The sequence below is a fragment of the Hyperolius riggenbachi genome, chromosome 10, assembly GCF_040937935.1.
Source record: "Hyperolius riggenbachi isolate aHypRig1 chromosome 10, aHypRig1.pri, whole genome shotgun sequence".
Lineage (NCBI taxonomy): Eukaryota > Metazoa > Chordata > Amphibia > Anura > Hyperoliidae > Hyperolius > Hyperolius riggenbachi.
The window spans coordinates 3,811,574-3,950,915 of NC_090655.1; the positions used below are offsets into that span (position 1 = coordinate 3,811,574).

Here is a 139,342-nt window from a genome sequence, read left to right on the forward strand (position 1 = left end):
GGAATTCAGTGAATTCTGATGCCAAAATTCTCAGAGTTATTTGAGGTTTCGTTCATGCAATATGTGAGCTTTTTTTTCCAAATATAGTAAAAAACATGCTCAACATTCGACACAAAACCCACAAGTGAATTTGTAATCTTCTGTGAACATATTTTTTTTTTAATTTATTTATAGCAAATTATAAAAAAATATCACAAAATTCAGAATTTGTTTGGAAATCTATTGCAAAATTTTGGAATTTTTGTTGGCTTCGGTATTCACCAATTCCAACTAGCCCTTATTGCAATCTGGTGAAGTAATAGTACAGAAAGCCAGCCCTGCAGATGGTGGTGTAGGTTTATCCATAGCTCAGTAAGAAGACAAAGCTTCAGGGCCACCAGGACCCCTTAATCAAGGCACTGGTAGAACGGAGAACATGGCTTCTTACAGAGCTATTGATTAACCTGCATTGCCATGTGCATCTGGAGTGCTGGATTTTTTGTCTAATCCTACTCTGCACTCACCCGATTCCTAACAGGGGTAAGTGTGCTGCAAATTAGTAAGCACTGCCTACCTGGTGATGTCATGTGTAGATCCCACCCCTGCTGTGCCTCTCCTCTGTCAGATGTGCAGAGCAGGGTGGGGAGGAGGCGGGGAGAAGTAATAGTACAGAAAGCCAGCCCTGCAGATGGTGATGTAGGTTTATCCATAGCTCAGTAAGAAGACAAAGCTTCAGGGCCACCAGGACCCCTTAATCAAGGCACTGGTAGAATGGAGAACATGGCTTCTTACAGAGCTATTGATTAACCTACATTGCCAAGTGCATCTGGAGTGCTGGATTTTTTGTCTAATCCTACTCTGCACTCACCCGATTCCTAACAGAGGTAAGTGTGCTGCAAATTAGTAAGCACTGCCTACCTGGTGATGTCATGTGTAGATCCCACCCCTGCGGTGCCTCTCCTCTGTCAGATGTGCAGAGCAGGGCTGGGAGGAGGCGGGGAGAAGTTTTTGACCAAGACACGGGCATGACAAGATGACCCCTTGCAAAAATTCCATGGGGCCGCCTAACCCAACTATAAACCCATCCCCACATTTCTAAGCACAAAACATCCGAACACTCCCTATTCTCCTCCCTATCCCCCACCCCACCCCCAAACACACACATGGCCAGTCACACATTTCTATAACACCTCTAATCCCCTCCCTTCCTGGTTGACAGAGTAGGCACAGGTAGCCCTGCAATATTTACCTGCTCCAGTGCTGTGCTGTGTCTCCTCTTTCTCCCGGCACACGCTCTATGGTGCATACCTGGCTCCTAATCACGTGACTTGCATTGGGAGCCGGAGGATGGTAGCATAGAGAGTGTGGCTGATGTGTGGGAGAGGAGACCTGGTGCTACTTTGCATTATGGGAAGGAGGAGGAGTGCTCTCATAGGGCCCATGCCCCCTCCCCACAGTCATGTGGGCTATTGTTACACCAGTGGCCAGAACAGGCTAGCTACAGCGGGATGCAAAAGTTTGGGCAACCTTATTATCACGATTTTCCTGTATAAATCGTTGGTTGTTACGATAAAAAATGTCAGTTAAATATATCATATAGGAGACACACACAGTGATATTGAGAAGTGAAATGAAGTTTATTGGATTTACAGAAAGTGTGCAATAATTGGGTAAATAAAATTAGGCAGGTGCTCTAACTTTGGGCATTGTTGTCATTTTATTGCTTCTAAAACCTTTAGAACTAATTATTGGGACTCAAATTGGCTTGGTAAGCTCAGTGACCCCTGACCTACATACACAGGGGAATACAATTATGAGAAAGATAATTTAAGGGGGTCAGTTGTAAGTTTCCCTTCTCTTTTAATTTTCTCTGAGGATTAGCAACATGGGGGTCTCAAAACAACTCTCTGATGACCTGAAGACAAAGATTGTTCACCATCATGGTTTAGGGGAAGGATACAGAAAGCTGTCTCAGAGATTTCAGATGTCTGTTTCCACAGTTAGGAACATATTGAGGAAATGGGAGACCACAGGCTCAGTTCAAGTTAAGGCTCGAAGTGGCTGACCAAGAAAAATCTTGCACCAAAGACCTACAAAATCATCTTGCTGCAGATGGAGTCAGTGTGTATCATTCAACCATTCGGCACACTTTACACAAGGAGATGCTGTATGCGAGAGTGATGCAGAGGAAGTCTTTTCTCCGCCCACAGAACAAACAGAGCTGCTTGAGGTATGCTAGAGCACATTTGGACAAGCCAGCTTAATTTTGACATAAGGTGCTGTGGACTGATGAAATTAAAATTGAGTTATTTGGGTATAACAAGGGGCGTTATGAATGGAGGAAAAATGTAGCATTCCAATAAAAACACCTGCTACCTACAGTAAAATATGGTGCTGGCTCCATCATGCTGTGGGGCTGTGTGGCCAGTGCAGGGACTGTGAATCTTGTCAATAGGGATGCTCAAATCCGAATCCGGGAGAAACCCGGATAGTTGCTATATGGATATCTCCCAGTAAACCTGTGCGGGGTGGGCGGGGGTCAATCTTACCTGTCTGACGTCTTCTTTGGTCCGTCCCTGGCACCTCCCACAATGCATTCCACGCGGCGGTCACGTGACTACAAACACTTCCTCCTTCCGGGTTGAAGGAGGAAGTGTTTGTAGTCAGATGATGCACGTGGACCGCATCGTGGGAGGCGCCAGGGACGGACGAAGAAGACGTCAGACAGAAAAGATTGACCGCCCACCTCGCACAGGTTTCCTGGGAGATATCCGGATAGCAACTATCCGGGTTTCTACCGGATTCGGATTTGAGCATCCCTACTTGTCAAAGTTGAGGGACGCATGGATTCCAATCTGTATAAGCAGATTCTGGAGACCAATGTCCAGGAAGCAGTGACAAAGCTGAAGCTGCGCTGGGGCTGGATCTTTCAACAAGAGAACGACCCTAAACACTGCTCAAAATCCACTAAGGCATTCATGCAGAGGAACAAGTACAACGTTCTGGAATGGCCATCTCAGGCCCCAGACCTGAATATAATTGTAAATCTGTGGTGTGAGTGTCCATGCTCGGAAGCCATCAAACCTGAATGAGCTAGATATGTTTTGTAAAGAGGAATGGTCCAAAATACCTTCAACCAGAATCCAGACCCTCATTGGAACCTACATTAAGCAATTAGAGGCTGTAATGTCTGCAAAAGGAGAATCTACTAAATATTGATTTCATTTTTTTTTTGTGGTGCCTAAATTTATGCACCTGCCTATTTTTATTTAAACCATTATTGCACACTTTCTGTAACTCCAATAAACTTCATTTCACTTCTCAAATATCACTGTGTGTGTCTCCTATAAGATATATTTAACTGACATTTTTTATGGTAACAACCAACGATTTATACAGGAAAATCATGACGATTAACAAGGTTGCCCAAACTTTCGCATTCCTTCTTTATGTCTCACCTCGGCTCCCTTGTGTTGCTCTGCATGGGAGGGAGGACACAATACTGGCGCTGGGGGGAGGCGGGTGTCCCTTCATGACCTCCTGTATGAGGGAAAGATTGATATCCGCCTGAAGTATTACTACACATATACGCCAGCTCTTGAACCTCTTCTGATGTAATTCCCAGGTAATGACATTCTGTGGATCTCACCTTCCAGCAGACGTATTCCACCTTCAAATCTCAGAAATAGAGAGGATATAATTCTACTTTAAACTATTTTTCCGCCAGACACAGTTGCAGTTCTTGTGAAGGGCTTTTGTGTTCTCACAACACGTCTCTTCTAAGAAGCGTGGCATTTTACATCCCGTATTTTCACACTGTAATTTTTTGTGATGTTTTTAAGCCTCCTTGAACTCCTCTTGAAATTCATGAGTGCGATTTAACCTTTCTGAAGTTCGGAATAATTTCACCTGGAGCTGGGAACAGTTAATCTCCATATGAGGATGGGGGAATTATGTATTTCGCAGCGAAGACACACAATCCCAGTCTCTGGGGACATCGGATGAACTCTACACCCTTTTCCCTTCTATCTCTTGGTTTCTTGAAGTTCCCCTTAGGGAACATTGTGTGATTTTTCAAGGGCCATTTCCCCTTCCTTATAGAATCTTTTTCTCCCCTCAGATTTGTGGTCTTGAGGGATTTTTTGTTTGTTCTGGAAATAACGTCAATTTCTATATTGTAGGAAACTCTTCTCCCCAGAACGGATCAGGAAAATGAGTCCTACTAATGAGTATGTTAGTGATTAGAACTGGTGGCTCAGTAATGTGATTTTGACAAGGTGATGATGATAATAGTTATTATTTTAACATACAGTAAATTGCAGAACTATACATCCTATAAGGGGTGTATATTACATGTCTGAGATAGTCTCATGATGCATGACATTGCAGGTAACACTCCACCCTGTCCAGAAGAGTCTTCAGGTGGAAGCTACGTGATGTACTTTATGTTCGGTAGATGTGATTGCCAGAAAATATTGTTTCTGCTAAAAAATTTATTGTATTGTGAGAACCAGGTGTCCACTGACCTCTACAGCCGCCTCTTCAGCAATCCACCATAGTACTACTTGGTCAACCATAATTGCAGTTCCCACTGTGAGCTACTGTAGGGTTGTCAGCAGCCTGTTGATCTCGGTACCAGTGGTCGGTGTCGGCACTCCTAGGACATGGAGTCTTAAGTGACCAATGGTCTTCACCAGAGCACTCTGAGAAGATATGATGGGCTTTCAGCCCTAGCAGGTGATGGGCTACTTTGCTACATAATGGCCACCAGGTCACGACCTCAGGGACCACACCTCCGATGGCGGGAAGAACAGGAGGGAAAATCCCACAGTGGGGAGGAGAGACAGGAAGAGGAAATGAAATGTCGAACTGGAAGGTAGGGTCAGGAGACAGGACTGGCAGAACAGGACAGGGATGATTGAGTCAGAATGACTAATGGGATGGAATTGAAATGGCTAGGCCGGACAGACTGATACTGACAAGACATGAAGGACATTAATGAGATACTTAGATTGACAGGACTGGACAGGCTGAGACTGGTGGGACTGGATGTTTGAGACTGACAGACCTGATTGAGACTTGTGCCTAACTACATGCCACGGCTGCCCAGATGAAACAGCACTAAACGCTGTTTGGTCAAGGTTTAAATAACCCTAACCTTTACGCCAGTGCTGAAAACATCACGCCCCCACCCAAAGGAGAGCAGGAGGTGGGTAGGAAGTGTCCATGCCACCCTGGCCAGCCTCCTGGAGCGGTGTTGGTAGATGCTGAACATGAGGAAGAGCCCCTCCTGCTGGACTCTGGGACAAGTGAGTGTGACAGAGATACCTTCTACTCACCCCTCCCCTCTACATAGAACACAATGGGCTGCTCAGAAAAGGGCAGAATACCTCATTTGTGTACTGATCAGAGATTCACACAAAGTGATTATATGAAGGCCATTTTGATTGACATCCATACCAGGCCTACAAGCAGTGAGGTGATAGAACAGGGAAGAGTTACAAGTGAGGAAACCACTAGAGGAGGACCAGAGATGGCGAGCAGGGGATGTCATTTTGTATGAGGTCAGCAATGTTGATGGGATGAGTTGCTACGTGATCCTGGCTCCTCCTTGGCAACAGATGATGATATGATGGAGAGGAGGCGGAGCTGCAGGCCAGCTCCAACCACTTCAACAACCACTCATGACGCATCCCTCTAACTTCATTACACACCAGCGCAGGAAGGGGTTGTCAGCAGCCATAATTCTGCTCTATCCCAACCCAGAGGAGATGGTGAGCAACATGGGAGGTGCAAACGGGGTGTGGCCAACAAAACGGCAAAATCGGTTAACCCCTTCCAGACTCGTATGCAAATGATGATGATGATGTTATCCATTCAGTCATATCCGACTCTTGGAGATTCTAAGGGTTAGCTCTCTCCATGGTGTCCGATCTTGTACCATTTCTGCCAGTTGCCTTAAGCTCAATCCTGTCTCAGCTTTTATGGTGTCAAGCCAACGCATTCTCTGGTGGCCTTGTCACCTTTTGCCACTGATCAGTCCTAGCATTAGGTCTTTCTCTAAGGAATTTGATTGCATCACGTGGCCGAAATATGCGAGTCTGAGTCTGGTGATCTTGCCTTTCAGTGACATGTTTGGTCTTATACGTTCCAATACTTCTTTGTTCGTCATCCTTGCTGTCCATGGAATGCAAAGCAACCGTCGCCAGCACCACAACTCGAAGGAGTCGATTTTTCTTCTATCTGATTTTCTTAGAGTCCAACTTTTTCAGCCATAAATGTTATGGGGTAAACTATGGCATGAACCAGTCTACATTGGGTTGTAATGGTAATGTCTGGTTTTCCATACTTGGTTCATGCTTACTATTGCGTTCCTGCCAAAGGTTATCCAACGGTTTATTTCATGACTACAATCTCCATTTCGATTGATCAGATAGCCGAGGAAGATGAATTCCTGCACATACTCAATCTTTTCATTGTCAACTGCTATCTTGATATTGCCGTTATCTACTGTTGTCATGATCTTGGTCTTTTTGATATTCAGGAGGCCGAACTTTGCACTTTCATCTTTGATTGGATTAATCAGATGCTGCAGGCCATCCGCCGTTTCTGAGAGAAGTGTTGTGTCATCAGCATACTGAAGGTTACTGATGTTCCGTCCACCGATTTTCACGCCAATTTCAGTTTACTCAACGTTCAATTTTCTCATGATTACACAGATTGAACAGGAAGCGGAATAGGATACAACCTTGCCTCACACCTCAAACCAATTTTTAACCAATATAGTGATCTTATCGGCTTAACCAGATGAGTTGGCACGCCCAGTCCGCCTATGGCTTTCCACAGCTTATCATGTTCAACATAATGAAAGGCGTTTTTATAGTCTATAAAGCACATGTAGACATTCTTCTGATATTTGTGGGATTTCTCAAAGATCCATCGTATGCAAATGCTTTCATGCAAATCAATCATCCAGGAACCAATGCTTTCCCCATCCTGTGGAACTCTTTCCCCCTACTGCCCATCAGGCTTGCCCCCTCCTTCATAAGCCCTCAATACTCACCTCTTCAAGAATGCCTACCCCACCTCGCCAATGCCCTAGCACTCTCTGCTGAGAACCCCTCAATTCAGCCCCCCTCTCCCTCTGATCGTGTCGCCACCCCCTCTCTCTAGATTGTAAGTGTTATGATGCAGCAACTGTTGACCGCCCCACTGCGATATGGACCACCCAAGCACAGGGTCTAAGTGACCACGGGTCTTCAACCACACCCTCTTGAGGGGAGTGCAGGAACTTCGCTGCCTAGTGCCCACCAGGTTGCGCTTAAGGTAATCCCACAGTGGATTGGAGAACAGGGGACGCTGCTTAGCGGAGTAGGTTGTAAGATGTAGTCCAGTAACAGACCAAAGGTCAAGACAGGCGGTAATCAGCGGAGGTCAGGGTCACAAGCAAAAGGTCTGGGCAGGCGGAGATCAGAGTATAATCGAGGTCACAAGCTGAGGTCAGAGCAGGCGGAGATCAAAGGATAATCGAGGTCACAAGCCGGGGCCACAACAGGAGTCAACAGGATAATACGCCAGGAACACTAGCACAATCGCCAAACTATCAGAACGAACAGCACTGCAGTTGAGGGCAGTGCTGTTTATATACTGTGGCAAATTGGACTTGGCGCCGGAATTAACGCCTGCGCATGTGCAGAGCGTAACTCCCTATGCGCACAACAGTTTGCGCATGCAACATTTGACGCGGGTGCGCGCACAGCGTAACGCCATACGCCGTAAGGATCCAGAATCACCCATAAAGCTCAGCGCTCCCGCGTAAGGACACGTACACGGGAACGCCTGAGGAAACCACCGCGGTGAGTATAACCGTAAGACTTGCAGGGCCCTCTCTCCTTGTATATCCTATGAATTATTTCAGGTTCAAGCTGGAGCAGATTCTTCCCTTCAGCTTAACAAATGTGTAAATATTTTTTTTCCAAACGAGCAGCTGGATGGATGGAAGCTCCGACTCTCTGAATCGCCAGGTGCATCATTAGGAGGAAATTGATGGTGATATGTGCTAATAACAGCCTGTATTATCGGGTAATTGACCTGTTCTTGTAAGAAGGGCGATATAAGTGGCAGCTCCTTTCATCATCTTTTCTCTTAAATGGGGTCATAAAGGTACATTGGTTTGTTGACACGGGGGTCTGCTCTGATATCTGTAGGGGCATATCGTATGTCGCCGGACCATGTGCAGCCAGCAGGAGGGAACAGTGTAGTCAGAGCCGGGACAAGGTCCTCCAGCACCCAAGGCTGAGACACCAAAGTGCGCCCCTCCATCCCTCCCACCCCAGCCGTCACACACTGATTGCTAAGAGGTGCCCCAGGACCCCCAACACCTTAATCTCTAGTTATCTGGCTTGCAGTCACAGCCATGTAACCCCTTTTCTTATTTCTCTCTGCTTCATACACAATAGGGGAATGATACCTGAGTGAGTTGTGCACCCCCTCCTACACTGCGCCCTGAGGCTGGAGCCTCTCTGCCTGGCCCTGTACAGTATTATGGTGTGTGATGTTATTGGGAGGGAGGAGGGTGATGGGAATGATAGCTGAGAGTTGTGTGCCCCCTCCTACACTGCGCCCTGAGGCTGGAGCCTCTCTGCCTGGCCCTGTACAGTATTATGGTGTGTGATGTTATTGGGTGGAGGGTGAAGGGAGTGATAGCTGAGTGAGCTGCACCCCTCCTACACTGCGCCCTGAAGCTGGAGCCTCTCTGCCTGGCCCTGTACAGTATTATGGTGTGTGATGTTATTGGGAGGGAGGAGGGTGATGGGAGTGATAGCTCAGTGAGCTGTGCGCCCCTACTACACTGCGCCCTGAGGCTGGAGCCTCTCTGCCTGGCCCTGTACAATATTATGGTGTGCGATGTTATTGAGAGGGAGGGGGGTGATGGTAGTGATAGCTGAGCGAGTTGTGCGCCCCCTCCTGCGCTGTGCCCTGAGGCTGGAGCCTCTCTGCCTGGCCCTGTACAGTATTATGGTGTGTGATGTTATTGGGAGGGAGGGAGGAGGGTGATGGGAGTGATAGCTGAGTAAGTTGTGCACCCCCTTCTGCGCTGTGCCCTGAGGCTGGAGCCTCTCTCGCCTCTGCCTCGGCCCGGCTCTGAGTGTCTTGTTCTCTGTGGTACACTGGAGCCTGGGGCAGGTGCATTACCCCTAAATACAGCAGCCTCCTTAACCCTCTTGCTACAGTTGCCCTGTAGTAGAACACCACTCAAAGGATCCACGATGGTGCTCTGACATGACGGATCACTTAGGCAGATAATCGTTCATCGTCTGCAGTGTGTACAGATCTGCAAACAATTTTTAAATAATGCGTCTATGGCGCCTCTACCTGCATCCTGCATCATTTATCGATCCTTTTGGTTAATGATCTTTGGCGTTTCACCTCAAATCACTTAAGATCCTTTGGATTTGATGGTGGAATGACCATACATTGGTTGTTTCGCACGATTCCATCTTAAGGTGGCCACACACGATACAATAAAATGATGCGATCATAATTATCGAAATGCTGTAAAATCGGATCTCCCAAAAAAATCGAAACTTTTTTTTTCATTCGACTGAAAAATTCGATCGGATTTCCCGTTTTTTTTTTCAATTTTTATCGATCTGGAATGCTGGGAAATTTTCTTCAATTTTTCTAAAGATTGTATGGTGTGTGTTAGATTGTCAATTTATTAATATACACACCCCAGCAATTTTCTCTTAGTTTCCAATCATTTTTATCATAATTGGGGAAAAATGTTACATAGGTGTGTGGTACATTTAAAAAATCTGACCAAATATCACGCTAGTGCATGATGAGATAGCGTACAGGTAAAAATACAACAATGGAGCAAGCGTAGTCTAAATCAGGTCATGAACAGGTCAGAGATATCGAGGTACAGAGTAGCTAGGCTAAATCGTAGTCAATAATTGAGCAGAGTCATACACGTAAATCAGATGTCGTATTGCCAGGATCAGGCAGTAACAAAGTCAGGGACAGGCCGAGTCGGTAACGTAAATCAGATGGCAGCGGTACAGAAGGACTAGACAGGAGCGAGGTCAAGAGGCAAGCGAGAGGCCGGTACACCGATAACATACAATATGATGTAACAATAATATTACAAGAATATATACGAAAATAACAAAGACTGACTAACTGGAGTACATATATATTGTGCGTCTACACAATATATCAATGTAGCTCAAAGTAGCTAGCTAGACCTAGAACCAGCGAACTGATTAGTATCAAGGTCAGTGAGCACTGAATGCTCTGGCCTTAAATACAAAAGTACTCAAACAGTAGCCACTCCCATTCGGTGATGTCACTTAGTGACATCACCTGCGGTCATCCCTAACTCTCCTCCTGAGCCTATAAGGCTCACTCGAACTCGCGCTCGACCCAAAGGTTGCATCGCGCACACGCGAGTCAGAAGACACCGCTGGAAGGACGCCGGGGATGCCGCCAGAAGACTCCAGCGCAGAAGCCCGCCGCTCGCCCGGACCACGCCGGAGATGCCGCGGGACCTGCCGCTGGAAGGTAAGCTCATTACACCAATGTACCAATCAGTCAGAAAAATTTATTGCAATTCTTAAATTGAACAGATATTCAAAAAATTGTATGGTGTGTGGCTACCTTTACGGTGTGTACGCACCCTTACCTCCCAGATATTCCCGCTCTGTTGTGGGTCTCTGATGAATGAGAAATTAGCAAATTGCCATCAGCAGCTACTGAAATTAACATTTCATCATTAATTTCTGTAGTGACACCAGGTGACAGAAGATGACGGCACAGCTGCTATTTGCTGAGTCTTCTGCTGATGTTTTCTGTCATGTCTGGGAGTTTGGTGGAGGTTTCTGCTTGTGGCGTGATGAAGGGTGAATCTGAGTGTTGCCACATACACATTCTCAACAAGTCTTTTACTATAAACAACTTTACAAACAACTACGATTTAAAAAGTTGGAAAGAAATATACGTCTTGGCGTGCAAACAACTATTATACACACAGAACGACTTGACGGACAACTACAAATTTACATATTGTTACTCAACTGGTGAACGACTAATATGTTCTAGGTAGCAACGGAAGTCATTGAAAAGTCATAGCAGACTTCTGTACACATTGCCATGTTGGACACAACTTCGTTATTTGTCAAGTCAATCCAACAGTTGGATTGACTTGAACTGCGTCTAATCAGTTGTTTGAACAATAGCAAACTTTTTTTGGTTTGTTTTAACAACAAAAGTTGTTTGATAATTGTAAATTTAAAAGACTTTTTTGTTGTGTGTGTATGAGTCTTTAATATTATTATATTAGTGTGGGGAGTTCAGTTTGCGATGGTCTTGGGTTTCCTGTTTGATATTAGCACAGGTCTGTAAGGGCAGACACTTCCTGCAGGCTTACACACTGCTAATATAGGTGGTTTTCAGAGTTCACCAACTCCCTTAAGGCAGTAGAGAGATAAACACAGTTTTCTGTGGCCTAAAAGGCATTTATGAAGCTTCAGCAGAGTTGCTCATCTCAGCCACAAGAGATAAGGAATCTCATCTCAGGCACAGGAGATAAGGAATCTCATCACAGGCACAGGAGATAAGAAAAAAATTGTTTCGACAGGAGACAAAATGCTCAGAGGTGGATCAGGCAGTGACTCAGATAAGATGTGAAATTTGTACAGTAATTTGAGGATGACTTGCCAAACTACTGTGAAACCTATACAGCCCTTATCGAGTCTGGGGTTCTTTATTAAAGAGACACCGACCGAAGCGAAAAAAAAAATGATGATATTATGAATTGGTTGCGTAGTACGGATAATTACTAGAACATTATTAGCAATGAAAATATTCTCATATTTTTAGTTTCAGTTATATAGTTTGTTTTTTTTATAACATTGCATCATTCTATAATATTTGCAGTTTACTCACTACTCAGCATTCTAAATGATTTTACAGAGCAGCAGTGAACTTTTAAACCCCTTCTCTGCAGAGAAAAAGAAAATACCTTGACAGACACTTGAGATAACAAGCTTCAGAAGACAGAGCTCTCTGTGACTTTGAAAGTCATGGAGCTCAATGGTTTTTTTGCATAGATAACAACTGGAGTTTCTAAACTCTTCCTGTACTGGAAACAATAATAGACTTATGTCTCTGCTCCTAATGTTTTATTTCTTAGCTGTACTACACATACAAATCATTATATCATCATTTATTTTTTGCTTCAGTGTCATTTTAAGGGCTGGTTCACAATGGGGCTTCGGCAGCCCAAATCTCGCGATTTGCCGTGATTTTTGCTTGTGATTCCCATTCAATAGAACTAGAATCACAGAGCAATCTCCCCTGAAAGGCTGCATGCAGCACATTTGCGATTAATCAAAATGGCAACCGCTGCAGTGTGAATGTATCCATAGGGATGCATTGTAGCAGCGCTTCGCTGATCGCCGGCGCTGACGAATCGCCCCAGTGTGAACCAGCCCTAACTTTAAATTTTAACTGCAAACATCTAAAATACAAAGACCTTTTCTAGGTTTTTAGTTTTTGTGGAGGTGGGCGAGGGACCCCTGCTTCACCCCCTTCCAGTCAGAGTAGTACTGTATCTTACAGGGGTGCAGATATGTTATGTGCCATCGGAGCCTCCAGAGGTGAACATAAACTGATGTGATAAGCAACTGTGTCTATCCTCCTACTCTTAAAAAGGACTTACAATCAGATAATAAAAAACTGTGGAATTTTTTTTCTTTAAAGTTAAAAAAGTAGGTTATTGTATTGTCTCAACTAAATTATACAGTTTCAGTGTCCCAGAGCTAAATTCTATGAACTATTTACCTTTTTCTTCTATCCCCTGCACTCAGTAGGTCTCCTTTTCTAGGGAAGGGTTTATGGCTGTAATTCCTTATCAGTGAGAGTTATCCTATAGTCTGACTAGGTCCCGACTGGAGAGAAAATGTCATTAGTATATTTGAATGGTTAACTCTATCTTATGTGACCAACACTGCTGCTGTATCACTTTGTCCTCTCTGGAGGGTGGAGCTTTTCCTTCTGGGAGGAGCAGGGGAGTGGCCAAGCTGCCACGCCCCATTTCAGATGACCAGTGACCTGCTAATAATCCCAATTGTGTGATAGTAGCAAAAAAGACACACACAACTAGAATAATAAATAGTAAACATGACAACGGTCATATTCCTGTTTACTATTTACCTGCATTAGTGTTTTACTTCAGCTAACATCTGGAAATATGCCTGAAGAAGGGGACTAGATCTCAGAAAGCTTGCATCATTTAACTCTATCAGTTAGCCATTAAAGGGGAACCGAAGTAAGAGGTATACGGAGGCTGCCATATTTATTTCCTTTTAATCAATACCAGTTGCCTGGCAGCCCTGCTGGTCTATTTCTCTGCAGTAGTATCTGAATAACACCAGAAACAAGCATGCAGCTAGTCTTGTGAGATCTGACTTTAATGTCTGAAACACCTGATCTGCTGCATGCTTGTTCAGGGGCTATGGCTAATAGTATTAGAGGCAGAGGATCAGCAGGGCTGCCAGGCAACTGGTATTGCTTAAAAGGAAATAAACATGGCAGCCTCCATATACCTCTCTCTTCAGTTCCCCTTTAAAAAGGTATTACTTTTACAAAACTTTGTTTTTTTTTCTACCTACCCAATTGTGTGACAATTGTACACAGCCTAGAACCAGGCCAAACAATATCAGCTGGAATGGCATGTGACTGGTCTATTTCTAAGCTGCACAGATTTGCATACATTTTCCATGGTATTGGGAAAAATTAGCATCTCATTAATCATCTCTGCTCACTATCCCTTACCAATCCCGATACCAGAATGGATCCTCTGTGAGCTGCCACTCTACTCCCCTTCTATTGAGGTTAGTGGGAACTGTGGCATGGTCAGTGGTGGGGAGTAGTTCCTGGGGGCTGATAAAGGGAATTGAGGATTCATGTATTTAAAGGAGCATTATCGATTAACATGTTTTTTTCAATTGAGATAGAAAAAGGTTTGGGAAGTGCTGCTAAGTGTTGGTGTATACATTTGAATGCTCATCTCTTTGTTTACTGTTATCTAATTCCTTTCACACTTTTCTGACAGCAGAGTGAACTATGAGAGGAGGGGGGAATTCCCTCACACTTCGTCTGTTAACCCTGTGTGTGAGAGAAAGCTCTCACTGCCGGTCTCTGACTGAGCTGTCTGCAGAGAGCAGAGGAAATGGATCTTTTGTGCAACATAAACATTTTTTTAATTGTGTGCGTGAAACCTGACAGGCTTCTCATATAACAATATATTATATAATAAGAACAGTGTGATATTGAAGCAGACTGCAGAGAGTCATACATGCAAATGAGACATTCCAAACATAGCGAAAATCTACACACAATGAATTACAGCTTTTGCCTCTGATATTTAACATGAAAAGTAGGAACATGTTTACACAGCTACTTAGACATTATTTGCACACTGTCATTTTAGAACACTTGTTTTAATAGTGTGTTCCTTTAATACAGTAAAATCTCTTTACAGTAAACTCCAAGGAACAGGGCACAGTAGTTTACTATATCAGAAATGGCCATACTCGAGCACATAAAGTATACTATAGTACTGTTCAGTCAATAATTAGGAATATTTTTTTCATTTAAATGCTGCTTAAGCAAGCAAGCACAGGCAGGTCTAAGCTAGATCACAATGTACTCAATATGCAGGGATTTGCATGCAATAATCAGCTTGCACAGGAAGCATAGGTATATCACCAGTTAACGCAGGTACAGTGCTGATAGTGTGCTCCTCTGTCCACATGTCTGTGCAGCTTGGATGATGCTGTAGTGTTGCAGCCATGCACAAGCAAGTCACAGATGACCGGCAATTCCCTCAGTAATCAGGCTGCAGCTTATACAGGAAGCATAGGTATATCACCAGTTAACGCAGGTACAGTGCTGATAGTGTGCTCCTCTGTCCACATGTCTGTGCAGCTTGGATGATGCTGTAGTTTTGCAGCCATGCACCTGCAAGTCACAGATGACCGGCAATTCCCTCAGTAATCAGGCTGCAGCTTATACAGGAAGCATAGGTATATCACCAGTCAATGCAGGTACAGTGCTGATAGTGTGCTCCTCTGTCCACATGTCTGTGCAGCTTGGATGATGCTGTAGTGTTGCAGCCATGCACAAGCAAGTCACAGATGACCGGCAATTCCCTCAGTAATCAGGCTGCAGCTTATACAGGAAGCATAGGTATATCACCAGTCAATGCAGGTACAGTGCTGATAGTGTGCTCCTCTGTCCACATGTCTGTGCAGCTTGGATGATGCTGTAGTGTTGCAGCCATGCACAAGCAAGTCACAGATGACCGGCAATTCCCTCAGTAATCAGGCTGCAGCTTATACAGGAAGGATAGGTATATCACCAGTCAATGCAGGTACAGTGCTGATAGTGTGCTCCTCTGTCCACATGTCTGTGCAGCTTGGATGATGCTGTAGTGTTGCAGCCATGCACCAGCAAGTCACAGATGACCGGCAATTTCCTCAGTAATCAGGCTGCAGCTTATACAGGAAGCATAGGTATATCACCAGTCAATGCAGGTACAGTGCTGATAGTGTGCTCCTCTGTCCACATGTCTGTGCAGCTTGGATGATGCTGTAGTGTTGCAGCCATGCACAAGCAAGTCACAGATGACCGGCAATTCCCTCAGTAATCAGGCTGCAGCTTATACAGGAAGCATAGGTATATCACCAGTTAACGCAGGTACAGTGCTGATAGTGTGCTCCTCTGTCCACATGTCTGTGCAGCTTGGATGATGCTGTAGTGTTGCAGCCATGCACAAGCAAGTCACAGATGACAGACAATTCCCTCAGTAATCAGGCATCAGCTTACACAGGAAACAAAGGGTCTCACTAGTGGATGCAGCTTGCTTTCTTTAGCCCCTGCAGCGACTAGTGCTTTTGAGGTAATCCACACAGGCCCAGAGTAGTGTCTGACTGACATATGATGCATGTGCCAGCCAACGTTCCTATAGCCAGATACAGACTACTATAGGGGCCAAAAAACAGGATAACAATAACAAAAGTTCTATTATATCTGTGTTTACTATACCAGGTGTTACTCCTACATACATATAATGGTGTCTGCTCATTTACTTTGCTGTACCGGAAGTTCTGCTATATCTAAGTTTACTATAACAAGATTGTACTGTAGATTTTTAACAGTCCGAACTGAAATTGAATTGGCATTGTGTTATATGTCATGATTGGACCCCTATATCCTGTGTGTTGCTAGCCTCTATATGCATTTGTCACCTTGATTAGAATCTAGATTGTATTCATAGAAAGCTGGGATTCCACGCTACCAGCCGACTCTCGTCTATAGGTGTGTACACACCTTCAATGGATATTGCCCGTCGGGAATCAGGACCTGATACCCTTGTGCGACATCACTGTGTGTCAGCTGTGTGGCTATGCGGGTTGGGGGATGATGGAGGAACAACAAGCGGCACATATGTGATGTCATGTGGCGGCCAGGGGAGTGGTGCGAACAAGGAGATCAGTGGGGGATCGGCGTCGCTGGGGTTGAGTAGGTCCTTCAGGTGGGTTGCTCACTGGTTGGGGGTGTGACGCCAGCTGCCGTACACACGCCTGATTGTCACCTGAGGCAGGTAGCTGTGTAAACATTTTCCTACTTTTCATGTTAACCATTTATGCCGTGCTGACGTGAGCTTCACGTCCGCAGTGGCAGCTGCTAGAGCCGCAGGGACGCGCTAGTCACGTCCCTGCAGTTTGGGGGATTTGCAGGCGATTGTGCGGGCAAATGCCCACAATGGCGCTGTTACAGGCAGCAGGGGGAGATTGGCTACAGGGGACAGAAGCAGGGGCGTAACAATAGACCCTGCAAGGGATGCAGCTGCAGGTGGGCCCATAAATGCAGGGGGCCCCATGGAGGGAGAAGTTTCTTTCCCATGTCCTTAGAGACTGATAACTAAGGGCATGGAGAGAAAAAAAACTTTCTGTTCTCTGAAGAATTGATCTAATGACTACATCTGCTCAGCCACTGATAAGGAATCATACAAAGTTTGTAGACAAAGTTTTGTAGACAGTTCCTATTTAGTGTTCAGTAGGGTCAAAGGGGGCCCCATCCAAAGTTTCGCAGGGGGGTCCAGTGAGTTCTAGTTACGCCACTGGACAGAAGTCCCCTGTGCCAATCCGTACATTACCGCTGAGAATAAACACTGTTTTTGTTCAAAAACAGTGTTTATTCTTACATAGTTTGGTTGTAGAACAGAGGCGCCAGTAGGATAAAAATACATAAAATCCTTAAAAAATGCTTGGAGGAAGTGGTGGGCTTACCTCCCAAAAGCAAACAGGAAGTACTGTTTGTATAAATTAACAATTTATTTATACGGTACCCCAAACACAGTAATGCAACGCGTTTCGCAGGTCAAACCCGCTTCATCAGGCAACAAATTAGGGACCACAGTAGATCTGAATTGTCAGGAGTAGCGCCTCACACTGAGGCGCTACTCCTGACAATTCAGACTTACTGTGGTCCCTAATTTGTTGCCTGATGAAGCGGGTTTGACCTGCGAAACGCGTTGCATTACTGTGTTTGGGGTACCGTATAAATAAATTGTTAATTTATACAAACAGTACTTCCTGTTTGCTTTTGGGAGGTAAGCCCACCACTTCCTCCAAGCATTTTTTAAGGATTTTATGTATTTTTATCCTACTGGCGCCTCTGTTCTACAACCAAACACACTGTGTCCACTCCTGGTGGAAGGGAGTATCACCCGTTTTCCTACTACAGAGAGCGACTTCTTAGCCCTGAGTGAGGACAGGCATTATCTCCTCACCTGCCCTTTCAGTGGTTGCCTATGAGGTGACCCATGTTTGTGAGTATAATTCTCTCGCATTTTACCTTATCAGATCATCTTAACATACTGCACCATAGTGGGCTCTCGGTTTCTCTCTCTTATTCTTACATAGAGCCGCCATGCTATCTCCCGCCGTGATTTCCACCGGTTTCCGCCGCCCGATCATACTTGTACGCTACATAGAATTTTGCTCAGCGGGGACATCTTGTGGCCAAATAGTAAAATACACCTACTGACTTTAGGGGAAAAAATAATATCTGTCAAGAGGGCATATAATTATTAAATAATGAACTAAAAATTAGTGATTGATGTAAAACTGAAAAAATGAACCTTCATTTCCAAATAAAATATTGTCACCATACATTATACTAGGGATATCATTTTAACATTGCAATAACTGGGACAAAAGGCCAAATACAATGTGTGGATTTTAATTATGGTAGCATGAATTATTTTAAACCTATAATGGCTGAAAACTGAAAAATGATTTTTTCAATTTTTTTCTTATTATTCTCATTATAATGCATTTAGAATAAAATAATTCTTAGCATAATGTATTACCCAAAGAAAGCCTAATTTGTGGCAGAAAAAACAAGGTATAGATCATTTTGTTGTGATAAGTACTGATAAAGTTATTGGGAAATGAATGGGAGGAGCGCTGAAATGTGAAAATTCCTCACGTCCATAAGGTGAAAAATACCCGCGGGCTGAAATGGTTAAATATCAAAGGCAAAAGCTTTAATTCATTGTGTGTAGGATTAAGCTCTATTGGAACAAATCATTTGCAGAAGGGGTGTCTGCTTTAATGCACAACCAGAGATTTATTTATTTTTTTGCTTTCAGAGAAAAATACTCTGTAGTCTGAAAAAAAAAACAACAAGTATGAAAACCTGTAGTGTCACAGACAATTACAAATGTTTATAACAAGTTACATTTCCTCTGCTCTCTTCAGTCAGAGACACAGGCAGCTGGTGAGAGCTTTCTCTCACACACACACGGTTAACAGATGCACTGTGAGGGAATTCCCCCTCCCCTCATGGCTCACTCTGCCCTCAGATTAGAGCAGACTGCCATCAGTTTAGAGAGAAAGGAATTTGATACAGTAAACAAAAGAAATAAGCACTTCAGGAACTCTCTCAATCCCAGGTTAAAAAAAAAGAACACGTGACACTCAAGCTAAGCTAGAAATAAAAAAACACATATATAAGTAGATAAATACTAGTTCTACTTACATGTGCTTACACATTAGCTGCTCTGCCGAAACATCCAGTTGATGCAGCTGAGGGTTAAAATTGTGCTTGTAATTAGTCACAGATAAGGGGGAATTAGGCTAAACTATCTAAATACATACATTGTGAATTTCTTTTACGTGCAATGCTATGCAAGAGTTCAGGTCCACTTTAAATCTCGCCATGAGGGTTACTGAGTTACTTGGCTTGCTGGTACATGTTGTTCAGAGTATTTTAGATGTACATTTCCAGGAACATGTGTCGGTAGAAATGGACTGTTCACGTTATGAGTTCTGATTCGATTTTCTGGAACTCGCAATGAAATCCTTTATATTTGAATTCATATGATGCCTGAATGGCAGTGAAATATGTGCCGTGATCTCAGAGTGATTAGCCAGGAAGCAATGAATGCTGCAATAGCCGGCATCACAATCTCTAATTCCTTCCATTCGCTGAAGGCTGCTTCGCTTTTATCCCAGAGATAATGAAATGCTTAGGATGCTATTCAGCAGGAAACATCACTTTATTTCATTATGTTTCTGTGTGTCTATATGAGTCACACACACTCTACTTGTACAATATTTTGTACTGTTTCTGTATTTTGTACCAGCTCTGTAGTTTGTATACTGGTGTATTTCATTGTCTGTGTTATTTATTTGTACCCCAAATAACTATGTTTGTTTCTTACTTTGGACAGCGCCACAGAATATGTTGGTGTTTTATAAATCAATAATAACTTAACTGCGAACTAGTAGTGTATGGTATGCAACAAAAGGCATAGATGCAGCTCTAGCAGACCAGGTGACTTCTATAGGGCCCCACAACTCAGAGGGCCCCCCGGTGCCTAGGAACAAGGTTATTTATGCACAAAGGATTTGTTATTGGTTTAGAAGGTTGCAGCAGAGGGACTTGTGCTCGAGGTGTAGATTCTGAAGCCAGGGGCCAGCTATGTTTACTAGGGGTCCCATCCTTCATAGTTAAGCCTTGTAGACACACTAGATAGGCCCAAGTCTGCCGAGAGTCCAGCATGTGTACAGGGACCCTTAATTCCCCCCCCCCCTCCCCCGATGCGATGGTGAGCGATCTGATTGGTGGATGGTCTTGGCTGAGTGCAGGCCAATGGCATTATTCTTTTATTCATACCACCCACGCGATGCTGCTCTTCCCCCGCCATAGCCGCCCTGGCGTTATGATTATTTCCAGATTTAGGGTCTAAAAGCCATACAATTTTTTTCACACACTTTTAGACCCTAAAAGCAGGGGGGGGGGAACCTCAGGCTTGGGATTACCACTCTGCGCTGAGGATTTCTGTCCCGAGCCTGACTCGGGGTTACCACTAAGGAGGATAGCGGCAAAACACCTTGCTAGCTAAGAAGTCCCAATCCCTGTGGGCAATAGAAATCTTACATCTGTACGGACCCTTTGCCCCTGATCACAAAGCCATAAATGGGTGGTAAACTGGCCCGACAGCCTACTCCATGCTGGCAATGGGTAGACGAGTATCTCTGGTCCCAGAGCTAGGGCATTATCCCTTTCCTGTGGCCAACCTGAAGTCCAGTAGCCTGTTATCCTTAAAGTGCCCATACACATCAACTTTATTGGGAATATATTCCCAAAAATGGCAGATTAATCAATTTTTTGATTAAAAATAGATCAAAACTATTGTTCGGACAGGATGGAAAATATAGGTAGATTGGGCAGGGACAGTGGAAGATCAATGTGGTCAATTTTCAATAGATTGCAGCGTTCGATCAATCTTCAATAGATTCCCTGCTGGAATGTATTATATTGATGTGTGGTAGGAATCCATTTATTTTTCAAATTGAGATTCTTTCTGGAAAGACCTTTAGCAAAGAAGGGTTAGATGAAGGATTCCTAGCAGTTTCCAAGAGATCAGGTCCACTTTAAGTAGTGTAATCCTGCTAAGGACAGTAGGAAACCCTAGAGAAATGTACCCTGTATGTATTTAAAGAGTTTAGAATCTCTAATTCCTCCTCATTTGGTGTCTAATCACAAGTTGTAATTTGATCTCTCCCCTGGGTCACTGACTGCCCTGCAGAGATGGCAGATAAGCTAATTTGAAAGCTCAGAATGTTAACCCCTATGTCTGCTTCCACGAAAGTAGGTAGTAGAAACAGTGCAGATTTATTGCAGGAGCTGTATCAGCTGTAACAAACAATTGTTTTTCTTAAAAGGTTATTATGCTGTTGCTCAGGGGTGCCTTTCAGCCTAGGCAGTACAGGCCATTGCCTGGAGTGCCATTGGTCCTGGGGATGCCATGTTGCTGGATTAAGCCCCACCCCTGAACTAAGCCCTGTCCCCATGGGTGTTCTATGACTTGCTTTTGCTGCATTTGCTTAGCGTAAGTTGCAGGCAGCTGCCACTGTGTCCCTCTGTGCCTTGTGCATCCTTCTTTGCCCCTTAGTGCCTCCTGTCTCCTTGTGCCTCCTTTAGTCCTTTGTGCCATGTCTGACCCCGTTTGTCCTTCTGTCCCTTTGTGCCTCCTTCTGTCCCCTTGTGCTACCTCTGCCCCCCTGTTCCTTCTTCAGTCCCACTCTGCCTCCTTCCGTCCTCATGTGCCTCTTTCTGTCTCCCTTAGGGACTGAAGAGGCACATGAAGAAAGAATGAGGCACAAAGTCACACCTCGGTCCCCTGTGCCTCCTTCTGTGACTTCTTCTGTTTCCCTGTGGCTCTGTCTGTCCCCCTCTGCCTCCTGTCTCCCTGTGCTTCCTTACACCCCTCCTCTACCTTCTTCTGTCTCCCTTTTGTGCCTCCTTTTGCCCCCCTTTGTGCTTTTTTCTGTCCCCCATTGTGCCTCCTTCTGTCCTTTGTGACTTATTCTGACCCTCGTGCCTCATGAAAGTGGAGCCCTGCCTATGTGTATCTTCTGGTGAAACGCTGCCGCATTACGATTATTTTCTGGTAAAACGCTGCTGCATTACGATTATTTTCTAGTAAAAAGCTGCTGCATTACGATTTTTCTATTGAAACTCTGCCCTCATTAAGATTATTTTCTAGTGAAATGCTGCTACATTATGATTTATTTTCTAGTGAAACCTTGCCTCATGCTGCATTACAATTATTTTCTGGTGAAACACTGCCGGATTACAATTATTTTTTGGTGAAACATTGCCCCATTACAATTATTTTCTGGTAAAACGCTGCCGCATTACAATTATTTTCTGGTGAAACGCTGCCGCATTACAATTATTTTCTGGTGAAACGCTGCCGCATTACAATTATTTTCTGGTGAAACGCTGCCGCATTACAATTATTTTCTGGTGAAACGCTGCCGCATTACAATTATTTTCTGGTGAAACGCTGCCGCATTACAATTATTTTCTGGTGAAACGCTGCCGCATTACAATTATTTTCTGGTGAAACGCTGCCGCATTACAATTATTTTCTGGTGAAACGCTGCCGCATTACAATTATTTTCTGGTGAAACGCTGCCGCATTACAATTATTTTCTGGTGAAACATTGCCCCATTACAATTATTTTCTGGTGAAACATTGCCCCATTACAATTATTTTCTGGTAAACCATTGCCCCATTACAATTATTTTCTGGTGAAACATTGCCCCATTACAATTATTTTCTGGTGAAACATTGCCCCATTACAATTATTTTCTGGTGAAACATTGCCCCATTACAATTATTTTCTGGTGAAACATTGCCCCATTACAATTATTTTCTGGTGAAACATTGCCCCATTACAATTATTTTCTGGTGAAACACTGCCGCATTACGATTATTTTCTAGTGAAACGCTGCTGCATTGCGATTATTTTCCGGTGAAACTCTACTGCATTACAATTATTTTCTAGTGAAACGCTGCTGCATTACGATTATTTTCTGGTAAACCGCTGCTGCATTACGATGATTTTCTATAGAAACATTGCCCCATTACGATTATTTTCTGGTGAAACGCTGCCGCATTATGATAATTTTCTGGTAAACCGCTGCCGCATTACGATTATCTTCTAGTGAAACATTGCCCCATTACGATTATATTCTAGTGATATGCTGCTGCATTACGATTTATTTTTTAGTGAAACCTTGCCCCATGCTGCATTATGATTTTCTAGTGAAATGCTGCTGCATTACAATAATTTTCTGGTGAAACGCTGCCCCATTACAATTATTTTCTAGTGAAAAGCTGCAGCATTACGATTATTTTCTGGTGAAACATTGCCCCATTACAATTATTTTCTGGTAAAACAGTGCTGCATTACAAATATTTTCTGGTGAAACGCTGCCGCATTACGATTATTTTCTGGTGAAACGCTTCCGCATTACGATTATTTTCTGGGGAAACGCTGCCGCATTACGATTTTCTAGTGAAAAGCTGCTGCATTATGATTATTTTCTGGTGAAACAGTGCTGCATTACAATTATTTTCTGGTGAAACGCTGCTGCATTACGATTATTTTCTGGAGAAACGCTGCCGCATTACGATTTTCTAGTGAAAAGCTGCTGCATTATGATTATTTTCTGGTGAAACAGTGCTGCATTACAATTATTTTCTGGTGAAACGCTAACGCATTACGATTATTTTCTGGTGAAACGCTGCCGCATTACGATTATTTTCTAGTGAAAAGCTGCTGCATTATGATTATTTTCTGGTGAAACAGTGCTGCATTACAATTATTTTCAGGTGAAACGCTGCCGCATTACGATTATTTTCTGGTGAAACGCTGCCGCCGCATTACGATTATTTTCTGGTGAAAAGCTGCTGCATTATGATTATTTTCTGGTGAAACACAAAGCCATAAATGGGTGGTAAAGTGTCCCCACAGCCTACCCCAATGCTGGCAATGGGTAGACGAGTATCTCTGGTCCCAGAGCTAGGGCATTATTCCTTTCCTGTGGCCAACCTGAAGTCCAGTAGCCTGTTATCCTTAAAGTGCCCATACACATCAACTTTATTGGGAATATATTCCCAAAAAGGGCAGACTAATCAATTTTTGATTAAAAATAGATCAAAACTATTGTTCGGACAGGATGGAAAATATAGGTAGATTGGGCAGGGACAGTGGAAGATCAATGTGGTCAATTTTCAATAGATTCCAGCGTTCGATCAATCTTCAATAGATTCCCTGCTGGAATCTATTATATTGATGTGTGGTAGGAATCCATTTATTTTTCAAATTGATATTCTTTCTGGAAAGACCTTTAGCAAAGAAGGGTTAGATGAAGGATTCCTAGCAGTTTCCAAGAGATCAGGTCCACTTTAAGTAGTGTAATCCTGCTAAGGGCAGTAGGAAACCCTAGAGAAATGTACCCTGTATGTATTTAAAGAGTTTAGAATCTCTAATTCCTCCTCATCTTGTATCTAATCACAAGTTGTAATTTGATCTCTCCCCTGGGTCACTGACTTCCCTGCAGAGATGGCAGTTAAGCTAATTTGAAAGCTCAGAATGTTAACCCCTATGTCTGCTTCCACGAAAGTAGGAAGGAGAAACAGTGCAGATTTTTTGCAGGAGCTGTATCAGCTGTAACAAACAATTGTTTTTCTTAAAAGGTTATTATGCTGTTGCTCAGGGGTGCCTTTCAGCCTAGGCAGTACAGGCCATTGCCTGGAGTGCCATTGGTCCTGGGGATGCCATGTTGCTGGATTAAGCCCCACCCCTAAACTAAGCCCTGTCCCCATGGGTGTTCTATGACTTGCTTTTGCTGCATTTGCTTAGCGTAAGTTGCAGGCAGCTGCCACTGTGTCCCTCTGTGCCTTGTGCATCCTTCTTTGCCCCTTAGTGCCTCCTGTCTTCTTGTGCCTCCTTTAGTCCTTTGTGCCATGTCTGACCCAGTTTGTCCTTCTGTCCCTTTGTGCCTCCTTCTGTCCCCTTGTGCTACCTCTGCCCCCCTGTTTCTTCTTCAGTCCCACTCTGCCTCCTTCCGTCCTCATGTGCCTCTTTCTGTCTCCCTTAGGGACTGAAGAGGCACATGGAGAAAGAATGAGGCACAAAGTCACACCTCGGTCCCCTGTGCCTCCTTCTGTGACTTCTTCTGTTTCCCTGTGGCTCTGTCTGTCCCCCTCTGCCTCCTGTCTCCCTGTGCTTCCTTACACCCCTTCTCTACCTTCTTCTGTCTCCCTTTTGTGCCTCCTTTTGCCCCCCTTTGTGCTTTTTTCTGTCCCCCATTGTGCCTCCTTCTGTCCTTCTTTGTGACTTCTTCTGACCCTCGTGCCTCATGAAAGTGGAGCCCTGCCTATGTGTATCTTCTGGTGAAACACTGCCGCATTACGATTATTTTCTGGTGAAACGCTGCTGCATTACGATTATTTTCTAGTAAAAAGCTGCTGCATTACGATTTTTCTATTGAAACTCTTCCCCCATTAAGATTTTCTAGTGAAACGCTGCTACATTACGATTTATTTTCTAGTGAAACCTTGCCTCATGCTGCATTACAATTATTTTCTGGTGAAACACTGCCGGATTACAATTATTTTTTGGTGAAACATTGCCCCATTACAATTATTTTCTGGTGAAACATTGCCCCATTACAATTATTTTCTGGTGAAACATTGCCCCATTACAATTATTTTCTGGTGAAACATTGCCCCATTACAATTATTTTCAGGTGAAACATTGCCCCATTACAATTATTTTCTAGTGAAAAGCTGCAGCATTACGATTATTTTCTGGTGAAACATTGCCCCATTACGATTATTTTCTGGTGAAACGCTGCTGCATTACGATTATTTTCTGGTGAAACGCTGCCGCATTACAATTTTCTGGTAAACTGCTGCCGCATTACATTTATTTTCTAGTGAAACCTTGCCCCATGCTGCATTACGATTATTTTCTAGTGAAACCTTGCCCCATGCTGCATTACGATTATTTTCTAGTGAAATATTGCTGCATTACAATTTTCTGGTGAAACTCTGCCGCATTACGATTTTCTGGTGAAACATTGCCCCATTACAATTATTTTCTGGTAAACCGCTGCCGCATTACGATTATTTTCTGGTGAAACATTGCCACATTACGATTATTTTCTAGTGAAATGCTGCTGCATTACCAATTATTTTCTGGTGAAACATTGCCGTATTACAATTATTTTTAGGTGAAATGCTGCTGCATTACGATTATTTTCTAGTGAAACGCTGCTGCATTACGATTATTTTCTAGTGAAACGCTGCTGTATTAAGATTTTCTGGTGAAACGCTGCCGCATTACAATTTTCTGGTAAACTGCTGCCGCGTTACACATATTTTCTGGTGAAACATTGCCCCATTACGATTATTTTCTAGTGAAACGCTGCTGCATTGCGATTATTTTCTGGTGAAACGCTGCCGCATTACAATTTTCTGGTAAACTGCTGCCGCATTACATTTATTTTCTAGTGAAACCTTGCCCCATGCTGCATTACGATTATTTTCTAGTGAAACCTTGCCCCATGCTGCATTACGATTATTTTCTAGTGAAATATTGCTGCATTACAATTTTCTGGTGAAACTCTGCCGCATTACGATTTTCTGGTGAAACATTGCCCCATTACAATTATTTTCTGGTAAACCGCTGCCGCATTACGATTATTTTCTGGTGAAACATTGCCACATTACGATTATTTTCTAGTGAAATGCTGCTGCATTACCAATTATTTTCTGGTGAAACATTGCCCCATTACAATTATTTTTAGGTGAAATGCTGCTGCATTACGATTATTTTCTAGTGAAACGCTGCTGCATTACGATTATTTTCTAGTGAAACGCTGCTGTATTAAGATTTTCTGGTGAAACGCTGCCGCATTACAATTTTCTGGTAAACTGCTGCCGCGTTACACATATTTTCTGGTGAAACATTGCCCCATTACGATTATTTTCTAGTGAAACGCTGCTGCATTGCGATTATTTTCTGGTGAAACCCTACCACATTACAATTATTTTCTGGTGAAACACTGCCGCATTACGATTATTTTCTAGTGAAACGCTGCTGCATTGCGATTATTTTCCGGTGAAACTCTACTGCATTACAATTATTTTCTGGTAAACCACTGCTGCATTACGATGATTTTCTGTAGAAACATTGCCCCATTACGATTATTTTCTGGTGAAACGCTGCCGCATTATGATAATTTTCTGGTAAACCGCTGCCGCATTATGATTATCTTCTAGTGAAACATTGCCCCATTACGATTATATTCTAGTGATATGCTGCTGCATTAGGATTTATTTTCTAGTGAAACCTTGCCCCATGCTGCATTATGATTTTCTAGTGAAATGCTGCTGCATTACAATTATTTTCTAGTGAAAAGCTGCAGCATTACGATTATTTTCTGGTGAAACATTGCCCCATTACGATTATTTTCTGGTGAAACAGTGCTGCATTACAATTATTTTCTGGTGAAACGCTGCCGCATTACGATTATTTTCTGGTGAAACGCTGCCGCATTACGATTATTTTCTGGAGAAACGCTGCCGCATTACGATTATTTTCTAGTGAAAAGCTGCTGCATTATGATTATTTTCTGGTGAAACAGTGCTGCATTACAATTATTTTCAGGTGGAACGCTGCCGCATTACAATTATTTTCTGGTGAAACGCTGCCGCATTATGATTATTTTCTGGTGAAACGCTGCCCCATTACAATTATTTTCTAGTGAAAAGCTGCAGCATTACGATTATTTTCTGGTGAAACGCTGCTGCATTACGATTATTTTCTGGTGAAACGCTGCCGCATTACAATTTTCTGGTAAACTGCTGCCGCATTACAATTATTTTCTAGTGAAACCTTGCCCCATGCTGCATTACGATTATTTTTTAGTGAAATACTGCTGCATTACAATTTTCTGATGAAACTCTGCCGCATTACGATTTTCTGGTGAAACCTTGCCCCATTACAATTATTTTCTGGTAAAACGCTGCCGCATTAAGATTATTTTCTGGTGAAACATTGCCCCATTACGATTATTTTCTAGTGAAATGCTGCTGCATTACCAATTATTTTCTGGTGAAACATTGCCCCATTACAATTATTTGTAGGTGAAACGCTGCTGCATTACGATTATTTTCTAGTGAAACGCTGCTGTATTAAGATTTTCTGGTGAAACGCTGCCGCATTACAATTGTCGGGTAAACTGCTGCCGCATTACACATTTTCTGGTGAAACATTGCCCCATTACGATTATTTTCTAGTGAAACGCTGCTGCATTGCGATTATTTTCTGGTGAAACCCTACCGCATTACAATTATTTTCTGGTGAAACACTGCCGCATTACAATTATTTTCTAGTGAAACGCTGCTGCATTACGATTATTTTCTGGTAAACCGCTGCTGCATTACGATGATTTTCTATAGAAACATTGCCCCATTACGATTATTTTCTGGTGAAACGCTGCCGCATTATGATAATTTTCTGGTAAACCGCTGCCGCATTACGATTATCTTCTAGTGAAACATTGCCCCATTACGATTATATTCTAGTGATATGCTGCTGCATTACGATTTATTTTCTAGTGAAACCTTGCCCCATGCTGCATTATGATTTTCTAGTGAAACGCTGCTGCATTACGATTATTTTCTGGTAAACCGCTGCTGCATTACGATGATTTTCTAGTGAAAAGCTGCTGCATTATGATTATTTTCTGGTGAAACAGTGCTGCATTACAATTATTTTCTGGTGAAACGCTGCCGCATTACAATTATTTTCTGGTGAAACGCTGCCGCATTACGATTATTTTCTGGAGAAACGCTGCCGCATTACGATTATTTTCTGGTGAAACGCTGCCGCATTACGATTATTTTCTGGAGAAACGTTGCCGCATTACGATTTTCTAGTGAATAGCTGCTGCATTATGATTATTTTCTGGTGAAACGCTGCCGCATTACGATTTTCTAGTGAAAAGCTGCTGCATTATGATTATTTTCTGGTGAAACGCTGCCGCATTACGATTATTTTCTGTTGAAACGCTGCCGCATTACAATTATTTTCTGGTGAAACGCTGCCGCATTACGATTATTTTCTGGTGAAACGCTGCCGCATTACGATTATTTTCTGGTGAAACGCTGCCGCATTACGATTATTTTCTAGTGAAAAGATGCTGCATTACAATTATTTTCTGGTGAAACGCTGCCGCATTACGATTATTTTCTGGTGAAACAGTGCTGCATTACGATTATTTTCTGGTGAAACGCTGCCGCATTATGATTATTCTCATGGGGGGGAGTTCAGACAGGTTTTCACACCTAGAGTGACAAAATGGCTAAAGGTGCCCCTGCTGTTGCTTATCTTTTACAGCATAGAGGAAGTTCTGAGTTCAGGTCCACTTTAAACAGAAAATATTCACTTATTGGGATTTATTGCTGGCTCTAGATTTGAGACATAGATATGAAACGTCTGCCTCTGAAGCTGGCATTGCTAGCTGCAGTTACATCAGCTAGAAGATTGGGCGATCGTCAGGCTCTGTCAAGTCAAAGACTCTTTCATTTTGCATTTTGCTCTTTCCTGGCAAAATGGTTTTCAGGTTGGATCTGAACTATCTGGTAATGGATTTCCACAAGTCTCAAAATATCCTCCTTGCAACAACAAAAAGTACAGTTTTACAGTTTAGTTCTGCCAAGATAACTGAGCATTGCTCTTCTGACATCTAGAGAGTTCAGGAAAACAAGTCAGTAGTGCTTCAATGGGCAGGTGAATTTTAAACCATACAGCGACTATTTCTGGCCACAAAAGTGATGGAAACGTTGTTTCAAGGGGTCTAACCAGGGGTTGGGGGGGGGGGGGGGGGGGGGCATGGCGGAGAGGGATACATGGCAAAAGTCCTGGGGAAAATTACGTATTTGACGCAGAGCAGGGTTATAATCCCTAAAGGGCAGAAATCGCATTGCTAAATTGGAGGCATAAAGTGCTGCGTGTGTAGATATGTATCAGGTAATGTAAGTAGTGTACTGCTTCACACTGACAGACCAATCTCAGTGTTTAACGCACCGCTGCAAAGGGTTGTCATTAGTCCTCTCAGCGACAATGTTTGGGTAGTGATGGCCGTGCTCGTGTGCACGTTGGCAAGAGTGCAAGCCATGATGATGAAAATTGAAAAATGTTTTTTTTTAATTGAAAATATATTTTTAAAAATTCTACAATGATTTTTTTCCCCTGATATGTTACTTTGATAACTGGCTGTGACCTGTATGCAGTGTAAGTGTAACCCACACAGACAGATATCAATAACAGATACAGTAGCAAGCTAAGCACAGCTTATGATAGACAGTGTGCTGGCTTGCTTGCAATATAGAGTAGAACTACAAAGCCCAGCAACACACACACAAATATGAGCCCTCAAAAGGGCTTTTGATTTAGGGGGCTTTCAGCAATCAGCAATAAACAGAAGCGCCTAGCTAACTGTCCCTGTCTCTGCAGCAAGGTCTCACCCTTCCACTCACTACCGCAGCAGCACCAGACTGAGAACATGGCCAGCACTGCTGCGTTTTTATAAAGGAGGGTGGGGGTCCATGGGTAAGTGCAGCCTGATTGGCTGCCATGTGTCTGCTGACTGTGATGTAGGGGTCAAAGTTTAGCACAATGACAAGGTATAGGGTGGCGGATCGAACCGCCCTATCTGTTCGCTACCCGCTGCGCACTCGAACAGCTGATGTTCGCCAGTGAACCGTTCAGCCCCTCTCTTTTCCAGAGCACTCAGACTACCGGAAAACTTCAGAAGTCCCCAGCGGCGGGGGATCCAAATGGGGAAAGTTGCCGCTGCAACAAGGAAATCTGGAGAAGAGAAAGAAAGCTCCATAGGACCCAGATTCTTTCTTCTCCTGGAGAGTATCTGGCTGATTTATTTTTTTCTTTACAGTTTCCATTTACTTTAATATCTTGTCTCCTGAGTAATTACGGGATATTCTCACATATGAGAAATGCAAATGATACAGATGACATTAGAACCCGCTATTCAAAACGCTGAGTTTAATTAAAACACACTTTAATTAAAATCCTTCCAGTTGACATCTTTTGATATTCATGATGAAAATTTGAATAATAGAATAAATCTTTGAGCTGCGTCCGGTTATTGCTTCACTGGAAGGTAACAGAGGAATATTGGCGCTCGTCTCGCTGCTCTCCTGTACGGCCAATATCGAGTTATTTATACCTCAAGTCCTAATCAGTCCCTTTTCATCCCCGCTGTTTAATTCTACACTGTGGCAGCTTCTGTACCCGGCCGCTAACTACATCGTGCAACCTCTAAGTGATGGAGGTGGGCGGAGGAGACTGTCCTGACCCTGATTAACAAAATAACTGTCAAGACTCCATCAGTAGCGCCTGTGATGTGACATCGTACAGGAGAGCGTGTGCACCGTTCATCATGTACTGCCCAATTATTCAAGCCATTTATAAGAATTCCTTGAAAGGAACAGCAGTACTTTGGCTTGAATTAACATTATTTATTTGAACTTCTGAACTGCTAAGACTGCTTAAAAATTGAACTCCTGAGACGAATGACGTCTCCTGATACAAGTTCTGTGCTCAGCTAAGGTGAACGTGTGTTGGAGTTTAATTCAATTCTCTTGCCTTTCTATAAGTCATAAAATGATGTCTGTGGGAAGCCAGTCAAAGGAAGCGGTCACATCCGTGCAAAATCCACATGTCATATTCCGCTTTTCCAACTTTGCAATCTGTCCTATGTTATTTTTTTTTTCCCTGTGATTTTGCTTTTTTTTAGGATTCCAATTTGTCATGCATACAAATGAGTTAATTTACATCTAGCAAAGTTCAAAATCGCAAATGTTATTTTTCTCCTTTTCCGTTACAATACAGTCCATACACATATGCTTGCACCACCCCCGGTAACACACCGCACGTTATGCTGGCGAAATGCGTTGCACCGCAGCCATGACGGTGAGGAAGCACCATTGAAATATCATTTCATAGCGATATTGTCTGTCACCTCACATAGTGTGAAAGGAGCCTTAAAGGAATACTGTGGGGAGGGGGGGGGGGGGGGGGTTGGGGGAAAATGAGTTGAATTTACCTGGGTCCCCCAATGGTCCCCCGCAGACATCCTGTGCCCGCGCAGCCACTCACCGATGCTCCGGCCCCGCCTCTGGTTCACTTCTGGAAATTCAGACTTTAAAGTGTCCTGCGCAGGCCCAGTATGGTCCTGGTGACATCAGCGGGAGCGAGGACATGGCAACACAGGCGCAGTGGTTTTCAGACTTTAAAGTTTGAAATTCCAGAAGTGAACTGAAGGCGGGGCCGGAGCATCAGTGAGTGGCTGCACGGGCACAGGAGATCTGTGAGGGACCATTAGAAGCCCTGGGTAAGTTAACCTCCCTGGCGTTCTGATTTATTGCGGCGCACGGCCACGGGAGGGTTTTTTTTTTTAAGCTATTTTTTTTTAACATGTAGCTAGCCTAGCGCTAGCTACATGCTTCCCCCCCTCCCTTTGCTTTCCCACCCACCCCTCCGATCACCGCCGGTGCAAATACCCAACAGGAAATCCCGTTCTGAATGGGATTTCCTGTATGTGCTTCCCCCGTCGCCATGGCGACGATCGTGATGATGTCAACGACGTCGTGACGTCGGGGGAGTCCCGAACCACCCCATAGCGCAGCCTGGCGGTGATTGGCCAGGCTGCCCAAGGGGTCTGCGGGGGGGGGCCTCTTTTGCGGCAGATCGGTGGCGCCTGAGCAGTGCACTACGGCGTTACTGGACGAGCTGAGCCAAGACCCTTGCGCAGCCTGGCCAATCAGTGCCAGGCAGCGCTGAAGGTTGGTTCGGGACTCCGTATGACGTCATCACGATCGTCGTCATGGTGACAGGGGAAGCCCTCAAGGAAATCCCATTCAGAGCGGGATTTTCTTATGTGGGTGCGTGCCGGCGGCGATCGAGTTGTACAGGCGGACGCCGCAGGGAGAGGGTCATCATGTAGCTAGTGCTAACCTAGCTACGATTTAAAAAAATATATATTAAAAAAAAAACTGCTGCGCCGCCACCCTGGTGCAATAAATAGAACGCCAGGGTGGTTATTCTCTAGCTTAGACCATGCACCCACTAAATAACCTAATTGCGCACTGCCTGTACATATACTGTATACATCCCCACCTCTTGTTTCCACCCCATTCTTTTAGATTGTAAGCTCGCAAGAGCAGGGCTCTCATCCTTTTGTGTCATGGACTGTTATTAATTTAATTGCTTGCACACTGTTAAGCCCCATCTACACCATGGGAGATTGAAGCGATCCGGCGGCTCGATTAGCCGCCGGATCGCCTCTTCCGCGTGCCCGCCGCGTCCCCGCTCGCCGCGCCGCATTCGATTCCCCGCCGGCGCCGCTTATCTCCCGCACGATTCCCTGCCATTGTCCCCTCGCGGGGAGCGAGCAGGGAATCGGCGGTGCGAAGATCCGTCCTGTCGGATCTCATCAATCGAGCCGCATCAGCGGCTCGATTGATAAGGAGCATCGCGGCCGCATCTACGCGTGTAGATATCGGCTTTAGACATTTATACATTTTAGTCATCATGTTAAATCAAATTGTAATCAGCAGTGCTGTATTTTGTATCAGTGTTCATATTTGATGTATATCATTGTCTGTATCATTATGTATCCCTTGTTTGTTTTCTTACATTGTACAGCGCCACGGAATATGTTGGTGCTTTATAAATAAATAATAATAAATAATAATAAGGTGGCCACTAATGATCCAATCTTTTTCATCCAATTTTACCAAATCTATGTAGTAAAAAGGTAAATTGAGTGAATGGATAAAATAGGCAGTACCCTATATAATTCTGGGTACACACGGTACGATTTTCCGTGTAATTTTCAGACCCGATCATTTTTTTCCGCTAGTTTTTCTTATCTTTTTCCAATCACTTCAATGAGAAATCAGCACAGAAGCGATCGGGAGTAATATCGGACATGAGGGATTTTATCAATTGGATGCATCTATCGCACAGGAAAATCGTACCGTGTGTACCCAGCATTACGTATAAATAGAAAGATTGGATGAAAAAGATTGGATCATCAGTGGCCACCTTTACGGGACACTTAAGTCAAAAAAAAAAAAAATGAGTTTTACTCACCTGTGGCTTCCAATAGCCCCCTGCAGCTGTCCGGTGCCCTCGCCGTCTCCCTCCGATCCTCCTGGCCCCTCCGGCAGCCACTTCCTGTTTCGGTGACAGGAGCTGACAGGCTGGGGACGCGAGTGATTCTTCGCGTTCCCAGACACATTAGCACCCTCTATGCTGCTATATGGTATATGATATATGCTATAGCAGCATAGATGGCGCTATCGTGGCCAGGAACGCGAAGAATCCCTCGCGTCCCCAGCCTGTCAGCTCCTGTCACCGAAACAGGAAGTGGCTGCCGGCGGGGCCAGGAGGATCGAAGGGAGACGGCGAGGGCACCGAAAAGCTGCAGCGGGCTATTGGAAGCCCCAGGTGAGTAAAACTCTTTTTTTGTTTGACTTAAGTGTCCCTTTAAGAGATTCCTGATCAGAGAGAGATCTGGCATTTGGCTAAATGGGGTGGTCCTTGAATACTGTACAGCCTCCTTTACTTCCTGCATCTGGTCTCTGTATTGGACTTGCCACACGCAGCTCTTATCCAATCCTCTTAACGGCGGTTCTTCACAATAGGCGTCACAGCCGTAGCGGGTTTAGTGCCGCCCCCTTTCCAGGTCCACTGCTTTATAATATGTGCTGATATACAGTTATTATAGGCACAGGAAATACAGGAGTCAGTGTCTAAAGAACATAATTTATTTGAGCAAAACACGCCAAACACCTCAAGAACAGGAGAATTCAGCATCTCGGGCCTCACGCTCACATTTCTGTCCCTCTTCCCAGGTAAGGGCCCATTTCCACTATCGCAAATTCGCATGCAAATTCGCATAGCAATACAAGTGAATGGGACTGTTTCCACTTGTCAGGATTCCTTTGTGTTTTTCTGTACATAAAAAATTCGCATGGCAGAGCCATCAGAATTCGCATACCGCTATGCAAAACGCATACAATGTATTTAATAGGAAATCCGCATGAGGTTTGGGTATGCGAATTTTCATGCGAATTCGCATAGAAACAATGGAAAATCACACCGGCACTGCCATGGTTAAATTCGCATACATCATCATCCATGCGAATTCGCAGGAAAATTCGCATAGACCCGCATGCGAATTTTTACCGCGGCGATTCACACAACACAAGTGGAAATGCAGCCTAAAGCATAGGGGAAAAGAGTGAAAAACAGATTTCAGGTTCAAAAAGGAGGCGGATGGGAAAAGCCTCTGGAGGGCCCATAGAAGTATCTAACGGTTTCATTATTAAAGTCCCAGGTTTGTTTTAAAGATTAACTGAAGTGAGAGGGATATGAACACTGCCATATTTATTTCCTTTTAAACAATACCAGCTGTCCTGCTGACTCTCTGCCTCTAATACTTTTAGCCATAGCCCCTGAACAAGCATGCAGCAGATCAGGTGTTTCTGACATTATTGTCAGATCTGACAAGATTAACTGCATGCTTGTTTCTGGTGTGATTCTGACACTACTGCAGCCAAATAGATCAGCAGGACAGCCAGGCAACTGTAATTGCTTAACCTCCTGGGGGATACAATAATATTGCCAGGGGGCGGCGCAGCACATTTTTTTAAAATTATTTTTTTTTTTTTAATCATGTAGCTAGCCTAGCACTAGCTACATGATAGCCGCTGTGCAGCGGCATCCCCCCACCCCCTCCGATCGCCTCCGGCAATCGAAGCAAACAGGAAATCCCGTTCAGAACGGGAGTTCCTGTTTAGCTTCCCCCGTCGCCATGGCGACGATCGGGATGACGTCATCAACGTCGTGACGTCAGAGGGAGTCCTGATCCACCCCTCAGCGCTGCCTGACACTGATTGGCCAGGCTGCGCACGGGGTCTTGCGGGGGGGGGGGGGGGGAGCGGCGCGGCGGGTAGCGGCGAATCAGCGCGGAGCGGCGGCAATCGGTATATACACGCAGCTAGCAAAGTGCTAGCTGCGTGCAACAAAAAAAAATTATGCAAATCGGCCCACCAGGGCCTGAGAAATCCTCTGTGGCGGCTTACCCCGAGCTCAGCTCGGGATTATCCCCCAGAGGGTTAAAAGGAAAGAATGTCAGCCTCCATACACCTCATTTCAGTTGTGCTTTAAAGGATACCCAAAGTGACATGATGAGATAGACGTGTATCTACAGTGCCAAGCACACAAACAACTAGGCTGTGTTCCTTTTTTTCTTTCTCTGTCTGAAAGTGTTAAATATAAAGGTATGTAAGTGGCTGACTCAGTCCTGACTCAGACAGGAAGTGACTACAGTGTGGCCCTCACCGATAAGAAATTCTAACTATAAATCACTTTCCTGGCAGAAAATGGCTTCTGAGAGAAGGAAAGAGGTAAAAAGGGGGATTTCTTATCAGTGAGGGTCACACTGTAGTCACTTCCTGTCTGAGTCAGCCACTTACATACCTGATATTTAACTCTTTCAGGCAGAGAAAGAAAAAAGGAACACAGCATAGTTATTTCTGTGCTAGGTACTGTACATACACATGTCTATCTCATCATGTCACTTCAGGTATCCTTTAAGTAACTTTACACAAAAATATTTTTTTATTTGATAAAGTGGATAGAGTAGGAGCATCAGTCACACTTTTATTGTGCAATGTCCCGTTGGAGATTCCCTGAACGTCCTGCATTTATATAGGGCCGGTGGTGAGCAGAATAGCATGAATGAAAACACAGAAAGGCAAATAAACTGAAATAGCCCTATACACTTCTGTGTGTACTTATTGCAGAGGTCTTACCTCACTTCCTGCTCCTCGTGAGCCAATCCTAGGGACAGGAAGTGAGGGGAATACCTCCCCTGAGGAACCACAGACAGCAAATCAAACTTAACACTCTAAACAAAAACAAATGTATCTCTGGATGAATTGACTAATGATTCATTGCCCATGCCCAATGAGCCACCTGGGGTTAAGATCCATTGGCTGCATAGCATGGTTTGTCTAAACGACACAACTTATCCGGCGATGCATGTCACATGACCTGTACTCCAGCCAAAAATGTGTATCACATGACCTGTATTTCAGCTGGAGATGTGGGTCACATGACCTGTATTTTAGCTGGAGATGTGGGTCACATGACCTGTATTCTATCATGGAGATTTATGCTGGTTGTTGTATGACTCCAATACAGACTTCTTATGTAGACTCACACAAGTTCTGAAGGAGAAGAGGTTCCTGTTTTTTTGTAAATGCTGCTCGAGAGACTCCTCTGCATCACACAGAGTGCGGGGGGATGCCAGAAGATCAGCAGCAGAGGAAGTACAAGCAATAAACACCAGGGCTTTGTGCAATGCTGGCATGACGAGGGCCTCTGGTGATGGTATACGAGTCCGTCTGTCCTCTATAGCAGATCTCGGCAGGTAAAGTCTTTCTGGATCCGGGAGGGAACCCACACACAGTCCACTTCCTGGGAAAATAATCAGACTTTCGTGTCTTTCCTCTTCTTCCTGCCGCTCTGAGCGCCTCTCTGTGCCGCCTTCACCAAACCTTTAAACTGGCCCTGCATCTTCGCCTTTTTCCTGCACAGAAAAAACAGGCTGGTCATTAACAAAATACATACAATCACCCTCAGTGCCAATGTTTGCGGTTTAATTGATGCTCGATAACCTGTCACTAGCCGATCGAATTCTGAACACAGGAATTGATTACCTTGGTATATCAATTGACCTGTGTATGCCTGGCATTACCAAGCTTTAGATAACCTCACCTTCTGCATTATCCATTTGCCTACACAGAGGCCAGCATTGTCCTGCCCCAAATCCCCCCCCCCCCTTCTCTCCTTCCCCAAATCCCCCCATCTCTCCCCCCCCCCGCATCTCTCCTTCCCCCCTGCACTGCATCCCAGGGCTGTGGAGTTGGTACAAAAATCATCTGACTCAGTTTATGAATCCACCGACGACGACTCCAGGGACCCAAAATTGCTCCAACTCCATCTCTCCCCTCTGCCCCTTCCCCCACCATCACCATCACTGCATCTCTCCATCTCCCCCCTGCACTGTATCCACCCCCCTCCCATTCACTGCATCACTTCCCTCCCCTATTCAATACATTCCCCCCCCCCCGCCCCCTTCCTGCACTGCATCCCAGATAGATAAGCTAGTGGTGCCTGATAGTATAATTCTAGCTACATATGAGCTATGTGAGTTATGTAGTACATGAAAGAGATTCTGGTTTACGTCAACTGTTTGCCGATAGGGTGGCTCCATGAGATGCTAATAATTCTGAGTTTATGCTGTTTTTATGCAACCACTGCAATTTATTCAACAATTTCTAACTACCTACTGGACCAATTACTGCCCATCACGTTTCATCAGCCAGTAAAGAGGGGCGGAGCTGTGACTGACGCACGTTTCATCAGCCAGTATTGAGGGGCGGAGCCGTGAATGATGCACGTTTCATCAGGCAGCAATGAGGGGCGGAGCTGTGACTGATGCACGTTTCATCAGCTAGTGATGAGGGGCGGAGCTGTGACTGATGCACGTATCAGCCAGTATTGAGGGGCGGAGCCGTGAATGATGCACATTTCATCAGCCAGTAATGAGGGGCGGAGCTGTGACTGACGCAAAGGAATGTTACCTAGCTGTCCAGCCAATGAGTGCACAGAGCGGCTGCCGGACAATCAGCTCCCCTCTGACAAAATTACTGCCCGCCAGGTCTGCCAGTAATGAGGGGTGGAGCCATGACTGATGCACATTTCATCAGCCAGTAATGAGAGGCGGAGCGGTGACTGATGCATGTTTCAGCCAGTAATGAGGGGCGGAGCTGTGACTGACACGAAGGAATGTTACTCAGCTATCCAGTCCGGCCAATAAGAGCGCACAGAGTGGCTGCTAGACAATCGGATCCCTGCTGGAACAATTACTGTCCATCACGTTTCATCAGCCAGTAATGAGGGGCAGAGCCGTGAATGATGCACGTTTCATCAGCCAGTAATGAGGGGTCGGAGCCGTGACTGACGCATGTCTCAGCCAGCAATGAGAGGCGGAGCTGTGACTGATGCATATTACAGTCATTAATGAGGGGCGGAGCCGTGACTAATGAACGTTTCAGCAGTCAGTAATGAGGGGTGGAGCTGTGACTGATGCACGTTTCATCAGCCAGCAATGAGGGGCGGAGCCCTGACTAATGCACATTTCACCAGCCAGTAATGAGGGGTGGAGCTGTGACTGATGCACGTTTCATCAGCCAGTAATGAGGGGCGGAGCCATGACTAATGCACGTTTCACCAGCCAGTAATGAGGAGTCACCTGACACGTACCTGCGGTTCAGCTTCGCTTTGTTCAGCGGGATGTAGGCGTACGGATCATGTTTGTCCTTCTGCTTTAGATCACCTTTTCCTTTCTGGAAAGAGAAATTGCACATGAATCCAGAGAAATGAGCAGAATAATGTATTATACAGGAACAAGTATTATACAGGAACAAGAAGACCACACAAGGCTGAGTCTGACCTCTTATGCCTAGTAGTACACACCATGCAATTTCCTGTCAGATGGGTCAAATCGATAATTTCTGACAGGTCTGATTTGATTTCCGATCATTTTTCTCATATTTTCCCAACACTTCTATACACAATCAGAAATCAGATCAGTCCTGTCAAAAATTATCGTTTCGGCCCATCTGACAGGAAATTGGATGGTGTGTACCAGGAATTAGCCTTAAAAAGGAATGGAAGGGGAGAAACATATAAAGGCTGACATTTATTTTCTTTTAGACAACAGTTTGCCTGGATGTCATGCAGCTCCTCTGCCCCTGAACAAGCATGCCGCAGATCAGGTGCTCTGACTGACGTTTGACTGGATTAGCTGCATGCTTGTTTCACGTGAGTGATTCAGACACTACTGCAGCTAAATAGAGCAGCAGGGCTGCCAGGCAACTGGTATTGTTTAACAGGAAATAAATATGGCAGTCTCCATATGCCTCTCACCTCAGTATATTATGGGCTGAGAGTAAATTATATGTCTTATAAATACTGTATATAGTCCGATACTACAGGACAGCTTCACAGATCTTGTGGAGTCCAGGCCTGACCACCAGGGGGAGCTGCAATATATTATAGGCTGATAGTATATTACAGATACAGGGAGTGCAGAATTATTAGGCAAGTTGTATTTTTGAGGAATAATTTTATTTTTTAACAACAACCATGTTCTCAATGAACCCAAAAAAACTCATTAATATCAAAGCTGAATATTTTTGGAAGTAGTTTTTAGTTTGTTTTTAGTTTTAGCTATTTTAGGGGGATATCTGTGTGTGCAGGTGACTATTACTGTGCATAATTATTAGGCAACTTAACAAAAAACAAATATATACCCATTTCCATTATTTATTTTTACCAGTGAAACCAATATAACATCTCCACATTCACAAATATACATTTCTGACATTCAAAAACAAAACTAAAACAAATCAGTGACCAATATAGCCACCTTTCTTTGCAAGGACACTCAAAAGCCTGCCATCCATGGATTCTGTCAGTGTTTTGATCTTTTCACCATCAACATTGCGTGCAGCAGCAACCACAGCCTCCCAGACACTGTTCAGAGAGGTGTACTGTTTTCCCTCCTTGTAAATCTCCCATTTTATGATGGACCACAGGTTCTCAATGGGGTTCAGATCTGGTGAACAAGGAGGCCATGTCATTAGTTTTTCTTCTTTTATACCCCGTCTTGCCAGCCACGCTGTGGAGTACTTGGACGCGTGTGATGGAGCATTGTCCTGCATGAAAATCATGTTTTTCTTGAAGGATGCAGACTTCTTCCTGTACCACTGCTTGAAGAAGGTGTCTTCCAGAAACTGGCAGTAGGACTGGGAGTTGAGCTTGACTCCATCCTCAACCCGAAAAGGCCCCACAAGCTCATCTTTGATGATACCAGCCCAAACCAGTACTCCACCTCCACCTTGCTGGCGTCTGAGTCGGACTGGAGCTCTCTGCCCTTTACCAATCCAGCCACGGGCCCATCCATCTTGCCCATCAAGACTCACTCATTTCATCAGTCCATAGAATCTTAGAAAAATCAGTCTTAAGATATTTCTTGGCCCAGTCTTGACGTTTCAGCTTATGTGTCTTGTTCAGTGGTGATCGTCTTTCAGCCTATGTCTCTGAGTATTGCACACCTTGTGCTTTTGGCCACTCCAGTGATGTTGCAGCTCTGAAATATGGCCAAACTGTTGGCAAGTGGCATCTTGGCAGCTGCACGCTTGACTTTTCTCAGTTCATGGGCAGTTATTTTGCGCCTTGGTTTTTCCACACGCTTCTTGCGACCCTGTTGACTATTTTGAATGAAACGCTTGATTGTTCGATGATCACGCTTCAGAAGCTTTGCAATTTTAAGAGTGCTGCATCCCTCTGCAAGATATCTCACTATTTTTGACTTTTATGAGCCCGTCAAGTCCTTCTTTTGACCCATTTTGCCAAAGGAAAGGAAGTTGCCTAATAATTATGCACACCTGATATAGGGTGTTGGTGTCATTAGACCACACCCCTTCTCATTACAGTGATGCACATCACCTAATATGCTTAATTGGTAGTAGGCTTTCGAGCCTATACAGCTTGGAGTAAGACAACGTGCATAAAGAGGATGGTGTGGTCAAAATACTCATTTGCCTAATATTTCTGCACTCCCTGTATAGCCAGATACCACATGACACCCTCACAGGTCTTGTGGGGTCCAAGCCTGACCACCAGGGGGAGCTGCACTATATTATAGGCTGATAGTGTATTATAGATATATAGTCCGATACCACAGGACACCCTCACAGGTCTTGGGGAGTGCAGGCCTGGCCACCAGGGGGAGCTGCACTATATTAAAGGCTGATCATGTATTATAGATCTATAGTCAGATACCACAGCCTTCACAGGTCTTGTGGAATCCAGACCTGACCACCAGGGGGAGCTGCACTATATTATAGGCTGTATTATAGGCGGATAGTGTATTATATGTATTATAGATACAGTAGCAATGTATGTGAGCCCTTAGGAATTCTATGGATTTCTGCACAAATTAGTCATAAAATGTGATCTGATCTTCAGCTGGTCACAATAGCAGCATAGGGGGCGATATACAGGCTGGGGACGCGAAGAATCACTCGCGTTCCCATGCCTGTCGGCCGGTGACGGCCAAACCGGAAGTGTTCGCCGGCGGGTCCTGGAGCGTCAGAGCGGGGCTGCGAGGGCACCGATCGGCTGCTGGGGGCTGAGGGAAGCCCCAGGTGAGTAAATCTCAGTTTTTAAAGTTGACTTAAGTTTCCCTTTAAGCCTATCTGGACGAGTATTTTTGCCCAGATAGGTGCAGCGAAAGGCAAACTGGACAAGAATTCTTGTCCAGTTTGCAAACAGCAGTACCTGCGAGGTGCGCAGGCCGTGGGTTTTCCGTGTCGGCGATTGGGGAAGAGAAATAAAGCTTCTCTGAACCAATCGCAATGCCTGTGATGAAAAGACATGACCCCAATCTGAGGCCGTGTCCACTCATAAGAATGTAAGGTGTTTTTTTTTTTTAACTTCTTTAACGTTATAACACTGCCCTGTAAACCAAGGAGTGTTTATCGCCATCTAGTGGCGAAAAGTGAAATTACCCTGCACAGATTTTGTATTAAAAAAAGAAAGAACAGTAAATACCCACATGACATACATATTAAAAAAAGATAAGTCCCTAAGGCTGTTTTTTTTTTTTTTTTTTTTTTTATATTTTAAATTGTTTGCTTGGTAACTGGGGAGGGGGCTTTGGTAGTGATTTAATTATATTAATTTTAGTAGAGAAGGGCTTACAATTGATGGGACACGAACAAACAGAAAAAAATACACCTTTATTTCCAAATAATATATTGTCGCCACACATTGTACTAAATAAAGTAATTACTGAAAACAATTACTGCCCACAAAAACCTTAATTTGTGGTGAAAAAAAAAAGATATAGATCATTTATGTGTGATGAGTAGTGATAAAGTTATTGGCGAATGAATGGGAGGAGCGCTGACAGGGGAAAAGTGCTTCTGTCCTGAAGGTGAACACACTTGCAGGGCTGAAGTGGTTAAACTAATACCACACAATTAAATGTTTCCATGTTTTTATTGAACACACCATGGACACTTTTCACAGGTCTTGTGGAGTCCAGGCCTGACCACCAGGGGGAGCTGCGCTATATTATAGGCTGATAGTCTATATATTTATAATGCATATAATAGACTATCAGCCTATAATATAGCGCAGCTCCCTCTGGTGGTCAGGCCTGGACTCAACACCTGTGAATGTGTCCTGTGGTATCTGACTATATATTTATAATGCATATAATAGTCAGATACCACAAGACACATTCACAGGTGTTGTAGAGTCCAGGCCTGACCACCAGAGGGAGCTGCGCTATATTATAGGCTGATAGTGTATTATATGTATTATAGATATATAGTCAGATACCACAGGACAGCTTCACAGGTCTTGTGTAGTCCAGCCGTCACTGAGCCATACAAGCCGGAGGGGACCATGCAATGGCTGATCTACAGTGGTTTGCAAAAGTATTTGGCCCCCTTGAAGTTTTCCACATTTTGTCACATTACTGCCACAAACATGAATCAATTTTATTGGAATTCCACGTGAAAGATCAATACAAAGTGGTGTACACATGAGAAGTGGATCGAAAATCATACATGATGCCAAACATTTTTTACAAATCAATAACAGCAAAGTGGGGTGTGCGTAATTATTCAGCCCTCTGAGTCAATACTTTGTAGAACTACCTTTTGCTGCAATTACAGCTGCCAGTCTTTTAGGGTATGTCTCTACCAGCTTTGCACATCTAGAGACTGAAATCCTTGCCCATTCTTCTTTGCAAAACAGCTCCAGCTCAGTCAGATTAGATGGACAGCGTTTGTGAACAGCAGTTTTCAGATCTTGCCACAGATTCTTGATTGGATTTAGATCTGGACTTTGACTGGGCCATTCTAACACATGGATATGTTTTGTTTGAAACCATTCCATTGTTGCCCTGGCTTTATGTTTAGGGTCATTGTCCTGCTGGAAGGTGAACCTCCACCCCAGTCTCAAGTCTTTCGCAGTCTCCAAGAGGTTTTCTTACAAGTTTGTTTTTGGCTCCATCCATCTTCCCATCAACTCTGACCAGCTTCCCGGTCCCTGCTGAAGAGAAGCACCCCCAGAGCATGATGCTGCCACCACCATATTTGACAGTGGGGATGGTGTGTTCAGAGTGATGTGCAGTGTTAGTTTTCCGCCACACATAGCGTTTTGCATTTTGGCCAAAAAGTTCCATTTTGGTCTCATCTGACCAGAGCACCTTCTTCCACATGTTTGCTGTGTCCCCCACATGGCTTGTGGCAAACTGCAAACGGGACTTCTTATGCTTTCTGTTAACAATGCCTTTCTTCTTGCCACTCTTCCATAAAGGCCAACTTTGTACAGTGCATGACTAATAGTTGTCCTATGGACAGATTCCCCCACCTGAGCTGTAGATCTCTGCAGCTCGTCCAGAGTCACCATGGGCCTCTTGACTGCATTTCTGATCAGCGCTCTCCTTGTTCGGCCTGTGAGTTTAGATACACGGCCTTGTCTTGGTAGGTTTACAGTTGTGCCATACTCCTTCCATTTCTAAATGATCGCTTGAACAGTGCTACGTGGGATGTTCAAGGCTTTGGAAATCTTTTTGTAGCCTAAGCCGGCTTTAAATTTCTCAATAACTTGATCCCTGACCTGTCTTGTGTGTTCTTTGGACTTCATGGTGTTGTTGCTCCCAATATTCTCTTAGACAACCTCTGAGGCCCTCACAGAGCAGCTGTATTTGTACTGACATTAGATTACACACAGGTGCACTCTAATTAGTCATTAACACTCATCGGGCAATGTCTATAGGCAACTGACTGCATTCAGATCAAAGGGGGCCGCATAATTACGCACACACCACTTTGCAGTTATTTATTTGTAAAAAATGTTTGGAATGATGTATGATTTTCCTTCCACTTCTCACATGTACAACACTTTGTATTGGTCTTTCATGTGGAATTCCAATAAAATGTATTCATGTTTGTGGCAGTAATGTGACAAAATGTGGAAAACTTCAAGGGGGCCAAATACTTTTGCAACCCACTGTATGTCTGCTTCAGGAAAACCTCCGACTAAGTACCGGTAGTCATGGGCGTAGCAACCACACCTGCGACCCCCGCTATCACAGGGGGCCCAGAGGCTTTGGGGCCCCTCCTCCTCCCTCTATCCAGCCGCAAGCATTGCCAATTAGAAAAAAACCCTCCGTTTGCTCACAAAAACCGTGTGCAGGAGCTTCTAGAGGCTGCTTCACAGCAGAACACTCTCTGCTGCCATTCGCTGGTTCCCGATCATGTGACCCGCATGGAGTTCAGGGACCATGGAGGCCCCATGTAATCATTTTTGCAGGGGAGCTCTAGCTACACCCCTGCCGGTAGTTCTCAGAATATTAAACGGTTTTACATTACTGACCTTTGACTTGTACTTGTTTCCAAAGTCCGGCTTTCTGCTGATAGGTCGATGGATCCCCGAGCCTCCAGCTGTGAAGGGATAAGGCAAAAATATATAAATTAGTCAGTGTTTTCCCATTGTAAAAGCTTTCCTCTCCCTGATTTACATTCTGACATTTATCACAGGTGGCGTCCTCTTTAGTCCTGCCAGGTGATCACTGCGGAATGTTTGTTTCTGAGAATTCCATAGCCAGTGAAAATGAATTGTATGTGTAATACGGATAATTATAAGAACATTAGTAGCAAAGAAAATACTCTCATTTTTATTTTCAGTTATATAGTGTTTTTTTATAACATTGCATCAATCTTTAATATTTGCAGTTTACACACTACTCAGCATTCTAAATGCTTTCACAGAGCAGGCCTGTGAACTATTAAACTGTCCTTTGGAGAGAAACAGAAAATACAGTGACTGATAGTCGAGATAACAAGCTTCAGAAGACAGAGCTCTCTGCCACTTTGAAAGTCGTGGAGCTCAATGGCTCTTTTGCATACAGTTGTGTTCAAAATTATTCAACCCCCACTGAAATGGAGTGTTTTGGCCAGTTTGACATTGATTTTGATCATTTCAGTCATCTTGTTTACAATTAAATCAAAGAGGCACTTGTAAGTCAGACAAATATAACATAACATTTATAATGAAATAACCACAAATTTCTTTTCTTGTGATCACATCATTATCAGTTTTATTCAACCCCCAAGTGACATTCGTTCTTAGTACTTAGTACAACATCCTTTTCCAGTTATAACAGATGGCGCCTGAGCGGGTAGCCACGGCCACAGGGCTCCGGCTGTAACTTCTCTTTTTGGCTCTTCTCCGGGGGGCCCCAGCCATGGATCGCTGCAGGAGCTCCTGCCAGCCTCCCCACACCATCGGTTCCGCGACCGGTGCCCTGGCTCTCCGGGGTCCGACTCCCCAACGCTTGTTGTGAGGACCGGCTCATCACGTGGGACGTCGCAGCTGATGCCCACGTGACACCGGCCCGGGCTCTCCACTCTCCGCTGGGATCGCAAGTTCCCGGAGCTGCTGAGGACCTGGATGTCGGAACCAGACCGCTTCTGCTCACCGGCAGCAGCATCTGCCACCACTGCGCAGCACTGCCCTCCGTAGCTCCCCACCGATGCCTCTCCACCGCAACTGTCCGGGTCTCCTCCGCTGCCTGAGCCACCGCACAGCCTAGAGACATCTGCACTGCTCCGGCTCCCTGGACACCGACGCACATCACCACGTGGGAAGGTGGCCCCGGCCCCGGCAGCAACCACACCGGCCCTCAGCCGAGCCAGTGTACTGTCTGCCACTGCGTTGCTCCTGCCTGGCTTCCAAGTAGCCGCCCCGGAGACTATCAACAAGCCTGGGACCAGCACAAGGGGACCTCGTCACCACCGCTGCTGAGATCAGGATCTGCCTCTGCCCTAGCAGCAGGCACGGTAGGCTGCTGCTCTCCCCATCGGGGTCTCGCCTCCACCGCCGCCAGAGCCTTCACAGGCACAACATAGGCCCAGGCACTGCTCTGTGGGCCCTCCACAGAGGATCTTTGCAGAGGCCATCCTGGCTACCGGGGCCCTGCTCCAACAACCGAGTGCTGCCACCTCCCCCACGGGGTCTGGCAGGGGCCCACCGAACTGGCACCTTGCCACACAGCGCCTGAACAGCAGCTGCAGATCCGACGCGGCCTGCCAGGTGGGACATTTGATTTGTATGGACTGGGTTGCGCTGCAATCTTAGGAGGTCCTGCCTTTCACTGTTTTCTTCTCACTGTCTATCGCTCTTTTTTTTTTTTTTTTCTTTTTCTCCTTCTCTCTCACACCTGCATTTTCCAAAACGTGCGGTGGGGTGTCTGGTATTGCTGCAGAGCAGTGAGCGCCACACAGAGGGCAGGCAGCTCGTCTCGACATAGCACTCAGACGGACCCATCTAGCTTAAGTTTTGTGCAATGTGCAACGTGTACATTTTTTGTAACATGATGTCTGCTTGTATATCTCTGAAACGACCTTTTGTTTTGTTTTTTCTATGATTCTGCTGTTACCGTACCATTACCGACCCTGTATGTGCCAAAAATAATTCCGGGTACAACCCCCGTTGTACTTGGCGAAATAAATGATTCTGATTCGGATTCTGATTTTAAACATGAAGCATAGCTTGACACAAGTGTCTTGCAGCGATCTACGGGTATCTTAGCTCTTCATGGGCAAAATCCTCCAGTTCAGTCACATTCTTAGGCTTGCGCGCTGCAACTGCTTTCTTTAAGTCCCACCAGAGGTTCTCAATCGGATTTAAGTCTGGTGACTGCGATGGCCATTCTAAAATGTTCCAGCCTTTAATCTGCAACCATGCTGTAGTGGACTTGGAGGTACGCTTGGGATCATTGTCCTGTTGAAAGGTCCAACATCTCCCAAGCCTCAGGTTTGTGACGGACTGCATCACATTTTCATCCAATATCTCCTGGTACTGAAGTGAATTCATGGTACCTTGCACACGCTGAAGCTTCCCTGTACCTGCAGACGCAAAACAGCCCCAAAGCATGATTGAACCCCCCCGCCATACTTCACAGTAGGCAAGGTGTTCTTTTCTTCATAGGCCTTGTTCTTCCTCCTCCAAACACAGCGTTGATCCATGGGCCCAAACAGTTCTAATTTTGTTTCATCAGTCCACAGAACACTATCCCAAAACTTGGTTTGTCCATATGACTTTTGGCATACTGCAGTCGACTCTTCTTATTCTTTGGAGACAGCAAGGGGGTGCGTCTGGGAGTTCTGGCATGGAGGCCTTCATTACGCAGCATGCGCCTTATTGTCTGAGCTGAAACTTCAGTACCCGCATCTGACAAATCTTTTTTCAGTTCCTCAGCAGTCACACGGGGACTTTTTTCCACTTCGCGCTTCAGGTAGCGCACAGCAGTCGAAGTCAGCATCTTCTTTCTGCCACGACCAGGTAGCGTTTCAACAGTGCCCTTTGCCTGGAATTTGCGAACGATGCTTCCTATGGTGTCTCTTGGTATGTTTAACATCTTTGCCATCTTCTTATAGCCATTGCCCTTCCTGTAAAGAGAAATCACCTCTTCTCGTCTTCCTGGACCATTCTCTTGACTTTACCATGTTTGTAAACACACCAGTAAATGTCTAGAAGGAGCTGAGTATCACAGTCATTTTAAATCTTGCTAATCGGTGCTTATTATGCTTGATTGCTGCTTGTTAACATCCACAGGTGTTTTCAATACATGATTGAAAACACTTGCATGAACCTCTGTTCCTAAGAGTGGTAGTTTTTAAGGGGTTGAATAATTGTGTCAATGAAGAAATCGCAAAAAAAAACATTTAATATTGTATTACAAAAACAATTGATGTCATTTTAGTTGCATTTGGTTCTTTAAAAATACTGGTAGGTGAACAGAGGCGCCAGAAGGATAAAAATACATAACATTTTAAAAAAAATTGCTGGGAGGTAACGGAGGTAAGTCCACCACTTCCTCCCAGCAATTTTTCAAAAATGTTTATTTTTATCCTTCTGGCGCCTGTTCACCTACCAGTATATTTGAGTCCACCCCAGGTGGAGGGGTAACCTACCTCGTTTTCTTCCTATCTACAGAGAGCGACTTCTTAATCCTGAGTGAGGACAAATCTCCTCACCTGCCTATTGAGTGGTTACCTAGGTGGTAACCCATGTTTGTGAGTATTATCTCACTGTTTCGTTTATTCAATCAGTTTTGACATACTACACCATATTGGGCTCTCGATTTCTCTTCAACTTTGGTTCTTTAAAAAGTCCTTGTAAGATTTCCTTCTGAACACAATTACAAATGTACACTAAATTCCCTAAAACCCTTTACAGCATTGGGGGTTGAATAATTTTGAACACAACTGTAGAGAACAACTGGAGTTTAACTCTTCCTGTACTGGAAACAATATTAGACATATCTCTGCTCCTAATGTTTTATTTCTTAGCTGTACTACACATACAAATCATCATAAGTTTATTTTCACTTCAGATTCCCTTTACATCCGTTGCCTGAAGGGTAGTTGACATGAAGGCGGATATGAGACAGGCCTGTAGAGCTGTGTAATATGAGGGGAATGATGGAAGATCTATGAAGGGAATGGGGATATAGAAGCAGCATTCTGTCCTGTATTATTTATCAGCATGTCACGTCCAGCGCCCATCTGTGCTGATCACACAGAGAACGTTCTGTAACCGCAGCCTGACAGACGCCCACACATAACCCCTCGCCACTCTCTCTGCAGGCACAGCTGACAGATTGTCATAAAATGACATTAAATGTGCATTTCTGGCAGAATAAAGACCACTTAAAGCAGCAGGGAACAGACCGTAATGTGACCAGCACAGAGATAGGTTCATGTCTTCTACACGGCAATGATAACTAACTGGAATGCTGCCCAGCTTCAGCCAAAGCTTCTACTGAAGTGGAGGCAGAACTGTTGTCAGGGTATTATTGCTTACACTTCCTTCCCTGGTGTCACATCAGGCTCAGGTCTGAACAGGAAGTGAGCAGAGTCACGGTAACAGGAAGTGAGCAGAGTCACGGTAACAGGAAGTGAGCAGAGTCACGGTAACAGGAAGTGAGCAGAGTCACGGTAACAGGAAGTGAGCAGAGTCACGGAAACGGGAAGTGAGCAGAGTCACGGAAACAGGAAGTGAGCAGAGTCACGGAAACAGGAAGTGAGCAGAGTCACGGAAACAGGAAGTGAGCAGAGTCACGGAAACAGGAAGTGAGCAGAGTCACGGAAACAGGAAGTGAGCAGAGTCACGGAAACAGGAAGTGAGCAGAGTCACGGAAACAGGAAGTGAGCAGAGTCACGGAAACAGGAAGTGAGCAGAGTCACGGAAACAGGAAGTGAGCAGAGTCACGGAAACAGGAAGTGAGCAGAGTCACGGAAACAGGAAGTGAGCAGAGTCACGGAAACAGGAAGTGAGCAGAGTCACGGAAACAGGAAGTGAGCAGAGTCACGGAAACAGGAAGTGAGCAGATTTCTTCCCTACAGAGGAACAGACAGTCCTAACAAATTTGTAAAGCTTCTAAGCTTTTTATACAACAGGGAAAATACATGGATGCAGGTGGAATGTAAAGGTCATGTGTCAGTAAACAGACACACTGCTGCCAACTGTCACAGCGGGCAGAAGTAACAAACCTCTGGTTAGATAATAAAGCACAGAGAGGAGATTCACCTTTATATTGTGACGTCTTCTCCTCGTCATCTTCATCATGGTCTTCCCGGTAACGTTTCTTCTGTGCTTTCTTCTGCAGAAGGAATAGAGATCGGACGTCACTGACCAGCAGGGGATTGTCACCGATGAGCAGCAATCATGTTGGACTCCACATAACTCATCTTATTAGGGATGATCAATGAGATGCAAATATTTCCGAGTTCATGCAGATTTATGTAAATTTCTATGCAAATATATGCAGCTTGAAAGGAGGCGAGTGTTCAGTGGGAAACTGTATGACCAGATATACAGGGGAGTCACATGTCCGACTGAAAGGGTGCTGGGCTATGCGTATTATATGCAGGACACGCCCGTCAGGACTGGTAGACAGTATGTAGATCCTCATCACAATTTTACTACCTATCACAGAAATCCAAGGGGCCTGCCTGCAAGTAAAAGTTCCGGAAAACCACTAATCCAAAGCTAAACTGCACATATAACCGTGTATATTATAAACACCCGCCTTGTTATAAAGAGGGCGGATTTTTAATTCCATTTACTACTGCAGCAATGTGTTGGCTTTCTTTCCATCAGTCTCTGATTACTCAATTGGGACATATGATGCGTAAAACAGGTTACCTGGCTCACCAAGGAGGGAGTGGGGACATATTACTGAAACAGCACACACACAACTAACACACCACAAAAAACACACACAACACAAAACACACACACGTGCTACAAACACACACACTCAACACACACAAACTACAACCACCACAAAACACAAACAAACCACGCTATGTCAGCTTACAGTTCGAAGGCCAACTTCTTTCATGAGATCCGCCATTTCTTCATCCACCTCTGCAAAACAAAATGGAAAGTATTAACCACTTCACAACTGAGGGGTTTTACCCCCTGAGCACCAGAGCAATTTTCACCTTTCAGCACTCCTTCCATTCATTCGTCTATAACTTTATCATTACTTATCGCAATGAAATGAACTATATCTTGTTTTTTTCGCCAACAATTAGGCTTTCTTTAGGTGAGACATTATGCCAAGAATTATTTTATTCTAAAGGTGTTTTAATGGGAAAATAGGAAAAAATGTGGTAAAAAATGTATTTTTCAGTTCGGCCTTTATAGTTTTTAAATAATGCATGCTGCTGTAATTAAAACCCATGAAATTTGCCCATTTGTCCCGGTTATAAAACCATTTAAATTATGTCCCTATCACAATGTTTGGCGCCAATATTTTATTTGGAAATAAAGGTGCATTTTTTTCAGTTTTGCGTCCATCCCTAGTTACAAGCCCATAGTTTATAAAGTACATAAATATTTTAAAAGTTTAAACTGTAATTTTTTTTTTTTTTTTTAATTACAAAAAAAAATAATTGGTGAGTGTGGGAGGTAATGAGCTAATTTTTTGTGTATAACTAATGTATTTCTATATGAAAAATGCTTTAGGGTGTAGATTTACTATTTGGCCACAAGATGGCCACAGTAACTTTTTGTTTATGCGTCCTGCAAGCGTCCAGAAGGAAGTGTTATGAGGCTGGGAAACTTTTCCTTTTTCACAATGATCGCACTGCTTCTCGTAGAAGCAACTGATCATTGCGGGGGCTTGGATCAACGAACGGGAACGTTTTTCCCGTTCATTGATCTCCAGGCGAGCAGGTGGCGGCGTGCACGAGGGCGGGGGCGCGCGGACGAGCGGGCGGGAGTGGCTTAAGGTGCGTCCCTTGGTGTTAACAGGGTGGAAAAAGGGACGGAGAAATCCGCACCACTGGGGGTAAAGTGGTTAAACTCAAGATTACATTATTTATCACCGCCATTTGTTCTGTGCATTCACCCAAAATATAAATGTCCCCTTTATGGATTGGGACCCAAGCTCTCGAGTGACAATATGATCACAAGCTGCTGTGTCCCGACTACAGATGTGTCTCTCAGCTACAGCCAAACAACGTGTACTATTGTTATGGAGACAGGAGGAGGATGGAACATGCGGCTATTGGACAGATACTGTAGTTACTGGAAAGGTTAACAGTTTGCCTTTCACTCTGCTCAGGAGAACATCAGAAATCGCTGAAAATTCTACTTCCTCCTGCAGGATCAAACAGGCACATATGAATGTGCTAATATTTATTGGAGGGAGAGGGGGATGATTTATATACATTTTAATCAGTCATATTGATTTTTTTTAATGATATTAAAAGCAGTGCTTCAGCCCACTTTTAGTAGATTATCTGTAAGAAATCCCATTAGTCCGTCCATCTGACTGACCCCCTCCTCCCTTCCATTTAGTAACACTACAGAGCTTGGCCGCGCACACATGCTGCAGCGCCACAGACCTTTCGGCTGGTCTTCCTTGCCCTCCTCGTCGTTGATAATCAGACGACCATCGGAGGTGACTTTGAAGTCGCGACTCTTTGTGCTCTTCACACCTGGCTTTGTGGCTGAAATATAAAAAGATGAAAGAATAACAATTACAGTATATTTTACGTGGAACGTTTTATCCGTACGGATCTGCGCGGCTCACGCTGGATAATTCGTCGTTATTCCAGGCATCGCGCTCTTCATTCTGCGACATTCTGATTAGATCTCTGGCTCAGTCATTGCTTTGTAGATCGCCAGCGCTAAACCCCGGTGACCAGTTACTAACCAGAGAATAGAACGTAAGACACATAGGCGAGTCATCCTGGAGTCACCCTCACCACATGACTGCCACTTGCCAAGGGCTCCACTCACAAAGAACCAGAATAGTTGAAGCCATAAACTTTTGATCTTTATTTCTTTTTAATTTTTTTGCGCATCAGCCTGAATAAAAGCTGAATGTAAAATACATTGTTGTAAACAGCTCCATAACTCTGCCCCTTCCCCCCCATAATGGCCGTTAGTTATACTATCTCTATCCTCTGGGAGCAAATCTGATCGAATCCATGCCCCAAGCTGTTGTAGATTGAACAGAGTGATTATCAAACATATCACGAGCTTCAGACATTGGCTATAAGAAAGAATTCAATAATGCAAACTGAATGCAAAAAAACTGCCAGAAGAATTTATGAACAATGTGATGGGCTAATATTGCACTTTTACTGCAGAATAAACACAAATCAATGGAGCCTGCAAAAGCATGAGCACAATCCCAGCTCACTCGGGGGAACGACGATCGACCTCCGCCAAGCAACCTGCGCTGCCGTTTCAGTGAGAGGGCAGGAATTACATTCTGCTCTCTCATTGGTCAGACAGATCATCTGAAGTGAGAGGGATATGGAGGCTGCCATATTTATTTCCTGTTAAACAATACCAGTTGCCTGGCTGTCCTGCTGATCTCTTTGGCTGCAGTAGTGTCTGAATCACACACCTGAAACAAGCATGCAGCTCATCCAGTCACACTTCAGTCAGAGCACCCGATCTGCTGCATGCTTGTTCAGGGGCTCTGGCTGAATGTATTAGAGATCAGCAGGGCTGCCAATCATGCTAGGAAACGGAGGTGTGACTCACCTAATACTCTCTGCGCAGCTTTAGGGTCGAGGAAGTTCAGAGGCTCATCTTCTTCTCCCTCCTTCAGCCAGGCCTTGCCCGCCTGCCGGGCCTGCTTCTTCTGCTGCTTACTCCTCTTCTTGTCCTCCTCATCCTCCTCTTCATCATCCGTGTCCGCCAAAATGTCCTCGATGCTGAAAGCCAAAGAAAGCGCAGATACATCAACAGACTTTTCCTGGAAGAGGAACTGTCACGAAAATCCTAAAATATAAACATACAAATAAGAAGTATGTTTCTTCCAGAGTAAAATGAGCCGTACATGACTTCTCTCCTATATTGCTGACACTTACAGTAAGTAGTAGAAATCTGACATTATTGACAGGTTTTGGACTAGCCCATCTTCTCAAAGGGGGGGTTCTCAGGGTTTTCTTTATTTTTAAAAGCACTTAGTAAATGGCAGTTGCTCCGTCCAACTGCCAAAATAGTGTGCAGCGAGCAGGGAAGCTGGCCAGCATCTTTGTATTAAAGGAATACTATCGATTCACATTTTTTTCAATTGACACAGGAATCGTTTGGGAAGTGCTGCTAAGTACTGGTGTATACATTTTAGTAGCAACTTCATTGTTTACGGTTATCAAAATACATTCAAACTTTACTGACGCCAAAACTGACGGTGAGCCATGAGGAGAGGGGAAATTCCCCTCACACTTGATCAGTTAACTCTATGTGTAGCTCTGTGTGTGACAGAGAGAACAGCTGCAGCTGCTGTGTCCTGTGTTTCTGACTGAAGTGTCTGAAGAGAGCAGAGGAAATGTAACTAATTGTCACAGCTTTTCATACTGTTTTTGCTTTCAGAGTTTGATATGTTTGATATTTGCTTTCTGTAGTCTGATATGCAACTCTGGCTGTGCATTGAAGCAGACACCCCTTCTGCAATGGTTTTGTCCCAATATAGCTAAATCCTACACTCAAATTACAGCTTTTGCCTCTGATATTTAACATGAAAAGTAGGGAAATGTTTACACAGCTACTTAGACATTATTTGCACACTGTCATTTTAGAACACTTGGGTATCGATAGTATTCCTTTAATCATTTTTTTAGAGAATGTCTTTACAAAAAATAAAGGCCATGCTGAGAATCCCCCAAGGAGAGATGGACTAGCCCAAAACCTGTCAGTATTGTCAGTATTCTACCTACTGTAAGTGAAAGCAACATGGGAAAAAGTAATTTATAGCTCATTTTACTCTGGGAGAAATGTACTTCTCATTAGTATGCGTTTTAAATTTTAAGATTTTCGCGACAGTTCCTCTTTAACGAGCTTCACATGAGAAGGAATTCCCTTGCTCCAGAATAACTCCGCCTCGCATGCAGTAACTGCTCACAGAACAAACTTATCCTATCCCCACACAGAACTGTGACTGTATTCACATCCGTGTGCGGAAGTCAACCATTACCATGGTTCCTGGAACGTTACCTGGATGTGCCGGCTGCCTCCGCCCCTCTCCACCCACACCGTGACATCATTCCCCGCCCACCTTCTCCTCGTCAGACCATCTGCATGAACGGGCCGAGGGAAGGTAGCCAGGGAGTAAACAAAGCCGCCTGTACGAGGTTGTCCAGTGAGGAAGCATGTAGGACATTCCCCGCCCACCTTCTCCTCATCAGACCACTTACATGAACGGACCAGGGGAGGGTAGCCAGGAAGTAAACAAAGCTGCCTGTACGAGGTTGTCCAGTGAGGACGCATGTAGGACATTCCCCCGCCCACCTTCTCCTCGTCAGACCATCTGCATGAACGGGCCAAGGGAAGGTAGCCAGGGAGTAAACAAAGCCGCCTGTACGAGGTTGTCCAGTGAGGACGCATGTAGGACATTCCCCGCCCACCTTCTCCTCATCAGACCACTTACATGAACGGGCCAAGGGAGGGTAGCCAGGGAGTAAACAAAGCCGCCTGTACGAGGTTGTCCAGTGAGAACGCAGGTAGGACATTCCCCCGCCCACCTTCTCCTCATCAGACCATCTGCATGAACGGACCAGGGGAGGGTAGCCAGGAAGTAAACAAAGCTGCCTGTACGAGGTTGTCCAGTGAGGACGCATGTAGGACATTCCCCCGCCCACCTTCTCCTCGTCAGACCATCTGCATGAACGGACCAGGGGAGGGTAGCCAGGAAGTAAACAAAGCTGCCTGTACGAGGTTGTCCAGTGATGACGCATGTAGGACATTCGCCCACCTACCTGTCTCCCTTGAGCTTTGTGGCCTCCTCCTCTCCCTCATCCCCATCCGACGCCGCCTGCTTCAGCGCCTTCTGCTTCTTGTTCTTGGCCTCTGCCTTACGGATGTTGACCAGGACCTTGTGGTAGTCTTCCGGCAACATGCTCTTCACCAGATCAAACCTGACGGCACACCAAACAACGTAAGGCTTACATACAGGAATCTAGCCGTCAGTTTTATGCAAGGTATACTTCTTTCTATTCAGCTTGAAATTAGGGCAATCAATATAATACAAAAGTCATCGACCCAAGTCCAAGCTGCATACAATTTATTTTGAGTACTTTCTTTGCTTGGTAGAGGCAGAAAATATCCCATCAGAAAACTCTCGAGAAACATCTATTGAATCAGGGCTGATCGGTTCACATGCAGAACACAGATCCTCCCACACACACACTGTACACACACACACTGTACACACACACACACACACACACTGTACACACACACACACACTGTACACACACACACACACTGTACACACACACACACTGTACACACACATCACCTCCTCTTACCCGAACTTGCGGATGAATTTGGTGAAGATGTTGCGCAGTTTCATGCGGAAGTGACGTCTCATATCTGGCTGGATGTTTCCGATGGCTTCTATCTACAAGTTCACAGATAAACAGCTTGTTATGCATTAAGACCAAATGAGATTATATATATATATAGGTAGGTGTGTGTGTGTGTCGAAAAACGGCTTGACCGAGTTGAATGAAACATGGTATACAGATCCCTTACTACCTGGGATGATATGTTCTGGGGGTCTCGCGGCCCCCCTGCACACCGGAGCTACAAACAGTAAATCAGATTCCACCCATTCATGTCAATGGAAAAAATGTAAAAGGCTGCCATTCTCACAGTAATCAAGCCAGAGTCCCCACACTTGGCAACTTGGTGACCGCGGTTACAAATCCAGGAAAAGTGGGCGGAACATAAAATAGCCAATCAAATTTCAGCCATTCATTTTAAAATGGGAAAATGTAAACTGCAGCCATTCTTACACTGTTAATCGCAGGGGTCTCAAACTTGCCACACTTGGTCACTGGGTGAATGAGCTTAAGATTCAGGAAAGTGGGTGGAGCCTACAACAGCCAATCAAAATTCACCTATTGATTTTCAAGGGGAATATTTAAACTGCTGCTATTCTTACACTGTTAATGGCAGAGGCTTTGAACTTGCTACAGTCGGACATTGGGTGACTGGGGCCCAAATTCACTAAAGGGGCGGGGCCACATACAGCCAATCAGATTTCCTTGGTAGATAAAATGCTTCCATTCACACATTTCTGATGCCAGGAACCTGAAAGCTCACAAACTTGGTCATTGAGTGACTGTGTGTCAAGGTTACAAAAAGTGGGCGGAGCAAAAACTAATTTCCCTGGGAAAATATAAACTGCAGCTATTCTTACACTGTTAATGGCAGAGTTCTCAAACTTTGCATAGTTGGTCACTGGGTGACAGATTAATATTCAGAAAAGTGGGTGGAGCCTACAAAAACCAATCTAAATTCACCTGTTGATTTTCAAGGGGAATATTAAAATTGCTGCCATTCTTACACTGTTAATGGCAGAGGCCTCAAACTTGATACCGTCATTCAATTTTGATGTCAGGAACTAGAAAGCTCACAAACCTGGTCATTGAGTGACTGTGTGTCAAGGTTACAAAAAGTGGGTGGAGTCAAATACAAATTTCACTGGGAAAATATAAACTGCAGCCCTTCTTACACTGTTAATGGCAGGGATCTCAAACTTTGCACAGTTGTTTACTGGGTGACTGGGATTCATATTCAGAAAAGTGGGTGGAGCCTAAAAAAGCCAATCAAAATTCACCTATTGATTTTCAAGGTGAATATTTACATTGCTACCATTCTTACACTCTTAATGGCAGAAGTCTCAAACCTAATACAGTCAGTCATTGGGTGACTGGGGTCCAAATTCACTAAAGGGGCGGGGCCACAAACAGCCAATCAGATTTGGTAGATTGATTTCAGCCATTCTGTCATTGGCAGGGTTCCCAAATTTGACACAGTTGATCACTGGATGACTGGGATTAATATTCCGGAAAGTGGGTGGAGCCTACAACAGCCAATCAAAATTCACCTATTCACTGGGAGACTGGGGTTTATATTCTGAAAAGGGGGCGAGCCACAAACAGCCAATCACATTTGTTTAATTTCAATGGGAAAATGCAACTTATTGATGCCAAGGACCCCAAAGCTAATAAACTTGGTAATTGAGTGACTGTATTTCAAGGTTACAGTGGGTGGAGCCAAAAACAAGTAACTTCTTAAATGGGAAAATATAAAATGCAGCCATTTTTACACTGTTAATGGCAGGGTTCCCAAACTTGACACAGTTGGTCACTGGGTGACTGGGATTAATATTCAGAAAAGTGCGTGGAACCTACAACAGCCACTCAAAATTCACCTATTGATTTCCAAGGGAATATTGAAACTGCTGCTATTCCTACACTGTTAATGGCAGAGGCCTCAAACCTGCTACAGTCGGTCATTAAGTGACCGGGGTTAAAATTCACTAAAGGGGCGGAGCCAGAAACAGCCATTCAGATTTCTTTGCTGGATAAACTGCTTCCATTCACACCATTTTGATGCCAGAAACCCGAAAGCTCACAAACTTGGTCATTGAGTTACTGTGTGTTAAGGTTACAAAAAGTGTGTGGAGTCAAATACAAATTTAACTGGGAAAATGTAAACTGCAGCCCTTCTTCACTGTTAATGGCAGGGTTCTCAAACTTTGCACAGTTTGTTACTGGGTGACCGGGATTAATGAGGAAAATGGGTGGAGCCTACAACAGCCAATCAAAATTAGCCTGTAGATTTTCAAGGTGTATATTAAAATTGCTGTCATTCTTCCACGGTTAATGGCACAAGCCTCAAACCTGGTACAGTTGGTCAATGGGTCACTGGGGGTTCAAATTCAGACAAGAGGGTGGAGCCACAAACAGCCAATCCGATTTGTTTCATTTCACTAGGAAAATAGAAATTATTGAAGCTAAGGACCCCAAAGCTCACAAACTTGGTCATTGAGTGACTTCGAGTCCATGTTACAAAAAGTTGATGGAGCCAAAAACAAATTTCACTGGGAAAATATAAACTGCAGCCCTTCTTACACTGTTAATGGCAAGGTTCTCAAACTTTGCCCAGATGGTCACTGGGTGACTAAGATTAATATTTAGGGAGGTGGGTGGAGCCTTTAATAGCCAATCAAAATTCACCTGTTGATTTTCAAGGGGAATATTTAAATTGCTGCCATTTTTACACTGTTAATAGCAGATGCCTCAAACCTGCTACAGTTGGTCATTGTGTAACTGGAGTTCAAATGCTGCAGAGGGGCAAAGCCACAAACAGCCAATTGATTTGTTTAATTTCTATGGGAATATACAAATTATTGATGCCAACACCAGCCAAATACAGACCCGGGTCATAATATATATATATCTTTTTTTTTTTCTTTTGATTTTAGTGAATTTTATATAGTAAAGAGAAAACTTTATATAGTAAAGAGAAAACATCTGGCTTGCTTTGTAAACACATGTGAGCACATCATAGATCATATTTCAGCAGCTTCTGCAAAGGGGTGTGGTGTATTTCCCTTCTCAGCCTCCTGTCACACTGAACTGCCCTCAGCCAGTCAGAGAGGAGCAGGAATGTGAGAGGGGAGATAAACTTCCCTCTCCTCTGCAATGTACCAGAATAAAGCCAGGCTGACTGAGAAGATTCATTACAGTAGACACATTTCTGATTATAATGTAATGCTTGCAATGCAGACTGCATGTAGACTATATAATAAACAGAGCAGTGGGTAAATGTAATATGATTTTGTGGCTGACAATCTCTCTAATAACTATGACAGAAATACCAGGAATGTCACTGCTAATGCTCATCATACAGTGATATTTATCTGACACATGAAGGGATTTGAAGAACCTTTTATGAAACCGTGGGAATGTTCTGATGACAAGGTCGTGTTCTAAATCACAAATCCCAGAGAGGGAGACATTTATGCTAATAGAAAAAGATCTGTCAAACCTAATAAAAAAAAGTGGATTGCATTTCTCAGAGGCAGCGACAGCGCTAAGCATGTATGTTTTACAATGACCAATATACAGACGGGGTTGTGGGGGAACTCTGCATCCAGCAAAACAAATACAGTTTTGTTTTTGACAGATATGGATACTTCATATACGGTAGATAAAAAGGGGATTGTGCAAGAACAAAAGAACGCAAAAACATCCCACCGCCAAGACAGGCTGCATATAGTTTCCTAGATTTATTTTTATAGCGCTTTTCTCGCTGGGCACACACGCTGTGACTGTGCGTTCTGCAGTCTGAAAGACTCGGGAGAAGCGGTGGGTTTTAAGCCTTTTCTTACAGCTGTCCAGAGAAGGAGCCTCTTGTACTGATTGTGTAAGTGAGTTCCATGAAGTCGGGGCTGAATGGGAAAAGGCCCGAGCACCAAATGTTAGGTGTATTCTGGGAATAACCAGCTTCATCTGATTGGCAGAGCGGAGGGTGCGTGGAGGGGCATAAAGTTCCAATAGATCCGCACTTATTTGTATGTGCTTGTGTGTGCGTGCTTGCACATATTTAAAGTAAACCAGAGACGAAGCACCCTCATGTATTTTACCATATATATCAGTGGGGACATTAGAGAAAACACCTACCCTGCTGTCTGTTACATTCTGAGCAAAGCCAGACTGAATGCTCAGTGGGAGATGACAACAAGCAGGCTGAGCAGTGAAAACAGGCAGGATGAAAACAGAGAGCATGGTAGGTGTTTTCTCTAATGTCCCCACTGATATATATGGTAACATACATGAGGGTGCTTAGCCTCTGGTTCACTTTAAAATTTTAAATTTTTTCGCCATAGTGCCCCTTTAACTGCAGCAAACAAAAAAATCAGGTTTTTGCAATGATTGCAATGATGATTGTGAACTCTGACTCACAGAAATTGAAAGTACCTCTCATTTATATATAAAAAAAAAAAATCTTCAGTTTACTGGCAGCTTTTTGAAAACAGAAGGAATTTGCAAAAAGTCGCCTTCAAATGAGCAAGAAACAGGCCCTAATGCAACGCCGGGCAAACTAGAGTGGAGTCATCCTTTTATACCCTGACTGGAGTCATCCTTTTATACCCTGACTGGAGTCATCCTTTTATACCCTGAGGCAGCTGCACATCCAGAGCTGCTGCTTTATAGCACAACTAGTAGACCCAAGCCCGTTTAAAAACAGGCTCTAGGTCTTTTTTTTAACCCAGCTGCCAGTCTCTGCGCATGCACGCGTACGCTCGCAACTGCCCGCCCACCAACCTCCCTCCCTGGTCCCTCCAGCTGTACGTTACTCCACACATGCGCAGTAACAAATTACCAGGGACACAGGGACGCTGCTAAAGTACTCGATGCAGTGACACAGGGCTTTTATTAATAGGACTATCCTTTATTGCTTTACAGAGCCTTAAAAGGGAACTCACAGCCGGATCACTGCTGGTCGGTTAAGTGGAAGTCGTGGGGCATTGGTGGAAAAAGACCCCCACCAATTACAGTGACATGAAACTCAAAAATACATTTCTGGTCTAAAATATTAAATGATGCAAAAACAAAAACGGAAAACAGTAAAAGGCTGATATTATGTCAAAGACAGATTCACACTTCGCTGAAGCCAACGGATAACATTGTAGGTTGAGATCGTCTTGTAATTAGCTTCTGAGTGAAGTAGATGTGTTTCAGTATGGACCCTTCCAGTAACCTGGGAACCGTTTATATCTACTTCTCCGATTGAACAACATGAATCTGCCCCGCCCTTCCCCTCCCCCACAGCAGAATAACGAAGTCACAACAATCTAAGTGACGTATTCTGGGCCGGTCACTCACCATCTTCTGCAGGTGTTTGGAAAGGATTTTCAGATCTGTGATGAAGATGATGACTTTGATGAACCCCAGAGCGGCCTTCACAATCTCCCGAGTCCTGGAGGTCAGCAAGAGGCAGACGTTCTCCAGCAGCTGCTCGACCACCTCCACCCCCATGTGATCTGTCGGGAGAAGGAGCGGGAATATAATATGCAGGTTATCGGTACAGCCACCCGACCACCTCCCCCCCCCCCCCCCCCTTTGTGATCTGTCGGGAGAAGGAGTGGGAATATAATATGCAGGTTGCAGGTTACAGCCACCCCCCCCCCCCCTCCCATGTGATCTGTCGGGAGAAAGAGCGGGAATATAATATGCAGGTTACAGGTAAAGCTTCTCAGCCACCTCCACCCCCCCCCCCCCCCCATGTGATCTGTCGGGAGAAAGAGCGGGAATATAATATGCAGGTTACAGGTACAGCTGCTAGACTCTGAAGCCTCTTAAAAATCCTTTTTTTATTAAACCATCCTATGTAATACATTAGTCCTACCTAGATCGCCGCATTCCTGATAGCTGTAAACTATCTAAATCCCCCCTAACTCCCCCTCCCCAGCAAAATCCAAGACTTTCTTGGTGGTGGATTTTGCTGTCCTGTACACTTCCGTGTGAGGCAGAGCTATGAGCTGCAGCCCTGCCTCACACTCATCTGTCAGCGGTGGATCTCCGCCTCTCCCCCACCTTTCTCAGTAAAGGAAGACTGAGAGGGGCGGGGGAGAGGCGGTGATCTAGGATGACAGACGCGCTGAGAGGCAGAGCTATGAGCTGCAGCCCTGCCTCACACTCATCTGTCAGCGGCGGATCTCCGCCTCTCCCCCACCTTTGTCAGTGAAGGCAGACTGAGAGGGGCGGGGGAGAGGCGGTGATCTAGGATGACAGACGCGCTGAGAGGCAGAGCTATGAGCTGCAGCCCTGCCTCACACTCATCTGTCAGCGGCGGATCTCCGCCTCTCCCCCACCTTTGTCAGTGAAGGCAGACTGAGAGGGGCGGGGGAGAGGCGGCGATCTGGGATGATAGACGCGCTGAGAGGCAGGGCTATGAGCTGCAGCCCTAGCTCACACTCATCTGTCAGCGGTGGATCTCCGCCTCTCCCCCACCTTTCTCAGTGAAGGAAGACTGAGAGGGGCGGGGGAGAGGCGGTGATCTAGGATGACAGATGCGCTGAGAGGCAGGGCTATGAGCTGCAGCCCTAGCTCACACTCATCTGTCAGTGGCGGATCTCCGCCTCTCCCCCACCCCTCTCAGTGAAGGAATACTGAGAGGGGCAGGGGACAGGCGGTGATCCGGGCTGACAGACGCGCTGAGAGGCAGAGCTGCGGCTCATGGCTCTGCCTCACACGGAAGCACTGCCCGGATCACCCCCCCCCCCCCCCCCCCCCGGGGATTTAGATAGTTTACAGCTATCAGGAATGCGGCGGTTTAGGTAGGACTAATGTATTACACAGGATGGTTTTATAAAAAAAGGATTTTTAAGAGGCTTCAGAGTCTCTTTAAAGTAGATCTTTAACCCAAAATGTGCTATCTTCACTGACCGCAGTAGTATGTGCCTTAAAGGCCACCATACCTGTATGCTGGGTTAGTGTCCTCCTGCAGTGGCCACCGGTCCCCGTATGCCGCCGGTAATATCTCAGATTTTGAAGTAGGAGCTAATGATTCAAACAGAGGCAGAGCTCTTCCCTCCTTGACCGCCCTGCTGCCGGTAAGCTACTGATAGTAAGTCACTAAGTAGGTGGCAGTAGAGGCGCACTTACCTTTGAACTCGAACAGCAGTCGGGTGAGTGTGAGGACAGCACAGGTGATCATAGTGACAGAACCTGTCAGACCCGCGTACACAACAGCCAGGTAATGTTCCATAGCCTCTGCAAGAAGAGGAAATAACGGGGACATTGATAATATCCAACCATCACCGATATCACACAATATACATATATACATATACATACACACACACACACACACATACAGATACAGATTTACAAGTGTTAATAAATATGCAAGCCCTTAAAGTTTCCCTTAAAGTGGATCCGAGATAAACTTTTACTCATTGCATAATTGTGTTCCTTTCATACAGTTTATAGGGCATTCCTCAAGCCAAATACTTTTTTGTTTTTGTTTTAATACTCTAATTCCCTATAAACTAAACAAGCCTCGTCCACAGCTTTTCAGAGTGCCTTGGCATTTCCAGACAGTAGCAAGGGCTCATGGGAGCTCAGTCTGGGCAGGAGGAGAGGGAGGTATTACTAGCCAGAGATTTCAGAGGCAGGAGGGAGGAGGTGGGATTAGGTTTTCACAGGCTGAGTGCTGGAGATGCAGAGCAGCTTGCCTGTGTGTAATGATCACAAGCAGAACATGGCTGCCCTCTGCCTCGATTCATAAAAGTGCTGTCGGTAAGGTAAACTCGAGCGGGGAAACACCGCTGTCGGTATTTCAGCCTTCAGGGTGGTAATTCATAAAAATGTTGCTAGTTGTGATAGGAGTGCGGAGAGCAGTAGGCTAGCGTTAGGCTGTTGTACGCATGCGGAAACAGGAGAAGCAGGCGGAGTCTCTCCGTGCGGTGTTCTCTCTGCAGCTGCTTGGGAGGTCTGTCCTATTCACTGCACTGTATTCCGCACGCTTCTCACCACATCAGAGGTAGCGGTAATACCCGTCCGCATACCGCTACCTCTAATCTTTATGAATTGACATTTGTTACTTTTGTTATGATAATCACCGCACAAGGCAGTGATTTATCACTCTGCTGGCGAATGTCGGCTTTTCATGCGGAAAAATCCTTTATGAATACAGATTTTGCTGTGTGGTCGGTAAAGTGAGCCGTTTTCAGCATTTCCGCATGCGGGAATGCTTTATGAATCGAGGCCATAGTCCTATTCTGTTGAAGCGGTTTTGAAGCTAGATTTGCTGTGTAAACTATCTAAACTTTAAATAAGATATATAGACAAGTTACTTGTTATAGTTAGTTTTTCATCTCAGATCCGCTTTAAAGGACAGAAGGAAAACGGAGAGAAATACACCCTGTATGTATTTAGAGAGTTTAGTCTTTAATTCCCCCTTATCTGCGTCTAATCACTAGTTGTAATTTGAACTCTCAGCTGCGCCACATGACTGCCATGGCAGAGATGGCATATAAGCTCATTTGAAAGCACAGGATGTTAATGTGTCTGCTTCCGTGAATCAGGAAGTAGAAACTGTGCAGATTAATTTTTGGATTTGGATTTTAGCTGTAACAAAGGATGTTTTTTGTTTTAAGGTTATTATGCTGTAGTGTATCTTTTAGAGCAGAGAGGACATTCTGAGGTCTGGTCCGCTTTAATGAGGACCCAACGGCACAGAGCTGTCCTGTTCTCTCATTGGCTGGCAGGTAAGATAAGAAATAGATAGTAGTAATACAGATGAATATTATGCAATTATTGTGGGCAGCACGGTGGCGTAGTGGTTAGCACTCTCGCCTTGCAGCGATGGGTCCCCGGTTCATATCCCAGCTAGGGCACTATCAGCATGGAGTTTGTATGCTCTCCCAGTGTCTGCCTGGGTTTCCTTCAGGCACCCCAGTTTCCTCCCACATCCCAAAAACATACAGATAAGTTAATTGGTTTACCCCAAAATTGTCCCTAGACTACGATACATACAATACACGATACATACATAGATATAGGACTATGGTAGGGACTAGATTGTGAGCCCCTCCGAGGGACAGTCAGTGACAATATACTCTGTACAGCGCTGCGTAATATGTCGGCGTTATATAAATACTTAAATAATAAAATGCAATTGTGTAACGTATAGATAAGCAGGTGAGCACACAATATTACACATACTTACATACACTTGGCTTATCTGTTATTGCCTGCCTGGGGCGCCACCTAGTGCTGGGCTACAGCAGCTAGGACCGCAGGGGACTAAAAGACCATGTGTTACAATGAGTCTCTCCATAAGGAGGCTGGTAATTAAGTGTGCCGGGGTGAGCGTCATTACCTACGGGGTGTGCTTCTCTGACCCTCGGGACATACATGATCCACCATCTGCCGCATTCTGTAGTTCTCGGTCACATGCTCTCCGCAATGCATGACGGTAGACATAGCCCTTGGGTGAGAGTACAGAGATGTTTTCGCATCTCAAGACTACATCTCCCAGCATGCATTGCGGCACATGCGAGACACTCCTACGGCAGATGTGTCCGGACCCCAGAGAACATGGTGCATCCCATACGGGGTGGGGACCAGAGGAGCAGCATCCTGTAAGTAAGTAATGAGGCTCACCCCAACTCCACAGTTCAGTACCAGCCTCCCTTATGGGAAGGTTCATTGTAAAAAAAAATAAAAAAAAAAATAAAAAAAAAATATGATGCTCAGTGCCCTTTAAGGTGCTGTCAGTGAGGCAAAGATAAGCTCTCCTACACCTCCGGCTAAAAGAATCAGAGGAGGAGCAGTAAGACTTACGGAGAAGTGCTGAACCAGTAAGCACCTGATCAGGTAGGTTTGATGTTTTGTGATGTCTGTATCTGCACACATCTGCACGGAGATCAGAACAGTACAGGACCATCTTACACAGCAGAGACCACCCCTGGCTTGTAAGGCCAGGCCTGGATAAATACTGCCAGACTCCACCCAAAACCAAGAAATCCATTCTGAGCAGAATTACTCCTCACACCTAAAACAGAAATAAGGAATGGGAAGAACTAAGACATGCGTCCCCACCTTTTGTGTCAGGGATGAACCGCAGGAAGGCGTGTCCTATCTCAGCCAATAGCGTGTAAGCATTCTTCCTCGCTCCCACCGACGCTTCTTTGGTGCAAATCATCACCTGCAAATGCCAAAACATTCAAAGATTTTAAATAAACAACAATATGCCTGTATATATATCACCTCTGAATGGTATCTGAAAAGCAGAGCTATCCCCCCCTCAGCCTTTACAGACCTTCACTAGAGCTTTTGGGAGAGGTCGCCTCCCCGAGTCTATATAAGACGCCCACATAGGAGTCACAGGAGTCTTGAGGTTTTTTTCCATGCGAAGAAGAAGCATGGAAAAAAAACTCAAGACTCCTGCGACTCCTACCGCTCTATTACGCTTAAATTCAGATGTGAAAATATTGCCAAGATTCTGGCGGGACGTCTTAATCTCGCAATAGAAAAGCTTGTACACCAGGACCTGACAGGCTTCCCCTCTCACTCAACTAAGTTGAACTTAAGACGATTATTTGTGAATCTGCGCTATGCTCATTCCATTGCCATGCCCCGTATCTTTATGAGGGGGGGGGGGGGGGGGGGGGGGGGGGGAGTAGGATGAGTGGATGCGTGAGTACATGAAAAAATTCACTTTATGCTAACGATGTACTGTTATATCTTGATAACCCGCCCCTTAGTTACAATGTGTACTGACAGTGAGTTTTTCAGGAAACTTTCTGGGTTAAAGGGAACCTAAACTGAGAAGGATATGCATTTTTCCTTGTAAAATAATACCAGTTGCCTGACTCTCCTGCTGATCCTGTGTCTCTAATGCTTTTAGCCACAGCCCCTGAACAAGCATGCAGATCAGGTGCTCTGACTGAAGTCAGACTGGATTAGCTGCATGCTTGTTTCAGGTGTGTGATTCAGCCACTACTGCAGCCAAAAAGATCAGCAGGACTGCCAGGCAACTAGTGTTGTTTAAATGGAAACATCTATATGCCTCTAGGTTTAGGTTCCCTTTAAAATTGAATTGGTCCAAGTCTATGTTGTTTCCAGTTGATCACAACACTCTTACAACAATACCCATTATAAACCTGCTCTTCCTTTGAATATTTAGGTATTACAACAGCTACACAAAACATTTCGTTCATGACTAATAACCTATTGCCTGTTGTCTCCCCTAGAGAAGGTAAACTTAAAACGGACCTGAACTCTGATTGGAGGGAAGGGACGCAGGCGGGGAGCGGTGCTATGGAGGAGGCGGCGGAGCAGCGAGACTGACACTGCAAAAGGTACACACAGTGTGTGTCGCTAGCACGGCGTTTGATTTATGGGGGCGTAGCAGAGCTCGGGGAGGGGGGGGGGGGGAGGAGCTGTATAGCAACAGAAGCTGGGCATTATATGCAGACTCAGCCTCTGTGTGCTGATAACATTCTTAGTACCCACCTCTGGTTCTCTTTAAACAAAAACATTTCATTGTTACAGCTGATAGAAAACCTGCAATAAATCTGGAGTTTGTCTACTTTCTGCTTTCATGGAAGCTGACAGCGTTAACATTCTGTATTTACAAATGTGCTGCTCTGCTGCGGCAGTCAGCTGAATCAGCTAAGGGATCAAATTACAACTTGTGATTAGTCACAGAAGAGGGGGAATCAAACAGGCTTAACTCTCTAAAGGTACACACGCACTACCAGCGGCAACGACGGGTCTGCCAGACCCTCCCACTGGGTGGTCTTTTAGCTGACAGTAGAGTGTGTGTATGCGCTGTCAGCGGACTGATAAGCCCGCTTCTGAACGATCCACTGAGCGGCGGACTGATAAGGCTGAGTACACATTTAGCGTTGACTAAAAGACCGCCCAGCGGGAGGGTCCGGCGGACCCGTCGTTGCCATTGGTAGTGCGTGTGTATGCACAGTACAAAAAAGGTCAAACAGGTAGAGTTTTGTAGAGAAGCTGGCACCAGATGCTGGCTCAGGAAAGCCTGTATGTCACACCTAGTGGAGCTGTGTTCACGAGGAGTCAGTTCAATTAGGCTTTGTAGATGAAGAAAGACGGAGCACCAACTCTGCTCATAGGGTTTATTGTGATAATGCAGGCATTACAGGCATACCAGGGATAGTACAGGCAAAGATACCGGCCTATACATACAAGGTGTATTTCCTTCTGTTTTCCTTCTGTCCAATGCAAGCGTTTACAAGCTGGACCGGATTGCCTTTGGATTTGTTGGGAAGGGATCAAAATTATTATTGCCCCTAAAATGTTGTATATCCTCTATATGCCCCCCTTTTGGATACCAGCTATCGGATTTGATAGGATTCATTCTATGGTGCAGAGTTTTCTGTGGGGAGGCCGTCTTCCTAGACTCTCCTTGGATAATCTCCGTTCTCCTCTACACAAAGGTGGCCTTGTGCCACCGCATTACTAAACGTATCATGTGGCTTCTCAATTAACGTATATTTATAGGTGGCTTCATCATATCAGGGATGACGTATCATCAGATGCTGTGGCGGATATGGCCTCCTCATATGAAGCACTTTGTAATGGGATTTACTGTGGTAGACCTCCTATGGACTCTGGCACAGAACTTCTGAAGGCCTCTGAGAGTTTATCATAAGGTACAACGTGTAGCAGGGGACGTCTGCGCCAATTGACCCCCAGTTCCCCCTAATGGTATAATCCCAACCTGAAAGAATATGCTTCTCTCACTGATGTATCAAACATACTAACCATTTATATTTACAGGATCGTTTTAAAACGTGGTCTCAAATGGCCGTTGAATTTCATCTCCCATCTCGATGCTACCAAAATCGCCATGCTGCTACCTCTCAGTTTGGATGGCAAACAGTTTAATTGGCTTAAATAAACCATTGCAGAAGAATCATTTTGGAGCCTAGATTAGTGTCCAGGTGAGGACTTGTAGGGAATGAGCCGGTTATAGAGTCTCCCTAGCTGGACGGAGTGTAGGAGTCAGTTTGGGATTCCTTCATAGTAACAAGACTTACCTCAGGAATGATGGAGGTGATGAACTCCTCATGGTCGGCGGTGAGGACCTTCACGATATGAATCAGGCATTTCAGACGAGGCTGTGGAAGAGAGACGTCAGGTTTGATGGTCTTTGTACCAAGTGCTGCACAGACTTCTGTAAAGTCCATTAGGCATATAACAGAACAAAGCCAGCGACACGCAAGGCCAACAAACTGCGTTGCCTCATGTGCCAGAGCAAGTGGTATTCAAACATCCATTAGTGAGCAAATAAAGGTAAACAGGTGTGAAAGGCTTTCATGGCATCAAAAGATCAATAACATTCTAGAATCAATAGGCTGCCATTGTGCAGCAATAAAGTTCTTCTAAACTCAGAACTCTGCTGAGAACAAGACCTGAACCCACTGCACCAATGCCTCACACTTACATGTCTGAAGTTCCTCACTGAAGATATTGCTTCATATTATTGATAACTCACTCTGAGGCAGCTGATAAGATCACCTGACTGTTTGACCGTGTGTAAACAAACTCCTGATAGGGGAGCTGCAGAGGCAGGCCTGTTTCACACTGCACATAAAACATTCCGTTTAGCGGAACTAAAGGGAACCCATCAGCACAGATGCAAATGGATCAGACGCAAAGCAATAGGATTCGGTCACACTAGTCCGTTCAATGACTGGAATGCAAGTATTGACCGGAATACAAAAACAAATTAATAAAAAATACTGTGAGGGCTAATAGACTGTGTTTTACCTTGCTCATAAGACTTATTAGTTACACTGAGCAGCAGCTCCACAGACGTTTCACTGAGTACTAATTGCAGATAAGAGCAAACACAGCAGAGAGAGTTTGTCTATGTATAGACTAACCAGCAAGCTCATGGTGACCCAGAACTCATTGGAGTGTGTAAGGGACTACAATGAGTTCTTGGTCACCATAAGCTTGCTGGTTAGTCTGTACCTCTCGGTGTTACAAGCCTTATTCCATAGAGCCAAATTAATCCATGCCATGCACTGAGGTGGATCAAACAATCCGAAACAGTCTGTATGCATGTTGGATTATTAAATCTCTGTACAAATTAACAAGCTGACACATCATTGCAATCCAGCGGTTCTGGAGGTGTGTTTAGCTTCTAAGGGTAACACAGGTTAATTTGCATATATTCAGCAGTGATGCACTGGGAGACATCTCAAGCTCACTCCAACCTGAATTATCACAAATTCTTTCTGTTTAAGAAAGCAAACTTTTGTTTGTCTATGTATTCAGGTGAAATAGTTTTCCTCATATAGTTTGTTGAATGACCCCAATATAAATCATCCATGCAATGGAAGCTCCTGGAATTGCTGTACTCTGATCAAGGGGGACTTGTGATTTTCACACAGATGACCTTACTTGTGACTATGGCAGGTTCACCTCACCCGTTTTGCTGGGGAAGAAGCGCTCTTCAGGGAGCCCAGAAGCGTTTTCTTCAGATCCTCCAGGTTTTTATCCACAAAGTCGGCACAGGTGGGCCTCTCCCCGCCGCAGATCTCCTCCAGTACCCTGTAGGCCTTCTTCTGCAGGCTGTGATTCTTTTCCTGAAAGAAGAGACACCTCTATATTACAGGGCATTCTGCAGAGGGATGTCCTATTACCGCACATACCAGATCAAACAACGTTGTCTCGCTGCTGGCCACAGATGGTCAATGAGATGACAATTATTCAAGCTTACCTGCACATTTAAAGGGAACCCGAACTGAGAGGGATATGGAGGCGGTCTTATTTATTTCCTTGCCTGGCAGTCCTCCTGATCCTTTGTCTCTAATAAATTTAGCCATAGCCCCTGAACAAGCATGCAGCAGATCAGGTACTCTGACTCAGCTGACTCCATTTTACTGGATTAGCCCTGTGCTTGTTCCAGGGTTTTGACTAAAGTTCAAAAGGGCTTCCAGGCAACTGGCATTGTTTATAAGAAAATAAATATGGCAGCCTCCATATCTGCTGTGTGCAGCTTGGAATCAGGCCAATCAAGAATGGCAAGAAGGGCATACAAATCGAAAGTCTCTCTCCATTCGGAACCCAGTAGGACGGACTACAGTGTAATTGTCACTGAAAAAATTATAGACATAAAACCGTTTCCTGGCACAGAACATCTTCTGAGTGCAGGGGATAGATAACAAAATGTCAATAGTTCATAGATCTTAGCTCTGGGACACTTGAAAGACTGTGTGATTGAGCAGAGACAATTTAATATAAAATAAAACAGATATGAAAAAATAAGGAGTAGGAGGATAGATGCAATAGTTTATCAGATCAATTTACTTTCACGTGGGGTTCACTGTAATAATACCCTTTTGCTGAGCATCGGTAGTGGCCATCGGCGTGTCAGCTGGGTTGTAGTTGCAGTGGAGGACCGCATGCCAATATAAAATGTACAGACTGATGCAATGATTTACTATAGCGCAGGATATTTATGGTGTTGCGCTATTGGTTGGTGTGCACATTATCTTCTGAGCAACTTTCATTCTGCGCAAACCGCAATATTATTTACAAATCCCAGTTTATGCATATTTAAGTAATGATCTATTCAATGTAAGAAAAATCCCACAAATTTTGTCTTAACCTTAATGCAGGTAACAAGTACAGCTGCGTGACATGGAGGAGCCATAGCGCTGGCATTGTTGCAGTAGGAAGGCGCAGCTGTGTGAATGAAGTCGTTTCAGATCTCACCTACCTCCAGAAACGGAAGAATCGTCTGATAGACTTTGGTCATTGATGGTTCATCTGCGTACGGAGCCATGGCGACAATGAGGTCCAGCACTGAGAGCCTGCGGGGAGGACGACAGCCGTTACCAGCAGAACTACAAATACACCAGGAAGCTCCTCCCAGCAGAACTACAGACGCCAGGAGGCTCCTCCCAGCAGAACTACAGATGCCAGGAGGGTTCTCACAGCAGAACTACAGACGCCAGGAGGCTCCTCCCAGCAGAACTACAGTGGCAACAGGAAGCTTATACTAGCAGAACTATAAACACCCAGAGGCTCCTCCTAGCCGAGCTAGAGACACCAGGAAGCTCCTCCCAGCAGAACTACAGACACCTGGAGGCTCCTCCTAAACGAGCTAGAGACACCAGGAGGCTCCTACCAACCAGCAGAACTAAAGACACCAAATCTAGGAATGTTGGGTAAAGAACACACAGGAGAGGCGTGCAGGACTGGCAGCAGCTATTGGGTTCTGATTCTATTGACAGCTCACCTCATGGCCTCTGTGACATCCACCTCCATCAGCTTCATGTTGGCCTTTTCCAAGAATCCGCCGACCAGCTGGAAACATGAACAGAGAGTTACTGACAGCAGAAGGACAGTCTGTATCACACACATAACATGCAGAATAGCCGGAGAGAAATCAGGTGTCAGCCAATCACCAACAGCGTACGCAGGAAATGCTAAAATTAATAAATGCAACCAATCTCCACCTTCATTCACCACCACAGGAAAGCAGGTGAGGTGAGGCCCAGAGCCGGACTAGCGATGAGCAAAAATCTCTCCTCACCTGCTAATTTTGCTCATCACTAGGCAGAACAGGCGCGCTCAGGAGAATCCATTCCGCAAGTGAATAAAATGTTAGATTATTATAATAATACTCACCTGTGGCTCTGTGATGGTCAGATAGGAACGCACCGTATCCAGCACAGGAAACTTGTGAGCAGCGCCCTCTCCTGGCGCGGGAGGCTGAGTGTACACATTGAACAGTATTGGCAGGAAGTTCTTGGCAAACCGGCTCACTTCAGCTTTATCAGCCTCTGCAGGAAAACAAGAGTATTAAGTGACAGAGGCACCGGACGTGGCGGGAAAAAGGATACAGTAGATGCTGAATGTGGTGGAGTACAGGAGGCACCGGGCATGGTGGGGTAAGGAAGCGCCAAGTGTAACAGGGTACCGGAAGTACTGGGGGTAAAGGGGTAAGGAAACACTAGATGTGGCATAGTACAGAAGGCACTAGGCATGGTGGGGTACAGGAAGAGCAGGATGTGGTGGCGTACAGGAAGCGCTGGGTATGGCAGGGTACAGGAAGCAGTGGGTGTGGCAGTGTACAGAAAGCAGTGGGTGTGGCAGTGTACAGGAAGCAGTGGGTGTGGCAGTGTACAGGAAGCAGTGGGTGTGGCAGTGTACAGGAAGCAGTGGGTGTGGCAGTGTACAGGAAGCACTGGGTGTGGCAGTGTACAGGAAGCACTGGGTGTGGCAGTGTACAGGAAGCACTGGGTGTGGCAGTGTACAGGAAGCACTGGGTGTGGCAGTGTACAGGAAGCACTGGGTGTGGCAGTGTACAGGAAGCACTGGGTGTGGCAGTGTACAGGAAGCACTGGGTGTGGCAGTGTACAGGAAGCACTGGGTGTGGCAGTGTACAGGAAGCACTGGGTGTGGCAGTGTACAGGAAGCACTGGGTGTGGCAGTGTACAGGAAGCACTGGGTGTGGCAGTGTACAGGAAGCACTGGGTGTGGCAGTGTACAGGAAGCACTGGGTGTGGCAGTGTACAGGAAGCACTGGGTGTGGCAGTGTACAGGAAGCACTGGGTGTGGCAGTGTACAGGAAGCACTGGGTGTGGCAGTGTACAGGAAGCACTGGGTGTGGCAGTGTACAGGAAGCACTGGGTGTGGCGGTGTACAGGAAGCACTGGGTGTGGCGGTGTACAGGAAGCACTGGGTGTGGCAGTGTACAGGAAGCACTGGGTGTGGCGGTGTACAGGAAGCACTGGGTGTGGCGGTGTACAGGAAGCACTGGGTGTGGCGGTGTACAGGAAGCACTGGGTGTGGCGGTGTACAGGAAGCACTGGGTGTGGCGGTGTACAGGAAGCACTGGGTGTGGCGGTGTACAGGAAGCACTGGGTGTGGCGGTGTACAGGAAGCACTGGGTGTGGTAGAGCACAGGAAGTGCTGGGTATGGCAGGGTACAAGCGCTGGGTGTGGCGGTGTACAGGGAGCGCTGAGGATGGAGGCGTACAGAAGGCACTGGGCATAGTAGGGTACAGGAGGCATAAGGCATGGTGAGATACAGGAGGTGCTGAGCGTGGCGGGGTACAGGAAGTGCTGGGCGTGGTGGGGTACAAGAAGAGCCAGATGTGGCGGAGTACAGGAAGCGCTGGGTGTGGCGGTGTACAGGAAGTGCTGGGGATTGAGGTGTACAGGAGGCACTGGGCATGGTGGGATACCGGAGGTACTGGGCGTGGCAGGGTACAGGAAGCGTTGGGCACGGTAAGGAAGGTGTGTGTACGGCACCCTTCACACTAGATGAAGTAATTCAGATTCATGATCTGCAGGGAGACGCTCTGATGCTGAAAATTACATGAGCGACGTATAACGCACTGACAACGGAATATACATAACATACAGAAGATAAGGGGCTCAGCTGGGAGGGCCTACCTGAGTCACACCCCTTACTGATGAGCGTCCGCAGCGCCTGGCACACGGTGAGCCGCAGGTCCGGCCTCTCACTGATCACCGTTCCCAGGGTGCGGGCGATTCCCTTGAAGGAAACTGTCAGGTCTGTGGGCTTCGTACAGAATCCAGGTAACATCGTCCAGATCTGGAGATAAACGACATCGGAGATTATTTCTATATATCTGTTACCAACATGATTCCTCTGCACCCCCCTCTGCGTCCAGCGACCACCTAGATATCTAATGAAGGGGAGATCCACAGAAAGTCACATCTGTCTCGCTATACCACAGAGTATGGATGGTAGAGCAAGAAGATGCCTCTTCTCCCCACAGGACGGGCTGAAGAAGAGTATATACCATGTATGCTCTTGAAGCCAACCCTTCAATCTGCCAAAGTGTAGCAGAACGGTGAGCTACCGATATGAAAATGCCCCAAAATGTCCTAAGACCCCTCCATGCATGCAGACTGTACGATGGAGGAATACACAGGTGTTTGCATTTCCCTCTCTGTTCTATGAAGCACCTTCTGATATTATGCAAAGGCTTCCAGTCAGTAACTTTGGTCATGTGACTGACTGGGGAGGGGCTATGGAGGAGGTATTGCAGTAAGACGTTGAGTGGTGCAGCTAATAGTAAAGGTAAGTAAAATGTAAATACCAATATTGTACTATGCAGTTACCCGGCATCCATTCTAACCATAACCCTTCACTAACACCTTAACCCATAACTTCCCAAAAATCAGACCCTCTACCTAATCCTCCCTCCACCCCCCAGTGAGTGCCTAATACTGGATACACACCATGAGTTTCCGCGTCGCACGTGGCCGTCGATACGCGTCGATTCGATTATTTCCGAACATTTCCGAACAAATTTCGATGATTTTTAGGTCGAATGCCATGTAAAGTATGGCAAATCGACCTAACGATCCATCGAAGCTTGAATCGGACATGTCGGAAATAATCGAATCGACGCGTTTCGACGGCCGCATCGAACGCGGAAACGCATGGTGTGTATCCAGCATAACACTAACCTAACAATCCAGCACCCAAACGACCAATAGTTGTAGCTGATCGTCCACACCCATGATATACTATCTGTCACCCACATGACCACCCAAGGAAAATACATATTATGCAGCTTTAAATGCATTTGATTAACATATCTGCAGCGTCAAATGACAAATATATAACATTGCGGTCTTTCCTTCTTTCGTTAATTTCTATCTTTTGATTTTCTTTTAGGTCATAGACTCAAAATTACTGCTGAAATGATTAATAATCAGTTTTTGTATCTTGCTTAAAGTGTAATGATGTGAAATTATTCTCGTTTATTCCCAGGCTGAGAATGACCTAACCAATAGCTGAAATATTTAGGCAAGCACATTAGCTAATACTTGGCAGAGGTCTCCTAGCAGGACTCATAGGTTAGAAAGAGAAAGTGAAAGCAGATTGCATTCCAGAAATTATTTCTGATGATGTAACTTCCTGTGACATACGCGTATGTTAATTAGCAGGAGTTAGTTTCATTTTCTGTTTCACACTATAAGATATAGGTAATAAGACAGAATAGAATGCTGCTGCTCTGCTACGTTATACGCTCTTAGGAACTGGTATGTATCTCGTGCAATATTTTTTGGTGGACATTCTAATATGTTAGCAGATATTTTAGCAATAGGCATCTTAATCATATCCTTTTTATAAGTAATTTTTGTATATTCTCTGTACATTATATTTAGTGATAATTCTCGTCTGCGTGTTCTAATTATTTCAATCTTGGATATACTGAAAAAAATCTATATGCAAGCTTTCAGTGGCTTAAAGAGTAACTGTCAGGCTGCAGAAGCTAATTTAAACCTCTATTCTCCTGTGTTAAACAGTTTAGAAGCAAGCCCAAAAGCAATTAGTGAAGATAAAAATCTCAGTTACCTTTGATGTGTGCTTATCAGCAAGTCTGTTATTCTTAAGAAGACGCAAGCCGCATTCCATACTGCAAAGCATTCTGGGGCTCTCCCCTCGGCTGCTAATGAGACGTTACAGCAGCTTGTAATCGTGGAGCACTAATAAATCTCGGGCAGAGTACACTGCAGGAGTCAGCTATTGTTCCTAGCCACATGGCTCATTAATATTCACTGCACACTGTGTTGTTCAAGTAAGAGCTTATCTGTGATCAGGAAGCAGGCAGGACATGACGACACATTTGACAGAAAAACATGGAGCCTGCCATGAGCTGTCAGGAGCATCTATCTCTGCATATACTATATACAAATTCTGTGAAATCCAAACGTGGACAGTGAAATGCATATGTAATGTAAGTACAGCCAATCTTTAGCTACTGATATATGTGTTTATTTTCTCTGAGACCTTATACCTAACAGCTCCTCTTTAAAGGGAACCAGAGATGAACGATTCACACAAAATAAACAGTTGATAGCTTGTAAAGAATAAATGCCCTACCTGATAATTGCCGCTCTGGTGTGCCTTTTTGAGTGTTTTTTTATCCATTATTGCTCCAGGAAAAATCAAATATGGCCGCCGGCTCATATCCCTTCTGCTTCCGGGTTATGAGTTGTTCTGGATGTGCTGTCTAGCCTCTATGGGACTATAGACAAGCAGGGCTGCTGCAGCCTTTCATCTGTCTGCTTTCAACTTTATTATTCTGGTATGCTGTGTGGCTGCCTGTAGGAAGTGTCTCTCATAGAAATGAAACTGCATACAGTAGATAATGAATGGCTGCACAGTGCACACAGATACACTTGTCTGTTTCAGAGCTTCTTTCTAGGCAGCAGCAGCCCCTCCCATGTCAACAGCTCTGAGTAGGAAATCTGAGCCAGGAGGGGGCAGGCTTGGGCTTGAAAAGACTCCACAGAAGAGTGACTCAGCTATAATGATTCCAGGTCAAACCTAGACTGAATCAGTCGGTGGATTCTTATCACAGCTGATAACAGATAGATTAGACTGAGAAGAATAAAACTAAAAGCAGGATAGGTGTTTACTGTCATGTTCCCACTGATAAATGTAATAAAATACATGAGGGTGCTTTGTCTCTGGTTCTCTTTAACACCCATTGATATTAACAGTTGGAAGCTGTAACGCTAAATTATGAGTTGCACTTCTTAGCTGTTAGTAATCTTTTATAAAGTATAGGAGCTGGCAAAACTACTACTTCCTAACTAACGGACTACATCCCCTTTCTATGTCATGAGTAACACTACCCTGATTGTGAGATTTCGAATATATCTTTTATTTTCAGCAGATTTCATGCAGACGAGCCACACATGGAAACACACACTAATAACATAGGGAAAAATGAAAACCCTTGCCACAGAGGCTTACAATCTAGAGCCATGAGCTGTAGAGTTTGCTTTACCTGCCACTGCAGAGTCTCGTAGATCTTGGACTCGAGGTTCCTCCCCTCCTGAGCAAGTTCCGTAGCTGACAACATATAAACGTAGATGTTAGAATTGCGCACATTCGTCTTTGTGGCACATTTCATGCACTGCGAGGAGAAACGCTTTGTAAACAGCGGATAGAGAGAAGCTGTGCGTAGAGAGCCCACTGACTCTCAGGAACAACTAATCTTTGTTATATTACCCATTAATCATCCTCTACACTCATCCAATATCCTTGGGCTCAGTGTTCAGGGAGAAAACATGTTGCCCATACATAAGCTGTGTCACATTACTGGAAGGCAGACAGCAGAACCTCCTAATTCAGTACTCTGCAATCAGTTATTTTACTTTAGTATCTAATACCAACACTGTACCTAAAATACAGACGCCATATGGAAGATTCAACCAGTGTCCCATAACAAGGTAATAATGGTGATGTAGAAAATTACAGCAGAACTAATTTATGAGCTAACACTTGTAAGGAGCAGGGCTGAGGAGTCGGAGTAATTCTGGGTACCTGGAGTCAGAGCCAGGACAAGGCCCTTCACCCCCCAAGGCTGAGACACCAAAGTGCGCCCCTCCATCCCTCCCACCCCAGCCGTCACACACTTATTGCTATTACACTAAGAGGCGCCCTAACCCCCCCACCCCCTTAATCTCTAGTTCTCTGGCTTGCAGTCGCTGTCATAGATCCCCTTTTCGTATTTCTCCCTGCTTCAAACACAATAGGGGAATGATAGCTGAGTGAGTTGTGTGCCCCCTCCTACACTGCGTCCTGAGGCTGGAACCTCTCTTGCCTCTGCCTCTGCCCGGCCTGGAGTCAGTGGTTTCATTAACTGAGGAGTCGAATGATTTTGTAGCAACTGCACAGCCCTGGTAAGGAGTTTTTCCCCCAGAGGACACAGCCCACCTAAGCAGCTACAAAGAGCAATGGGCTGCTCTTATCTAAACATTAGTCAAGTCTCTATCCCCGGCACAGTCGGATACCTGAGTCTGGGGCCAATTTATTTTGAGAGTGTGAAGCCAGTTAACCTTCAGTCGTGTTTTTGGAATGCATGAAACAGTGCCTGAAGGAAACCCATGCAGGCAAAGGGAGAACAAGTCCATGCAGATAGTACACAAGCAACAATCCAGACCAAGGAACTGATCCAAACACCAGTAACTGGTGAGTGCTGAACAGAAGCATCGGATGCCAAACACAGCAGAACTAATTTCAAGGAAACATCTCTGAAGAGGTTCTGCTTCACTGTCACAGGACTAGTAGGAGACTCTGGTGTCCTGGAATCTATTCCACACAGTAACAGTGTGTGCGCGTCTGTGTGAGAGATTGAGAGATTGAGAGAGAGAGAAAGTGAGTGTGTGTGTGTGTGTGAGAAAGAAAGAGAGTGAGAGAGAGTGTGAGTGAGAGAGAGTGTGAGTGAGAGAGTGTGTGTGTACGTGAGAGAGTGAGTGTGAAAAAGAGAGTGAGAGAGAAAGAGAGAGAAAGAGAGGCATCACAGATGAGGCTCACCTCGCTTCTTCACAGCGGTTGCCAGCGGAAGGAAATATCTGGTGAAAAATCCCAACTCCGTGTTCTTCACATGATCGCGGATGACAGGAACCAACCAGCTGCGGGGGAAGTCACACGTCTCCCTGACAGAAGAGGGACAGTCAGATGTTAGTACCATTTCCTGTTATAGCATACACGCGGGATTCACTCTGCCAGATCCATTAACCCGATTACCGTTCCAACATGTCCCCAATCACCTCTCCAAAAGCCAGAACATCAACTGTGGTGAGATTAAATCATAATCGCAAGACATGAGCAACAAAATATCCCCCCTTAAAGGGGACCTGAAAAGATTATATACAGTGGAGGAAATAATTATTTGACCCCCTCACTGATTTTGGAAGTTTGTCCAATGACAAAGAAATGAAAAGTCTCAGAACAGTATCATTTCAATGGTAGGTTTATTTTAACAGTGGCAGATAGCACATCAAAAGGAAAATCGAAAAAATAACCTTAAATAAAAGATAGCAACTGATTTGCATTTCATTGAGTGAAATAAGTTTTTGAACCCCTACCAACCATTAAGAGTTCTGGCTCCCACAGAGTGGTTAGACACTTCTACTCAATTAGTCACCCTCATTAAGGACACCTGTCTTAACTAGTCACCTGTATAAAAGACACCTGTCCACAGAATCAATCAATCAAGCAGACTCCAAACTCTCCAACATGGGAAAGACCAAAGAGCTGTCCAAGGATGTCAGAGACAAAATTGTAGACCTGCACAAGGCTGGAATGGGCTACAAAACCATTAGCAAGAAGCTGGGAGAGAAGGTGACAACTGTTGGTGCGATTGTTCGAAAATGGAAGGAGCACAAAATGACCATCAATCGACCTCGCTCTGGGGCTCCACGCAAGATCTCACCTCGTGGGGTGTCAATGGTTCTGAGAAAGGTGAAAAAGCATCCTAGAACTACACGGGAGGAGTTAGTGAGTGACCTCAAATTAGCAGGGACCACAGTCACCAAGAAAACCATTGGAAACACATTACACCGCAATGGATTAAAATCCTGCAGGGCTCGCAAGGTCCCCCTGCTCAAGAAGGCACATATGCAGGGCCGTCTGAAGTTTGCCAATGAACACCTGAATGATTCTGTGAGTGACTGGGAGAAGGTGCTGTGGTCTGATGAGACCAAAATAGAGCTCTTTGGCATTAACTCAAATCGCTGTGTTTGGAGGAAGAAAAATGCTGCCTATAACCCAAAAACACCGTCCCCACCGTCAAGCATGGGGGTGGAAACATTTTGCTTTGGGGGTGTTTTTCTGCTAAGGGCACAGGACAACTTAATCGCATTAACGGGAAAATGGACGGAGCCATGTATCGTAAAATCCTGAACGACAACCTCCTTCCCTCTGCCAGGAAACTGAAAATGGGTCGTGGATGGGTGTTCCAGCACGACAATGACCCAAAACATACAGCAAATGCAACAAAGGAGTGGCTCAAGAAGAAGCACATTAAGGTCATGGAGTGGCCTAGTCAGTCTCCGGACCTTAATCCAATAGAAAACCTATGGAGGGAGCTCAAGCTCAGAGTTGCACAGAGACAGCCTCGAAACCTTAGGGATTTAGAGATGATCTGCAAAGAGGAGTGGACCAACATTCCTCCTAAAATGTGTGCAAACTTGTTCATCAATTACAAGAAACGTTTGACCTCTGTGCTTGCAAACAAGGGTTTTTCCACTAAGTATTAAGTCTTTTATTGTTAGAGGGTTCAAAAACGTATTTCACTCAATGAAATGCAAATCAGTTGCTATCTTTTATTTAAGGTTATTTTTTCGATTTTCCTTTTGATGTGCTATCTGCCACTGTTAAAATAAACCTACCATTGAAATGATACTGTTCTGAGACTTCATTTCTTTGTCATTGGACAAACTTACAAAATCAGTGAGGGGTCAAATAATTATTTCCTCCACTGTATAAAAGTTTCACTTACCTGGGGCTTCTGCCAGCCGCCTGCAGCCATCCTCTGTCCTCGCAGTTACCAAACAATACTCCATTCCCCCACCGTGGCTCACTTTCGCTTCTGGAAGTCGCTGTCCACTGTGCCTGCGCGTCCCTGGCTGCGCACGTCTTACTGCACAGGCGCAGTAGAGATTTTCTCGTACCGCGCAAAACTCTCCTGGCCACGGGAGCGCGTACGAGGAGGTGTGTGGCCAGGGTCACACAGGCGCAGTGGACACAGACTTAGAAGTCGACGTGAACAAAAGTGATCTGCAGCAGGGGAACACAGGATTGTTTGGAAACTGCGTGGGCACCAGGACGCTGCAGGGGGCTAACCGAAGCCCCAGATAAGTGAAACACCTTTTTTTAGTTATATCATCAGGTCCGCTTTAAGGTTGCAGACACGGAAAGCTACTATCACCTGCAGCTATCAGGACCTGATCCCCAGGGTGACATAGACACTTATTGTCTTTACAGCTTTAATGCAATTGATACATTTGCCTTGCTCCCTCCAGAAAAGAGGGGTATGCCGGCACAGAATCTCCACCTGCTGCCATTCATTTTGGATCCATTTCTAGAGAAGGTGTAACATTAAAGTGGATCCGAGATGAAAAAATAACTATAGCAAGTAACTTGTCTATATATCTTATCTAAAGTTTAGATAGTTTACACAGCAAATCTAGATGCAAACAGCTTCAATAGAATATGATTATTTCTTCCTGTGATACAATGACAGCAGCCATGTTGTTTGTAAACGTTACACACAGGCAGGATTATCTGTATCTTCAGCCATCAGCCTGTGAAAACGTCACTCCCCTCTCCTCCTCCCCTCTGCCTCTGAAATCTCTGGCTAGTAACACCTCCCCCTCCTCCTGCCCAGACTGAGCTCCCATAAGCTCTTGCTACAAGTCAGAGTGCACTCTGGAGGAGCTGTGGGCGAAGGCTTGTTTAGTTTATATGGAATTATAGTATTAAAACTAAACAAAAGTATTTGGCTTGAGGAATGCCCTATAAACTATATGAAAGGAACACAAATATGCAATGAGTAAAAGTTTATCTTGGATCCACTTTAACCAGAATGAGCGGGGAAGGGCGGGGATGAGAGGGAGGGGCGGGGATGAGAGGGAGGGGCAGGGATGAGGGGGAGGGGCAGGGATGAGGGGGAGGGGCAGGGATGAGGGGGAGGGGCGGAGCTGGGTGTGGATTGTGGCCCTGAAAACTCCTCTAATCAGTAACAAGGACAAGCCTTCTCCAAAAGCTAAGGATTACAGATTCTGTTCCCAGTTAGTGCTCCACACAATGAAGTGACAAAGTTCTGCTTTGAATGGAACCCGAGATGAGAGGGATAGAGAGACTGCAATATTTATTGCCTTTTCAGCAATACCAGTTGCTGGCTGTCCTGCTGATCCTCTGCCTCAAATACGTTTAGCCATAACCCCTGAACAAGCATGCAGCAGATCTGGTGCTTTGACTGGCTGGATAGTGTACTGGTTAAAGTCTCTGCCCCTGACACAGGAGACCAGGGTTCAAATCTTGGCTCTGCCTGTTCAGTAAGCCAGCACCTACTCAGTAGGAGACCTTTGGCAAGTCACCCTAACACTGCTACTGCCTATAGAGCGCCCCCTAGTGGCTGCAGCGCTGGCCTAACACTGCTACTGCCTATAGAACGCCCCCTAGTGGCTGCTGCTCTGGCCTAACACTGCTACTGCCTATAGAGCGCCCCCTAGTGGCTGCAGCTCTGGCCTAACACTGCTACTGCCTATAGAGCGCCCCCTAGTGGCTGCAGCTCTGGTCTAACACTGCTACTGCCTATAGAGCGCCCCCTAGTGGCTGCAGCTCTGGCCTAACACTGCTACTGCCTATAGAGCATCCCCTAGTGGCTGCAGCTCTGGCCTAACACTGCTACTGCCTATAGAGCGCCCCCTAGTGGCTGCAGCTCTGGCCTAACACTGCTACTGCCTATAGAGCGCCCCCTAGTGGCTGCAGCTCTGGCCTAACACTGCTAGTGCCTATAGAGCGCCCCCTAGTGGCTGCAGCTCTGGTCTAACACTGCTACTGCCTATAGAGCGCCCCCTAGTGGCTGCAGCTCTGGCCTAACACTGCTACTGCCTATAGAACGCCCCCTAGTGGCTGCAGCTCTGGCCTAACACTGCTACTGCCTATAGAGCGCCCCCTAGTGGCTGCAGCTCTGGTCTAACACTGCTACTGCCTATAGAGCGCCCCCTAGTGGCTGCAGCTCTGGCCTAACACTGCTACTGCCTATAGAACGCATCCTAGTGGCTGCAGCTCCGGCCTAACACTGCTACTGCCTATAGAACGCCCCCTAGTGGCTGCAGCTCTGGTCTAACACTGCTACTGCCTATAGAGTGCCCCCTAGTGGCTGCAGCTCTTGCCTAACACTGCTACTGCCTATAGAGCTCCCCCTAGTGGCTGAAGCTCTGGCCTAACACTGCTACTGCCTATAGAGTGCCTCCTAGTGGCTGCAGCTGTGGCCTAACACTGCTACTGCCTATAGAGCACCCCCTAGTGGCTGCAGCTCTGGCCTAACACGGCTACTGCTTATAGCGTGCCTCCTAGTGGCTGCAGCTCTGGCCTAACACTGCTACTGCCTATAGAGCGCTCCCTAGTGGCTGCAGCTCTGGCCTAACACTGCTACTGCATATAGAGTAACCCCTAGTGGCTGCAGCTCTGGTCTAACACTGCTACTGCCTATAGAGCGCCCCCTAGTGGCTGCAGCTCTGGCCTAACACTGCTCCTGCCTATAGAGCGCCCCCTAGTGGCTGCAGCTCTGGTCTAACACTGCTACTGCCTATGAAGCGCCCCCTAGTGGCTGCAGCTCTGGCCTAACACTGCTACTGCCTATAGAGCGCCCCCTAGTGGCTGCAGCTCTGGCCTAACACTGCTATTGCCTATAGAGTGCCCCCTAGTGGCTGCAGCTCCGGCCTAACACTGCCACTGCCTATAGAGCACCCCCTAGTGGCTGCAGCTCTGGCCTAACACTGCTACTGCCTATAGAGCGCCCCCTAGTGGCTGCAGCACTGGCCTAACACTGCTACTGCCTATAGAGCGCCCCCTAGTGGCTGCAGCTCTGGCCTAACACTGCTACTGCCTATAGAGCGCCCCCTAGTGGCTGCAGCTCTGGCCTAACACTGCTACTGATTATAAAGCGCTCCCTAGTGGCTGCAGCTCTGGCCTAACTGCTACTGCCTATAGAGCGCCCCCTAGTGGCTGCAGCTCTGGCCTAACACTGCTACTGCCTATAGAGCGCCCCCTAATGGCTGCAGCTCTGGCCTAACACTGCTACTGCCTATAGAGCGCCCTCTAGTGTCTTCAGCTCTGGCCTAACACTGCTACTGCCTATAGAGCGCCCCCTAGTGGCTGCAGCTCTGGCCTAACACTGCTACTGCCTATAGAGCGCCCCCTAGTGGCTTCGGCTCTGGCCTAACACTGCTACTGCCTATAGAGCGCCCTCTAGTGGCTGCGGCTCCGGCCTAACACTGCTACTGCCTATAGAGCGCCCCCTAGTGGCTGCAGCTCTGGCCTAACACTGCTACTGCCTATAGAGCGCCCCCTAGTGGCTGCAGCTCTGGCCTAACACTGCTACTGCCTATAGAGCGCCCCCTAGTGGCTGCAGCTCTGGCCTAACACTGCTACTGCCTATAGAGCGCCCCCTAGCGGCTGCAGCTCTGGCTTAACACTGCTACTGCCTATTGAGTGCCCCCTAGTGGCTGCAGCTCTGGCCTAACACTGCTACTGCCTATAGAGCGCCCCATAGTGGCTGCAGCTCTGGCCTAACACTGCTAAGCCTATAGAGCGCCCCCTAGAGGCTGCAGCTCTGGCCTAACACTGCTACTGCCTATAGAGCGCCCCCTAGTGGCTGCAGCTCTGGCCTAACACTGCTACTGCCTATAGAGCGCCCCCTAGTGGCTGCAGCTCTGACCTAACACTGCTACTGCCTATAGAGCGCCACCTAGTGGCTGCAGCTCTGGCCTAACACTGCTACTGCCTATAGAGCTTCCCCTAGTGGCTGCAGCTCCGGCCTAACACTGCTACTGTCTATAGAGCGCGTCCTAGTGGCTGCAGCTCTGGCCTAACACTGCTACTGCCTATAGAGCGCATCCTAGTGGCTGCAGCTCTGGCCTAACGCTGCTACTGCGTATAGAGCGCCCCCTAGTGGCTGCAGCTCTGGCCTAACACTGCTACTGCTTATAGAGCGCCTCCTAGTGGCTGCAGCTCTGGCTTAACACTGCTACTGCCTATAGTGCGCCCCCTAGTGGCTGCAGCTCTGGCCTAACACTGCTACTGCCTATAGAGCGCCCCCTAGAGGCTGCCGCTCTGGCCTAACACTGCTACTGCCTATAGAGCGCCCCCTAGTGGCTGCAGCTCTGGCCTAACACTGCTACTGCCTATAGAGCTCCCCCTAGTGGCTGCAGCTCTGGCCTAACACTGCTACTGCCTATAGAGCTCCCCCTAGTGGCTGCAGCTCTGGCCTAACACTGCTCCTGCCTATAGAGCGCCCCCTAGTGGCTGCAGCTCTGGCCTAACACTGCTACTGCCTATAGAGCGCCCCCTAGTGGCTGCAGCTCTGGCCTAACACTGCTACTGCCTATAGAGCGCCCCCTAGTGGCTGCAGCTCTGGCCTAACACTGCTACTGCCTATAAAGCGCCCCTAGTGGCTGTAGCTCTGGCCTAACACTGCTAATGCCTATAGAGCGCCCCCTAGTGGCTGCAGCTCTGGCCTAACACTGCTACTGCCTATAAAGCACCACCTAGTGGCTGCAGCTCTGGCCTAACACTGCTACTGCCTATAGAGCTTCCCCTAGTGGCTGCAGCTCTGGCCTAACACTGCTACTGCCTATAAAGCGCCCCTAGTGGCTGTAGCTCTGGCCTAACACTGCTAATGCCTATAGAGCGCCCCCTAGTGGCTGCAGCTCTGGCTTAACACTGCTACTGCCTATAGTGCGCCCCCTAGTGGCTGCAGCTCTGGCCTAACACTGCTACTGCCTATAGAGCGCCCCCTAGAGGCTGCCGCTCTGGCCTAACACTGCTACTGCCTATAGAGCGCCCCCTAGTGGCTGCAGCTCTGGCCTAACACTGCTACTGCCTATAGAGCTCCCCCTAGTGGCTGCAGCTCTGGCCTAACACTGCTCCTGCCTATAGAGCGCCCCCTAGTGGCTGCAGCTCTGGCCTAACACTGCTACTGCCTATAGAGCGCCCCCTAGTGGCTGCAGCTCTGGCCTAACACTGCTACTGCCTATAGAGCGCCCCCTAGTGGCTGCAGCTCTGGCCTAACACTGCTACTGCCTATAGAGCTCCCCTAGTGGCTGCAGCTATGGCCTAACACTGCTACTGCCTATAGAGCGCCCCCTAGTGGCTGCAGCTCTGGCCTAACACTGCTACTGCCTATAAAGCGCCCCTAGTGGCTGTAGCTCTGGCCTAACACTGCTAATGCCTATAGAGCGCCCCCTAGTGGCTGCAGCTCTGGCCTAACACTGCTACTGCCTATAAAGCGCCCCTAGTGGCTGCAGCTCTGGCCTAACACTGCTACTGCCTATAGAGCGCGCCCCCTAGTGGCTGCAGCTCTGGCCTAACACTGCTACTGCCTATAGAGCGCCCCCTAGTGGCTGCAGCTCTGGCCTAACACTGCTACTGCCTATAGAGCTCCCCTAGTGGCTGCAGCTCTGGCCTAACACTGCTACTGCCTATAGAGAACGTCCTAGTGGCTGCAGCTCTGGCGCTTTGAGTCCGCCAGGAGAAAAGCGCTATATAAGTGTTTGTCTTTGACTGAAGTATGACTGGATTAGCTGCACTGCTTGTTTCAGGTGTGTGATTCAGCCACTACAGCAGCCAGAGAGATTAGCAGGACTGCCAGGCAACTGGTATTGTTTAGAAGGAAATAAATAGGTCAGCCTCCATATAACTCACTTCAGGGGTCCTTTTAAGCTAAAACCATTGGCTTTGACAAAATGAACCCACATTATGGGCTGTTTTCCTGTAAAAATCGCAATCGCATATCCCCGCCATTGCTGAGCAATTTTCCTGTGCCCAGGAATACGTTCTACACAAGCAGAAAACAAACAAAAAAATTCAGCAAGACCGACGTTTGCAATTCGGGAAAAAAAAATAAAAAATCGCATAACAGTAATGCAAACATACCCACGCATTTTCCATTAGAAAGCGCTTTGTGGGTCGCTATCTATTCACAAACATAGCAAAAATCACAGCCAGTGGAAAACAGCCCCAACTCTGAATAGTGATGGTCAAGTAGATGCAAATAACTGAGTTGATGCAAATTTATGCAAAGTTTTGCATTTTGAAAATGAACCTCATTTTCCTGCTGAGGTAATATTCGATTGGATCATTTTCAAGCTGCATAAAAATCTACTTGACCATCACTAACTATAAGATGACCGCGAGAGCAGCAGCACCGGGACCTACTCTGTGCCGTCGATCTGCAGAGGGACCGCCTGCAGCACCACCTCCGGCCCCATGCTGGACACCGCAGCCCCCACCGTGCGGTCCAGCTCTGCCGTGTGGGGGAAGTGTGGTGAGATCCGCAGGTCAGCGAGGGTCTGTAGACACTGTAAGACAAACATCAGCCAATCAGCACACAGGAGGACCGAGATCACCGGAATCTCACCACAAGCCAACTCTACCAACTCACCTTCTTCATGAAAGGGTGGCAGAACTTTCCAGCCACCTCGAAGAACGTCTGCAGAACCTGTAGGACATGCGCCCAGGAAGCGTGGAACTTGTACGATAAACCACCTTCCACGAATCTGGTGAAGACAAAAGGTAAGACTGGAATGACTTTCACAAGCCGAGTCACTGAGAAGCGAGACAAGATCCGAAACACAAAACAGCAATAAAATCACAAGATCCCGTCCATTCTCTCCCATGTCATCAAACTTGTAGAAATGCAAATTGGATTTAAGCTCAAACTTTTAACCACTTGTGTTGCCAGAACCAGTCTGCTTATCCACTCCCCCCCGATGCATTAGAAATGGAAGACCATATAAATTAAAGAAAATGTCCCCAATAAAAATTTATTGAAACTAAAAGTAAAGAACATTGGATGAGTGACTCATGCTGCCAGTTAACTTTTCTGGACGCAGTAAAGAGCTTCAGGGAGCTACATACTTATTTGGGTTGAAAAAAAGACATACGTCTATTAAGTTCAACCAGAAAAAGTACAACACCAGCCTGCTCCCTCACATATCCCTGTTGATCCAGAGGAAGGCGAAAAACCCTTACAAGGCATGGTCCAATTAGCCCCTAAAGGGAAAAATTCCTTCCTGACTCCAGATGGCAATCAGATAAAATCCCTGGATCAACATCACTGGGCATTACCTAGTAATTGTAGCCATGGATGTCTTTCAACGCAAGGAAAGCATCTAAGCCCCCTTTAAATGCAGGTATAGAGTTTGCCATAACGACTTCCTGTGGCAATGCATTCCACATCTTAATCACTCTTAAGCTGGCCACTAACTGTCCAATTTCTAGCGTAAAAACCGTTAGAGCGATCAGAAATTCTGATCAGACGAAAAATCGTTCACTACACCATCAACTAACCAATCTTTGCTTCCTATCTATCACGACCACCAAGAAAATCCAAATTTTCGTTCGACGAAAATTTATTCGGGCGACATATTTTTTCACTCGTTCATAATCGATTGTGTCCACCAATGGAGATTATTTACAACCAATCCGATCAGAATTTCTGATCGCTCAAACGATTTTTCGCTAGAAATTGGACTGTTAGTGGCCAGCTTTAGGGCTCGTCTCCACTAGTGCGGCGTGCGTCTAGCAGACGCACGCCGCACTGAGCGGGCGGGCGGGATCGCAGGCGAACCCCATGAGCCATGCCATGCACGGCTATGGGATTCACAGCCTCCGCGGCAAATTCTGCAGGGGGTTCCGGTCGAATCGCTCCCGCAAGCGATTCCACCGTGGCGCCGTCATCCCCTATGGCAGAGTTTCCCCGTGCGAATCATGTGCGGGGAAACTTTGCAGAATCGCTGTCGAAACCGCCCTAGTGGAAACGGGCCCTTACTGTAAAGAACCCTTTCCTAAATAAATGGCTAAAATGTTTTTCCTCCATGCGCAGATCATGTCCTCTAGTCCTTTGTAAAAGCCTAGGGACAAAAAGCTCATCCGCCAAGCTATTATATTGCCCTCTGATGTGTTTATACATGTTAACCACTTAAAGAGACACTGAAGCGAAAAAAAAAAAATGATATAGTGAATTGGTTGTGTACTATGAATAATTACTAGATGATTAGCAGCAAAGAAAATATTCTCATACTTTTATTTTCAGGTTGCATCATTCTATAATATGTGCAGATTACACAACACTCAGCATTCAAAATGAGTCTTTCAGAGCAGTCTGTGAAGTAATGACCTCTCCTCTAGCAGAGGAAAAGTAAATAGTCCAGGAACAGTTGAGATAATAAAAGTCAGATAACAGCCCTCTCCACAACTAACTTAGTCGGAGAGCTTAATGGCTTGTTTGCATAGAGATAACAACTGGAGTTTCTTAACTCTTCCTGTACTGGAAACAATTAGACTGATGTATCTGATCTTAATGTTTTATTTCTTAGCTGTGCTACACATACAAATCATAATATTTTTTTTTCGCTTCAGTGTCTCTTTAAGTACCAGCGGTCTCTGCCCCCTTAAGGACCAGAGACCACTGGTAAAATACTGACGAATCGCCGCTCGCCGGGATCCTCAGGACATAGACTCTGCCTGTCTCTATGACGGCAGAGTCATGTGAGCCGGTCAGGAGCAGATTTCATTGGCTCCTGACCCTGTGATCAATCTAAGCCAATGGGAGCGGCTCCTGACCGGCTCACATGGCTCTGCCGTCATAGAGACAGGCAGAGCCTGTGAGATGCAGCGAGAGACGGCGGGATTGGAGGGGAGCGACGGAAACTGCGAACGCGCGCTGCGGACCGTGATTAAAAACTACACCCTGCCAGCCAAAACAGAGCGTAGATTTCAATCACCGCGGTCGCCTGGGAGTGGGACGGATAAACGCCTGCTGCGCTCACTGCTCTGCATAGACCTCCCGGCGGCTACAACGAGTTCAGCTCGGGATAACCGCTCCCAACTTTTTCCCACCCGAGCTGGACTCGTGATCACCGCTAAGGAGGTTAATATGTGACAGAGGGTGGGAGGAACTCACTTGAACATTTTCTGGATGTGGCCAGCTGACCCCGCCCCAGACGCAGCAGAGACGCTGCCGATGCCTTCCATGTGCGGCCCGACACATTCTGCAAGAACACCCTGCAGGGAAAGAGAGAAATATTACAGCACCCCTGAGGTGCAAGGGAGAAGGAGGCTGACACATTTATTTCCATTTAAACAATGCAGATTGCCCAGCAGTCCTGCTGATCTCTTTGGCTGCAGTAGTGTCTGAATCACACACACCATGCGGATAATATGGTCAGACTTCAGTCAGAGTACCGGATCTGCAGGCTTGTTCAGGGGCTGATTACCATGGACAATCAATCCACAGTATTCCGTCATACAGGTAATACCACAGCGACCCTACCTACACCCACCAACCGCACCACCCACCTGCACCCTCTACCCACCAACTGCACCCTCCACCCACCAACTGCACCGCCCGCCCGCCACCTGCACCCTCTACCTACCAACTGCACCCTCCACCCACTAACTGCACCACCGCATCCGGCGCCTGCACCCATCACTAACTGTACCCTTTACACCCGCCACCTGCATCCTCCACCCGCCGCCTGCACCCATCACACCCACCACCTGCATTTGCCACATGCACCCTCCACCCACCAACTGCACCCCCCCACCCAACTGCACCCCCTCACCTGCACCCCCGCACCCGCCGCCTGCACCCTCCACCCACCACCAACTGCACCCCGCACCCGCCGCCTGCACCCACCACCAACTGCACCCCCGCTGCCTGCACCCTCCACCCACCACCAACTGCACCCCTACCCGCAGCATTCCATACATAACATGCTGCAGTAATGTGGAGAAACAATATGCTACAGACACCGGGCAGCAGCCTCTGACTCTGCAGGGAGAGACATTCCCACAAAGAAACCCACCAGGGCCCATAATTACCTTCAGTGTAGCTGTAGCTGCTGACACCACCTGCTGGTGAGGAGAGAGAAGGCAGTTCATGCAGGTGGAGAAGAGGCGAGAGAGATGGCCCAGACACAGGTCACTCTGCAGCCTGGAGAGACACAGAACAGCTTATACAGCTTCACATGTAACATACAACAACGAATACAGCTTCATATGTACCATACAACACGTGATACAGCTTCACATGTAACATACAACACGTGATACAGCTTCACATGTAACATACAACACGTGATACAGCTTCACATGTAACATACAACACATGATATAGCTTCACATGTAACATACAACACATGATATAGCTTCACATGTAACATACAACACATGATATAGCTTCACATGTAACATACAACACGTGATACAGCTTCATATGTACCATACAACACGTGATACAGCTTCACATGTAACATACAACACGTGATACAGCTTCACATGTAACATACAACACGTGATACAGCGTCACATGTAACATACAACACGTGAAACAGCATCACATGTACCATACAACACATGATACAGCTACATATATAACATACAACACGTGATACAGCTTCACATGTAACATACAACACATGATACAGCTTCATATGTACAATACAACACATGATAAAGCTACATATGTACCATACAACACATGATACAGCTTCATATGTACCATACAACACGTGATACAGCTACATATGTAACATACAACACATGATAAAGCTACATATGTACCATACAACACATGATACAGCTTCATATGTACCATACAACACGTGATACAGCTACATATGTAACATACAACACGTGATACAGCTTCACATGTAGCATACAACACATGATACAGCTTCATATGTACCATACAACACGTGATACAGCTTCACATGTAACATACAACACGTGATACAGCTTCACATGTAACATACAACACATGATACAGCTTCATATGTACCATACTACACATGATACAGCTACATATGTAACATACAACACGTGATACAGCTTTACATGTAACATACAACACGTGATACAGCTTTACATGTAACATACAACACGTGATACAGCTTTACATGTAACATACAACACGTGATACAGCTTTACATGTAACATACAACACGTGATACAGCTTTACATGTAACATACAACACGTGATACAGCTTTACATGTAACATACAACACACGTGATACAGCTTTACATGTAACATACAACACGTGATACAGCTTCACATGTAACATACAACACGTGATACAGCTTCACATGTAACATACAACACGTGATACAGCTTCACATGTAACATACAACACGTGATACAGCTTCATATGTACCATAGAACACGTGATACAGCTACATATGTGACATACAACACGTGATACAGCATCACATGCAACATACAACACGTGATACAGCATCACATGTAATACAACATAGCGAATACATAAGCTGTATTCTCACTGATGTCACTGGTCTCTGGTGACTGGATGTAACTTACAGCCATCCATGTATCCATAATACACACACAGGACAAGCACTACAATATAACAATAACTCAGCTCCATAAACCGAGCGCGAGTTGTGAGGACTGGAGATCTCATTACCGTGCCAGGTTTACATGCGCCTTCTCCATCACCGCCAGCCAGGCCAGCAGGGGCTGCAGGTCGTTCTCGTTGGGCAGATAGTCGTACAGCGCCTGTCAGGAGAAGCCAGAGGAGATGTCAGTCAGTGCAGCCGGCGGACAAGCCAGACAGCTCAGCCGACAAGCATTGCCCCTTGTCACAGCCAACCTTTACAGGCAGAAGATTTCAGCGGAGAGGGGCGTGGCTCTTACAGGAGCAGATTCCTGCCCTCTGCAGAGGTCACATGGCACCAGCAGAGGGGGCGTAGCACTTAGAGGAGCGGATTCCTGCCCTCTGCAGAGGTCACAGGTCAGCAGCAGCAGAGAGAGGCAGAAGATTTCAGCGGAGGGGGCGTGGCTCTTACAGGAGCGGATTCCTGCCCTCTGCAGAGGTCACAGGTTATCACAGCAGAGAGGGGCGTGGCACTCACAGAAGCGGATTCCTGCCCTCTGCAGAGGTCACAGGGCAGCAGCAGAGGGGGGCGTGGCTCTTACAGGAGCGGATTCCTGCCCTCTGCAGAGGTCACAGGTTATCACAGCAGAGAGGGGCGTGGCACTCACAGGAGCGGATTCCTGTTCTCTGCAGAGGTCATAGGGCAGCAGCAGAGGGGGCGTGGCACTTACAGGAGCGGATTCCTGCCCTCTGCAGAGGTCACAGGGCAGCAGCAGCAGAGAGAGGCAGAAGATTTCAGCGGAGAGGGGCGTGGCACTCACAGGATCGGATTCCTGCCCTCTGCAGAGGTCACAGGGCAGCAGCAGAGGGGGCAGGCACGTACAGGAGCGCATTCCTGCCCTCTGCAGAGGTCACAGGGCCGCAGCAGCGGAGAGAGGCAGAAGATTTCAGCGGAGAGGGGCGTGGCACTCACAGGAGCGAATTCCTGCCCTCTGCCGAGGTCACAGGTTATCACAGCAGAGAGGGGCGTGGCACTCACAGAAGCGGATTCCTGCCCTCTGCAGAGGTCACATGGCACCAGCAGAGGGGGCGTAGCACTTAGAGGAGCGGATTCCTGCCCTCTGCAGAGGTCACAGGTCAGCAGCAGCAGAGAGAGGCAGAAGATTTCAGCGGAGGGGGCGTGGCTCTTACAGGAGCGAATTCCTGCCCTCTGCCGAGGTCACAGGTTATCACAGCAGAGAGGGGCGTGGCACTCACAGAAGCGGATTCCTGCCCTCTGCAGAGGTCACAGGGCAGCAGCAGAGGGGGGCGTGGCTCTTTCAGGAGTGGATTCCTGTCCTCTGCAGAGGTCAAAGGTTATCACAGCGGAGAGGGGCGGGGCACTCACAGAAGCGGATTCCTGTTCTCTGCAGAGGTCACAGGGCAGCAGCTCACACAATTACCTCCCAAGGAAGCGGAGATTATATTTCAGAAGATCCTATCCATTAAATCATTCTGGTATAAAGTCTATTGCACTCACCGTGATGATCTGAGCGTTGAGTTCTGGCGTCAGGGCGCCGGTGCCGGGCAGGGCGTTGAAGAGGGCGTGGAAAGCCTGCATGGCGCAAGCCGTGATCATCTGCGGTACAAAGTGAGAAAATGTCAGACGTGTAGTGAATGGCTGATGACAAATGATACACGCTACATGCAATTGGGCAGGGGGACTTTAGTTCGGTTTAGGGGGTACCTGAACTAGTCAGTCAATTATAGAACATTTTCAAGCATAGAAAATAAGACAAAACGACAGATCATTGCATGCACAGAGGATGCAAAGTAAGGGGGGGAAGGGAGGGGGGGTCACCAGCGAGGCAGCCTACTACTGGCATCTGGGGCACAGAGCCTGAACAGTACACCTGAGTGGGAGGAGCGCCGCTGGACACTGCCATCCTGGGAGGATTAGCAGCAGTGGAGCACACGCTATGCAGAGCCCCAGGTAGAGATATCAATGGGGGGTAGACCTGGGGCGCCGACAGCTGGCTCTGGGGCCCTGGGCAAATGCCAAGTTTGCCTCTATGCACCTAGCCTGTATATTCCCCACCCTGCTACTTTTTCACGCCACCCGGATGGAAAAAATTCCAGGGAGAAAACTGTGTCACCAACATATGGGGGATCTCGGCCATCACAGTCATGGTGAGAAACACGGCGGAAAAACCCATCTAGCCACTAATTGAGGATTAGTCTCGTGAACATGGCTGCTGAGGCGTGGCCTATATCTGATACGTGACTGAAGCGTGGCCAGCGGCTGTAAGACGCCTCCGTGACGCTGCAAGGTGTTCCCGCTAACATTAGCCAAAGCTGCTTGTGAAATAAGACTGGGTATATCACAGATGTCCTGCGACTCCACGAGATACGAGACTATTCCCGACCGCCCGTCACTCACCACGTGGCTCAGGGTCATGACCTTCAGTAACGTCTCACAGCATGACTTCACTACGCTGGTGGGGAAACATGGCAGGAGGTCCCTCAGCAGCGTCAGGATGTGCAATGTCGTCGTGGCTTCCTTACTGCCTGCAGAGAAACAGCAAATGTCTCATAATAAACAACAATTATCTCCTAATAATCCAAATATCTCCTAATAACGTACAGATGTGTGATCAGCAACCTGCAGATACACAACAAATATATCCTAATAAACAGACAACACATCTCCTAATAGACAACAAATATTGTCTAAAAAAAAACAAAAACAAAAAGATAAATATCTCCTAATAATACTAATAACACACAGATGTGTGATCAGCAATCTGCAGAGAAACAACAAATGTCTCATAACAATCATCTAATAATACTAATAACCTAATATCACCCAATAACATACAGATGTGATCAGCACCATGCAGATAACCAACAAATATCGCCTAACAAACAGACAGCAAATATTGCCTAATAAACAGACAACAACAAATATCTCTGTAACGATTTGTGTCAGCAAAGAACAGAATTCTTATTATTAGGTGATCTGCAGTATCACCTATAATGCAGATATATACCTGATTATATGGTGATCTGCAGAATCACCTATAATACTGGTATATAGGAAGTTGATGTGACAACAAATAGCAATGAGTGATTGGTGCAACAGTAGTACTGATAGCTTAGCAATACCTCACCAGAGGAGCTGGTGGGTACTACCAGTACAGTGCCCCTAACCAGGGTCAAGGGGCCTCTGGTGAGAGTAGAATGGTACAACAGTAGTACTGATAGCTTTGGCAATACTTCACCAGGGGAGCTGGTGGGTACTAACAGTACAGAGCCCCTCACCAGAGTCAAGGGCTGGTGTAACAGTAGTTCTGATAGCTTAGCAATACCTCACCAGAGGAGCTGGTGGGTACTAACAGTACAGTGCTCCTCATTAGAGTCAATGGCCCTCTGGTGAGAGTAGAGTGGGCAACAGTGGTACTAATAGCTTTGGCAATACCCCACCAGAGGAGCTGGTGGGTACTAACAGTATAGTGCCCCTCACCAGAGTCAAGGGCCCTCTGGTAAGAGTAGAGTGTTCAGACAGATCGGGTTCGGCAACAGACAGACAGATGCAGTACAAAATCAGGAGGCAGAGACAGGAAGATATAAGCAAGCAGAGTCAGCAGCAAGATCAGATGGGCAGAGGTACAGAGTCACTGAGCAGAAGAGTAGTCAGAACGAGCCAGAGTCATACACAAATAATAACACAGTAATGAAGTATCTTAATAGCTATCAAAAAATTCCTATCTTGTGTGAAATCCCCGGTTTCCTCCCGGATCAAAGCACACCGGAACTATCTAAGGGTCTGAGCGCTAACACAGAGTATTCGCAACAGCAGACAAGTGGCGAGTGAATCAGCTAGGCTTATGAAGCAGAGGAGACCCTTCTGGCACGCCCCCTCCCGTTAGCCAATGAGGAGCGGCGAGCGTCTCCTCTGACGTCAGCCGACCGGCCGGTCAGCTGACGCGCCTCCTCCACGCATAAAGGTCCTGTCTGTGCGCGCGCGCACGCGACAAAGCAACCCTATGTGCAACTGACAGACCCGTCCTCGGCGTGCTAGACGCCTGAGGCACGGACACATTGCTAAACAGGGAGCTGGAGGCAGCTGCGGTGGTCGTGCTGTTCACCACGGCCGCCTCTCCGATGTTTGTTACAGAACCCCCCCATCCCCCCCCCCCGAGGCGTGGACTCCGGACACGTCCTGCCTGGTTTCTCAGGATGGAACTCATGAAACTTTTTCCTAAGTTCCTCAGCATGCATACGATGACCCGGCACCCAAGATCTTTCCTCAAGCCCATACCCCTTCCAATGAGCAAGGTACTGTACTACTGTACCGCGTTACGCACCCGCCAAGAGGGGGGGGGGGGGGGGGAGGAGGAATCCACATGTCCACATGCACAGCCGGCTTCAACAAAGACACATGGAATGACTTAACACCTCTCATACTTGGTGGTAATGAAATGACATAAGTGACATTATTAATCTTTTTGGACACCGGGTATGGGCCTAGAAATCTGGGACCCTTTTGCTGATGGCTGTTTCAGCGGCAGATGTCGGGTAGAAACCCACACCATGTCTCCGGGCACAAAGTCCCACTCTATAGATCGCTTTCTATCAGCCTGCTTTTTCTGGGTCTGGAAGGCCTTTTCCAGGTTCCTTTTGACCAAGGTCCAAATCTCCTTAAAAGCTCCCTGCCACTCCTCCAAAGCAGGGAAAGGAGAAGACACCACTGGCAATGGAGAAAATTTTGGAGATCTCCCTGTCACCACCTGAAAGGGAGAAAAACATGAATAGGAACTTTTCAGGTTGTTATGCGCAAATTCTGCGAATGGCAAGAACTTTGCCCATTCTAACTGCGCGTCAGCCACATAGCATCTAAGGAACTGCTCTAAAGACTGATTAAGGCCTCGTTCACATCTGCTGCGCTGAAAAACGTGTTAAAGCGCATGGTAAAAAACGCATGCGCTTGTGCGCGCTTTAGTCCGCGTTTGTGCGTTGCGCTTCTTTAAAGCACGTTTTGCTTACTGTAGCAGCAGCAGTTGTCAATAAAACTTTGTTTTTGTATGTAAATGTATTTTTTTCTCCAATTAGGGGTAAAAAACGCATGCGCTTCTATGCGCTTGTACGCGCTTCTATGCGGTAAAAAAGCGGACCCATTCACTTGCATTGCTGTGCGCTTTCCAGCTCAACGCACAGAAATGCCTGCAACACTACGTTTCTGTAGCGCTGCTCAGCGCAGCGCATAGATGTAAACCAGCTACATTTAGTTACATGGAAAAATCAATACCTTGCTGAACGCACAGGGCAGTGCGCTGTGGAAAGCGCACAGAAACGGCCCTGATGTGAACGAGGCCTAACCCTCTCAGTTTGCCCATTGGTCTGTGGGTGGTAGCCGGAGGAAAATGACAGGTTCATTCCGAGATGATGACAAAAAGCTCTCCAGAACTTGGACACAAACTGGACTCCCCTATCTGACACCACATTTTCTGGTATGCCATGTAGACAGAAAATGTGTTGAATGAAGAGATCCGCCAGTTCCTGGGCAGAGGGGAGTCCGTCCAGTGAAATAAAGTGAGCCATTTTGCTGAACCTGTCGACTATCATCCATATGACCGTTTTCCCCTTGGACCTGGGGAGTTCGCCCACAAAGTCCATGGATAAATGGGTCCATGGTTCCTCAGGTACTGGCAAAGACAGAAGGGTGCCCACAGGAGCCTGTCTGGATGGCTTATTCCTGGCACAAACTGTACAGTTTCTGACAAACTCCCTACAATCTAGGACCAGTGATGGCCACCACACACATCTAGACAGTAAATCCTGCGTTCTGGCCACCCCAGGGTGCCCTGCATTTTTATGTGCATGAAACAATTGTAAAACTTGCAGCCGCAAATGAAGTGGCACAAATAGAACTCCGTCAGGTTTCCCCTCGGGAATATCCTGTTGATAAGGCCCTAAAGTAAGCGACCAATCTTCCCAGGTCTCGGTGGCTGCCACGACAACTTTTTCGGGCAGTATGTTCTCGGGAGTTGGTGGCTGTACTGTCTCGGGCTCAAAACATCTAGACAGGGCATCTGCCTTGACATTTTCACTCCCTGGCATATCAGTAATAATAAATCTGAATCTCGAAAAGAATAATGACCAGCAGGCCTGTCGAGGACTAAGCCTCTTGGCTCCTTCAATATATTCCAAGTTTTTGTGGTCAGTATAGACTGTAATCATATGTTCTGCCCCTTCGAGCCAATGACGCCATTCCTCAAACGTGAGTTTAATGGCTAACAGCTCTCGGTTACCGATATCGTAATATCTCTCTGCGGGAGAGAATTTACGTGAGAAGAAAGCACATGGATGCAATCTGCCCTGGTAACTTGAGTGTTGAGACAGCACAGCCCCGACCCCAATCTCTGATGCGTCCAAATCAACTATAAAAGGGACAAGTGACATCAACATGTCGCAAAATAGGGGTGGAGCAAAACAAATTCTTCAGAGATGAAAAAGCAGAATGTGCTTCGGGTGACCAATTATAAGTGTCAGCTCCTTTTTTGGTGAGGTTAGTGAGAGGTGACACTACAGAAGAAAATCTCTTGATACATTTTCTGTAATAATTGGCAAAGCCAAGAAATCTTTGGAGTGCCTTCAGCCCCATGGGCTGTGGCCACTCCAAAACGGCAGCTACTTTTTTGGGGTCCATGGAGAGTCCTGAGGTTGAAATGATATACCCCAAGAAAGGAACTTCCGACACCTCAAAAAGACATTTCTCAATTTTTGCATATAAAGAATTCTGTCTAAGTTTGTTCAGGACAAACTTCACATGCTCCCTGTGTTTAGCTAGACTGGGTGAGAAAATCAGTATGTCATCCAAATATACTAGGACGAATCGTCCCAGGACTTCTCGGAAAATCTCATTGACCAACTCCTGGAAGACAGCAGGAGCGTTACAAAACCCGAAGGGCATAACAAGGTACTCTTAGTGCCCGTCAGGTGTGTTAAATGCAGTTTTCCATTCGTCACCCTCCCTTATGCGTACCAGGTTGTATGCCCCTCTCAGATCGAGTTTAGAAAAGACACATGCATAAGTAACCTGGGAGAACAGGTCGTCAATTAGCGGGAGTGGGTAACGATTCTTTATGGTAATTTTATTCAGTTCTCGATAATCTATACATGGGCGAAGCCCACAGTCTTTTTTTTTTTTTTAACAAAAAAAGATCCCTGCTCCGGCCGGAGACTTAGAAGGACGGATAAAACCTTTGGCGAGGTTTTCTTTAATGTAAAAGTGGAGAAAGGAGGAGCGCTCCATAGTGTAACAACGCTTTATTAGGATAAATTGCGCAAATAAAATTTCACTTACTAGAAATAAGTTGAATACAGGCATATAAAATCTTTAAAATGCTTCCTTGGTAGGTGCACCCCAAACTTCCGTGGCCATCGGAGTCGAGAGGATCAGGTGGAATGCGACCCTGGATGCTCCCCCAAGGGGAAAGGAACCGTGTGCTGGTTGCGTTATTACGCGTTTCGGCGTTCCACGCCTTCGTCAGATCAGGTTATTTGGGGTAGTTTGGGGTGCACCTACCAAGGAAGGATTTTAAAGATTTGATATGCCTGTATTCAACTTATTTCTAGTAAGTGAAATTTTATTTGCGCAATTTATCCTAATAAAGCGTTGTTACACTATGGAGCGCTCCTTCTGTCTCCACTTTTGTTTTCTTGACTAAGCCTCTCTGACAGCCGGGCTACAAAGGAGCAGCTAAAAGTGTGACCCCCCATCCGGCCACCCGTGACTACCGTCCCAGCAGCGCAAGATTGCACATCTGTTTTTTTTTTTTTCTTTAATGTAGTCCTGCATAGCGAGTTTTTCAGGAGCGGACAGGTTATACAAATGACCTCTAGGGGGCATACAACCAGGCCTTAACTCAATGGGGCAGTCAAAACTTCTGTGTGGAGGAAGTTTGTCTGCCGACACCTGGTGGTGCAAACAGCAACTTTCTTCATACAATGATGATGGCAATAGGAGGACCAGCTAAGCAACTGGCCGGAGCTCCAATCTGAGGAGAATGCTTTTGCAACCACGGCATTCCAAGGATTACTGTAGAAGTGGTCATTTTAAGCACAAAGAATTGTATTTGTTCTCTATGCAATACCCCCACATGGCATAACAAACTTGGAGTCTGAGACAGGAGATGGCCCTTTTGAAGTGGAGAGTCATCCACTGCAGTGAGGACAATCTGTCTGTCTAAGGGAAGCAGGGGAATCCCCAATTTCTTAACAAAATCATAATCTATAAAATTGGCGGCAGAACCCGAGTCTATAAATTCCTGGGTAGACCGGACCTGATCTTCCCAGGAAATAGAACAAGGGGGTAGTAACCGATTATCAAGTAGAGGTAACACTGGCTCACCTAGGGTAGTACCTCTAGCTACTCCTAGGCGGCAGAGTTTTCCGCCTTTTTTAGGACAGTTCACTGAGCAGAAGAGTAGTCAGAACGAGCCAGAGTCATACACATATAGTAACACAGTAATAAATAATCTTTAAGGCTATCAAACAATTCCTATCTTGTGTGAAATCCCCGGTTTCCTCCCGGATCAAAGCACACCGGAACTATCTAAGGGTCTGAGCGCTAACACCAAGTATTCGCAACAGCAGACAAGTTGTGAGTGATACAGCAAGGCTTATGAAGCAGAGGAGACCCTTCTGGCACGGCCCCTCCTGTAAGCCAATGAGGATCGTCGAGCGTCTCATCTGACGTCAGCTGACCGGCCGGTCAGCTGACGCGCCTCCTCCCCGCATCAAGGTCCTGTCTGTGCGCGCGCGCGACAAAGCTACTCTATGTGCAACTGACAGACTCGTGCTCGGCGTGCTAGACGCCTGAGGCACGGAAACATTGCTAAACAGGGAACTGGAGGCAGCCGCGGTGGTCGTGCTGTTCACCACGGCCACCTCTCCGATGTTTGTTACAATCTCCTAATAAAACAGATAAATATCACCTAATAATACTACCACCACCTAATAAACAAAACAACAAATATCTCCTAACAACAAATATCTCCTAACAACAAATATCTCCTAAAAAACAAACAATTATCTCCTAATACAAAAACAAATATCGTCTAATAAAAAAACAGACAAATATCTCCTAATAATACTAACTAACTAACTAATACTAATACTAACATAGAGCCATATTAATCCATGCCATGCACTGATGAGGATCAAACAATATGGATGGCTATATGGGCACATACATGGCAGATGAAATTCAATGTTGATAAATGTAAGGTCATGCATTTTGGACGTACCAATGGTCTAGCACCATACAAAATAAATGGGATACAGTTGGGGACATCAAACTTGGAGAAGGACTTAGGAGTACTCATTGACAACAAGTTAAATAATCGTACACAATGCCAAGCCGCTGCAGCTAAAGCTAACAAAATTTTGGGATGCATTAAAAGGGAAATAAAAACTTGAGATGCTAGCATAATATTGCCCCTGTGTAACTCTCTAGTAAGGCCACATCTGGAATATGGAATTGAGTTCTGGGCAACACATTACAGGACAGATATTGCAGTTTTAGAGCAGGTGCAGAGACAAGCTACAAAATTGATACGTGGGATGGAAGGTCTCACTTACCAAGAAAGGTTAGATAAACTGGGTTTATTTAGTCTAGAGAAAAGACGCCTTAGAGGGGATCTAATTAACATGTATAAATACATCAGAGGGCAATATAATACCTTGGCGGATGAGCTTTTTGTCCCTAGGCCTTCTCAAAGGACTAGAGGACATGATCTGCGCATGGAGGAAAAACGTTTTAGCCATTTATTTAGGAAAGGGTTCTTTACAGTAAGAGTGATTAAGATGTGGAATGCATTGCCACAGGAAGTCGTTATGGCAAACTCTATACCTGCATTCAAAGAGGGCTTAGATGCTTTCCTTGCGTTGAAAGACATCCATGGCTACAATTACTAGGTTATGCCTAATGATGTTGATCCAGGGATTTTATCTGATTGCCATCTGGAGTCGGGAAGGAATTTTTCCCTTTTGGGGCTAATTGGACCATGCCTTGTAAGGGTTTTTTCGCCTTCCTCTGGATCAACAGGGATATGTGAGGGAGCAGGCTGGTGTTGTACTTTATACTGCTTGAACTCGATGGACGTATGTCTTTTTTCAACCAAAATAACTATGTAACTATGAAACAGTCTGTATGCATGTTGGATTATTATGCCTCTGTACAAATTAACAAGCTGACACATCATTGCATTCCAGCGGTTCTGGAGGTGTGTTTAGCTTCTAAGGGTAACAATGGTTAATTTGCATATATTCAGCAGTGATGCTCTGGGAAATATCTCAAGCTCACTCCAACCTGAATTATCGCAAATTCTTTCTGTTTTAAGAAAGCAAACTTTTGTTAATAATACTAACAACACCTAATAACATACAGATATGTGATCAGCAACGTGCAGAAATCTGCAGAGAAACAACAAATGTCTCCTAATAAACAAACAACAAATATCTCCTAATAATATACATATGTGGTGAACAGCAATGTGCAGCAATCAGCAAGTAAACAACAAATATCTCCTTATAAATAAACCCCATATCTCTTACAAAGAACAAATATCTCCTATGAATAACACATCTCTCTAACAAATAACAAATATCTCCTAATAAACACCACGTCTCTAACAAACAACAAATATCTCCTATGAATAACACATATCTCTAACAACAAATATCTCCTATGAACACATATCTCTAACAACAAATATCTCCTAATGAATAACACATCTCTCTAACAAATAACAAATATCTCCTAATAAACAACACGTCTCCGAATAACATACAGATGTGTGAACAACGTGCAGCAATCAGCAGATAAAACAACAAATATCTCCTAATGCAGTAAAACCCCCGTTATCCAGAACTCAGTTAACCAGAAGTCTCAAGCAACCGGAAAAACACAATCCTGGCCTTGCAGGGTGCATAAATCTAATTTTACACTTCTTTAATCAGTAATAAAGCTGTCTTTTGTCTTAATTTGTTTTCAATTACTAATACTGTAATTAGACAGAGAGTTTATGGGAAGTGTACACTGTGGGGTAAAGTACTGTTATTTAGCTAGGCCTTTTTTTTTTTTTTAACATTGTGTCTCAAGCAACCAGAAACTAGACTTATCAGCCAATCCCCATTGCTGCCGGATAATGGGGGTGTTACTGTAACATACAGACGTGTTCAGCAACGCACCGCGATCCGCAGAATAGAAACCCATTTCAGCTTACAGGCTGTAGAAGGGCTCATTCTATGCTTGAGTGGCAGCAAATCCACATTGTACGGAGACGCTGCACCACTCAGGGGGTCCCGATGCACCCGGAAGGGACTCGTGCCGTTCCGTGGCAATGCATCTGCTGTCCACCAGTGTCAGGTCAGGGTGGTGCATTGTGGGACTGGACACGCTATCCTATAGCAAGGTTTGGGCTCCATTTTGAAAATTCATTGGCCGGTAACAGATAGTTTGGGCATCGCCATGGACGGTCATGCTCATTAAGGGCTACAGCAGCACCTGGTGTATAATTTGGCAGGGCTGTGGAGTCGGTACAAAAATCTTCCGACTCCTCAGTTTATGAAACCACGACTCCAACTCCGGGTGCCCAAAATTGCCCCGACTCAGACTCCTCCTCCAACTCCACAGCCCTGTAATTTGGTCCTGGCAATAGCCATAACCCGGATTATGGCAAGAAGGGACAGGTAGTTTTAGGTGTAGAGCTTACAGTAGCTAGGTGTAGAATTGCCAATATTCTACTATGCCACTTTTTCCCCAACGGATGCCATTGGTCCACTCCCGTCCTCCATGAAGGTGGGACATATCAGAAATGAGATCTGCATGTTTTTCGTTTATACGCCACTAAGCTAAAAGCACCTAAACAAACCACTGGATTTCTAAGACAATACTAGAGTAGACCGTACAGACAGCGGACAAATGAAAATGACCCCCCAAAAAACCCAAGCAATTAAGCCTGAAGCACAGTCTGTACCAAACATGGCCAGTCGCGCCACCCCTGCAGAGTATCTGGAGTGTGTACAGCAGCCGCGATAAAAGAACAGAGATCCGCATCATCTCATGTGAGCGCAATGTTCCACTTCCTACCCCCGCCCACCCTAAGCTGCTCCGTCATGCGTCGCATTGTTAGCCACTCCCCTCCATAACAACAGAATGTGCCGTTAGGCTGTAGGCTAGTGACATGTCTATACAGCACTTGGACCCTAAACTGTCGACTGTCCTGATCCGTGCGGGTGACAGTCATTGTGTGTTTGTAGGAACTTTAAGGCCTCATTCACACAGCATAACATGAATGTAAATAAGATAATGCACATGCTATTGCCCAGATCTGCCATTTTCTACGGAACACGCGGGCTTCGGTGCACATTGTCCAGAAACGCACAGCAGAGAGCATGCTGGGGAAGATGCTGCTCATGTACAGGGATGGTACATGTCATGCCCATCATAGCGATAGACCAATCAAACGCAGCTGCACCTCACTGGCCCATCCCCCAAGCTGCATTCATTTGCATAAATTAGGTTAAAATGATCATCAACTGGAAATGCTTAGCGTGGCATTGACCTAGCATAGCGGACCTGAACTCAGAACTTCCCCTCTGCTCTAAAAGATCAGCAACAGCATAATAACCTTTACAGAAAAAAAGTCTGTTATAGCCGATACAAATCCTGCAATAAATCTGCAGTGTGTCTGCTTCCTGCTTTCATGGGAGCAGACATAGGGTTAACATCCTGTGTTTACAAATAAGCTGCTCTGCCATGGCAGTCAGCTGACAGATCAAATTACAACCTGTGATTAGTCACAAATGAAGGGGGAATAAGCCAGACTAAGCTCTCTAAATACATACAGGGTGAATTTCTCTCTGTTTCCTTCTGGCCTGTGCAAGAGCTCAGCTCCACTATAAAGGGAATCTAAAGGGAAAAAAAACTTATGAGACAATGGATTGTATGTGTAGTACAGCTAGGAAATGGAACATTAGTAGGAAAGATATGTCCCATATGGTTTCCAGCACAGGAAGAGTTAAGAAACTTCAGTTATCTATACAAAAGAGCTGCTCTGAGCTCTCCGACCCAACTTGGACAGCTATTTTCTGAAGCACGTTTACATCAAAGAAACAGTGAAAGACAACTTCCGATAAGGTTTTACTGCAGGGGAGTTCAAATGGTCATTAGCTCTGCTCAGTTTCATAGTATTAAATACAGTGTTGGTTTGTAAACTGCAAATGTCAGAGAATGATGCAATGTTATTAAATAAAGTGATAAAACTAAAAATATGAGACTTTTCTGCGCTAATAATGTTCTAATAATTATCTGTACTTCACCTACAATTCATTATGTCATAACTTTTTTTTTTTCACTTTTCCTGGCAACCAGGAGGCACAGCGGTCACAGAAAGCCAGCAGAATGGTAGCTGAATAATCTATGTAAACACCACGACAATGGCTATCATTCATAAAGCATTTCCGCATGCGGAGATGCTTAATACCGGTGACTTTCCCGACCACTCTGCAAAATCCCCATTCATAAAGGCTCTTTCCGCATGAAAAGCTGACAGAGCGATACATTTCCGCCTTGTGCAGAGTTTTTCTAGATTTATCTAGAAAAAGTTACAAACACGTCCATTCATAAAGATTAGAGCAAGCGGTATGCGGAAGGAAAATACAGCTTGCTCGACAGTAGCGATAGGCGGGCGGATTACGTGTAAATGAATGGGAGGGACCTCCCAAGCAGCATCAGACAGAGGAGCGCACGGAGGGAATCGGGCAGCTTTTATGTTTCCGCATGTCTTCCGCCACGCTACCGCCAGCTTCCTCCAGAAAACCTCCGCACTTGTATCGCAACAGGCAACTTTTTTATGAATGACCACCCAGAAGTCTTTAGCACCGCTTGCGGAGAAGAACGGTGTTTTCCCGCACTACCGACTGGTCCTTTATGAATTATAACCAATGTGCATGACCCCTAACACAGCCTATGGACTCTCCCCCCCCCCCCCCCCCCCCCCATCGGTGCAGTCCGAGGCTTCAGCTCATCCATTTCCCAGGATCTCTCTCTTACCTCCTGACTTCTCGATCTCCTGGATACAGAATTTAGCTGTGGATTGGGCAGCCGGATGGTGGGCGGGGCCGGAGCCAGCATACATGAACTCGCTGCCCTTCAGGATCGAGCAAACGCCAAGCTGAGCTGCTTTTCGCACCTGAGAAAAAAATGACAGGAAGTACCGTCTCATAGGCAGGAAGTACCGTCTCACAGACAGGAAGTAGAATGTGACAGCACATATAACAGGGCGGAGTATTCTCGTGGTGAAGCACTCGGCCTGCTCCTTACCTTGGGCTTTGTGTGGACAGTGAAGCACAGCAGGCCTTGGTACACCTGCAGGGTAGAGGGGTAACTCCAGGCAGACAGGTCCTGTTTCCGGAGTAAGACAGCCAAGCAGGAGACAATCTACAAAACACAAGTCATTTAGTGGCCACCGCTAAGCTTACTGGTACTGACTTTGCAGGAGCTGCTGCCTGATGGGATCTGTGGAGGCAAATCTATGGTTATATCCTCCAACAGATGTGTGTACTGAAGGTGAAGAATTCCCAGCCTCAGGAAGTCTGCTGTGAAGTCAGACTATTGCAGTAAACCAAATGTGCAGCTAAGCCACACCTCCACACTGCTCATGTGATCACTCCTGAGCCCCTCCCTCTGTGCCATCCCTGAATCACTTAAAGGACAACTGAAGTGAGAGGGATACGGAGGCTGCCAAGTTACCTGTTAAACAATACCAGTTGCCTGGCAGTCCTGGCATCTTTGGCTGCATTAGTGTCTGAATCACACACCTGAAAAAAAAGCATGCAGCTAATCTTGTGAGATCTGTTAATAATGTCAGAAACACCTGATCTGCGGCATGCTTGTTCAGGGTCTATGGCTAAATGTATTAGAGGCATGGGAGCAGCAGGGCTGCCAGGCAACTGGTATTGCTTAAAAGGAAATAAATGTGGCAGCCTCCATATGTCAGGTGTCCTTTAACGGCTCTGCATATCTCTTTCGAATTAAACCAAATTATAAGATCTCCCAGGGTTGTAGAATCAGACGGGATTCACATATCTACAACTCAGACTAGAAATGAAATCTCACTCTGAGTTATGGCACTTGTGCCTCTGTTAAAGGCAAAACATAAATAACAACAACGCTACTTACCCATCGGAGGGCGGAGGTGCTGCCGCTGAACACCTGGGAAGACATGATGTCCATGAAGGCTTTAGATGTGTCAGAAAACTTCTTAATGAGGACGGGGCCCGGGACCCTGAAATTCACCACCGGTTATTACTGCAGTAAGAGTCATTCATCCGCCCCGCTGATCTGCTAGTGTGTGTACAGCTTACAAGTGCTAATGATAGTAAACCAGCTGCTGCGTGTGCTGATCTGCATGAGGTATAATTATGACCCCTCTCCATCCACATAATTATACGCCTCCTCCAATGCAGAGTTAGTTTATAGTCAGGTGAGCAGCAGAGAGGGAGAAACACCCCCGACTGTAAAGTGATCTGTAATTTTTTTCCTTGAAAACAAACAATATAGAGAGGAAGAAAATGATACATAAAATGCACTACCACTGTGTCAAATGTGACCATTGATCTGTGCCTCTTTTTAAGCCATTTTAAGCACACTAAAGTATAATTACACTGACACGGGAAGCCACACTAACCTCTTAAGGACCATGTGGAGAAGGTAGGCCACGGCGGCCAGGGACTCCGGTGACTCCACAGCCTCCAGCGTGGTCATCTGAGGACACAAGACAAGATCTGTATAACCACATATCACATGGAACGCTCTCTAGCAGCAGCTGCTGATTGGTCCATTTCTAAAATCAGGAAACACATAACCATTTCCCATTCCTGCTTCTCCGGTCTACAGCTACGCACACAGGCTATATTAAAGGAGCATGAGTGATTCCCGACAAAGGAGCGGGAACAATGTGATGCCGAATACTTCCGTACGTGACACAAGGATACGCCCGCTCACAACACGACGTGTGGGCTCGAGAAACAGACCGAGGAGGCTCATACCAAACTGACGAAGGGATATTCATTGCCATTCTAATGACCTGTTCTGTGCAGGCACAGCATAGATCCCCTGCACAAGCTGTGGGCTCTCCCAAGATACAGTCTAAGTGACTAGGGGGTCTTCACCAGAGAACCCTGTAAGCGATTATGGTCTGCAACTCCAAGTGACTCTTTGTAGCCACTAGATAATGACCACTGGGATTGTCACACCACCGCAGAGATAAAACAGGTGCTACAGGAGGAGCAGAGGCGGGTCGCAGGCTGATAGAAGGTACATTGTCATACGGCGGACAATCAAGGGTCATAACAAGCCAAAGTCAGAACAGGAGGAGTTCAAACAAAGTCGATTAACAGGCCAAAGGCTGGGATAGGCAGAATTCAAGCCAAACAAGCAAGGTAGTCACAGAAAGTCTAAAAGCAATAAGGTGCTGGGAAAAGAAACACAAACAAACTGTACTGAAGAAGACAACAGTGTCCCACACTCAGAGGCTCGTGAAAAAACACTACTATTTTTGCTTGCGATTACGGTACTTTACACAGATGCTTCATGGTCTACTACAAGGATGGGAGCACTGACATCTTACAGAGTACATAGTCATGTCACTGACTGTCCTCAGAGGAGCTCACAATCTAATCCTACCATAGTCATAGTGTAATGTCCTACCATATTATCATTATGTATTTATATAGCACTGACACCTTCTGCAGCACATTACAGAGTACATAGTCATGTCACTGACTGTCCTCAGAGGAGCTCACACTCTAATCCTACCATAGTCCTGGTCTAATGTCCTACCATATTATTATTATGTATTTATATAGCACTGACATCTTCTGCAGTACATTACAGAGTCTATAGTCATGTCCCTGACTGTCCTCAGAGGAGCTCACACTCTAATCCTACCATAGTCATAGTCTAATGTCCTACCATATTATTATTATGTATTTATATAGCACTGACATCTTCTGCAGCACGTTACAGAGTACATAGTCATGTCACTGACTGTCCTCAGGGGAGCTCACACTCTAATCCTACCATAGTCATAGTCTAATGTCCTACCATATTATTATTATGTATTTATATAGCACTGACATCTTCTGCAGCACATTACAGACTACATAGTCATGTCACTGACTGTCCTCAGAGGAGCTCACACTCTAATCCTACCATAGTCATAGTGTAATGTCCTACCATATTATTATGTATTTATATAGCGCTGACATCTTCTGCAGCACATTACAGAGTACATAGTCATGTCACTGACTGTCCTCAGAGGAGCTCACACTCTAATCCTACCAGAGTCATAGTCTAATGTCCTACCATATTATTATTATGTATTTATATAGCACTGACACCTTCTGCAGCACATTACAGAGTACATAGTCATGTCACTGACTGTCCTCAGAGGAGCTCACACTCTAATCCTACCAGAGTCATAGTCTAATGTCCTACCATATTATTATTATGTATTTATATAGCACTGACATCTTCTGCAGCACACTACAGAGTACATAGTCATGTCACTGACTGTCCTCAGAGGAGCTCACACTCTAATCCTACCAGAGTCATAGTCTAATGTCCTACCATATTATTATTATGTATTTATATAGCACTGACACCTTCTGCAGCACATTACAGAGTACATAGTCATGTCACTGACTGTCCTCAGAGGAGCTCACACTCTAATCCTACCATAGTCATAGTCTAATGTCCTACCATATTATTATTATGTATTTATATAGCACTGACATCTTCTGCAGCACATTACAGAGTACATAGCCATGTCACTGACTATCCTCAGAGGACCTCACACTCTAATCCTACCATAGTCATAGTCTAATGTCCTACCATATTATTATTATGTATTTATATAGCACTGACATCTTCTGCAGCACATTACAGAGTACAGTCATGTCACTGACTGTCCTCAGAGGAGCTCACACTCTAATCCTACCATAGTCATAGTCTAATGTCCTACCATATTATTATTATGTATTTATATAGCACTGACATCTTCTGCAGCACATTACAGAGTACATAGTCATGTCACTGGCTGTCCTCAGAGGGGCTCACACTCTAATCCTACCATAGTCATAGTCTAATGTCCTACCATATTATTATTATGTATTTATATAGCACTGACATCTTCTGCAGCACATTACAGAGTACATAGTCATGTCACTGGCTGTCCTCAGAGGGGCTCACACTCTAATCCTACCATAGTCATAGTCTAATGTCCTACCATATTATTATTATGTATTTATATAGCACTGACATCTTCTGCAGCACATTACAGAGTACAGTCATGTCACTGACTGTCCTCAGAGGAGCTCACACTCTAATCCTACCATAGTCATAGTCTAATGTCCTACCATATTATTATTATGTATTTATATAGCACTGACATCTTCTGCAGCACATTACAGAGTACATAGTCATTTCACTGACTGTCCTCAGAGGAGCTCACACTCTAATCCTACCATAGTCCTAGTCCTACCATATTATTATTATGTATTTATATAGCACTGACATCTTCTGCAGCACATTACAGAGTACATAGTCATGTCACTGACTGTCCTCAGAGGAGCTCACACTCTAATCCTACTATAGTCTAATGTCCTACCATATTATTATTATGTATTTATATAGCACTGACATCTTCTGCAGCACATTACAGAGTACAGTCATGTCACTGACTGTCCTCAGAGGAGCTCGCACTCTAATCCTACCATAGTCCTAGTCTAATGTCCTACCATATTATTATTATGTATTTATATAGCACTGCCATCTTCTGCAGCACAATACAGAGTATATAGCAATGTCACTGACTGTCCTCAGAGGAGCTCACACTCTAATCCTACCATAGTCATAGTCTAATGTCCTACCATATTATTATTATGTATTTATATAGCACTGACATCTCCTGCAGCACATTACAGAGTACATAGTCATGTCACTGGCTGTCCTCAGAGGGGCTCACACTCTAATCCTACCATAGTCATAGTCTAATGTCCTACCATATTATTATTATGTATTTATATAGCACTGACATCTTCTGCAGCACATTACAGAGTACAGTCATGTCACTGACTGTCCTCAGAGGAGCTCACACTCTAATCCTACCATAGTCATAGTCTAATGTCCTACCATATTATTATTATGTATTTATATAGCACTGACATCTTCTGCAGCACATTACAGAGTACATAGTCATGTCACTGGCTGTCCTCAGAGGGGCTCACACTCTAATCCTACCATAGTCATAGTCTAATGTCCTACCATATTATTATTATGTATTTATATAGCACTGACATCTTCTGCAGCACATTACAGAGTACATAGTCATGTCACTGGCTGTCCTCAGAGGGGCTCACACTCTAATCCTACCATAGTCATAGTCTAATGTCCTACCATATTATTATTATGTATTTATATAGCACTGACATCTTCTGCAGCACATTACAGAGTACAGTCATGTCACTGACTGTCCTCAGAGGAGCTCACACTCTAATCCTACCATAGTCATAGTCTAATGTCCTACCATATTATTATTATGTATTTATATAGCACTGACATCTTCTGCAGCACATTACAGAGTACATAGTCATTTCACTGACTGTCCTCAGAGGAGCTCACACTCTAATCCTACCATAGTCCTAGTCCTACCATATTATTATTATGTATTTATATAGCACTGACATCTTCTGCAGCACATTACAGAGTACATAGTCATGTCACTGACTGTCCTCAGAGGAGCTCACACTCTAATCCTACCATAGTCTAATGTCCTACCATATTATTATTATGTATTTATATAGCACTGCCATCTTCTGCAGCACAATACAGAGTATATAGCAATGTCACTGACTGTCCTCAGAGGAGCTCACACTCTAATCCTACCATAGTCATAGTCTAATGTCCTACCATATTATTATTATGTATTTATATAGCACTGACATCTCCTGCAGCACATTACAGAGTACATAGTCATGTCACTGGCTGTCCTCAGAGGAGCTCACACTCTAATCCTTCCATAGTCATAGTCTAATGTCCTACCATATTATTATTATGTATTTATATAGCACTGACATCTCCTGCAGCACATTACAGAGTACATAGTCATGTCACTGGCTGTCCTCAGAGGAGCTCACACTCTAATCCTTCCATAGTCATAGTCTAATGTCCTACCATATTATTATTATGTATTTATATAGCACTGACATCTCCTGCAGCACATTACAGAGTACATAGTCATCATGTCACTGACTGTCCTCAGAGGAGCTCACAATCTAATCCAACCATAGTCATAGTCTAATGTCCTACCTTACAGGGAGTGCAGAATTATTAGGCAAGTTGTATTTTTGAGGAATAAATTTTATTATTGAACAACAACCATGTTCTCAATGAACCCAACAAACTCATTAACCAGCTGAGCGCGCCAGAGGCTGCCGCTCAGGCCCTGCTGGGCCGATTTTAATGAAATAAAAAGCAGCACACGCAGCCGGCACTTTGCCAGCCGCGTGTGCTGCCTGATCGCCGCTGCAGCGCGGCGATCCGCCGCGTGCAGCGGCGAAAGAGGGTCCCCCCAGCCGCCCGAGCCCAGCGTAGCCGGAACAAACAGTTCCGGCCAGCGCTAAGGGCTGGATCGGAGGCGGCTGACGTCAGGACGTCGGCTGACGTCCATGACGTCACTCCGCTCGTCGCCATGGCGACGAGGTAAGCGAAACACGGAAGGCCGCTTATTGCGGCCTTCCGTGTTACTTCTGGCCGCCGGAGGCGATTGGAAGAACGCCTCCGGAGCGCCATCTAGTGGGCTTTCATGCAGCCAACTTTCAGTTGGCTGCATGAAATAGTTTTTTTTTTATTTAAAAAAACCCCTCCCGCAGCCACCCTGGCGATTTAATCAGAACGCCAGGGTGGTTAATATCAAAGCTGAATATTTTTGAAAGTAGTTTTTAGTTTGTTTTAAGTTTTAGCTAGTTTAGGGGGATATCTGTGTGTGCAGGTGACTATTACTGTGCATAATTATTAGGCAACTTAAAGAGAACCCGAGGTGGGTTTAAAAGAATATTATCTGCATACAGAGGCTGGATCTGCCTATACAGCCCAGCCTCTGTTGCTATCCCAAACCCCCCTAAGGTCCCCCTGCACTCTGCAATCCCTTATAAATCACAGCCACGCTGCTGACAAACAGCTTGTCAGAGCTGGCTGTGTTTATCTCTATAGTGTCAGTCTGTTGCTCTCCCCGCCTCCTGCAGAACTCCAGTCCCCGCCTGCATCCCTTCCCTCTCTGCTGATTGGAGGGAAGGGACGGGGGCAGGGACCGGAGCTATGCAGGAGGCGGGGGAGCAGCTGAGACTGACACTACAGATGTAAACATTGCCTCACAGCACGGCTGTGATTTATGAGGGATTGCAGAGTGCAGGGGGACCTTAGTGGGGTTTGGGATAGCAACAGATGCTGGGCTGTATAGGCAGATCCAGCCTCTGTATGCAGATAACATTCTTTAAACACACCTCGGGTTCTCTTTAACAAAAAACAAATATATACCCATTTCAATTATTTATTTTTACCAGTGAAACCAATATAACATCTCAACATTCACAAATATACATTTCTGACATTCAAAAACAAAACAAAAACAAATCAGTGACCAATATAGCCACCTTTCTTTGCAAGGACACTCAAAAGCCTGCCATCCATGGATTCTATCAGTGTTTTGATCTGTTCACCATCAACATTGCGTGCAGCAGCAACCACAGCCTCCCAGACACTGTTCAGAGAGGTGTACTGGTTTCCCTCCTTGTAAATCTCACATTTTATGATGGACCACAGGTTCTCAATGGGGTTCAGATCTGGTGAACAAGGAGGCCATGTCATTAGTTTTTCTTCTTTTATACCCTTTCTTGCCAGCCACGCTGTGGAGTACTTGGACGCGTTTGATGGAGCATTGTCCTGCATGAAAATCATGTTTTTCTTGAAGGATGCAGACTTCTTCCTGTACCACTGCTTGAAGAAGGTGTCTTCCAGAAACTAGCAGTAGGACTGGGAGTTGAGCTCGACTCCATCCTCAACCCGAAAAGGCCCCACAAGCTCATCTTTGATGATACCAGCCCAAACCAGTACTCCACCTCCACCTTGCTGGCGTCTGAGTCGGACTGGAGCTCTCTGCCCATTACCAATCCAGCCACGGGCCCATCCATCTGGCCCATCAAGACTCACTCTCATTTCATTAGTCCATAAAACCTTAGAAAAATCAGTCTTGAGATATTTCTTGGCCCAGTCTTGATGTTTCAGCTTGTGTGTCTTGTTCAGTGGTGGTCGTCTTTCGCCTTTCTTACCTTGGCCATGTCTCTGAGTATTGCACACCTTGTGCTTTTGGCCACTCCAGTGATGTTGCAGATCTGAAATATGGCCAAACTGTTGGCAAGTGGCATCTTGGCAGCTGCACGCTTGACTATTCTCAGTTCATGGGCAGTTATTTTGCGCCTTGGTTTTTCCACTTGCTTATTGCGACCCTGTTGACTATTTTGAATGAAACGCTTGATTGTTCGATGATCACGCTTCAGAAGCTTTGCAATTTTAAGAGTGCTGCATCCCTCTGCAAGATATCTCACTATTTTTGACCTTTCTGAGCCTGTAAAGTCCTTCTTTTGACTGACTGTCCTCAGAGGAGCTTACATTCTAATCCAACCATAGTCATAGTCTAATGTCCTACCATATTATTATGTATTTATATAGCACTGGCATCTTCTGCAGCACATTACAGAGTACATAGTCATGTCACTGACTGTCATCAGAGGAGCGCACAATCTAATCCTACCATAGTCACAGTCACAGTCTAATGTCCTACCATATTATTGCTATATTATTATATGGCACTGACATCTCCTGCAGCACATTACAGAGTACATAGTCATGTCACTGGCTGTCCTCAGAGGAGCTCACAATCTGATCCTACCATAGTTATAGTCTGATGTCCTACCATATTATTATTATGTATTTATATAGCACTGACATCTCCTGCAGCACATTACAGAGTACATAGTCATGTCACTGACTGTCCTCAGAGGAGCTCACAATCTAATCCTACCATAGTCATAGTGTAATGTCCTACCATATTATTATTATGTATTTATATAGCACTGACATCTTCTGCAGCACATTACAGAGTACATAGTCATGTCACTGACTGTCCTCAGAGGAGCTCACACTCTAATCCTGCCATAGTCATAGTGTAATGTCCTACCATATTATTATTATGTATTTATATAGCACTGACATCTTCTGCAGCACATTACAGAGTACATAGTCATGTCACTGACTGTCCTCAGAGGAGCTCACACTCTAATCCTGCCACAGTCATAGTCTAATGTCCTACCATATTATTATGTATTTATATAGCACTGACATCTCCTGCAGCACATTACAGAGTACATAGTCATGTCACTGACTGTCCTCATAGGAGCTCACAATCTAATCCTACCATAGTCATAGTGTAATGTCCTACCATATTATTATTATGTATTTATAGCTCTGACATCTTCTGCAGCACATTACAGAGTACATAGTCATGTCCCTGACTGTCCTCAGAGGAGCTCACACTCTAATCCTACCATAGTCATACGCCCATCATAGGCTAGGGCCAATTTAGGGGGGGGGGGAAGCCATTTCACTTTTCTGTATGTTTTTGGGATGTGGGAGGAAACCGGAGTGCCCAGAGGAAACCCACGTAGACACAGGAAGAACATATAAACTCCATAGAGATAGTTCCCTGCCTGGGACTCCAACCAGGGACCCATTGTTGCAAATCAAGAGTACCACCCACTACGCCACCGTGCTGTTCATAATTTCTAATGATAGTAGAGCCAGATTTGGCCTGTAATAAGTATGATCACATCCTGATAATATGCAGAGAATTAACTTACCAGAGCAGCAAAGTATTCCGTCTCGGTTTCCTTTCCTCCCTGAGATCGGATCACTTCCGTGACAGCAGCCAGGACCGCGCAGATCTGAAACACGCAAGCAACAGATCGTTACACTCTACAGCCCGGTACACACTTACAATTCTGATCAGCCAGCCATTGGCCAATCTCCCACCGAGTGCATTCAATCAGGTATATTAGAAAGGTAGATATCATTGCATCTCCTCCTTGGCAATAGGCTACAGCCTCCCCCTTTATGAAGCCAGGCTCCAGGTGGGTTATATGTGAGCCTGCAGTGATGTGGAGCATGTTTTCTGAGGAAGGACTCACTGTTTGGGCCACTGAAGACACGCTCACCTGTCAGTCTCTGGTAGAGAGACAACCCTACAGCAGCTGAGCAGCCAATCCCGACACTCCTCCCTAAAAGCCATAAGAGATATGAGAGGCTTGTAAGAGGCCGGCACTTCCAAAATGATGCAGACACAAAGCCAACGTTTCGGGACATACAAGTCCCTTCATCAGGGATAATAGGTATGACCTGTTTGCCCTGATGAAGGGATGTGTATGTATTGAAACGTTGGCTTTGTGTCTGCATCAATAAACACAATTTAGAAGTGCCTCTCACAAGCCTTGTACATTTTAGGGATTCTAAAGAGGTTGTAACCAAACACCTCCAAAATATGGCTTGATCATGCCGACTACAGTTTGGCATATACCCAGGGAGTGCAGGTTAAGCATTCTCCGCCCTAGAAGTATGGCCCACATCACATGACCCAGGTGGGCCCAGCTCCTGCATAGAGGGGTAGGAGGAACTGCCATGTGACACGCAGGAGGGGCGGTTATTACTGGGAATCTGAGCGAGGATTCTGCCACTGAACAACATAACACACCTCCTTGTGAGCCGCAGAGTTGGACTCCCAGAGCCGCTGCACTTTCCCGAATGTGACGTTAGTGCAGTCTGACAGTCCGCTGAGGAAGGTGGCGCCAGACTTCTGTGTGAGGGCCAATTCCATCTCATCTTCCACATTCTCCTCAGACTTCTTCCAGCTGGGGACCGAACCGGACTGGAGGTCATTGTGGAGCTTCAGAGCATCAACCGTCAGATCACTTTTACCTGGAGGAGAGAAAAACCACATCTTACCCGACAAACTAAAGATCTGCGGGAAAATATGGAAACCCTGGATGACTTCACATCATAATCACCACCGGGGTCAGTGATGTCAGAGCGATACTGCAGGGGTCAGTGATGTCAGAGCGATATTGCAGGGGTCAGTGATGACAGAACACATTACAGGGGTTAATGACAGGACAGTGATGACAGAATGACTGCCTAACATTAGTACCAAAATGCACAGATCAGGTAAGCACAGGGATGGGTAAGAGGGACGGATACCAGGATGCACAAATAAGGAGAGCACAGCTGGTTTTCCAGAACTAGGGACAGCTACCGGAGGACACAGATCAAGGGAGCACACTTTTCTCCGAGGAGATAATAATTGGGGTACTGCTACTTAAAGCTGTTTTTGCAGAGATCTGTACTGGGGGACACAGATCAGGGGGACACAGCTGGCTCTGCAGGGATCAGTACTAGGGGCACGGATCAGGGGGACACAGCTGGCTCTGCAGGGATCAGTACTAGGGACACGGATCAGGGGGACACAGCTGGCTCTGCAGGGATCAGTACTGGGGGGGCCCAGATCAGGGGGGCACAGCAGGCTCTGCAGGGATCAGTGCTGGAGGGCTCAGGTCAGGGGGGCACAGCAGGCTCTGCAGGGATCAGTACTGGGGGGACATAGATCAGGGGGACACAGATGGCTCTGCAGGGATCAGTACTGGGGGACAAAGATCAGGGGGACACAGATGGCTCTGCAGGGGTCAGTACTGGGAGACACAGATCAGGGGGGCACAGCTGGCTCTGCAGGGATCAGTACTGGGGGGCACAGATCAGGGGGCACAGCTGACTCTGCAGGTATCAGTACTGGGGGGCACAGCTGGCTCTACAGGGATCAGTACCGGGGGACATAGATAAGGGGGGCACAGATGGCACTGCAGGGATCAGTACTGGGGGGCACAGATCAGGGGGGCACAGAAGGCTCTACAGGGATCAGTACTGGGGGGAAACATATGGCTCTGCAGGGATCAGTACTGAGGGGAAACATATGGCTCTGCAGGGATCAGTACTGGGGGGGACACAGATCAGGGGGACACAGCTGGCTCTGCAGGGATCAGTACTGGGGGACATAGATCAGGGGGACACAGCTGGCCCTGCAGGGATCAGTACTGGGGGACACAGATCAGTACTGGGGGCACAGATGGTTCTGCAGGGATCAGTACTGGGGGACACAGATCAGGGGGGCACAGCTGGCTCTGCAGGGATCAGTACTGGGGGACACAGATCAGGAGGGCACAGCTGGCTCTGCAGGGATCAGTACTGGGGACACAGATCAGGGGGACACAGCTGGCTCTGCAGGGATCAGTACTGGGGGACACAGATCAGGGGGACACAACTGGATTTGCAGGGATCAGTACTGGGGACACAGATCAGGGGGGCACAGCTGGCTCTGCAGGGATCAGTACTGGGGGACACAGATCAGGGGGGCACAGCAGGCTCTGCAGGGATCAGTACTGGGGGACACAGATCAGGGGGGCACAGCAGGCTCTGCAGGGATCAGTACTGGGGGACACAGATCAGGGGGGCACAGCTGGCACTGTTGGCTGGGAGGGGGTGATGAGAGTTGGGGGGGGGTGTACCGGAAGTTCTGGTTCCCCGGGTGTCTCACCTGCGGGTCGGCTGAAGAATCTGCTCTTGGCGGCCTCTCGGTGTCTCCGGGACTCGGGGTTGGAGACGCTGCTCTGCCCCTTCTTCCATCGCTTCACTTTCCCGGCGACCCCAGAGCGCAGCTTCCCCGACTTCCCCATCATCAATCAGCTGCACCGGCCACGCTCTACCCACGTGTGTCCCCTGCACGCCTCACTTCCGGTCCTGCGCAGTGTGGCCGCCCTGCATACGGCACGCCGCTGCCTTCTGCTGGTGATTAGTATGTATTACACCCGAAGAAAGTCTATAGACTGCTTAACCTGCATATAGCACGTTGCTGCCCTCTGCTGGTGATCTGTGTGTATTACACCCGGGGAAAATATATGGATTGAACTGCATTCCACACACACAGCACGCCGCCGCCCTCTGCTGGTGATCTGTGTGTATTACACCTGGGGAAAGTCTATAGACTGAACTGCAACTCCCTACACACAGCCCTCTGTTGGTGATCTGTGTGTATTACACCCATGGAAAGTGTATAGCAGGGGTCCCCAAACGTTTTGGGTCGAAGGCCGGGTCAACATACTTCAAACCAGGGGCGGACTGACAACTCATGGGGCCCCCGGGCAATAGGAGATTATGGGGCCCCCCACATACCAGTGTTTCCCACCTTTCACGTTATATTTTTACAGACTAAGATATAATAATTTATTGACAACAGCAGAGCCGGGCCGACACAGAGGCTGGCGAGGCTCCAGCCTATGAGCGCTGGTCTGGATGAGCGCTATCTGTACGTCCTGCTGTTTGCCTCCTGACACTGTTTTCACCTGGTGCCGCTGTGCGCTATACTTCTGGGACGCAGGAGGGCCTGTTACACAAAGTATCTATAGGACAAAAGCCGCCCGCCCGCACATGCAACTGTATCTAGACAGGCCGCCCCTCCTCCTGATTCCTCTCCTTAGCTCTGTCTCTCACGTGGTGTGTCACTGGCCAGCGCGAAATTCAATAGAAGGGAAGGACAGATGTCAGCGCTGGAGCGTGTCTTCAAAAGCACAGGGAGCAGTGAGCCGTATGTACGCTGACAGGAGGGGGTTGAGAAGAGACACAGACAAGAGCCAGCATGTCAGAGTGTGACACGGAGGACAGAGCCAGCCCACAGCCCAGCAGTAAATTTCAGAGGAGCAGATGCCAGACCAATGAGCAAAAAGGAAGAGGTAACATGCCCTGTGATGTAATGTTTTTACCATAGGCATTCTCTCTCTCTTTCTTTTACCGCAGTCTGTCAGTCTCTCCTCCTCAACATTTCCCTGTCCTTCCACCTTTCTGCCCAATGCCCACCCTGTCACACTCACCTTCTGGACACTCCAGTATTGTTCACAGCTCTGTCAGTCAGCCCTGATATTATATAGAACTGACATCTTCTGCAGCACTTTACTGACTGTCCTCAGAAGAGCTCACAATCTAATGCTACCATAGTCATAGTCTCATGTCCTATCATATTATTATTATATATTTATATAGCACTGACATCTTCTGCAGCACTTTACAGAGCACATAATCAATTAATCATGTCACTGACTGTCCTCAGAGGAGCTCACAATCTAATCCTACCATAGTCATAGTCTTATGTCCTATCATATTATTATTATTATGTATTTATACAGCACTGACATATTCTGCAGCACTTTACAGAGTATGTAGTCATGTCAGAGGAGCTCACAATCGAATCCATGTCATATACAGGGTAATTAGAACATTATCTTATTTTATGACCGATTGTAATTTTTTTTTTTTGGGGGGGGGGGGGGGGGCGCACTTGAGCAGCTCAGCCTCTGTTGGTGGTGGACCTTGTCCCGGCCCTGGACAACAGTAAATATGTTATATTGAGATATTACATAGTGACAAAAACGCCAAAAAATGGGTGTGGTCACGCAACAGAATGTGGGCGTGGTCATGGGTGGGGCAAAATATACATGACCTTAGCAGTGGTGTAAAAGGTCTGCTGGGGAAGTTTGCACTCTGCCATAGTGCTTCCCCCCAAAATACATGTAATCTGACAGCATTTCACAAAAAATCCATGCAATTTGGCAGAGGTTCCTCCAAAATACAGATAATATGGCAGTCGTTCCCCCAAAATAGACGTTATCTGGCAGCAGCGGTTCCCCCAAATAAACATAATTTGGCAGCGGATCACCAAAAATACATGTAGCAGCAGTGGTTCCCCCAAAATACACAGAATCTGGAAGCAGCAGTTCCCCCATTATACACAATCTGGCAGCGGTTCCCCAAAAATACACATAATCTGGCAGCTGTTTCTCAAAATACACTTAATCTGGCAGCAGCAGTCCCCCAAAAATAGTTAATCTGGCAGCAGTTCCCCCAAAATAGGTGCCCCCAGTATAGGTAACCAGGTCAAAGGGTATCCCCAGTGGAAGTATCCAGGTCTATAGGTTTTCCCAGTGCAGGTATCCAGGTCTATAGGTGTCCCCAGTATAAGTAGCCTAATCTACAGGTGTCCCCAGAATAGATAACCAGGTCTATAGATGTCCCCATTTAAGATAGCCAGGTCTATAGATGTCCCCAGTTAAGATAGCCAGGTCTATAGCTGTCCCCAGTATAGGTAGCCAGGTCTACAGGTGTCTCCAGAATAGGTAGCCAGGCCTATAGGTGTCCCCAGTACAGATAGCCAGGTCTATAGGTGTCTCCTGTATAGATAGCCAGGTCTTTAGGTGTCCCCAGTATATGTAGCCAGGTGTATAGGTGTCCCCAGTATAGCCAGGTCTATAGGTGCCCCCAGTATATGTAGTCAGGTGTATAGGTGCCCCCAGTATATGCAGTCAGATGTATAGGTCTCCCCAGTATAGCCAGGTGTATAAGTGCCCCCAGGTGTATAGGTGTCCCCAGTATAGCCAGGTTTATAGGTGCCCCCAGTATATGTAGCTAGGTCTATAAGTGCCCCCAGTATATGTAGTCAGGTGTATAAGTGCCCCCAGTATATGTAGTCAGGTGTATAGGTGCCCCCAGTATATGCAGCCAGATGTATAGGTGTCCCCAGTATAGCCAGGTTTATAGGTGCCCCCAGTATATGTAGCTAGGTCTATAAGTGCCCCCAGTATATGTAGCCAGGTGTATAGGTGCCCCCAGTATATGCAGCCAGGTGTATAGGTCTCCCCAGTATAGCCAGGTCTGTAAGTGCCCCTAGTATATGTAGCTAGGTCTATAAGTGCCCCCCCCCAGTATATGTAGTCAGGTGTATAAGTGCCCCCAGTATATGTAGTCAGGTGTATAGGTGCCCCCAGTATATGCAGCCAGATGTATAGGTCTCCCCAGTATAGCCAGGTCTATAGGTGCCCCCAGTATATGCAGCCAGGTGTATAGGTCTCCCCAGTATATGCAGCCAGGCTTGTAGGTGTCTCCAGGAGGGGAGACAGCCAGTGAAGGAGGGCGATGGGCATAGCAGCGGAGAAGGGGGGAAGTTTCCCCCCCTCCTCTCACCTTGGGGCCCCCCTTCCTGGCTCTCCCCTCCGTAATCTGTAAGACAGCTGGAAGCGGCTGACAGCGGGCGGAGACTTACCGCTGTTCAGCCACCGGAGGCATCGCTGATCTGTGTGCAGCTAGTCTGGGCTTCTCAAGCCCACACTAGCTGCACACAGATCAGCGATCCCTCCGGTGGCTGAACAGCGTCTCCGCCCGCTGTCAGCCGCTTCCAGCTGTCTTACAGATTACGGAGGGGAGAGCCAGGAAGGGGGGCCCCAAGGTGAGAGGAGGGGGGGTAAACTTCCCCCCTTCTCCGCTGCTATGCCCATCGCCCTCCTTCACTGGCTGTCTCCCCTCCTGGCTGCTCAGGGTTCTATGGCGGGTGGCGGGCCCCCCCTGACCACGGGCCCTCGGTCCGTGCCCGAGTGCCCTAATGGTCAGTCCGCCCCTGCTTCAGACTGCTGGGGGCCGGAGTATACATAAGATGATGTAGAAGTCTTGGCGGGCCAGACAGTGAAGCATGGCGAAATAAAGAATTCCTGATTCCTGATACACAGGTGACAACCTGCAGTCTAATTGGACAACAGTGTCACCTGATGTGGAATTTGATTGGAAACCAGCAAATTACTGCTTTCTAGCTTCATTCTATATGCGGAACACCAATATTTAAAGATGTAGCTGACCGCATCTATAATACATTTTGTGCGTGAGGAGCCGGTAAAAAAGCCTCAGGGGGCCACATTCGGCCCGGGGCCTTAGTTTGAGAACCACTGGTCTATAGACTGAACTGCAACTTCCTACACACAGCAGCACAGCGCCGCCCTTTGCTGGTGATCTGTGTGTATTACACTCGGGTCAGTCTTACTGAGCTGCATCTCCCTACATATTGCACGTTGCTGCCCTCTGCCGGTGATCTGTGTGTATTACAACCAGGGAAAGTCTATACTGAGAATGGCAGCATTTTAAATTTTTTCTATTGAGGTAAATGGGTGAAATCTGATTGGCTGTTTGTGGTTCCTCCCAGGTGTGCAGGGGGGATATGAGACACCCAGAACATATCATCCCAGGTAGTAAGAGATCTGTATACCAAGTTTCGCTGAAATCGGTTAAGGCGTTTTCCAGTGATCACGGCACATACATAGAATCAGAATCGTTTATTTCGCCAAGCATAACTGGGTCATGCCCGGAATTGGGTTTGGCACAGCACATACATAGCTACCAAGTGGTACATGGACAAAAGGCAATACAATAAGAACATGACAGTAATACAAAAATGCACAAATATGTAAGTACACAAATATACATTCAGCGACAGTGTGCAACTTTACAGGCGCCCTGCTGAAGTCTACCAAAATGTGCAGGTAAAAAGACAGTCAGTTAAAATGTGGTGGCCGGTGCCTGGATTGTTTGAGCAAGAGACGAGTTCCTTTTGCAGACCGCTACTTTGCAGTCGGTAGGGCACTGATAGAGGGTGGAATAATGTTTAGGGAGTTCAGGAGGCCAATGGCTGCAGGGAAGAAAGAGTTCTTATGTCTGGTGTAGTGTTGGGCGAACATCTAGATGTTCGGGCCGAACAGGCCGAACATGGCCGCGATGTTCGGGTGTTCGAGCCGAACTCCGAACATAATGGAAGTCAATGGGGACCCGAACTTTCGTGCTTTGTAAAGCCTCCTTACATGCTACATACCCCAAATTTACAGGGTATGTGCACCTTGGGAGTGGGTACAAGAGGAAAAAAAAAATTAGCAAAAAGAGCTTATAGTTTTTGAGAAAATCGATTTTAAAGTTTCAAAGGGAAAACTGTCTTTTAAATGCGGGAAATGTCTGTTTTCTTTGCACAGGTAACATGCTTTTTGTCGGCATGCAGTCATAAATGTAATACAGATAAGAGGTTCCAGGAAAAGGGACCGGTAACGCTAACCCAGCAGCAGCACACGTGATGGAACAGGAGGAGGGCGGCGCAGAAGGAGAAGGCTACGCTTTGAGACACAACAACCCAGGCCTTGCATGCGGACAAGAAGCGTGCGGATAGCAATTTGCATTTTGTCGCCATGCAGTCATAAATGTAATACAGATGAGAGGTTCAATAAACAATAAACAGTAATTGGTGTTGTCCAGAATGCGCACAATGCGTGGGTCGCGTTCAATGCAGTCCTAGGCTGAAGAGGTCATAGCCTAGGGTCACAAAAACCTGTTTATTTGGGCAATTTCAATGGTGGCAAGTCTGACGTACATAAATCGCAGCAATGGCCGTTAGCAACTTCTGAATCTCACAAAATGTCTCATGCAGGTAGAAGACATATTGTTAGACTTGGGCTCCAAAGATGGGTTCCCTACATCTCTGCAAACCAGAGTTACAGGGGTCCAAATTTGGTAAAATCCCCCATAGGCTTTCATTGGGCCTCCTATTTACAGTTTCCAAAATCTCACATCTTTTCAAAGGGCAATTGCTCAGCAGTGGCAAATTTTCTAGCATTGTAGGGACCCTTAGGGGGAACATGACTGGTGAGTTTCGGGCCCCTAGGCCAAAGAGGTCATAGCCTAGGGTCACAAAAACCTGTTTATTTGGGCAATTTCAATGGTAGTTATGCTGACGTACATAAATCTCAGCCATGGCCGTTAGCAACGTCTGAATTTCACGAAATGTATCATGCAGGTAGAAGACATATTGTTAGACTTGGATTCCAAAGATGGGGTCCCTACATCTCTGCAAACCAGAGTTACAGGGGTGCAAAATTGGTAAAATCCCCCATAGGCTTTCATTGTCTCCCTATTTCACTTTCCAAAATCTCACATCTTTTCAAAGGGCAATTGCTCAGCAGTGGCAAATTTTCTAGCATTGTAGGGACCCTTAGGGGGAACATGACTGGTGAGTTTCGGGCCCCTAGGCCAAAGAGGTCATAGCCTAGGGTCACAAAAACCTGTTTATTTGGGCAATTTCAATGGTAGTTATGCTGACGTACATAAATCTCAGCCATGGCCGTTAGCAACGTCTGAATTTCACGAAATGTCTCATGCAGGTAGAAGACATATTGTTAGACTTGGATTCCAAAGATGGGGTCCCTACATCTCTGCAAACCAGAGTTACAGGGGTGCAAAATTGGTAAAATCCCCCATAGGCTTGCATTGCCTCCCTATTTCACTTTCCAAAATCTCACATCTTTTCAAAGGGCAATTGCTCAGCAGTGGCAAATTTTCTAGCATTGTAGGGACCCTTAGGGGGAACATGACTGGTGAGTTTCGGGCCCCTAGGCCAAAGAGGTCATAGCCTAGGGTCACAAAAACCTGTTTATTTGGGCAATTTCAATGGTAGTTATGCTGACGTACATAAATCTCAGCCATGGCCGTTAGCAACGTCTGAATTTCACGAAATGTCTCATGCAGGTAGAAGACATATTGTTAGACTTGGATTCCAAAGATGGGGTCCCTACATCTCTGCAAACCAGAGTTACAGGGGTGCAAAATTGGTAAAATCCCCCATAGGCTTGCATTGCCTCCCTATTTCACTTTCCAAAATCTCACATCTTTTCAAAGGGCAATTGCTCAGCAGTGGCAAATTTTCTAGCATTGTAGGGACCCTTAGGGGGAATATGACTGGTGAGTTTCGGGCCCCTAGGCCAAAGAGGTCATAGCCTAGGGTCACAAAAACCTGTTTATTTGGGCTATTTCAATGGTGGCGAGTCTGACGTACATAAATCGCAGCAATGGCCGTTCGCAACGTCTGAATCTCACGAAATGTCTCATGCAGGTAGAAGACATATTGTTAGACTTGGATTCCAAAGATGGGGTCTCTACATCTCTGCAAACCAGAGTTACAGGGCTCCAAAATTGGTAAAATCCCCCATAGGCTTTCATTGGGCCTACTATTTACCGTTCCAAAATCTCACACCATTTCAAAGGGCAATGGCTCAGCAGTGGCAAAACTCACCAGTCATGATCCCCCTAAGGGTCTCTACAATGCTAGAAAATTTGGTACTGCTGAGCCATTGCCCTTTGAAAAGATGTGAGATTTTGGAAAGTGAAATAGGGAGGCAATGAAAGCCTATGGGGGATTTTACCAATTTTGCACCCCTGTAACTCTGGTTTGCAGAGATGTAGGGACCCCATCTTTGGAATCCAAGTCTAACAATATGTCTTCTACCTGCATGAGACATTTCGTGAAATTCAGACGTTGCTAACGGCCATGGCTGAGATTTATGTACGTCAGCATAACTACCATTGAAATTGCCCAAATAAACAGGTTTTTGTGACCCTAGGCTATGACCTCTTTGGCCTAGGGGCCCGAAACTCACCAGTCATGTTCCCCCTAAGGGTCCCTACAATGCTAGAAAATTTGCCACTGCTGAGCAATTGCCCTTTGAAAAGATGTGAGATTTTGGAAAGTGAAATAGGGAGACAATGAAAGCCTATGGGGGATTTTACCAATTTTGCACCCCTGTAACTCTGGTTTGCAGAGATGTAGGGACCCCATCTTTGGAATCCAAGTCTAACAATATGTCTTCTACCTGCATGAGACATTTCGTGAAATTCAGACGTTGCTAACGGCCATGGCTGAGATTTATGTACGTCAGCATAACTACCATCGAAATTGCCCAAATAAACAGGTTTTTGTGACCCTAGGCTATGACTTCTTTGGCCTAGGGGCCCGAAACTCACCAGTCATGTTCCCCCTAAGGGTCCCTACAATGCTAGAAAATTTGCCACTGCTGAGCAATTGCCCTTTGAAAAGATGTGAGATTTTGGAAAGTGAAATAGGGAGACAATGAAAGCCTATGGGGGATTTTACCAATTTTGCACCCCTGTAACTCTGGTTTGCAGAGATGTAGGGACCCCATCTTTGGAATCCAAGTCTAACAATATGTCTTCTACCTGCATGAGACATTTCGTGAAATTCAGACGTTGCTAACGGCCATGGCTGAGATTTATGTACGTCAGCATAACTACCATCGAAATTGCCCAAATAAACAGGTTTTTGTGACCCTAGGCTATGACTTCTTTGGCCTAGGGGCCCGAAACTCACCAGTCATGTTCCCCCTAAGGGTCCCTACAATGCTAGAAAATTTGCCACTGCTGAGCAATTGCCCTTTGAAAAGATGTGAGATTTTGGAACTGTAAATAGGAGGCCCAATGAAAGCCTATGGGGGATTTTACCAAATTTGGAGCCCTGTAACTCTGGTTTGCAGAGATGTAGGGAACCCATCTTTGGAGCCCAAGTCTAACAATATGTCTTCTACCTGCATGAGACATTTCGTGAAATTCAGACGTTGCTAACGGCCATTGCTGCGATTTATGTACGTCAGACTCGCCACCATTGAAATTGCCCAAATAAACAGGTTTTTGTGACCCTAGGCTATGACCTCTTCGGCCTAGGACTGCATTGAACGCGACCCACGCATTGTGCGCATTCTGGACAACACCAATTACTGTTTATTGTTTATTGAACCTCTCATCTGTATTACATTTATGACTGCATGGCGACAAAATGCAAATTGCTATCCGCACGCTTCTTGTCCTCATGCAAGGCCTGGGTTGTTGTGTCTCAAAGCGTGGCCTTCTCCTCCTGTGCCGCCCTCCTCCTGTTCCATCACGTGTGCTGCTGCTGGGTTAGCGTTACCGGTCCCTTTTCCTGGAACCTCTTATCTGTATTACATTTATGACTGCATGCCGACAAAAAGCATGTTACCTGTGCAAAGAAAACCATTTCCTGCATTTAAAAGACAGTTTTCCCTTTGAAAATTTAAAATCGATTTTCTCAAAAACTATAAGCTCTTTTTGCTAATTTTTTTTCCTCTTGTACCCACTCCAAAGGTGCACATACCCTGTAAATTTGGGGTATGTAGCATGTAAGGAGGCTTTACAAAGCACGAAAGTTCGGGTCCCCATTGACTTCCATTATGTTCGGAGTTCGGCTCGAACACCCGAACATCGCGACCATGTTCGGCCCGAACCCGAACATCTAGATGTTCGCCCAACACTACACATGACCCGTTCGGCCAATCACAGCGCTAGCCGAACGTTCGGGGAACGTTCGGCCATGCGCTCTTAGTTCGGCCATATGGCCGAACACCATCAGATGTTCGGCCGAACTCGAACATCACCCGAACAGGGTGATGTTCTGCAGAACCCGAACAGTGGCGAACACTGTTCGCCCAACACTAGTCTGGTGGTCTTGGTGGGGATGGCCCGAAGTCTCCGGCCCAGCGGTAGAAGGTTGAAGAAGCAGTGGCCTGGGTGTGAGGGGTCACTTGCGATCTTCAGTGCCCTGGCACGCAGTCTTGTGTTATACAGGAGGTCAAGCGGGGGGAGAGGTCTCCCAATGATCCTCTCCGCTGACCTGATGATCCTCTGTAGTTTATGCCTGTCACTGGTGGTGGCTCCCACATACCAGACCAAGATGGAGGAGCAGAGGATGGATTCGATGGTGGAGGAGTAGAAACGAGTTAGAATCTCCTGCTCCATGCCGAACTTCCTCAGTTGGCGGAGGAAGAAGATCCTCTGCTGGGCTTTCCGCTGGGTTGCCGTGATGTTGGCCTTCCAGCTGAGATCGCTGGAGATGGTAGTGCCCAGAAGGCGAGCGCAGGGCACTCTGGCCACCTCGGTGCCGTCGATGTAGATGGGAGGGGGGTTGGGGGAAGACTTCCTAAAGTCAATTATTAGCTCAACGGTTTTGGCCGTGTTGAGCACCAGACTGTTTTCCTTGCACCAGTGGCATATTCTCTCCACCTGCTGCTGATACTCCTGGATGTTATTCTTGGTGACGAGGCCGACAATGGTGGTGTCATCAGCGAATTTTATGACTTTGACAGAGACCGCTGTGGATCTGCAGTTGTTTGTATAGAGGGAGAACAGCAGCGGGGACAGGACGCAGCCCTGGGGTGCCCCAGTGTTGGTTGTCATCTCTCGCGAGTAGATGTCCCCCAGCTTGACAACTTGAGATCTGTTAGAGAGGAAGTCCGTGATCCATAAACGCAGAGTGGGGTGGACCCCAAGCAGGCTCGGACAGAGCCGCCGAACCACCGATGATCCCATCGGTGGGCCCCGACTGCCCCTCCTCCTGGGGGCCCCAGAGCTAAGAGGAAGGGGGGCACTAGCGTCGTGACGTTTTTTTTTGTTTTTTTTTTAAATTTATTAAAAACCTCTTTCCCCCCGGGGGGGCCCCCTCCTATCCTCCCCCTCCCTCACCTCAGAGGGCCCCCCTCCTATTACGAGCGGCGGTAGAGCGGCGGTTACAGCAAAGTTCCGGCGAGGTAAAGCAGAAGATAGAGGTCCAGCTGCCTCCCGGGCTACGCTGTCTCCTCTATGCCGCTCGCACTGCTTCCTGGTTTAGTGCGCGGCAATTACAAAGGAGACAGCGACTGGGAGGCAGCTGGACCTCTATCTTCTGCTTTACCTCGCCGGAAGTTTGCTGTACCCGCCGCTCTCCCGCCGCTCGTAATAGGAGGTGGGCCCTCCGAGAGTCCGAGGTGAGGGAGGGGGAGGATAGGAGGGGGCCCCACCGGGGAAAAGAGCTGCCCTCCCCGCAGCTTGTAATAGGAGGGGGGACACCCAGGTGAGGGGGAGCAAAGGAGTCGGGGCCCCCACTGGCTACCCACCCGGCTACCTAACTGCCCACCCGGCTATCTAACTGCCTACATTCCCACCCGGCTACCTATCTACCCACCCGGCTACCGATCTGCCTACCCTCCCATCCGGCTGCCTAACTGCCCATCCGGCTACCTATCTACCCACCCGGCTACCTAACTGGCTGCCCACCCGGCTACCTATCTACCCACCCAGCTACCTATCTGCCTACCCTCCCACCTGGCTACCTAACTGCCCACCCGGCTACCTAACTGCCTACCCTCCCACCTGGCTACCCTTCTGCCTACCCTCCCACCCGGCTACCTAACTGCCCACCCGGCTACCTAACTGCCTACCCACCCATCCGGCTACCTATCTACCCACCCAGCTACCTATCTGCCTACCCTCCCACCCGGCTGCCTAACTGCCCATCCGGCTACCTATCTACCCACCCGGCTACCTAACTGGCTGCCCACCCGGCTACCTATCTACCCACCCAGCTACCTATCTGCCTACCCTCCCACCCGGCTACCTAACTGCCCACCCGGCTACCTAACTGCCTACCCTCCCACCCGGCTACCCTTCTGCCTACCCTCCCACCCGGCTACCTAACTGCCCACCCGGCTACCTAACTACCTATCTACCCACCCAGCTACCTATCTGCCTACCCTCCCACCCGGCTACCTAATTGCCCACCCGGCTACCTAACTGCCTACCCTCCCACCCGGCTACCTATCTGCCCACCCGGCTACCTATCTGCCCACCCGGCTACCTATCTGCCCACCTGGATACCTATCTACCCACCCAGCTACCTATCTGCCCTCCCGGCTACCTAACTGCCTACCCTCCCACCTGGCTACCTAACTGCCCACCCGGCTACCTATCTACCCACCCAGCTACCTATCTGCCTACCCTCCCACCCGGCTACCTATCTGCCCACCCGGCTACCTATTTACCCACCCAGCTACCTATCTGCCTACCCTCCCACCTGGCTACCTAACTGCCCACCCGGCTACCTAACTGCCCACCCAGCTACCTATCTGCCCACCTGGCTACCTAACTGCCTACCCTCCCACCCGGCTACCTAACTGCCCACCCAGCTACCTATCTGCCTACCCTCCCACCCGGCTACATAACTGCCTACCCGGCTACCTATCTGCCTACCATGCCATGGGCGTCCCTACATAGGGCAAAATGGGGCATGCGCACTCCCCTGGCTAGCTGCTGCCCCCCCTAGCTACCCGGACGTGGCTGGCCCGCCCGCCCTGGGGTGGCAGCGGAGAGAGAAAAGAAGTGGCAGGCACAGCGGCGCTGCCTGCCGCATCACTTAATTCTAAAGGGGGGAGCGAGAGGGGGAGCCCCAAGGTGAGGGAAGGGGGAGGGGGAAACGTCCTCCCTTCCCCACCGCTTCTCTTCTCTCTCCGCTGCCACTGAGGACACCTATAGATCTGGCTATTTAAACTGGGGACACCTATAGACCTGTCTATCTATACTGGGGGGCCCTGTCACTACCTAAACTAGTGGCTCCTGTCACTACATACACTGGGGGGGGGGGGGGGGGTCCCTGTCACTGCATACACTGGGGGGCTCCTGTCATACCTAAACTGGGGGTACCTGTCACTAACTGAACTGGGGGGGCGCCTGTCAATACCTGAACTGGGGGCACCTGTCACTACCTGAACTGGGGGGCCCTGTCACTACCTAAACTGGGGGCTCCTGTCACTACATACACTGGGGGGGGGGGGGTCCCTGTCACTGCATACACTGGGGGCTCCTGTCATACCTAAACTGGGGGTACCTGTCACTAACTGAACTGGGGGGGGCGCCTGTCAATACCTGAACTGGGGGCACCTGTCACTACCTGAACTGGGGGGCCCTGTCACTACCTAAACTGGGGGCTCCTGTCACTACATACCCTGGGGGGCACCTGTTACTACCTTAACTGGGGGGCACCTGTCACTACAAACACTGGGTGCTCCTGTCACTACCTAAACTGGGGGGTATCTGTCATTAACTAAACTGGGGGGCTCCTGTCGCTACCTAAACTTGGGGGTCCTGTCACTACCTAAGCTGGGAGGCTCCTGGTGCTACCTAAACTAGGGTGCACCTGTCACTACCTAAACTATCCAGGCCAGCCCAGCATCACCACCAGCCAACCAGCCCAGAATCACTGTCAAAAAGGCCACAGCATCACCACCAACAGTCAGGCCAACATTTACTTCAACCAGCCAAGTACAGCCCAGCATCACCGCCAGGCCGGCCACAGCATCATCGCCAGGCCTTTCAGCCCACACATCATCCCCAATCCAGCCAAAAACAGTATTGCCTGGCACAGCAGCCAGTAGAGGAGAATTCAGAAGCCAGGTGAGAGGTGTATACCATATTAAGTGGGCATTCTGCCTATTTATGTGAAATGCTGTTTATTTATGTGCCTCATGACTGCTGAATTTGTCTTGTTGGGGGCCTCATGGTTACTGAATTTGTCTTGTTGGGGGCCTCATGGTTACTGAATGTCTTGTTGGGGGCCTCAAGATTGCTGAATTTGTCTTGTTGGGGGCCTCAAGATTGCTGAATTTGTCTTGTTGGGGGCCTCATGATTGCTGAATTTGTCTTGTTGGGGGCCTCAAGATTGCTGAATTTGTCTTGTTGGGGGCCTCAAGATTGCTGAATTTGTCTTGTTGGGGGCCTCAAGATTGCTGAATTTGTCTTGTTGGGGGCCTCATGATTGCTGAATTTGTCATGTTGGGGGCCTCATGATTGCTGAATTTGTCTTGTTAGGGGCCTCATGATTGCTGATTTTGTCTTGACGGGGGACCTCATGATTGCTGAATTTGTCTTGTTGAGGGTCACATGATTGCTAACTGCGAGACTATGGAAAAGGCTGAATCATCATCATATGAGACAATAGCTACTTTTTAGCTTTTTAAAACAGAAAATCAAACTGGGAGGTTCTAAAATAAAAAAAAAAGAATACATTTTTCAGGAGTAGGATGGATGAAATTGTTTATCTTCACAGTTTATTTTCAACTTGGATTTTCCATAATGTTCATGTATGAGTAAAAACGTTTTTATTTAGTTTAAATTGCTGTTGCCACTTTGCAATAGATAAGTGACTTTTGGATTGCATTTTGTGGGGGTATCTGCCGTCAACCTGATTGCATTGTGTGGGGGTATCTGCTGTCAACCTGATTGCATTTTGTGGGGGTATCTGCCACCAACCTGATTGCATTGTGTGGGGGTATCTGCCGTCAACCTGATTGCATTTTGTGGGGGTATCTGCTGCCATTTGACTACTTGATGAATTATGAGGCATGTAACTACTTGAATATTTTATCTACAATGTATCTGGTCGGACCTAATCTCTGTGAATAACGCCGCTACTTATTTTGTGTTTTGTATTTTTTTTTTAAGTCTGCCCATGACTCATCATGACCACGCCGATGTTCCAGTGCGTGGTGACACCCATTTAGTTTCGCATTTAGACATATCCCTATTGGAGACTGTCCTCAGAATTGCTCACAATCTATTCCCTACCATAAAGTCATGCAAAATTTCTAGAGTACATGTGTATGTGAGCCCAAAATGGGGAGGGGGGGGGAGGAGGAGAGGGGGGTGGGCCCCAGGCTGAAACTTCCTTGGTGGGCCCTTGGTGTCCCAGTCCGACCCTGACCCCAAGTGTGGCTAGAACATTCTGGAGGATGCGTGGGCATATAGTGTTAAAAGCTGAGCTGAAGTCTAGTAGCAGTACTCCGGCATACGCATCTGGTCTGTCGAGATGGTTGTAGATGGATTCGAGGCAAATGTTTAGGGCATCGTCGGTGGACCTGTTCGCCCTGTAGGCAAACTGGAGTGGGTCCAGTAGTGGCAGGGTGTAGCGCTTGAGGATGGATAGGACCACTCTATCTAGCGACTTCATGATGACAGATACATACATATATACAGGGGTCTAGTCCTGGAAAAAGAGGTGAGTGGACTCACCTTCAAAACCCCTGCAGCGCCACGAAAAATGGGTGTGGTCACACAGCAGAATGTGGGCGTGGTCAATGGTGGGGCCAAATATACATGACCTTAGCAGTGGTATAAAACAGTGGTCTGCTGGGGAAGTTTGAGCTCTGCCGTAGTGTGTATACATACATACACACATACATATACACACACATACATACACACATACATACATACATACACACTTATACACACACACGCATATATACATACACACACACACACACACATCCAATTTTATGAAAGAAAGAAAGAAGATAAAGAAATAAGGAGAGCTATTTCACGTGGTAAGGGAGTGTACAGACACAAATGCTGCCATACGCCTGCATCAGGACTGGATGAATCAGGCGACACTTCAGGGTTGAGTCCTGTACAGATGTGTCCTGTGCATTCTGTCACTATGGAGGGGGGGGGGGGGGGGGGCGAGTTGGGGTGAGGTGGAGATCAGTGACTTCAGCTTACACTCAGCCCGAGATGATGCAGCAATCCGGATCTCTCTGCAACACATCGCAGACCGATGTACACACAATAGATTCTCGGCAGACGCACTTCCAACCGCCCCGCCTCTTCTGAGAATCATCTATCATGTGTACGAAGCTAAAGATGCTGATTAACTAATTTTCGATAAGATCATTCAGATTGAAATAAAAGATTGTATTTAATTAATCCACACCAACTAAAAAAGCTGATCATTTCGCCGCCATGATATGATCATTCCTATGGACGATCATTTCTTCAGGAAAACAATCAATAAATAATGCGATTGTTTAGGATCGATTGTGACAATTGGTTTTTCCATTTTCAAGCAATATGATCTGAATAATCTGATGGAAAATACGATCCTTCACTCAGAATTGTACCATAAATGGGCACCTGTGGGTTTTGTGAATTAACCCCCAATGTTACTTCTAAAAATAATGTTATTTAGGCGCGCAGAGCAGCTGATAGAACATTTAGAGGACAAATTAAGTGAGAGGTATACGGAGGCTGCCATATTTATTTCCTTTTAAACAATACTAGTTGCCTGGCAGTCCTGCTGATCTATTTGCCTGCAGAAGTGTCTGAATCACACCAGAAACAAGCATCCGGCTAATCTTGACAGAGCTGACAGTTTTGTCAGAAACATCTGATCTGCTGCATGCTTGTTCCGGGTCTATGGCTAAATGTCTTGGATGCAGATGATCATCCGAACAGCCAGGCAACTGGCATTGCTTAAAGGGGAACTGAAGAGAGAGGTATATGGAGGCTGTCATGTTTATTTCCTTTTTAGCAATACCAGTTGCCTGGCAGCCCTGCAGATCCTCTGCCTCTAATACTAGTATACTACTAATACTCTAATTAGCCATAGCCCCTGAACAAGCATGCAACAGATCAGGTGTTTCAGACATTAAAGTCAGATCTGACAAGACTAGCTGCATGCTTGTTTCTGGTGTTATTCAGATACTACTGCAGAGAAATAGACCAGCAGGGCTGCCAGGCAACTGGTATTGATTAAAAGGAAATAAATATGTCAGCCTCCGTATACCTCTTACTTCAGTTCCCCTTTAAAGGGAACCTAAACTGATAAGGAATTAAATGTTTCCTTTAAAAATAATACCAGTTGCCCGACTCTTCTGCTGATCCTGTAACTCTAATACTTTTAGGCACAGCCCCTGAACAAGCATGCAGCAGATCAGGTGCTCTGACTGAAGTCAGACTGGATTAGCTGCATGCTTGTTTCAGGTGTGTGATTCAGCCAGTACTGCAGCCTAATGCTGGATACACACGGTGTGTTCCTGCACTCGATTACCCGCTCGATTCCCGGCCGCTCGATTATTTCCGACATGTCCGATTCACGTTTCGATGGATCGTTAGGTCAATTTGGCATACTTTACATGAGAATCATCAAAACAATCATCGAAATGCAATCGGAAATGCTCGGAAATAATCGAGCGGCCGGGAATAGAGCGGGGCATCGAGTGCAGGGCGTGTGTATCCAGTAAAAGAGATCAGCAGGACTGCCAGGCAACTGGTATTGTTTAAAAGGAAACATCCATATCCCTCTCAGTTTAGGTTCCCTTTAATAGCTAATAACTATGGCAGCTTCTATATCCCTCTCACTTCAGTTGTCCTTTAAAGTTTAAAGAACAACTGAAGTGCGAGGAATACGGAGAACGCCATATTTATTTCCTGCCATTTACAATTTTCTCTTTAAAGAGGATCTGTAACGTCAAAAGATCCCCTGGGGGGTACTCACCTCGGGTGGGGGAAGCCTCCGGATCCTAATGAGGCTTCCCACGCCGTCCTCTGTCCCACGGCGGTCTCGCTGCAGCCCTCCGTACAGCCGTGACGTAATATTTACCTTCCCGGCTCCTGCGCAGGCGCTCTGACGGCTGTCGGCTCCGAACTACACGGAAATACCCGATCGCCGTCGGGTCTGCTCTACTGCGCAGGCGCAAGTTTCCGGCGCCTGCGCAGTAGAGCGGACCCGACTGAGATCGGGTATTTCCGTGTAGTTCGGAGAGGAAAGCAGCCACAGCGCCCCCGCTGGAGCCAGCAAAGGTAAACATTGAAATTACAGTCGGGTCTGTCGCCGGCTGTTCGGAGGGCTGCAGCGAGACCCCCGTGGGACAGAGGACGGCGTGGGAAGCCTCATTACGATCCGGAGGCTTCCCCCACCCGAGGTGAGTACCCCCCAGGGGATCTTTTTGACGTTACAGAGTCTCTTTAAGATTGAGGGGTCAATCGATAATTTCCAAAATGTTTGATCTGCTCCCGATCGAGAAAGAGACGAGCTGGGACATGCCAGAAACTATTGAACGACCCGTCAATCTGATGGGAAAATTGCATAGTGTATAGCAGGCATAAGTCCAGGTGTGCTTGTAGGCGCTGCATGCGCTCCGGTTATTGTGTGCCGGGTATAGGACATGCTGTGATAGCGTCGGTTGTATAATTTCCCCAGCATCCCTGCTGTGTATAACGTTAACTAGTCATTAATTAGCTGCTGTGTTGCTTGGCACTGGTTACAGCTTGCCTGGCTTCTATAGATCCTCCTGTAAACAAGACCTGCGGGAGACAATAAGCTTCTTGCCAACAAGTCAGCTGTTCTGAGTGCAGTTTGTTGTGGAGACCGGTCGCTAGGGGCCCATTCATTACAAGTTGACAGAGAGGGACTTTCAAACAAGCAGCAAATCAAAGCATCATCTAAACATAAACACTCATTGTGCAGAGAGCATTGTGGCTGCTGGAGGAGAGACTGTCATTGCCAGGCTGCTGGAGGGGACTGCTCAGCCTCTATAGGGGGGACGGTGATCTGGAGGGGACTGCTCGGCCTCTATAGGGGGGACTGTCCTCTGGAGGGGACTGCTCGGCCTCTATAGGGGGGACGGTGATCTGGAGGGGACTGCTCGGCCTCTATAGGGGGGACTGTGATCTGGAGGGGACTGCTCAGCCTCTATAGGGGGGACGGTGATCTGGAGGGGACTGCTCAGCCTCTATAGGGGGGATGGTGATCTGGAGGGGACTGCTCGGCCTCTATAGGGGGGACTGT

At 46.3% G+C, this 139,342-nt stretch overlaps 1 protein-coding gene across 1 annotated transcript; it reads right to left on the bottom strand.

Annotated features, from left to right (window-relative positions):
* Positions 1 to 34,773: 34,773 nt before the first annotated feature.
* Positions 34,774 to 121,009, bottom strand: RRP12 (ribosomal RNA processing 12 homolog). Its single transcript, XM_068258137.1, has 34 exons — positions 120,794 to 121,009; positions 118,904 to 119,127; positions 118,017 to 118,100; positions 109,730 to 109,806; positions 109,222 to 109,327; positions 108,364 to 108,480; positions 108,094 to 108,232; positions 96,412 to 96,539; positions 95,512 to 95,610; positions 94,083 to 94,174; positions 92,481 to 92,592; positions 91,561 to 91,661; positions 89,038 to 89,152; positions 88,812 to 88,954; positions 80,397 to 80,518; positions 78,865 to 78,929; positions 75,482 to 75,644; positions 73,709 to 73,863; positions 73,317 to 73,384; positions 72,795 to 72,888; positions 71,500 to 71,658; positions 70,102 to 70,182; positions 67,130 to 67,235; positions 64,187 to 64,294; positions 62,405 to 62,562; positions 57,029 to 57,120; positions 56,477 to 56,635; positions 54,261 to 54,433; positions 53,108 to 53,212; positions 51,571 to 51,620; positions 50,778 to 50,850; positions 45,558 to 45,625; positions 39,360 to 39,442; positions 34,774 to 37,620 (listed from the first exon to the last, which is right to left on the bottom strand). Exons 1-34 carry the CDS (start codon positions 120,933 to 120,935, stop codon positions 37,521 to 37,523), a joined length of 3,861 nt encoding a protein of 1,286 aa, XP_068114238.1. The 5' UTR covers positions 120,936 to 121,009; the 3' UTR covers positions 34,774 to 37,520.
* Positions 121,010 to 139,342: the final 18,333 nt, after the last annotated feature.

Coding starts and splice junctions, on each gene's coding strand:
- RRP12 (XM_068258137.1), bottom strand. CDS start 120,935: ATGATGGGGAAGTCGGGGAAGCTGCGCTCTGGGGTCGCCGGGAAAGTG. Junction 109,807..118,016: donor CGGAATACTTTGCTGCTCTG/GTAAGTTAATTC, acceptor TTGTGTCCTCAG/ATGACCACGCTGGAGGCTGT. Junction 80,519..88,811: donor CTGCAGATCGACGGCACAGA/GTAGGTCCCGGT, acceptor CTCTTCTGTCAG/GGAGACGTGTGACTTCCCCC.